This window comes from Talpa occidentalis, unplaced genomic scaffold, assembly GCF_014898055.3.
Source record: "Talpa occidentalis isolate TD23 unplaced genomic scaffold, MPIMG_talOcc4v2.1 talOcc4.13, whole genome shotgun sequence".
Lineage (NCBI taxonomy): Eukaryota > Metazoa > Chordata > Mammalia > Eulipotyphla > Talpidae > Talpa > Talpa occidentalis.
Window position 1 is genome coordinate 94,419,965 of NW_023601322.1, and position 126,508 is coordinate 94,546,472.

The 126,508-nt window shown below is 43.3% G+C and overlaps 1 protein-coding gene across 1 annotated transcript; it reads right to left on the bottom strand.

The window, feature by feature from the left end:
- Nucleotides 1-19,019: 19,019 nt before the first annotated feature.
- ALPK1 (alpha kinase 1) lies at nucleotides 19,020-117,567 on the bottom strand. Its single transcript, XM_054694558.1, has 16 exons — nucleotides 117,421-117,567; nucleotides 111,292-111,343; nucleotides 70,726-70,905; nucleotides 66,919-67,073; nucleotides 44,463-44,661; nucleotides 37,940-37,999; nucleotides 36,635-36,721; nucleotides 35,950-36,026; nucleotides 34,751-34,846; nucleotides 33,431-33,535; nucleotides 30,447-32,559; nucleotides 28,148-28,301; nucleotides 26,340-26,502; nucleotides 24,684-24,870; nucleotides 22,569-22,779; nucleotides 19,020-19,046 (listed from the first exon to the last, which is right to left on the bottom strand). Exons 3-15 carry the CDS (start codon nucleotides 70,844-70,846, stop codon nucleotides 22,580-22,582), a joined length of 3,717 nt encoding a protein of 1,238 aa, XP_054550533.1. The 5' UTR covers nucleotides 70,847-70,905; nucleotides 111,292-111,343; nucleotides 117,421-117,567; the 3' UTR covers nucleotides 19,020-19,046; nucleotides 22,569-22,579.
- Between the last annotated feature and the right edge of the window lie 8,941 nt (nucleotides 117,568-126,508).

Genomic DNA, 126,508 nt, shown 5'->3' on the forward strand with positions numbered 1-126,508 from the left:
GGCTGATAACAAACTCTGGGGGCTGAATGTGACAAATACACCAAGAACATCAACTATGATGATGTGAATGTCCTGATGAAATATTCACTTAAGGCTGTTTTGTTCAACTCACTATAAAACAGCCAGTTAGAAAATATTTTAAAAAACTAGCAACAACAAACGTCGGCGAGGATGTGGAGAAAAAGGAACTCTCCTGCACTGCTGGTGGGAGTGCAAACTGGTCCAACCACTATGGAGAGCTGTGTGGAGATTCCTCAACCTACTAAAGATAGAGCTTGTGTATGATCCAGCAATTCCACTCCTAGGTATTTACCCAAAGGACACAGAAACATCCATTCCAAAGAGCACCTGCACCCCTATGTTTATAGCAGCACTGTTTACAATAGCTAAGCTTTGGAAACAACCCAAATGCCCAAAAACAGATGACTGGATCAAGAAGATGTGGTATATATACATTATGGAATATTACTCAGCAATCAAAAAAGATAAACTCATGCAATTTGCAGCAACATGGATGGAGCTGGAAGGGATCATGCTCAGCGAAATAAGCCAGAAAGAAAAAGAAAAATACCGGATGGTCTCACTCATAGCAGGAATTTAGAAAACCTAAATAAGGGCCCAGGAAAAAGACTAATTATAATAAAGTAAAAATCAAAATCAACAAGCGACTGTAAACCAGAGACACACTGGGGAGGGGAGGTGGAGGGAGTAGGATCAAAACAAGGGGGGCGGGAATTGAATGGGGACTATAACCAAGATGAAAATGCATACATTGTGCAAAAATGAAGTAAAAATATATAAAATTTTAAAAAATAATTTAAAAAATTAAAAAAAATAAAACAGCCAGCTGTAGATGAGGTGTTAGAGTGGTTTCTTCAGGAAGATGTGCCCACCATTCTCAGATCGCTGGCCAGCTGTCTAAATAAACATGTTTCTTATCGGGTCCATTCCGGTCTCTGCTCTTTAGCTTTCAGCAGTGACAGGCAGCACTGCCACCCGCCCAGCACCGAGCACCCACAGTCCTTTAGCCTAGACTACTGGGCCCCCTTCCTGCTTTGCTCCCACCCCTGCTCTGGGTAGTCTTAATTTGGCTGTCATATTTCTAGGGTTTATTTTGGTTTAGTTTTTTTGTTTGTTTTCTCTATATTCCACATATGACTGAAATCGTCCAGCATTTGTCCTTCTGACTTATTTCAGTTAGCATAATCTCTTCCAGTTCCATGCACATTGTTGAAAATGGCAAGATTTCATCTTTTTAAAAAATAACTGAGTAGTATTCCGTTGTGTATATAGAGAATGGCATGGTCATCAGTGCGCTGTTGAAGGGCACATAGGTTGTTTCCATATCCTGCCTATTGTAAATAGTGCTGCAGTGAATACAGGAGTGCAGCTATCCTTTTGAATTAGTGATTCCATATTCTTCTGGTAGATACCTAGGAGTGGAATTGTTGGGTCATACAGCAGATCTATTATTTATTTATTTATTTATTAAAATTTTTTTGCATGATTTGGATTGCGAGTTTTTTGTTTTTAAAGATTTATTTATTTATTTATACAAGCACTGGGTACAGTCAGAAGCGCGGGAGGGTTAGTGAATCCACCAGAGCCAGAGCGGGGAACAGAACAGCCAGACTGACGAAATACACTGCTGAGGGGAGCAGCGGGCGACAGGAGAGATCTGTGCGCCATGTGGGACCCTCGCCCGGCGGCCGGGGATCGAACCGGCGGTGCAGAGGCTGCAGGCAGCTTCGCAACCCAGCATTCAACTGCTGCACCACTGGGGAGGCCCAGATCTATTTTTTAATATACTGGGGACCCTCCACACTTTTTCCACAGGGGCTGGACCATTCTGCATTCCCACCAACACTGTAAGAGGGCCCCTTTTTTTCCCTATCCTCGCCAGCACTTGTTCTTTCTAGGCTTTTTGATATAGAGCATTGTAGCAAGTGTGAGGTGCCTGCTTTCTTTAAAAAGAAACTGTGGTTTTGATTCACATTTCCCCGAAGATAAGAGATGAGCATCATTTTATCATGTGCCTCTTGGCTATCTGCACGTCTTCTTTGGAAAAGTATTGAGCACTCTTGCCCATTTTTTGACTGGGTCCTTTGTTTTATTTTTGTTGAACGAGTCCTTGATTTTCAAAAATAGGCTGAGAAAACAAATTTTCAGTTGTCTTTTACAAATGTTTCTTCAAGAGTGGAAACTAGGGCCTTCCCTGGTGGCACAGGCGGTTTAGCGCTGTGCCGTGAAGGTGTCCACAGCCCCTGTAGTGCCAGTTCGATCCTGGCTGACTGGTGAGGGTCCCACATGGCACAGCAGGCCTCTCCTATTGCGCCCGCTGCTCCCCTCAGCAGTGTGTTTCATCAGTCTGCCTGTTCTGTTCCCTGCTCTGTTTCTGGTGAATCCCCTCACCCTCCCGCGAATCTGGCCTGTACCCCAGTTCTTGTGTAAATAAATAAATAAAAATCTTAAAAAAAAAAAAGAGTGGAAACTGGAAGGCTGAGGAAGATAATGGAAGTGACCCTCCACTAGGTTCAGCTTTCACACTGGCATCTAAGACCTGCCATCCGTCTTGAGTTCAGCCTTGTTTTTCATCCAGCACTTGCCCTGAACAGAGGCCAATCATTTTAGGTAGGGAAGAAAAGCAAACCTGTAACACAGATTTTTCTCCTTTATGCTGCTTTCAGGCAGAGGATGTCTCTTATTCAGAGACTCATATTCCTTCATCTGCCTTCTTTCTTCTTCCTCTTTCAAGGTGTCTCTTGATTTGGGCATCGCGGATATATAAACACATCACACCAGTAATTTAAAATTGCTCTTCTTAGGGGGAAAACAGATTAAGCCTCAGCTTCCCATGAATAGCTCTGCTCTCTCCTTTTTAATAAAGAAGAGTTAGACTGGACCAGTGCCGATGGCATATTTACCTTCATGAGTTTAAAAAAAAGAAAAAAGAGAGAAAAAAAAAGTTAATTACTGCTCGGAGCAAGTTAGTCTGGTTGTCCTGAGCTGTCTTTTATTAGTTGTCCCCTTCATTAATTTCCCTCACTGGATTTGCTGCTAATAGCTGCCTGGTCCCAGTCAGCTCAAAGCCGCATCTGTGCCATTGAGCAGAAAAGTAGGAGTCTGGCCAAAGGGGGGTGGGGGACATGGTGAGGGAGACGCTATTTACAAATCAACTCTTATTAACATGATGGGCTGCTTTGCTGAAGAGGGGAGAGAATGGGCCTCAGAGCAGAATGCCAGAGAGCAGAAGCTTCTTGAAATGGGGAGGAACCTGCACCCACGTATCCAGTTCACTCCTACGAACTAGTGTTCTCTTAACACAACTTAGAATGATACTTTCCTCCCTAAAGGCCAAATGAAGCATACTGCTCTGTCACTGACCTTCAGGAGAAGCAACAGTAGTGTCCATCTTTCAGTAAGGAAGTCTGGTTTTTCCCATAGGAGGCAGGGACTGTGAGAGATGAAAGCAACAGCTGAACTTTTTTCCTTCAGGAGCTTCTAGCTAATTTTTGGAGATTCAGTTAGAGACAATGTACTGAACACACATGCAATTTTTAGATTCCTGTTCCTATTATGAAGTGCAGGATACAGTGGAGTCCAGCCATCTTTATCTTCCTCACATCTGTCACCAAGATGCACACCATCTCCTGGTTTTGTTTACAGGTCTCCTCTTTAGAACAGAAGCTCCAGCAGCACAAGTGTGTGATGCTTTGTTCAGCATGCCTATTTCAGCGTCAGTAATAGTTCCTCCCCTATCTTCAGAGCTCTATAAATATTTGTTGTGTTAATGCTGATGAAGGAAGTTTTGGTTTTTTTAAAGATTTATTTATTTATTTATACATGCACTGGGTACAGTCAGAAGCGCGGGAGGGTGAGAGAATTCACCAGAGCCAGAGTGGGGAGCAGAACAGGCAGAAGGACCAAAGTGCACTGCTGAGGGGAGCAGCGGGCGGCAGGAGAGGTCTGCGCGCCATGTGGGACCCTCGCCCGGCGGCTGGGGATTGAAAGGGCGCTGCAGAGGCTTTGGGCAGCTTCGCAGACCAGCACTCAACCGTTGTGCCAACGGGGAGGCCCATGATGAAGGAAGTTTTTAAAGATAAACAACAACCAGTTCCCAAATGCTACAAATATATGTACCCAATTAAGACACATTTCAATGACCCCCACTGTTTTTACCTTTGATAAGAAGAAAGTGGTGGATCAAAACAGGGGAGGGAAGAGCACAAGGGACTATGGTGATGGTACACGGGTGAACTGATGGTGGGAATTCTATGGGGACTATACCTGAGATGATAAAGCATACATTGTTTAAAAATGAAGAATGATGTAAAACTATATGCAGAATAATAATTAAATAAAATGACTTAGTAATTGAAGAGAAAGAAAAAAACAAAAAAGGCATCGTATCCAATGTCAACTTTCCCCAAGTTCCATCACAGATGGATGTGCTCATAGATGGACTGGTCTAAATCATTTTTCTTCCTTACGCAATAGTTCCTCTTTTCAAGCTGTACCCACACTGTTCTGAAGCTGAGAAAAAGCATACTTGCAATAATTCGCTAAGGCAGTGGATCAGTGGGAGTGAGGGATTCGGAATATATTCTCTTTACACACACTTGCTTGACCATGTTAAACGCAATAGTAAGTAAGGGCCTCCCTGGTGGTGCAGGGGTTAAAGACAGCACTATCCAGCTATTGGCAGCCCCTGCAGCATGAGTTTGATCCCTGGCCAGGGAGCTACCCACATGGCGCAGCAGACCTCTCCTGTGTTGCCCGCTGCTCCCCTCAGCAGTGTATTTCATCAGTCTGCCTGTTCTGTTCCCCTCTCTGTCTCTGGTGAATCCACTCACCCACCCCCACCTCTAGCTTATACCCCAGTTCTTGTATGCATAAATGAATAAATCCTTTTTAAAAAAGTAAAGGCAATAATAAGGCCTTCCAATAAACACAGTAATAAACCTGGGTTTCAGTGATATGGCTCTACCCCAGAAAAACAGGAAAGTCAAATTTGAATAGTCTGACTGTTATGCCTGGGCTTGTCAGTCAATCAGTTTGGGTTAAAACTTACTTCTATTATTTATTAGCTGTGTGGTCATGAACCTAAAGTTTACCTTTAGTTTTCTATTTATAAATAGTGTAGGATGAGTCATACACACAATGTGCATGGACCAAAATCTTTCTCAGTTGCCGTTTTATTACTTTTTGAAAACAGATGAGTAACAAAACTGCATAGTGGTTTAAGTATAAAATTACAGACTTCGCTTTTTAAAGTTATTTTAGATTTTTAATTATTTAAAAAACAACATAAGGTCTACTGAAATGGTAAAGAAAGCAGATCCCTTTATTCTCTGCTTTGCAACCTTCAGATTAGTCCAGTCAATTTTAGGCTCTCCTCTAGGAACTTTCTGCCTTTCCCATCTAGCTAAGCAAATCTAGACCTTCCAGTGAGTTTGCTCTTAACCTGGCATCTGCTTTAAAGTCACAGAACTAGCAATGGCCCTTCCCAACCCCAACATCACACCTCATTTGAGCCAGGCCGTAGGTTGAGGGATGTTTTGAATGAAGCAGGATTCACCTGGGAGGGATTGCAGTATTTATTTCATTTTCTTTGGAAATAAGCGGGAAAGTGATGGAATGTATTTTCAGTATTAAATGTTCAGTCAGAAGAGGAAATGCAAATGGCCAACAGGCATATGAAAAAATGTTCATCACTTGTAATCAGGGAAATGCAAATCAAAACCACCATGAGATACCATCTTACACCAGTGAGAATGGCACATATTAAAAAAACTAACAAATGTTGGGGAGGGTGTGGAGAAAAAGGAACTCTTCTGCACTGCTGGTGGGAGTGCAAACTGGTCCAACCACTATGGAGAGCTGTGTGGAGATTTCTGGACCTACTAAACATAGAGCTTCCATATGATCCAGCAATTCCACTCCTAGGTATTTACCCAAAGGACACAGAAACATCAATTCCAAAGGGCACCTGCACCCCTATGTTTATAGCAGCACTATTTACAATAGCTAAGCTTTGGAAACAGCCCAAATGCCCAAAAATAGATGACTGGATCAAGAAGATGTGGTACATATACACCATGGAATATTACTCATCATTCAAAAAAGATAAACACATGCCATTTGCAGCAACATGGATGGCGCTGGAAGGGATCATGCTCAGCGAAATAAGCCAGAAAGAAAAAGAAAAATACCGGATGGTCTCACTCATAGCAGGAATCTAGAAAACTTAAATGAGGGACCAGGAAAAAGAATAACCATATGAAAGAAAATATCAAAATCAACAAACAACTATGAACCAGAGACACTCTATGGGGGTGGGGGGTGGGAAAGGAGGGCTTGGGGTCAAAATAAGGGGGTTGTAATTGTATGGGGAATATAAAAATAAAATTTAAACAAACAAACAAACAAATAAATATTCAGTCTTTAGTATTTAGACCTACGAAGGGCAATTTCACAGATCTCCTAGGCTAAGGTGACCACTTCATTCAAAACATCAGTGTGCATAAGTCCGCTGAGTGATGAAGGTCTGAAAATGAAGCAGGGGCTGTCTTGGAACCAAGTGCTACCACGGGCATTTTGCTGGGATGACAGGTAAAAAGCAGGGTGAGAATCCCTGCACACTGAAAACAGTTTGGTCTTAAAAATGTCCACGTCAACCTGAAAACCCTTTGTCTCTGCTCTGATGGTTAACAGTGTGAAACTCAGGACTGTATTCAGGGCCTCCCTGGTGGCGCAGGCAGTTGAGTGTAGCGCTGTGAAGCTGTCCGCAGTCTCTGCAGCACCAGTTTGATCCCGGCCGGCCAGCGAGGGTCCCACATGGCGCGGCAGACCTCTCCTGTGGCGCCCGCTGCTCCCCTCAGCAGTGTACTTCACTCAGTCTGCCTGTTCTGTTCCCTGCTCTGTCTCTGGTGAATCCTCTCACCCTTCCACACATTTGGCCTGTACCCCTTTCTTGTATGCATGAATAAAATAATCTTTAAAAAAAAAAAGGAATGTATTCAGAGAAAGAACAAACGATTTGTAATGAAAGGCTTGGGTTTCAGCTTTGGTTTTACCTGTGTAGTTGTAAGTTCTCTGGCCTTTCTGAACTCTCGATTCTCTGCCTGTATGATGTGTCTCTTACTATAGTGTATTTATTTCTGTTTTTGTCTAGTATACAAAATGCAGTGACATCCAGCCTTATAGCTGAACTCTGCACTCCTATTTATCTTCGTGCAATGCCAGAGTGCACAAGAATAAGAAATCAGGTCTTTTTAGTCACATGAAAGTATGTCCTCAGTATATTGTCAGGTTAAAAAGCACAGATTATAACACTATGTGTAAAACGATCACATAAGAGGTATATTCATAGATAACATTCATCACATGCTACCCAAATACTAGAGGTTATTATATAAAAACCTCACAATAATCCTTTGAGGTAGACACTATTATCATTTCTGGTTTATAGATGAAGACTTTCAAACATATTCGTAGTAGGCCCTCCCTGTGGTGCAAGGGGTTAAGATGCAACCGATGAAGCTAGCTGCAGCCGCTGCAGCACAAGTTCAATCCCCAGCCAGGGAGCAACCCACATGGCACAGCCAACCTCTCCTGTCTCGCCTGCTGCTCCCCTCAGCAGTGTACTTCGGTCAGTCTGCCTGTTCTGTTCCCCACTCTGTCTCTGGTGAATCCTCTCACCCCCTACACCTCTGGCCTGCACCCCAGCTCTTGTATGCATAAATAAATCAATCTTTAAAAAAAACATATTTGTAGTAGTAACACATTTCATTGGACTATGGATATTGAAAATTTTATACTTCTTGTTTGATATTTTCTGCTTCCAAAATGGTACACATTCTTTTTTTACTGCAAACACACCACACAAAATTTATCATTTTTACCCCTTTTCAGTACAGTACAGCAGCACTAAATACCTTCAGTATTGTGTAGCTGACACCACCACCTACTTTGCAAACTTATTCTAAACAGAAACTCCATACCCCTAACTCCCTGCTCCTCCCTACTTCCATCCCTTCCAACCTCTTCTCTACTCTGTCTCTATCATTTGCCTATTCTAGGTGCTTCATATAAGTAGAATAGTACAATGTTTTTCTTTTTTCTGTTTTATTCACTTAGCATCCTGTCAAAGCTCATTCATGTTATAGCCTGCATCCGAATCTCATTCCCTCTTACCTTATTTATTTTTTCTTTGCATGGAAGAACTGGAGTACATGCCAGAAGTGTGGGGGAAGGGGTGAGAGGATTCACCAGAGACAGAGTGGGGAGCATAAAAGGTGGATTGGCTGAAATACACCACTGAGGGGAGCAGCAGGTGAAACAGGAGAGGTCTGCTGTGCCATGTGGGTCAGCTCCCTGGCTGGGGATCAAACTCAAGCAGTAGCGGTGGTAGCTTGATAGCGCTGAGCCTTAACCCCTAGGCCATGAGGGAGGCCCCTCTCAAGCTTTCTTAAGGCTGACTAATGTCCCACTGGAAGAATGGATCACATCCATATGTTCATTTGGATGCACACTGTTTTGCAAAGAGGAAAGTAATATTTTGAATTAAATGCTATAAAATTTAGTACTCCAATGGACTGCTGTGAAGTTTAAATGACATGATTTATGTATCCCTAGAAAAGTGTAAATGTATTTGAAAGGCATATTAAATGCAATATTAGTAGTTTTTATCAACAATGGATGGGGAAGTGACCGAAGACTGACATTACATTTCCTGTGCTGTACAGTTTGTCCAGAGACAGCCAGCCAGGTGCGCTCACGGCCTGCATCCTGCACAGGGAGGTGGGCTGCTCAGGTAAGAAGGCAGTATTTCATGGAGTTGGCAAGTGAAAACTTGATCCCCAATCTAGTTACAGATCTAGGCAGCCATTTCTGGCCCAAATCTTATTTTCACACTGCAGAAAGTGAGTTATGCTAATCTCTGCCTCATTTTCTGTCTCATTAAGTCACTTATGTTCCCCCCCTTCAATCAAATAATGTTTATTGGGATCCTGTGTTGTGCCAAGTATGCAAGACAAGGAAACTAAAACAACAGATAAACATGATCTTGCTTTCACATGGGGGAGATGGGCTAAGCAAACCAGTGCTTAAAGAATTGTGCAGTGTTGTTCTAGAAAAACGACACACACAAACACAGGAAAAGCAGCTAGCATATTTTGGGCTGGAAGCAGGATGTTGAGTTGGGGAATATTCTTTGAACCATTTCATAGAGATGTGGATAGGGATTGCATTGAATCTCTGTACTGTTTTGGTTAAGATGGCCATTTTAACAATGTCACACTATACATAAACATATAAGACTTGAAATCATAAAATACATAGAAGAAAACAGGACTAACACTGGATAAACAGGATAAACATTGGTTTCAGTGACGTCTTCGGGGTCTGGATTCCAAAAGCAAGGGAAACAAAAGCAAAAACAAACAAATCAGACTATATCAAACTAAAAAGTCGCTGCATAGTGAAATGAACTATTATTAAAATGAAAAGACATGTTACTCAATGAGAAGAAATATCTGCTCACCATATATCCAACAAGGGGCTAATATCCAATATCTACAAAGAACTTATACAAATCAACAAAAAAGAAAACAACCCAATCAAAAAAATAGGCAGAAAAGCTCAATAGACACTTTTCTAAAGAAGACATAGAGATGGCCAGTAGACATGAAAACGTGCTCATCATAACTTCTCTTCAGGGAAACACAAATCAAATACCTCATTCCGGTGAAGAGGACCCATATTAAAGAGGCCAGAAACAACAAATGCTGTTGAGGATGTGGAAAAAGAGTCCCATTCTTGGTGGGACCGTAGACTTGTCCAGCGCCTATGGAAAACAGCATGGAGATTTCTCAAAATACTAAAAATGGATCCACCTAGGACCCATTTTCATAGCTAGATCCAATTTCACAACTAGGTATTTACCCAAAGAATCAAAAACACTAATTCAAAGGGATATCTGTACGCCTATGTTCTTTGCAGCAGGATTACCAATATCCAAGTTATGGAAACAACCTATGTGCCCAAGGATGGAAGAGTAGACTAAGATGTGCTGTAGCTCCACAATGGCATAGTACTCAGATGCAAAAAAGAGCTGAAAACTTGTCATTTGCTCCCACAAGGGTGGAACTGGAGGGGATTGTGCTAAGTGAGGTAAGTCAGAAGAAGAAAGACAAATACTGGATCATTTCTTATGTGCAATATAGAGAAACAAAACAAAGCAAGTGATGAAATTAAACCAAAAAAAACCCCCAGAAATTGATGCTACTAGAGGGAGAGGGTGGGGTGAGAACAACGAGGGGAGAGGGCTCTTATTTCCCTCAATCATATAAATAATGTAATCCAAGGTTACCTTAATGAGGTAATAATACCAAAAGAAAAAAAAAAAAGATTTTGTCTTAATCTTTAGTTTCAGCAACTTGACTGTGGTGTGTGTAGATGTGATTCTTTTGATACTTATATATTGGGGGATTCTCCAGAGGTTCTTGACTCCGCAGAATTTTTTTTTAAATTTTGTGACTCTGAGGGAACTCCCTGGTGGCACAAGGGGTTAAGACGCAACCTATGAAGCTAACCGCAACCACTGCAAGCACAAGTTCGATCCCCAGCCAGGGAGCTACCCACATGGCGCAGCAGACCTCTCCTGCCTCGCCCGCTGCTCCCCTCAGCAGTGTACTTAGGTCAATCTGCCTGTTCTGTTCCCCGCTCTTGTCTCTGGTGAATCCTCTCACCACCCACTCCGCACTTCTGGCCTGTACCCCAGTTCTTGTATGCATAAAAAAAATTTAAAAAATGTGTGACTCTGAGAAATTTTCTCTGAATATGTCCTCTGCCTCATTCTTTGTCTCGTCTTTTTCTGAATATCCAGTTACTTCTGTCGCTTCTCTTAATACTGTTACATAATTTTTGGTTGCTCTTCTTTTTAAATGTTTTGATCCCTGGCATTTCAGTTTATGTAAGATATACCGATTGATCTTCAAACTCACTAATTATTTTGTCCGCCTATGTTCAGCCTACTAGTGACTCCAACTGGAGAATTTTTCATGTCTGAGGGTTTTTTTTGGGGGGTGTCTTTTTAATTATGTCCATATCTCTGATGAAATGCCCTGTTTATACATGTTATCAACCTATTTTATTAAATCCTTTAAGTCTTGATCTTAATTATGTTAAAGTCTCTGACTGATCCTTCCAAATTGTGTGCCGTCTCGGATTCTGTTGATCATTTTCTCTCTTAATCAATGGATTGATTTTTCATGCTTTTTCATATCCCTTGAATGAAGGTTTAACTTCATTTGTAGAGGAGTAATAGCAGCTGAAATAAATAGTATTTATACCTGCAAATGGCATTTTTTTTTCTGACTGTTAGGTTGGAAGTTGAGTAAGTCTAGTCAGAAGTACAGCTGGGTTGAAGTTTTGTTGTTCTCATTATTTTCTCAGAAGCACACGTTCTAAATTCTTTCATTAGTGGGTACCTATTCTTCAAGTTTAGAGGGTATTTGCCCAAGGTAGTGGAGGGTATTTTTCTTATTGCTTCTGCTCCATCCTCAGCTTTCCATACACCCATGTGTCTAATCCACAGAGGGTTGATTTCAATACTCTCTACCTTCCTTTGCTGTTAAACTACTGTTGCTTATTACTATGGGCCAAATTCAAGCTGGGGAAGAGGAGATGTTTATTTTCCTGATACAGTTTTAGCCTTTGGTAGACCCAGTATGCCTGGGTCTTAGGAATGGGGCTTCTAAGTGTTTCCTACCCCCTGCCCCTTCTCCTCATGAGGATTCAGACCACTGCTGTCAATCTTCAAATGCGGAGGGGACTCTGTGCAAGGATTAGTGAGTGGACCCAGGTCACCGCGAGCCGCAACAAGTAAACAGAGATCTCAGTCCTATAACTGCCAAGGACTGAATTCTGCCACCAATAGGGATGAGATTGGAAGAGCCCACGGGGCAGGCAGGTGAGGACACAGCCAGCTGAGACTTTGATTTTAGTCTTGAGACGCCAGCTGCACTATCCCTGGTCTGACCCAAAGAATCATAATAACTGGGAGTTGTATTAAGATGCTAAGTTAGTGGTAACTGGTGATGCACCAATAGAAAATCAACACATGTGGACTTTAGGGGAATGGAGTCCTGTGGAGTGCTGTGTGATAGCCCTGATCACAATAACGTTTTGTGTCTGTATTATCCAAGAAGCTGTTGCAAAGCCATGTTTCCATACCTAGGATGCAAGGTTTGTGACATTGAAGGAATCTGTAGCAGAAAGTGAATCACAGATCACATGAAGGAAGTACAGTGACTCCACACTGGATGCCTGGGGAGGTAGCAATGCAGAAAACAGATGCTACTAGCAAATAAGAAAAAGAGCAACAGGCGTTCAAGAAGGAATTAGCCTTAGTGAAAATGGAAAAGCAAACTAAGGTTGAAAACTGAGACTCTGCTTTGGTTTAGAGGATGGAAATTTAGTAGATAAATAATTATGGTAACTGTAGAAACAACACAAAGGCCACTCATGAAAGTCTATTCTACACCACCCTCTGTCCTAGCCCCTTACTTGCGTTCTATCTAATTCTTAGCAAATCTTTGAGGGTGACACTATTCACCTTTCCTAGCCCTTAGACAGGGTCGTGATGCTAAGATTCACAGGGAAAAACACAGGAAGTGAAGCCAGCATTTGGATACAGGAAGTGTAGGTGCCTATTTTAGATTTTGTGAGCTGTCCTTCATTTAAATAATGCTTATCTGCTCTGAGCAAAGGAGGAACCGTTCTTTAATTCATGAAACTTGAAAAGCACTTGTTAATGCACTTCAAAACATTTGACTTTTGAGCCAAGTACAATGCTTTAGGTCTTCTTTATCACATATGTTTAAAATAATTCATGCTCTATCTAAAACAGATTATGTGAAAATACCACAATGTGTATCAGCAGTATTTACTGAGCATTAAAAAGAATGGATTATGAGTTGTCCTAGAGGTAGGGCTTTCTAATCACTGGAGTCCAGCAAGAGATGGGAACCAGTTTCTCCAGGGATCTGATTTGCAAATATACACAATAATGACAAAAATCAGCATTCATACCCCAAAACCATCATTTTTACCGATTTTAATTTGTGTGTCACAAACAGTTCAATTTTCTTAATTAAATAAGCACTAAAATCAAAGTCATAGAAAATGAGAATGGGCTGGTTTTCCCTAAGCGACGAATCACTCAAGCATTTTTACTTTTTGGCTGAGACAAAAAAACAAAAACAAATAACAAATAAACAAACAAAAAAAACCTGTCCACCCAGGAGCTAATCCATTTTCCACACTCATTATCATTCAGATGAGTCTTTTGTAAGACAAAGATGTCGGCATAGCTTTTTTCAGTGTCTGAGAACGCCTTTCTTATTTGGACTGTACAAATAAAGAGGACCCTCTGGATTTAATTAAGAGATTTTTCACCTGCCATCTTTCATTCATTCAGTTCACAAACATTTATGGAACACGTGCTCGGTGCAAGACACAATGTTAAATACTGTATTACACCCAGAGTTAGGCCACCGTGGGCCAATCATAAAACCACTCTTAATTAATCTTGTGATTTTTAATGATTTACTTCTTTCATCCAACAAGGCCTTATTAACAACAAGCGCTAGGCTAGGCGCTGGGGCTGACGAAGTGAAGTCACTGTCTCTGCTTCACATGCTCATAATCTAATGGGGAGGCAGATACATAAACAAGTAATTACTGTGCCGTTGAGGTCCTGCAAAAAAGGGTTGTGATGGTGTGATGGGGCTTGTGTGTGTGTGTCTCTTGTGTGCACATGTGTGAGCATGCAGAAGAGAGCAGGTGAGTGTGTGTGATTGAGTGAGCAGATGAATGTGACTGTGAGCTTGTGTGTGTGTTTGTGTGTGTGTGTTACGGGAGGGAGTAGGAGAAGAGTCAGGGAAGACCTCCTGGAGGAGGTGACATCTAAGGGAAGTCTTGAAGGATAGGTAAGAGCCCAGGGGAAGATAAAGAAGGTACATTTGTCGGGGGTGGGGGTGGCAGGAGACTCTGGGAAGATGGAAAATCCCTGGCATGAGGCTGGAGAGAGCTGGAGAAGCTCACATTGGAGCATTATTCAGGTGGAACCATATGAACTTGCCAGCATTAGACTGTTTTGACATAACAACAACACTTTGCTATGGTTTAAATGACATTTCCAGGTGACACAGCAGTGACGAATGAGCAGCCATGAATAACCACGAAATCAGAATCTATTAGCATCGCGCTGCTGCTGTGATGTGCATTTCCCACTCTCCACTGTGATCTCTCTAAGGGCCCAGATTGCTGCTGTGTCTGGGGAGATTCTGGGGATGCACGAAGTGACACAGTCTTGGCCACCAAAGGTAGAGTGGGGGTGAGAAGATGGAGCCGCAGGACCATCACCGGGAAGGAGCTTCGATAAGAATGACAGGAAAGGCCCCGTCCTGTCCTGAGCACCAAGTGCCAGCCTCTGGGCCTTGTCCCGCACATGAATTTTCTCTACACCACCAGGCCCAAAGTGCGTCTTTTCATCCTCACTTTACATACGGAGACTCCAGCGCTCAGGGAGGCTCCATTCCTTCCTTGCAATGAGGCAGAGGGAAGGGGCGATCCTGTGATTTCCTTGGACACCGCCCTCCAAGCGCCTCAAGGGAGTGACCACAGGTGGAACTCGAAGGGACCTGACCACCACCAGCTGGTGCTCAAAAGTTATTGCCGGGAAGACAAAAGACCAGAGAGTAGGTATGGCCCAGAACTGATCCAGAGTCCAACATGGTGGCTTTTTAATAGTTTTTTTTTTTTAATTTTTTTTTAAGATTTATTTATTTATACAAGCACTGGGTACAGTCAGAAGCACGGGAGGGTGAGAGAATTCACCAGAGCCAGAGCAGGGAGCAGAACAGGAAGACTGACGAAGTACACTGCTGAGGGGAGCAGCGGGTGGCAGGAGAGGTCTGCGCACCATGTGGGACCCTCACCTGGTAGCCGGGGATCGAACCGGCGCTGCAGAGGCTGCAGGCAGCTTCGCAGCCCAGTGCTCAACCGCTGTGCCACTGGGGAGGCCCTTTTAAATAGTTTTGATTGCAATAGAAAGGAGAAAGAGGAGACGGTGGAAGATGGGCATGGGGCAGGTGAGTAGTACCCGGTAAGCAGGTTGGCTCTATAGTTTGACTCTGTTCACTGTGGCAAGAATAATGTACGTTCTGCTGAGAAAGTTCCCTCAGGACAACAGAACATGTGAGCATGGGAAAGTCTGCAGACCTCATACAACGAAAACATCTTCCTTGATTTATTCTCTTAAAAATAAAAAACAAGGCACGGGCCTCTCTCGTGGCGTAAGGGGTTGAGATGCAAGCTATGAAGTTATCCGCAGCCACCGCAGCACAAGTTCGATGCCCGGCCAGGGAGCTACCCACATGGCTCAGCAGACCTCTCCTGTCTCGCCTGCTGCTCCCCTCAGCAGTGTATTTGTCAATCCACCTGTTCTTCTCCCCACCCTGTCTCTGGAGACTCCTCTCACACCCCCATACCTCTGGCCTGTGCCCCAGTTCTTATATGCATACATAAATAAATCTTAAAAAAAAAACGTACAAGGGACTAGGGTGATGGTACACGGGTGAATGGGTGGTGGGAATTTCACAGGGACTATGACTGAGATGATAAAGCATACATTGTACAAAAATGAAGGATTATGTAAAAAATACATAAAATAAAAATTAAAAAAAAATGTACCTAGAAAGGAATATGGAACCAAGAAAGTACAATATCAAAATTTGAACACTCACTAAGGGAGTGTTCTCACCAGGAAATGTTAGGTTAGACCACATTTTTGCCCCTGGAGTGGTGGCCAGTTGGGGTGCTGTGAGTTTCCGTGGTCTGGAAATTGGAAGCCACCCAGCACACTTGAGCACACAGTGGAGCAGCACCCCAGGGGCCCATGTGGGCGAGACAGAGAATTGGTATATCAGCCAAACGGTCTGTTCTAGAAGCCATCTTCCCCTGTGTCTTTTTACTTGTTTCTCCTCTCCCACATGCTGAGAGTGAAGACAAGGGTTCTTTCTGTTAAAATTGTGCACAGGGCACTCATTGTGACCTTTCCAACCATGAGCAGCAGCCTTCCCTACTCTTGATTTTTAAAGGGTTTTCTACCCCCTCCCCATAAAACACACACACACAAAAACAGTGGATGTGCTTTCTTTAAAGATCTCACTTTAGCATTTAGAGCCCAGTGACCAGCTACTCAGTCCTTTCACAGGAAACATGATTTTTCATAAGAACGTGATTTTATCTTTGTAAGAAACATGATTTTTTTATAGTTTGAAAGAAAAAACAACTTTTTTGGGCCTCCCTGGTGGCGCAAGGAGTTAAGCACCACACTATGAAGCAATCCGCAGCCTCTGCAGCACGAGTTCGATCCCCAGCCGGCCAGGGAGCAACCCACATGGCTCAACAGACCTCTTCTCTCTCGCCCGCTGCTCCCCTCAGCAGTGTATTCCACTCAGTCTGCCTGTTCTGTTCCCCACTCGTCTCTGGTGGATTCTCTCACCCCCCCCATCTCTGGTCTGTGCCCCAGCTCTTGTATGCATAAATAAATAAATCTTTAAAAAAAAAACAACTTATTTTGTAGGAGCAAAAGAAAGTCCTCTCTGTGGAGCAGAATTCATAACTTTTCATCTTTCCAATGGAAAACACTGCAACAAATACATGAACCACTCAGGGTGTCTTCTTTCTTCTAGCAGCTGCGCCAGTAGCTGTATCCAACTACAAAACACTTCCTGAAAATATTTTCTTGATGACTGGAATGATTTTTAAGAGTCGCAATGCGTGAGCTTTTCTCGAATACCTTTTCAGTTCATTTTTTTGGCTCTGAGTTATACACTGATGGGTAATTGGAATATGATATTTTCAGCACATCTTCAAAAACCATCAAAGAGGTAAAACAGTTGATATACACCACATGACCAAGCATTTCATTCATGTTGATCTGTATTTTAATTTAATTTAAAATTACTGGTGATAAAGTCTGGCATTCTCCCGACACCCAGGGCAATTAAGGTGGGGGTATCCAGTTCCCATTCATCAGCTGCTAGACAGCCACTCAACAACAAGACATTATTGGACAGGCTAACATGGCCTTACACATGGTATTCTTTTTTCACTGTTTGCATTTCCCTCTCCCTGCTGGCAGCTCATTGTTGAATGTAATAAAAGCTGGTATTTGGCAATGTAGTTTCAGAGACTCCAAGTTTAATTCACTTTCCTGAGATCACATGGTCTCAAGATGTAAGAATAATTTTTGGTTGGTGGAGCGTGTGTCTGAGCTCAGCTAGGGCAGATCCTGGGCCCCCAGGATGGAGGGACAAGTGGAGGCAGGAGGGGAGGAGCTCGGGTCTATTTTGTGGAAGGTTGTCCAGGTCCCGCTGCGTTGTGGAGCTAATATCCAGCTCAACCTCAGATCATCTCCCTTGCTGCTGGTCTGAAACACCTAAGACTTTAATCTTTTAAATTGCTTTTATCAGAACCATTTATGGTTTTGAGTCTTTTGTGCACAAGGCATGTTTCCAAGGCCCCTGGGCTCCATTGCTAGTGATCAGTAGCTCAAGCCAGAGAAGAACCTTGCTAAATTGTGCATGGGGGGAGGGAGGGGGTCAAGAGCCTGGCCACTCCAGTGGATGCTTGTGGTTGGCCTGGCCTGGCCTGGCTCCCACACAAACATGCCCTGGAGGCTGGGTAAAGATACAGCTGGCCAGAGGCTCCCGTGCCTCATCTACTGAAGCCAGCGATGCAGGTGGCTCAGGGACTGCTGTCCAGCCCAAGGGAACGCTGCTCAGGTCCAGGTGCTCGGCCCAGAGAGAATGTTCCCTATTGAAATCGCGTCGGGAACACGGCCCTTCAAAGCCAGTCGCTGTGGGTCCTTCTGTTATTTGGAAAAGACCATGTCAAATGTCTAACAAAAGTGTTTAAACAGTCCCTCTCCTTTTTGGTGATTTGTGTAGAAAAAGAAGGGTAAATGTGTCTGTCCTTGGTAGAAAAAACTTACATATTCCAGGACCATCATTTATTCTTACACAATACTTATGGAACATAGCACTGGGTGCAGCTGAGTAACATTTGAAAATTTAGTTAAAAGTTAACAATAGGGCGTTCTTTGGTTTGAAATCCCTTTGATTAGAAAAGTGGTTTGTATTTTAACACAGAATTTAAGACAAGAGTGTGGGCAAAATGGAGATAATGAAACATCTCTAACAACAGTGTTGCTAAAATTCCTCAGAACCTAAAAGAAAACAGAATTCTTCCTGTTAGGTCTACAGAGTAAAACACAAATTGAATTCTTTTAAGTTTAAAAAAATATTTAATTAGAAAGACATGGGTTTTCGTCCATTAATTTTAATGAATGCACTTATTTACATGAAAATAAACACTTTGTAATACTGACTTTAGTCTTCTTTTTAGAATTTACTTTCAAAACAGGTATAACTCAGCTACACATTCAATCATATAAAACACACTGTTTTCTGTAACGTGGTAAATATTCGCCTTGTCTTGCTGAATTGCAGGCTGTGTCCCAGCCTTCCATTGTAAGCTCCTTTCTGTAGGAGATTCATTTAAAATTTTATTACTGTGTAGCTCACACAATGGAATAACAGTGTTAATAACTTGATACTGTAGCTGCAGGATTGGCGACCTACTCTTAGGAAGTTAAGGCCCCAGGGCCAGAGGCTGCTCATTTATTTCCCCATATTTAAATCAATTGTGGGGGCATTCAGACAATAAATTGCGTGTCCATCTCCGGTAATAAAATTGGCACGTCAAACAGTAGAAGCTTGTGTGGTAATTCAGCCGCTCCCCCTCCTGGGGTCGGTTCTTCTTTGTACCGTCTTCTGCAGGGAAGGCCCAGCGAGTGCAAGTAAAGTAATATTTTGTCTTGTTAAACTCTCTCTGTTTCACTGGGATAGTCAAGTCCAACTTGTCCAGCTCCTGCAAAGCTCCCACTTACTGCTGGGGGGAGATTCTTTTGTCTGGGGAGCGGAACAAGATAACCGACTTAATCTTCCTAGTAACACGTGAGTCGCCATGTATCATTTTAATCTGCAAAACACTAGGGCTGAGTAGTGTCACATGCTGATTTTACTTTTCTATGAGAAAGTGACTCCCCGGTTCAATGATGGATTGCTTGTTCTCTTTAAACAACAGTCAAGATGGTGAATGCCCGGGGGTGACAGACAGAGTGTGCAATGGGGTGGGGGCCAATCTGATGGCCCAGTTCAAGTTCACCTGACAAAGCTGGAGCAGTCTGCAAGCAGCATTCGAGAAAGGATTATTCACACTGGCATTATAGTTTTGAATGCATTTTTCTCCTCGTGCAGCTGCAAAGCTCCTTCTCACTGAAGGTTTATGCACCATAATAAAGAGATTTACTCTTTCCCCTCTCTTGCTTCTTACACTTTACACCTACTTTCTACTGAGCTCTTCAGACAGAGGACATCTGTATATCCAGATCACAGAGAACAAACATCATCTTCAAAACAATAGCAGGGCTAACAGGCAGCAACAAAGACCTGACATTTCTGATGGCTGAAGGGACAAAAATGAAGTCTCTTAAGTTGAGACTTTGCTTTTTAAATATTGCCATTTCACACAGCTCTGTGTGCAAAAAGTAAAATAAAAAATTTAGCTCAATTTAGAAAAAGGATAATGAAAATTCTCCCAATATCCATTTTCTGTGTGAAATAGAAGTTAAAGAGAGGGAGAAGGAGATTAGAAATGTTTTTAGAGAAAGAAACAAAATAATTTTCTTTATAAATTGGAGGTGGCAGATGGAAGTTCTTTTTCTTTCCTTCTGACTTTCTCTCTTTCTACCTACCCACTGTCTGCCAACACCCCTTCCTTTTTACAGCAGGGTTTTCTGAAGCCTGAAGACCTCAAATAGTCTTTGCTTCTGATACCGAGGCATGAATCCTCATCCAATTTTGCCAGATGTAGCAAAAATTATCTAGTAAGCATTTACCCAGCATCTAAAATACACATACTTATCATTGATGTCTCACTATTCATTCACTCATTCATTTTCTTATTTAAACCAAAATGAACTAAGCAGATGCTGGGGGTATCAAGAGGTGGAAACCTGGTTCAGGCTATTGTAGTGAAATAGATGCAGTTCCATGACAGCCTCCACGATCCCCACCTCCTGGGGCTCCCGGGAGTCCCCTCCCCAGTATGCAGACCTGGTCTGTGGGACTAAAGTATATAGAAGAGGTGATGGTGTATCATGAAGCTGCCATGTTGTCAAATGGGCAGCCCCCGCATCAGCAACTCAGGCCTCTGACCAACACTTTACACCTAGTTGCTACTAAGCTGTTCACAGAGAACATCTGTATCCAAACCACACAGAACATACATCATCTCAAAACCTTTCCATCACTTTCCAGCCAGGAAAGGGATCCTGCCAGTGATCTCATAAGAGAGCTTGGAAGACAGCCCCAGCCCCAGTCAAGCCTTCAGATGACTGCAGCCCCAGCTGACATCTTTAGTCTGTTCTTTTTTGTATGTATATAAAACATAAACATTTAAAAAACTGGATACTATGAACATTATATAAAATATAAATGTATACCAACTTAAACAAAAATAAATGTATGAGACATCCAGGGCAACAATAACCAACAATTTCTGGGCAGTGATTGCTTTTGGAATAGAGAAGGAAGTAGAAGGCAGGGATGGAGCTAGTAGAGGCTTCAACACTAATAATATTTAATTCCTTAATCTAGAATTTGGATCTATGGGTGTTGGTGTAAATAAGTAACAGTTTAAAGAGTTCTTAAAATGTAACTACCTGCAAACTCCTGTCAGTATTATTCTTGCTGAGTTACAAAACTGAAATATGTGTTGTTTCAAAGCCTTTACTCCTCAAATCCCTGACTTGCTAACTTCACCTCACACAGCAGCTATCCAAGTTTTTGACTTCACAGAGGAAGGTGTTCTGACATATGACTTCCATCAACTTCCTTCTCCAGCACCTTAATTTCTGATTTTTTCACCTATCGTTGATACCTTCCTTTCTGTTTTGGTAGAGATATTCATATGCATAAATGTAAGATCCTGACCTTTATTCTGTAAACATTTTCTTTTCTTCTCAAATCTTACTGATTCACTAACCATTTACACAACTGTATGATTTGCGGAGTACAACTTCACCCTCCCTGTGCGCACACACCTCATTCACCCTTCAACAAAGCTTCAGTGCCAATACCCCATCCTTTTCCCTCCCCACCTTGACCTTCCTCACCCTTCCCTCTGGTAATCAGCACATTTTTCACAGACTTACCTACATTCTTGATTCCACCTTCTACAATAAGGATTGATAGAGCTTTTCTTTAAAGGGCCAGAGAGTGTATATTTTTGGCTTTGGAGACATACAGACTCTGATAAAATGGCTCAGTTCCACCAATATAACCCCAAACAGCCACAGTCAATACGTGACTCAATGACTATGGCTCTGTTCCAATAAAACTTTATTAACAAAAACAGATGGCCATTTGGCCAATAGGTCATTGTTCACTAACAATTAGTCTACAGCATTCAAATGTGTCAAATAATCACTGCTTTTCTGGCTGTCAGCAATCAATCTCTTTTTACTGTTCTCAGACTCTCACTTAATACACATTTTATTTCTTCTGGGCTGTTCTGCAGGATTCCATAATGTTGAACACTATTCCTTACATATTTTTCTGATTAGTTTGACACAAATCATGTTTTTCATCACCTCCAAATACCCATTCATGGGAATTTCCTTTGCATTCTCCCCGTTAAATAATCTTAAACTTAAAACATTTTTTTGTGGAGTTATAAAAATATATACAAAAGGGGAAAGACTAGTACAATGAATCTCCAAGTACTCATCTCCCTGCTCCAACATTATCCAGAAAGAGCCAAACTTCTTTTACTTTTTCCTCCACTAATTTTTGCCTTTTGTATTTCTTTAAGATATTGCTTCACTAAATTTACCTAACACTCAGTATACACTAAAGGTCCCTGATTGTCTCTAAAATGTTGTTTATCCTTGATTTATTATCCCACTTTTGGGGTGAAAGTATTGAGGGCTAAGTAGCATTAACCTGACTCTTCCATTATAAAGTTCCCTGTTTACTATTCTGCTAATAGTATTAGTAACTATCCATCATTTTTGTCCAAGTTAATTATTTCAATAAGGACAACACCAATAGTATCCATCTCGATGAATGGTGACAGAAAAACTCTAAAATCTCAAGCTTTTAAACCAGAAGTTTGCTTTCAGCTGTGCTTTGTGTCTGTCATGGTCTGTCCTGGTCTGCTTTGGGTCTGTCATAAGCCCTCACTGCAGGGCTTATGCTGATAACAGCTAGCAGCACCCTGACACTTTCTGGGTACCTATGGCAGAGACTCACAGAGCCCTGACCAGAACCAGTCTCCTGGTGCCATCTAAGCCCAAAAAGACCAGGCAGTGCCAAGTCCTGGGTCCCTGGAAGGAAAGAGAACCGGACATCAAAAATAGCACAAGTTACCTCCACAGAGTCTAGAACTTAAGTAGCTTCTCAACTGAAGGTCTTGTCAAAGAGAGACGATGGCATATTTCATTACATTCCACATGCTGGTGATTAAAGAAGTAAAAAATCCCCCTCTTTCCAAAATTGGTAGTGACATCTTTCTGCTCCACAGAGTGGATCTGGGGGTCTGTGAGGTAGATGAGCCCTTTTCCGTTTCTTGTCACCCAACCTAAAAGGAAATCGACATGTCTGAGAATTTAGTCCTCTGTGTAAGTTGGTGAGCTGTTTCAGAAAAAAAAAATGTATATATCCTAAAGAGACATGTTAAAAACCTGGTTGTTCTGTGATCTTATTAAGTTTTGCCAAGGGATTTGACATTTCATGTTCTAATTACTGATTTAAGAAGGAGAGTTGAATCACTTGTAATCAGGGAAATGCAAATCAAAACTACCATGAGATACCATCTCACACCAGTGAGAATGGCACATATTAAAAAAATTAGCAACAACAAATGTTGGTGAGGATGTGGAGAAAAAGGAACTCTCCTGCACTGCTGGTGGGAGTGCAAACTGGTCCAACCACTATGGAGAGCTGTGTGGAGATTTCTGGACCTACTAAACATAGAGCTTCCATAGGATCCAGCAATCCCACTCCTAGGTATTTACCCAAAGGACACAGAAACATCAGTTCCAAAGAGCACCTGCACCCCTATGTTGATAGCAGCACTGTTTACTATAGCTAAGCTTTGGAAACAGCCCAGATGCCCAAAAATAGATGACTGGATCAAGAAGATGTGGTACATATACATCATGGAATATTACCCAGCATTCAAAAAAGATAAACACATGCCATTTGCAGCAACATGGATGGCGCTGGAAGGGATCATGCTCAGCGAAATAAGCCAGAAAGAAAAAGAAAAATACCGGATGGTCTCACTCATAGCAGGAATCTAGAGAACTTAAATAAGGGACCAGGAAAATGAATAACTATAAGAAAGTGAAAATCAAAATCAACAAAAAACTATGAACCAGAGACACTCTATGGGGGGTGGGGGGGTAGGGAAAGGAAGGCTTGGGGTAAAAATAAGGGGGTTGTAATTGTATGGGGAATATAAAAATAAAATTTAAATTTAAAAAATCATCAAAAAAAGGAGAGTTGAATATTAGGTAATTAAATTTATCAACTAGAACATACACAGATCATCAATTTTCAAAGAATTAGAGAGCAATAGGATATACTTAGTATTATTACTACAATCACAATATTGAATGTTTCTTTCATAATTCAGAGGTTTCCTTAGTACCTTACTCAATAACATAGATAATCATCTGTTCATTTAACAAATATTTACTGAGCCACATGCAGTATAAAATACTGACTTGGGTCCTAAAATACTGAATATGTTCCTAAAATATCTCTGCACTCATTGAGCTAACATTCTTGTGAAGGGGGACAGATTAATAAACCATGTAAGTAGGAGAACTACATAATATGACAGGGATGGTAAGCGCTGTGGAAGAGGGGATAGAAGAACTTACAGGATGGTTTTGGAATCATTACTAGAGATAATTATAACAAATCTCCTATCGTTTAAATGAAGCATAACATATTGGCTAATGATTCTGACAAATAAAATGCCTGATGAACTGAAATAGAATTAAAACATTAATCCTGATTTTAAAAGAAGTCAGAATGAAGTACACACCACTTTCTGTTCATGATATCAATTATAAAACCCAATCTCACACTTGTAATAAAGGCAGTGGCTTGAGAAAGGAAATTATGCAAAGATCTGACACATGAAAATAAAATGCAACGATAACAAAGTTTCATCCCTCAAACTGACTTGAATGGAATAAAAAAGCTGTCTTGGATTCTTTCTAGAAATAATCACAACAGGCTGTGAGTCACATCTTCTCGCTGATTATGTGACCCCTTAGTTAGTTATAGAAACTTCTGATACTTTTTTCAGGCATCATTTGCTAAATCAATAAAATCACTTAATTTCAAATAGTTGAGTAGTTGACGCACTAAACACTCTACTAGATACAGGACTAGTAGAGCTACTCACAAAACCTCACATTGACATAGAAATTATACTGAAAGTGAAAAACCATGTCCCGTTTCACGTACCTTGTAAATCGACCACAATATCTTTGTGATTGGAAAACTCATAGGAAAAATGTCCGTAAGCCAAGCCATAGTCAGTGGCTTTGTATTCTGTTTTCACCACTTTTGTGTTATTTGATAACTTCACAAATTCTCCGAGTATGTAAGGTTCCACACTGATACATCCCTTTATTGTACTGCCTTCCAAAATCTGAAAATAGACGGGGGAGGTGGTAGAACAGAAGGTCAGTCTGTAGACAGTGCAATGAGGCAGATGTTTGAACTGAGACTATGTCACTTAGGAATTTGTGATTTCTATAGATTTTAGTTCCCTCATTCGTAAAGTGAGTATTATAGCAGTTGCCTCATAGGACTGTTCAAAGAATTCGATGAGAAAATCCTTATAAGGTGTGTAACACTGTATGCGGCATATAATAGAACCTAAAATTATTATTTTGTTAAAATATTGACACGAAGATTAGGCCTTAATGGGTGAGGGGGAGCTGGCTAGGGATATGGACATATCAGGTACCTGGACTCTGGTAATATAGGAGCTGTCTTGTATTGTTTCAAAGGTTAGAGTTAATGTTGGTGAAATGTCTGGCTTCGTGCTAGACATAAAGAAGGTACAAAATGGATGACAGCTATTCTAAGTAATAAAATATGGGTGTAAAAATATCTCCATCCAAAGTTAAAAAAAATCCACTTAGGTGTGCATTAGCCTTGAATTCAACATATTTGGTGAAGTAACTTAGTCTAAGCCACTGAAGAACAAAGTGTGTGTGTGTGTGTGTGGGAGGGGAAAGGATTGCCTTTATATATATACTTTTTAAAAGATTAATTTATTTATGTATACAAGTACTGGGGTACAGGCCAGAGGTGCAGAGGGTGAGAGGATTCACCAGAGACAGAGTGGGGAGGAGAATAGGCAGACTGACTGAAATACACTGCTGAGGGGAGCAGTGGGCGAGTCAGGAGAGGTCTGCCGCACCATGTAGGTAGCTCCCTAGTCAGGGATCGAATTTGTGCTGCAAGTAGCTGCAGATTGCTTTACAATGCTAATGCTTAACCCTCTGTATCACCAGGGAGGCCCCAGGATTGCCTTTATATATTTAACCAAATTTTTTAGTGAAGAGAGATGGGTCACAGTGCTCCCAGAAGACAAAGTTGTAACCCATAGGTAGTAAGAGGAGAAAGACAGATTTGGACCAAATGTAAAAACTTCCTAACAATTAGAATTATTTGAAGGTGAAAAAGGTGACAATTACTTTGTTCTCACTAAAGGTGTTTAAGCAATGGCTTAGTGATTATCTGGCTGCAAGGGTGGGGGCCAACAGGATTGATGCATCATATTAAGGGGATAATTTTCATTAGGCATGAACTTTAGGGTTCTCTCTCTCTGAATGTACATAGAGAATCCAAAAGAGAAGTATACAAAAGATGCTAACTTAATATGTTGGGCCAGATACCAGGATCAATAGATATTCATAGGTGACTTTGAAGATCTAAATCACACCTTCTTCAGCTATCGAAATAGAGAAGCAGATTGAGGAATCTGGTAACTGAGTTTATTGGGGTTTATCAGAATGATGATAGATGGCGGGGATTTGGCCACAGAAATCTAACCAAATACATATTTACAAGCTTGTTCAATCAAACCCTTGCTTTCTTCAATCTTACCAGCAAGATGGTGGATGGGATGTAGAAAATCTGTGTCGGAATCTTTTGTTCATAAAGTCTCTTGTTAAATTCTGTCACATAGTACTGTGCGGTCATCTGGCGCTCCACATCGGCGAAGTGGTGCAAGAGCCCCTTCTGCTCCTTGTATTCTTTCCCAACATATCTACACATGAAGGAAAACCACACAAATACATGCAAAGCTATTCTTACAATGGAGAAAGAGAGAGATCAAAAGATATTCAAAAGTACTCAAAAGGGCCTCCCCGGTGGCGCAGCGGTTGAGCGCTGGGTTGCGAAGCTGCGCGCGGCCTCTGCGGCGCCGGTTCGATCCCCGGCTGCTCCCCGGCCACCAGAGGAGGGTCCCACATGGCGCGCAGACCTCTCCTGCCGCCCGCTGCTCCCCTCAGCAGTGTACTTCGGTCCTTCTGCCTGCTCTGCTCCCCGCTCTGGCTCTGGTGAATTCTCTCGCCCTCCCGCGCTTCTGACTATACCCAGTGCATGTATAAACAAAACAAAACAAAAGAAACCAGCAAACAAATAAATAAAGCATGCCTCTATTAAAAAAAAAAAAAAAAAAAAAAAAAATTAAAAAAAAAAAAAAAAAAAAACAAAAGTACTCAAAAGATATTTTCTTCTTGGCCTTTGATAGTGAATATTAATTACCTGATGAATCAAGTATTTCATGGGGGGCCTCCCTGGTGGTGCAGGGGTTAAAGACACAGTGCTATCATCAAGCTATCAGCATGAGTTTGATCCCTGGCCAGGGAGCTACCCACATGGTGCGGCAGACCTCTCCTGTCTCACCTGCTGCTCCCCTCAGCAGTGTATTGCATTGGATCTGCCTATTCTGCTCCCCACTCTGTCTCTGGTGATTCCTGTCACCCTCCTGCACCTCTGGCCTGTACCCCAATTCTTGTACACATAAATAAATAAATTAAAAACAACAACAACAAATATTTCAGGGGCCACCTGAGCAATGGAACTCAATTTATTGAGCTGACTGTGACAATTAATTTGTGTCTTCCTGATTGGTCATGGGTAGCCCAGATACTGGGTCAAACATTATTCTTGTGGTGTGCGTATGTTTTTGGATAAAATGAACATGTTAATCAACATTGAGTAAAGCAAATGGGCTCTTATAATGTTGGTGGGTTCCATCTAATCAGTTGAAGGGCTGAATAGAGCAAACAGGCTGACCCTCCCCCCCGAAAAGTGAGAGAATTACTCATGCCTGACTTGGAGTTGAACTGAAATATGGGGTTCTTTCTGGAGCTCCGGCTTATTGACTGCGATTAATTTCATTGACAAATGAACCAATTCCAGATAATAAATCTCTGCTTGTATGATTACTATCCTATTTGTTCTGTTTTTCTGGAGAACACTATACATCCTGAACCAGGGTGATATTCATTATAAAGAAAAAGTGTCCACTTAAAGTAGTAGTTCACCAGATGTGTGTGTTAAGGGTTCAGTATTCACTTGTGTCCCTGGATGTGCTGTATCCTTGGCTTGAACCTCAGAGGATTTTCATGCCATTTTTTTCAGTCTCGTCCATATACTTAAAATTAGAGCTTTTATTTTTAGTGAGAATATTCATTAAGGCCCTCTGACTGGTCATATTTTTCTTATCTGTAAAATGGGGAGAGACTAATGCTTCCACAATGAGTTTGAAACCAACATCCAGTTACATGACTGATATAATATGGTCTTTAATCAATGGTAAGTGCTATTAATGAATGAGAAGGGAAAATAGTGGAAATAGTAAAATGTACATTCTGTTTACATTTTTCAGCTCTTTCAAACCATACCTCCCCAGAATTTCTTCCTGATGAAGATGATGAACCCAAAAAGCATTTCTTTGTCTGCCTTTCTTCTTCACATTCAGGTAGTCCCCCAAATATACAATAGTTTCCTGGGCTGTCCACAACTCAGATTTCTTGGAATATTTTAACATAAGAGCATCTGGAAAAAAGGATGAGGTGAAAGTGAATGTTACTGTCAAGAGAGAATATTACAATTCATGAATAAAGTAGACGTAACATAAGTCTTAATCCATCTCATCTAAAATCTTTTCCTTCCTCATATATATTCTTAAATTTGAGCCTCTTCTATGATACTGCTAAAAAGTCAGTGAAACACAACAAAAAGTAAAGCTTTACAAATATAATGAAGAATAATCTCTGGCTCACAAAATCATTTAGGAAAGTAGTGAAAAATAAACAGCCTTTTAAACAGCAAAAACCCACACACCATCTTTGAAAATCTGATATATCGAGCCCATATATTACAGGCCACTACTTATAACAGGTTGCACAGACAGAAATAAATTAATTTATCCTGAGAGGTTCCTGGCAACGCCTATATTACATATTTTAGTGCATCCTAAAAGTCTCTTGTTTTAAATTGAACAAATGCAAGAATTACTTGAGAAAATATAGTGACTTCATAAAGACGCGAATTCAACTGAAAAAGGGAAAGAGAAGAGGGGAAGTTTAAGGGCTGTGTCCAGCTTAAAGAAGGGAAGAAAAATGAAGGCAGAAAGCATTTCTTTGAGGTCATGAAAATATGAAAGAAAGATTAATCCACAGGCCTGTGGTGATGACTGGAGGCTGGCAGGGATGGTGGCCGGAGCTGGGGCTCCACTGAAGAAGCTGGGCATGGAAATGGAAGATGGGCTACTTGCACCCACTGTAGGATGGGCAGTGAGTTGCGGGAAGATGAAAGGAGACCGTCAATTTCTTCAACTTTGGGTCTTGCTTCCTCCACCATCGCTTGTTGTCCATAAATTTCCACAAAGAATTAACAGTAACCCAGAAATGTGATTCTGAAACCACAGAATCTCACAGTCAGTAGAGAAGCTCTCTTAGCAGAGATTGTTGCTTCTTTTGGTAGTAAATTGGTCTGTGTTCTAATCAGGCTTCAAGGCAGCAGGCAAAACAGGCCCTATACAAAATCACTGGGGAACTCTTCACAAGTACGGAAGCCTGCATGCACACCCCAGACCCCTAGACTGGAAACTCTGGGGGCGAGGCATTGGAAATTGTACAAAGCCCCCCCAGGTAGTGGTAGCATCGAGAGCTACTACTTTAGTTCACAGTCAACAACAGCAAGCCATGTTTTTCCCCCCTAAATGCACTTAGCAATAGTTGTTTTTTTTTTTAATTCATTCAAATAATTCTTCAGTGTTTTGGAAGGCATTATGAGGTGATGCTCTAACAGAAGCATCTTTTTTTTTTTTTATAGAGGCATGCTTTATTTATTTGTTTGTTTGTTTGTTTGTTTGTTTTTTGTTTATACATGCACTGGGTACAGTCAGAAGCGCGGGAGGGTGAGAGAATTCACCAGAGCCAGAGCGGGGAGCAGAGCAGGCAGAAGGACCGAAGTACACTGCTGAGGGGAGCAGCGGGCGGCAGGAGAGGTCTGCACGCCATGTGGGACCCTCCTCCGGTGGCCGGGAAGCAGCCGGGGATCGAACCGGCGCCGCAGAGGCCACGGGCAGCTTTGCAACCCAGCGCTCAACCGCTGCGCCACCGGGGAGGCCCTCTCCACCACTTCTAATCCGTGTTTTAAACAGTTTGTAGGGCGGCCCTGCCCAGGGTCCCTGCTCTTAAGCAAGAAGCTGGTTACAACAGAAATGTCACTTGACCAGCAAGAAAGCTCTTAGTGGACAGATGTGAAAGCCTCTGCCAAAGAGAAGGATGATGCCAGTTCAACTAAAGAAATCTGACCCTAAAATCTGATGCAAAAAAAAGGAAATCAACTGGATGATAACGAGAACCAACTAAGAAGACAGACGCTGAGGGGGTATCACATCCAGATTTGCTTTAAGCCCTGATGGATGACTATTTCGGAATCCTCTCAGATACTTGCCTGCCTCATTTGTCCTTACAGCAGCCCCCACCCCCGTGAGGCAGAAGGAGTGAGCCCCGATTTTTTGCAACCAGCCAATGGAGCCCAGCACACGGGGTGAGTGCCCCAAGATCACCCTGCAGACTCACAAAGCAAAGTGAGGGGCCATATCTTAGCTGACCCAGATAGCAGGTTGACCTGAAAGCCCCAAATGTGGGTAGGGGCTTCCTGAGTTGCACCTTCTGGAAAGGTACTTACGGTGTGCCCGGCGGAGCTGAATGGACTTAAAAATACCCGTGTTTTTTAGTCTCTGGAACAGCCACTCATGCGTCACCCCTGCCAGGAGCTTGGCAAAGTCGTCAGGCCGCAGGGTACGCGCCTCGAGGATCTCCTGCCTCACTGTTTTTGGCAGTGAGACAAAACAATAGTTGCTGGAGTTGAGAAGGGACCAGGGGTTGTCCGCCTCAGAAGAACTGCTGGAAAATGCAGATTTCAGGCCCCAGGATGAAGAGGACGAGCTGGAGTTCTGGCCGCAGTTGAACAAGTTTGCAGGCTTGCTGCCCTCCTCTGTGGTAGCGCAATCCTCGTTGACGGCTGGGAAGGAACCAGGGGTTGCAGGCCCCAGGCCCAGTGGTGGCCTAAGAGCCCAGTGAGAGCTGCATGGACCTGAGGAGTGGACATCTGTGGTGTCGAGTGCATGGCCCTCCTCATCCACTGTGGGAGCATCAGGGTCCACACCCGGCTCTTTGGCCGAGATGCTGCTTTCTTTCGAGGCAGGATTTTGAACAGGCCATCGAGGAAGGACAGAGCCACCTGCTCTCCCGGAACTTTTGCCCAGAGAAGTGTCTGTGACTATTTGAGACTCGAAGGGCACTTCCACAATGCTCTCTGCTGTTTCTCCTTCTGGGTCGACCCAGGAGGGGTGGTCTCTGAACGTGGGGCCTGTGCCTCTTTTATCGATCTTTGAGTCTCTCTTCTCTTCTCCACGCCCACCTGTGGCATCATCGTCGGTTTCTGGAAACTCATCAATTAACTCAAAGGTTTCTTCTTGGAGTGGCGGACATGTGGCCACATGCTTGGGCCACATGGAATCAGGAGACCGAGAGGCAGAACCACACCTGGGTCTGGGATGAGCAAGAGTCTTTCTGGATCCCCTAACTCTTGCTTCCTGCTTGCCTTCTGGAGCTGCAGCTACCGGCCCTGCCCCAGAGGCTACAGAAGTGTCTGCTGTGTTATGAGGAGGAGTGTGGACACCCCTGGGCATGTGTGAGTGTAGCGGGCCCTGAGAAGATGTGGTGTCAACATCCTTGCACATCTGGAGAGACAGCCCCTGCAGGTCTGAACACAAGGACGGAGGGGATCTACTCTTCCCGTCACCCTGCAGCTCCTCAGAGGGCGCCGTGGAACACTGGTTGTCCAAGAGATGCTCCCCGGGGCTAGACTCTTCCCGGACTGAATGGCCCTCCAGGTGCCCACTCACTTCCTCCCAGCTGGTCGAAGAACTGAGCCCGGACAACCTGTTCCAGGAACCAGAGCTCTGGCTGTCACTCAGAGGTGTGCCCAGAACGGCACCCCCACCATCACCGTGGTCCGAGGACCCTGCGTCCACCTCTGCGGCTTGATCCGAGGACACTCGGAGAGCCTGGGAATGGGTCCGGCTTCTCCTGCCGGCCCTTCCGAGTTCCTCCTGGGCGCCCTCGACCCTTTGGGAGGAAGATCCTCCCTCATCTCTTGGGAGATGTGCTCTGTCTTCGGCTGTATTCACTGTATCTGCGTTTTTTGTTTCCGTTTTTAGAGCGGTGATACAGACACCCGCTTTTGAAGCTTTCTGTTTATTTCTGTTGTTTCCACAAGTGCTTTCGAATTCTTTGCACACGGCAGTGTGGTGCTGGGAATAGGCTTGGAGGACTTCCTGGAAATCCACTCGCCCATGCAAGATGAGTTCATCCAACCGGCACTGGAAACCCTCTGGCACATAAGACTTGTCATCGAGATTCGAGAAGCTCTGGACTTGCAAGTGCTCCTTCACCCTGCCCACCACAGACATGATCTCCCGCGAGAGGGCTTCCTTCTCCTGACTGTCAGAGAAAGTGCTGAAGGCATACAGCTTCTCCAATGCCTCGCCACAGAGCCGACTGGCCACCCGCACCGGCTCTGGCTCCCCGAAGAGCCGCCGGTGCACCGTGGCGAGACCGAACGCAGCTTTGAGGAAGCTGTGAAGCTCCTGCTTTCCAGTAACCAGCTCATCCCGTCTCTTGGTGAGGAGGCCAATCTCAAAGGCCTCTTTGGCTTCACACAGGTAGGAATTTTTCATTCCTGGAGGACAGTCCTTAGAATTACTGTACGACAGCAAGCATGTGCCACGGATGTTCTGCAGAAGGAACGAAAGGCAAAGTCAGGCACTGAAATGGAACTGGCTGTGAGCCAAGCAGGACTTCTCATTGCAAACGAGTCACTGTCTATATTGGAGGACAAGAAGCAGGTGGCGAGGCTATTCAGAGGAAAACACACCACCAGAGCCGCAGACCCTGGGCTCTTCTTGGCTGATCAGGAGGGACTGGGCCACACACGATGGGGTGATGTGGAGGGAGGAGAAATTAGCTTTGACTCTTTTCTTTCTGTAGCATCAAACTTTTGATTCAAGATGATCAATTTGTTGTTGCTGTTGTTAGTTTTAGCAAACACAGTCTATGTGGGGTTGTGGATATAATAAATCTGTGTGCAAACAAGGCAGCCATACATCAGCACCCTATTCATTTAATAATTGTCAAAAATAATAGAATAATGACTTCCAACCTCTATGGGTATTAGGATGACCTGGGCAGTATTTAAACACTTAAAGGGGCCTCCCTGATGACTCAAGGGGTTAAGTCTCAGTACTACCAAGCTATCGGCAGCCACTTCAGCATGAGTTCGATCCCCCACCAAGGAGGTGACCCACATGGCGCAGCAGACCTCTCCTGTCTCTCCTGCTGCTCCCCTCAGCAGCGTATTTCAGTCAATCCGCCTGTTATGCTCCCAACTCTGTCTCTGGTGAATCTGCCCACCCCCATACTTCTGGCCTACACCGCAGTTCTTATATGCATAAATAAATAAAATAAATCTTAAAATAAACATTTAAAGGTATCTGGGGACCAGGCCCATGAATACAGTCACAATTGTGCACAGATGTCGGCAAACCCAACGATAGCCCCTTCCCTCCTACTGGTTCCATGATGGGGGGGGCGTGGCTGCTCCGTTACCATAGCTGTGAGCACGAAGAGGGGTGTGTAGGGGCTGAAGGCAGCCGCCAGCTTGCAGGCTTCTGCAGCTGACAGCAAATGGTGGTGCATCTCTGTCAGCAAACCCTGTGAACAAAAAGGAGGCCGGTGAGGTGTGGGGAATTGCTGATCCACTAGTGAAGGGCAGACTGTGAAACTCCTTTGCTTTTCTTTCAAGATTCTGAGGGACATCTGCCCTTATTATCGATTCTGAGTGATGCCTGGGAAGAGTGAGCAGGTCAGAAGACGCCAAGGGGCTGACCACCCATGGCCCCAAGACCCAAAAGCCATCCAGCCCACCCCACCCCAGAGAGGGTCTAATGAGCACAAATCAATCCAGACAAACTTCCGTGGAGGACCACATCAATCCTTTGTTTCCGGAAAATGTACGTTTTGCAACCAGATAAACAGATGATTTCCACATTGTTCTTAGCAAAGGGTTCTTTAACTTACAATTTCAATCCAATTAAGATTCATTTTTTCATTCCAGAAGCCTGTACTGAGCATCCCTACCTGCGAGGAGAGCAGTTCATTGTGGGTGCTAATTGCTCAAAGACCTAGTTTATGCTCCCGGTTCTCTCTTATCTGGTTGTATAAGCTGAGGTCACCTAGTTTCTCAGGACCTCAGTTTATTTTTCTTCAAAAGGGAGATGATATATTTTGCTCTACCTACCTCACAGGATTTTACGTGTATCAATATTTACACACACACACACACACACACACACAGTTTTTGAATTGTAAAGCAACACATAAATATTAGTAATAATTATTATTAAGGATAAGAACTTGGAATAAGTGACTGATAGTCCAACTTGAACAGACTGTGATTATAGTTTTAAATTTATCACCCCATCATTTTATCATTGAGATGGCCCAAGTGTGTCAACCAATATTGGGATAATTGGAAAGGAAACAAGTTGGGTTTGAAACCTTTATCCTCAGTTTGATGACATTTGTTCATTCAGTAGCCTTTTTTAGGCCTAACACAGCTATTTATCAAGCATGAGAAAACTACTGAAGCTTAAAATTTGGAAATCTATTTAGGCTATTTACCAGAAATGCATACAAGTAAATACTTCTACATTGCTCATTTTTTTGAGCACCCTCTGTATGTCGGTCCTGTGCTGCGTTCGGGGATAATGAAGCCAAGGAGGACACCATGGGATTGTTCTAAGCTTGCTCACTTCACTCTCAGTGAAGTCCAGGATAGACAAAGCTTGATAGATCTGCCGCCTAGAATAACATTGACAGCTTGGTAGGGGAGCCAATTTGTACCATGGTATTACGAGGGATAATTACCATGTTGATTTGTGGATTGTTTTTAAACTTCTCATAATCTTTCCTGCTCATGGAAACAAAGATGTCTGCCAGTATTCCTAGTGACATGGAGATTCCCTGTAAGGAAAGACAGACAAAACATGGATTGGGAATTCACAATCATTGCTGCGATATCATGGCCTAATGGCAAAATTTAGCCCTCTGTGGACCATTGCTTATTATTATCATTGTTAGTATCGTTGTTGTTATTGTGACACTGAGGATACTTTAAAACTAGATGCCCCAGGGCTCACAGACCATCACATCTGAGACACGGACCTCATGAAACACAGCAACTTAGTTGGCCCTGCTGGACAGCCAACAAACACTGCATTGCCACACTGGTAGGCCTGAAGGGTCAGCCCAGCAAGAGTGGCCACAGTTCATCCTACCCATGTTGTAAAAGGAAGACAGGCAGCCCTGCTGTTGACACAGCTCTGGGAAATGTGATAACTTGATGCTTCAGTCAAGGAGGAGAATATCCCCACACATTTACAGAGAATAAGAAAATGATGCTACATAAACAATTCACTGAAGCCTCTGCCCACTCAACTCAAGGAAAATGATTTTACATATAAGTAAGTTGGTCATTTCAATTTCACTATGGAATCAGGGAACGGCTAAGTATATAATAAAAAGGACAAGAGGTTCAGTAGAAATAAGCATAAAAGCAGATGGTTACAAATAACTATAGGAACACTAAATATCTTCCAGGAGTCTATGAGTGAGGCCAGGGCAATATGCAGAAAGAGTTAACCAAATGCTCCTGGTTTTATGCTCATATTGAATCAATAAAAATCAGGCCAAGCCTTCCCTGGTGGCGAAGCCGGTTGAGCGCAGTGCTGTGAAGCTGTCCGCAGCCTCTGCAGCACGGGTAAGATTCCCGGCTGGCCAGGGAGATACCCATATGGGGCGGCAGACCTCTCCTGTCTTGCCCGCTGCTCCCCTCAGCAGTGTACTTCGGTCCTTCTGCCTGTTCTGCAACCTGCTCTGTCTCTGGTGAATTCTCTCACCATCCTGTGCCTCTTGTATAAATAAAAAAAAAATCTTTAAAAAATAAATAAAAATAAAAATCAGGCCAATAAAATTGATAAATGGTGAACTGAACTTGTGCTATTGTAGAAAAGTATCCAAAGACAAAGATAGGAAAGGAGAAAGACAGCACTAGAGAAGCATACAACCTTTTTATCTGGCAGAGGAAGGGTTAAATATCCGATAATGGAGGCCCAGATTAACTCTGCTGCTTCATACCACATCCCTAGGGGAAAAAAAAAGGTTGGGGGAGAATAGGTGACTTGTATCTGCTTTTGGGTTAGAAAATACCTCAAATACATTGAATGCAGTTAGGGAAGCTTAAGGCTGGGCTAGACAGGCAGCACTTGCTGGCTTAATACAGATAATGTTCCCTGTCCCAGGGAGACGGTCAGAACCCTTCTCTATGACATGTAACACATACTAATATAGAAATAACGAACTCCATTATTGAAACAAGAACAGAAATTAGCAGCCTCTGTTCATTTTCAAATACTTTAGTTTGCACGGTTTTATACTCATTGCTGGAAAAACTTGTGAGCATCCTGGGGGGATGAGGGTGGATTTACAATGAGGTGTCACTGCGTGGCAGCTGACTCAACAGAGTCAGAAACTAAGCAATACTGAGAACCGTAAAGCAACAGCCCCAATGCACAACTACAAATTTCTGCAACAAAACTCAAGAGAACAATATTTGTTTCATTAATATTCCTAAAACTCCTGCATGAGGAAATGAATGGACAACGTTAAGCAGCTATAACATGAAAATTCTCAGTACATCTGGTAGACAGACTGTGGAAACCAGCCTGGTGGAGTAGGTGCCGGCGGCCATACCCAGCTTTTGCAGGATTTGCCCTCGGATCTGTATACACACCGACTGCACCAGGATCTTGTCACTTTCATTTCTGTACAACCAGGTACCTAGAATAAAAGGAGGGGGCAAGGAAAGCATGTTTGGCCTTGTATGACTGCAGAAATAGTCTGGGGCCTCCCTGGTGGCTCAAGGGGTTAAGACACAGCACTATAAAGCTATCCTCAGCCACTGCAGCACGAGTTTGATCCCTGGCCAGGGAGCTACCCCCATGGCATAGCAGACTTCTCTGGACTCGCCCGCTGCTCCCCTTAGCAGTGGATTTCAGTCAGTCTGCCTATTCTGTTCCCCACTCTGTCTCTGGTGAATCCTCTTACCCTCCCGCACCTCTGACCTGTACCCCAGCTCTTGTATAAATAAATAAAAAAATCTTAAAAAAAAAGATTTATTTATTTATGCATATAAGAACTGGGGTACAGGCCCACCCCTCAGGCAAGATAGCTGAAAGCTTAAATTATGTGTTACTCAACTACAGGACTAGCTTCCTTTCAAGTATGATTAAAGACTGAAAGAAAATCAATTTGAACATAGTTTTTATTAGATTTCTTATGCAGCAAAATCAACTTTATTTCCCAACAAGCATCTCTGTCTGAACCTTAGAGGGTTTATTCCCAATCATGATTCTTCTAAGGCAGGTGCTGAGCCCTTCTTGAGGCCCATCAAGTCACCTGCATTAATAGTGTTTGTTCTTTAGGTAACACTCTCCAATGAAGCAGGGAAATAGTAGCAACTTTGTGTTTTTGGTTTTTTAACAAGAGAAAACAGATACCCAGAGAAGTAAGTGCCTTGACCACAGCCACTTTCCTCCATCAGTGTTAGAACCCACCCTGGCTAGCTCTGGGAATAGCTGGACTACAGTAACTAGGAGGCTATGTATTCATTTTTTTGACAGGACATTATTTTAATCAGCTATGAAAGATGAGAATTGCTGTATGTATTTTTTTAAAAGATTGATTTATTTATGCACAGACTGACTGGGGTATAGGCCAGAGGTGCAGGGGGTGCGAGGATTCACCAGGGACTGTGTGGGGAACAGAACAGGCAGACTGACTGAAATACACTGCTGAGGGGAGCAGCAGGAGAGACAGGAGAGGTCTGCTGCGCCATGGGGGGTCAGCTCCCTGGTCAGGGATCAAGCTCAGGCCTTAGCAGTGACAGCACTGAGACTCCTCGGCCACCAGGGCGGACCCCTCACAAGTTGTTTTTAAACTGTAATCCCAGTAGCGTCTGAGGGCAAAGGTGATTGCGAAGACTTGAAAGTGCCTTACCTGTGGCTCCACTGTTGCTTATCAGACTGCTCAGGATATACTCTGCTTTTAAAAGTTTTCCTGTAGAGAAGCAACCAAATGCCACACAATTACTTTGGAGAGTGTTCTTTATATACTGCTAGTAATTCGTGACAAATTACAATAAGGGCTATAACCAAAGAGAATTCTATTTTAAAATTAATAGCTACATCGTATATGAATGAGAAAGATGATGGTTTCAGCAGTCGGTCAGGTGGGCCATGGGTCAGATCTCAGTATCTGAGATGGATTAGATTCATAGAGATAGATGAGAGACGTACAGAATCCACTCATGACAACAGGACTTGGGAAAGGAACATCAATCTTTGTAAAACAAGTTGTCTTCTTTTGAGCCCTCTTACACTGCTGGTGGGAATGTAAACTGGTCTAGCCACTATGGAAAGCTCTCTGGAGGACCCTCAAATTACTAAAAATGGAGCTACCACAGGACCCAGCAATTCCACTCCTAAGAATCTATCTGAAGGAAACAAAAACATTAATTTGAAAGGAAACCTGAACTCCTATGTTTACTGCAGCACTGTTTACAATAGCTAAGCTTTGGAAACAACCCAAATGCCCCAAAATAGATGAATGGATCAAGAAGATGTGGTATATTTGCACAATGGAATACTACTCATGCTCAGCCATCAAAAAACAACAAAAAACAAATTTGGATGGAACTGAAAGGGATATTACTCAGTGATATGTCAGAGGGAGAAAGATAAATATCAGATGTTTTCACTTATATGAGGAATATAGGTAAACCAAAGGTCAAGAAAAAGTCAAAACTAGCTCACTGACCATAGATCTGAGGCCTACAGCAAGGGGTGGGGTGTGAAAACAGGGGAAGGAAGAACACAAGGGACTCTGGTGATGGTTGACAGGTGATATGGTGTCTGGGGAACAATGGGGACTACACCTGAAGAGAGAAACCAATTATGTACAAAAATGAACAATGATGTAAGAAAACAAAACTATTCCCACCAGGTAATGATGCCAAACTGACTTCCTAGAGGTGGGACTAATGTATGTTAAAAAAAAAAAAAAGGCAATCAATAGAAAAAGAAAAAGAGAGGGGAAAAAGTTGTCTCCTTTCTGGAAAAGCTGTTGTATTCAAGAAGTGTAATAGAGTCGCCCTTCAACTGGATTATTTACAGAATTATCAGGAAGATATTGAGGGGAAGTATAGAGAGATTTTCTTTAAACATTTTTTTACCTTTGATTGCTAAGACGTGGGAAACTCATTCATTCATCTTTCCACCCACCCCTTCTTCAAGGAGCCTCTAAGCTCTGCATGGTCTGGGTCTTATTTAACTTCATCTCCCAAACTTCTTTTCCTTACTCTTACTCTCTCTAGTTACTGATCCTTGAACCTGCCAGTCTTGTTCCCACATCATGGTTTTTCATAACTCACAATTATTTTAGTTTGGAATGTTTTTATCCTAAATTTCTCCAAGGCATTCTCTTTTTTTCAGGCCCTTGCTCAAGCATCACTGTCTCAAAGCCTTCCCTAACCACCCTATTTCAAATTGCAAACACAGACATACACTCTGACTGTGTTTCCAAAGAAGGTCATGGCAATCTCTTCCATCTCATATGCTCTTTTGCAACGTGATCTTGCCATTTTTCATCAAGAAGTGGAATGTGGGGCTTTCTTTCCCTTCTCCTTGAATCTGAACTGGCCCACGGCATGTTTTGACCTATGGAATGTGGCTGAAGTGACACACTGAACTGCATCTTGGTCACCTTTATAACTATCCCCAAGGCTCACAAAAATCCACTTTTAGCAGGCTTTCAACATAGATTTGTCAAGAAAAGAAAACTAGTATCTGAAATTATGGGTTAGGGTCTCTAATAAAATTCATCCATACTAATGTACTTACCAGGGCAATAACATAAAATACCTGTTCAATACATGTTATATCAAAGCATCCTCTCTTCTTAAAAGCTCTATTTTCCAATTAGGTTTTGCTGGATATACAAAGGCATTTAAAATATCTCTTCTAAAATCTGTATTTCTCAAAGATTTCTATGTGGGCAGTCATATTGTCTACAAGTCATGACATTTTGTTCATTCATTTTTAATCTTTCTACTTCTATTTTCTTTTTCTTTTCTTATTGCAATGGGAGGGTCCCCAGGTTGGTATTCAATAGAAGTGGTACAAGATGCAATTTTTTTCTTGACTTGAATTTAAAAGAAATACTTCTAATTTTATTTTTAAGATTTATTGTATTTATTTATGCATACAAGAGCTGGGGTACATGCCAGAGCGGGGTGAGAGGATTCACCAGAGAGAGTGGGGAGTAGAACAGGCAGATAGACTGAAGTACACTGCTGGGGGGAGCACCAGGCAAGTCAGGAGAGGGCTGCTATGCCATGTGGGTCAGCTCCCTGGCCAGCTGGGGATCGAACTTGTGCTGCAGAAGCTGCGGATAGCTTCACAGTGCTGTGCTTAACCTCCTGCACCACCAGAGAGGCCCTGAGAGTTATCCTTGAGGGTTCCCTTTACCTGCTACTTCCCAATCCCTCATTAATCCCCTGATGTAGTTCATAATTCTTCATAGTCAGCCTCTATTGTTCATATTACTGTGTGGTTGCTGTCTCCTGATTGAACCTAACCTAACTCTGGGACCTCCAACCAGATCTTGTGCAGAGAGCAAGCTTCCTCACCCCTTCTCTGGGGGCTGGTAGAGTTACTGAGTCCCCTTCCACAGCCTGCAAAAACCTTCAAGATCTGACTAAATGAAATATTTCACTCTTCACACAGGGCCAGGGTTCTGTCTCAACAGTCCCTTCTGTGGGGAATACATCTGAGTGACCCTCCGGTTGCAGTGTGGAGAACACAAGTCCACTGTTCTGACTGTGAACAGATCCTCTGTTTCAGGCTCTGAAAAAACATACTGGATTCAGGGCCTCCCTGGTGGCACAGGGGATAAAGACAGCACTATCAAGCTATGGCCAGCCGCGGCAGCATGAGTTCGATTCCCTGGCTGGCCAGGGAGGTGACATGGTGCAGCAGACCTCTCCTGTCTCGCCCGCTGCTCCCCTCAGCAGTGTATTTCAGTCAGTCTGCCTGTTTTGCTCCCCACTCTGTCTCTGGTGAGTCCTCTCATGCTCTACATCTCTGACCTGTACCCTATTCTTGTATGCATAAATAAATCTTTAAAAAAAAATACTGAATTCGCCATATTTGTGAAATGGAGAAGGTTCTGCACTATCCATTCCTCTGTGGACAGAAGTGGGTTCTGAACTTTGTCTCTATGCCACAAAGGCTGAGTCTCCTAAATATGTTAATCTCTTGGTTTTAGGCAAGAGTGAGTCCTCTTTTGCCTCTGAAGTCCCACTCTGCTGGATGTTTTAGAATGTACTGTGGGTAGATACCAAGAGAGGGGGATCAAGGGTGACAGAGGAAGACTGCAGTGCCCCCTCAAATTACCGTTAGTCCTCCCTCTTTGCCTCTTAAAAGGTCACATAACCCTTTCCTTTCTCCATGTCTGCATGCCTAAACCTGGGAATTGAGACCCCTTGCCACTGTCCCTGCCTCTCTTACCAAGAGATCACTCCTACTCTAAGTCCCTGCAGGATCAGCCTCCCCAGAAATGTTCAGAGCAGGCTTTTTCCAACATGCGTCATCTTGGTATGTGTTGCTAAGGTTAACCGAGGCCCTGAGGTTCAAGAGAAAGTGCTTCCATTACCTTAAAGAATGAAGAGTACGCAGGTTTAGGGTAATCTCCAGAAATAATCTTTTTATCGGAGCAACCTATCTTAAGGCAGGGCGCACAACCAGAAGCAGGATTTGTCATATTCAGTCATTCCTTCCTTGTGATGTGAGATTCCACACCCACCCACCCCTTGATGCCCCAGGCCCCTACGCCATTCCTTCACTCAGGACATACACTTTCAGGTTGTCATATTTACTCTAGAATTTAGAGCCATGTAAATTCTGCACATGTTGTAATTAAATTTGGTATTTTTTCTCCTGATAATTTGCCTGATGTTACTTTGTTTGCTTGAGTAGCCCCACAAGAACACAGAGGGGTAGGGGTACGTTCCCCTGTGCCCTGACACCCCTGTCTCTCCTAGTATGGGTATAGGCTCAAGTGATGTTTGGGAGTAGCTTCATGTGAGGCTGTGTTTATATGTGGCACTTCTGGAAGTGTCTCTGAGATACAAAACCCCCAACTGTCAGGGAATAAAGTATCTTTGTCTTAGACTTGATGTAAATATAATACATGAGCAAAGGCATGGACTGTTCATGGTGATGTCAGGGCTCAGTCATTATCAGGAGAAAAACTCTAGACCACGTTGTTGGGGATGTGAGAGAAAGGACAGCAAATAAAGAAGCAAAAAGCTTAAAAAGTGTAGTCTGGCTGCACTCCTGTGTTCACTGCAGCACCGTGCACTCTAGTCAAGGCATGGAAACCACCTAAATGTCCAAGGACAGATGAGTGGATTCAGAAGATGAGGCATATAGACCCAATGGAATACTACACAGTCACAGAAAATGACAAAACCTTGCCACTGGCGACAACATGGAAGGGAATAATGGTAAGTGAAGTAAGTCAGAAGAAGAATGACAAGTATCAAATGATTTCATATGTAGAATATAAAAAAAGCCACAAGAACAAACTTTTACAAACCAAAATAACCCAACACATATGACTTAGAACTGAGGCTATCAGGGGAGCACAGGGGTGAGGAAGATGGAGGATCATGGGTGCCTCGGTGGTGGGTGGGGTGGTGACATGCACCTGAAGAGCTATGAACCTCCACCTCTGAATACTATACAGTGATGAAAACCAACATTACCTCAATCCAAAAAATAATACAATTAAAAAAATAAAATTAGTCTGGCTGTGTGCAGCAAAGCTATCCACACGCTTCCATTTGACCTCAATTTCCATCTCACACCATAACTGTTCTGCAGATCATAAAAGATGCTGCACCAGCTCTGCTCGAAGTGCTCCCTGATGAGAACCAGAATTAGCCCCCTCACCCCACTGCCACGGAACACCCCACTAACCCCTGCGCACCACGGAACAGTCCACTCACCACCAACGCCCTCTGGTGCCACAGGAAGGAACTGCAGTTCTCAGGATCCCCCTGCGACCCCCAATACAAACCCCAGGGCTTCATAAAATGTCCCAAATTGAGGTCATTTGAAGGCAGAATTTTTCCCTCAGTTCAGCTCTGTCCCGGCGGTTACCCCAGAAAAGTAAAAGATGCGGGCACAATTCACGCATGTCTGCCAGGCCTGCTGTGATTAGACTTGGTGTTTGAAGAGTAGACGAGCGCCAAGACCATGTTTACCAATTTCGCATATCTCTGTCCTCTCTGCACTCAGCCACTGTTCCTCTGAGTGTAGTTAGTCCGGTGCCTTTGCAAACCAAATGAAGTAAAGACGTCTTAACCTCTTCAAGACCAGAGTTATTAGCAGTCACAGAGTGAATGCCAACCAAACACAGCTAGTCTGTTTGGGGAGTGAGGCCTTGCCTCCTATTTTTCTCCTCGATTCTTTCACTTTTTTTGTTAAAGATTTATTTATTTATGCATACAAGAGCTGGGGCACAGGCCAGAGATGCGGGGGTGAGAGGATTCACCAGAGACAGAGCGGGGAACAGAGCAGGCAGACTGAGTGAAATACACAGCTGAGGGGAGCAGCGGGCGAGGCAGGAGAGGTCTGCCGTGCCTTGTGGGTAGCTTCCTGGCTGGCCAGGGAATCGAACTTGTGCTGCAGAGGCTGTGGATTGCTTCATAGTGCAGTACTTAACCCCTTGCGCCACCAGGAAGGCCCTGATTCTTTCACTTTTAGAAATAACTAGAACAGGTGACATGATTCTCAGCCTCGTCATCACCAGTCATTTAAATAATTCAAGCATTCTGTGGACATGGACTTTGCAGTCACCCAGAGCATGGCCGCCTCCCCTCCCCGCACACACATCCCCTCCTGAGTTGGAATGTCAGTCTCATTTTTCATTTCATTCAAAGTGACAGAAGAAGAAGAAAAAGATACTCTGAGGCCTAATCAGGTACTGTACCGGTGTTCTGAGGGATGGAAAAAAACCCTCAAATTACTTCAGGGGGTTTGTCAGCTCTATTGTCAGCATAGTCAAGTGGCCCTACAGAAAGGAGCCAGGAGCGCTAAGAGAAAATAGCAGAATTCTAATCTGCTTTTTAAAGGCCCTTGGGCCCAAGTATAGCAATTCAGATATCCCTGTTTGAAAGCAGCAGGGCAGATTTGTTAGAAGACAAAAGCTCCAATTAGTATTTTCCACACCCTTTCACAATTTTCTCTACTGCTTTTGGCTCTGAAACCCTTTATGCCGGAGCCTTTGTGCTGGCAAGAGGCGGGTGGAAGGGCATGGCGGGCCTGGGCGGGAGCTGGTGCTTGAAAAGAGGGCCCTTGGCCCGGGTGCCCGCGTTCTCCCGCCGAAGTCAAGTAGGCAGAGGGAGTGCGGGCACCAGACCCCCAGACGCGGGCGGCAAGGCTGGCAGGGGTCCTACCTGCGTGCACTGAGACGCGCGCCTGGCGAATGACCACCTGCGGGGCGATGGGCGTCGCGGGCCGGAGCCGGTGCAGGCCTCTGGCCACCTGCAGGAGCGGGCCCGATGCGTCGAGGCCATACAGGAACCGGTCAGTCACGAAGACAATGGCTGCGGCCGTGGCGCAGTCCCCAGCCAGGATGGAGGCCCTCAGGGATGCCTGCGGGAACATCCAGGAAACACGATGAGTGGAGGGGAAAGAAGCAGTTCTGGAAGCAAGTTTAGTCCTGCAGGTGTTTTTACTAAAGCAGGAACAAGACCCAGAGCTAGGAGAAGCCCTATACTCTGTTGGCTAACTGAACCCCAAGATAAAGAAGATGGAGAGGAACCCCAATGTGGGATAAAGCAGTATTTGATGCCTTCTCTTCCCCATTATATTTTGAACAGTATACAGAAGATAAATGCACATGTCCTGTAAGCAGGGCCGCCTGGTGGCCCAGCGGGTTGAGCGCTGTGCTGTGAAGCTGTCCGCAGCCTCTGCAGAGCAGGTTCGATTCCAGTCGGTGGTGAGATACCCACATGGCGCGGCAGACCTCTCCTGTCGCGCCTGCTGCTCCCCTCAGCAGTGGCTTCCGTCCATCTGCCTGTTCTGTTCCCCGCTCTGTCTCTGATGAATCCTCTCACCCTCCTGCACCTCTGGCCTGTACCCCAGTTCTTGCATAAATAAATAAATCTTAAAAAAAAATTTAAAAAAATAAAAAATTCAAGTAACACTGAGAGAAATGAGAAGTGCCCCTAGTTACCGTCTTCCTTCTCCCCCTCCTCCATTTTATTCCTACTGTTCTTGACAATGGCTTCCTAGAGGTCCTTCTAGATTCTTCTACCTTTTTATGGATTGTTAGATTCCTTGTCTTCCCTCTCCTCCTGGCTTTCTCCTTTCCCCTCCCTCTCTCTTCTTCTCTTTCCTCTTCCCTTCCACCCCCCTTCTCCCTTCCACCTCCCCTCACTCTATCTTTTTTTTTTTTAATAGAGGCATGCTTTATTTATTTATCTGTTTGTTTGTTTGTTTGTTTTGTTTATACATGCACTGGGCACAGTCAGAAGCGCGGGAGGGTGAGAGAATTCACCAGAGCCAGAGCGGGGAGCAGAGCAGGCAGAAGGACCGAAGTACACTGCTGAGGGGAGCAGCGGGCGGCAGGAGAGGTCTGCACGCCTGGTGGGACCCTCCTCCGGTGGCCGGGGAGCAGCCGGGGATCGAACCGGCGCCGCAGAGGCCGCGGGCAGCTTCGCAACCCAGCGCTCAACCGCTGCGCCACCGGGGAGGCCCCCCTCACTCTTTCTTAAATGAGATTACACTAGACATTGTTCTGCTGTGTGGTTCTCTCCATCATCATAACATCTAGGGGAGCTCTTCAAACCAATTCATGACACCCCACCTCATTTACTGCCTGCATTGCAAATGAGGAAGAAATACAGAATTTATTATTTTTAAAAAAAATTTTTATTTATTTTTAAAATTTTTTTTAAAGATTTATTTATGCAAGAATCAGGGTACAGGCCACATGCGCTGGAGGGTGAGAGGATTCGCCAGAGACAGAGCAGGGAACAGAACAGGCAGAATGACCTAAGGCACAGCTGAGGGGAGCAGTGGGAGAGACAGGAGAGGTCTGCCGTGCCATGTGGGTAGCTCCCTGGCCGGTCGGGATCAAACCCGCGCTGCAGAGGCTGCGGACAGCTTCACAAAGCTGAGCTCAACCTGCTGCACCACTGGGGAGGCCCAATACAGAATTTAAGCCAACCCTGTGAATTTTATTTATATGATCGTGTTGAGTGATGACTAAGAGAAAGAAAGAAGAAAACAGGTCTGAATCGAAAGTGTAACAAAGAATGAGAAATAGAGCTAAATGGGGCAAGCTGTTATGGGAAGATATTATTTTTTGGTCTCTATATACTCAAGACATTCAGAGTCACGCAGCTAATAGCATGGATGACTTTGCCACTCAATAGCACTCTTTCCAGCTGCTAAACTAAATCCAGCTGTTTTTCCGGTCACACTCACACACATCGGGAGTCTGGAAAGCCTTGTAAGCAATGCCCATTTTTCTACGAGGTTACCATGCAAAGCACTGCCTTCTTCATCCCATAACCTTAAGGACTAACATTTACTGGGCAACGCTAGGTGCCAGGTACAGTGCTAAGTGCTTGCCGGGCATTTATTTATGCAGGTCTCACAACAGTCTTCAGAGGCTGATTCCATTACTGCCATCCCCACTTTATAAATAGAAACCCCGAGATTCAGAGCTTAAATAACCTGCCCCAGATCACATGACCTGTTGATTCAGAACTGAGATGTGAAGACAGAAAGTCTGGGTCAGATCCCGCATGCTCAAGCCCCATGTCGGGAGGCCTTATCTACAGCAGGAAAACTGGAGATGATGGCTATCAATGATCAGATACCCACAGGTATGTCAGGAAGTCCCACATACGCAGCCAGTGTTCTTGGAGCTGCGGTTCTTAGCCTAGAGCGGGGAGAGGATGCACTCATCTGGGGAGAGAGCTAGCTCAGCTTTTCAAAATCTGCCTGGAACAGTTCTTCTAGAATTTTAATTGGATACCTGCATATGCCTAAGTAAAACTGACCTAAATTGTTACATTTGACCCATTCTAGAATTCTAGCTATGATACTTATTCACATGATTCAATTTCTAGCTCTGTGTGTGTGTGTGTGTGTGAGAGAGAGAGAGAGAGAGAGAGAGAGATGATCTTCAGCACTGCATATAGAACATAATTTTATATTTACAGGCGTTCATCACCAAATGATGACTAACTAGGACAATAATCCTTCTCTTCTCAAAGTGATGCTGTCTTAACATGGGAAGGTTTTTAACTATCACAGTGTTAATTAAGTCTAGAAATGATAATTTGCACTTGGATTTATCCCTTTGTTCTCAGTCTGTGACGGTTCAAGTTATGATTGAGAAGTCATTTTTTTTTAAGGGGTGGATTATTTCTTCTCTCCTCTTGATCTTTCCTGCCAGTAAAGGGAGTTCAATCAGCACTTCTAGCCACTCTCCACCGCTTGCCTGCTGTGTCTACTCAAGGAGCTGGAGGGACTTGCCAGTGACCACACTGGTGAATCCGGGAAGCAGAAGGTGGGCATGTATGGTTTAGCTCTTCTCTTTTCTCTTGGAACAAGCTGTCTACAGGGAACAGATTTTTCTCTTCTAGATCCTAAGACTTATCTAGAAAACTAACTATTCCGTTTTGCCCAGAGATTCCTGTACCTGAATGAAGTCAATAAAATTCTGGGTTTCATCTACCAGAAACCCTCCAACCCCTGCCAATTACGCTGATATGAACTTAGAGTTTCCAACTTAGCCTTAACCAAAATTAAAGATAATATTTAATCTCTTGTCTGATTAACAATCGATTATTGCCTGTGCTCACAACAATCTTAAGAGGCCAAAATCCGTTTCTACAGGAAAGTGGGTCCACAGTCCCAGCCTCTGAAGCTGCCATGTATTTTGACCCCTCTCCCTACCCCATCACCACATTCAAGACTAACCCAGGAATACCCATCTGGTACCTGACCTCATGACCCTGTGGCCTGACTTGCACAAGAGGACCTTATTCATCTGAACTAAGAAACATAGAAAGGACTTGCAGGTTGGTGCTGGATGGAAAGAGGCAGGAAGGAGAGCAGAGCCAGGCTAATACCAGAGTGCGGATCCCAGAATGATGACTCAGTACAAAGCCACCAGTTCATGAGCGCCATTTTTAATTATAGATCCCTTTATTGCCCCAGGTATATCTTCCTAACAACATATATTCCCATTTTATGAGGTTATGTGACTGAGTCTTCTCGTCAAAAAAGAACAAAATAAAAATGCTAACACTGAAATGCTCAAAAGCTCTATGGAGATGGGCCAACTAAACCATCAGTCTGAAAACTATGAGTTTTCAAGTGAGAACAATTCAGTCATCTGTCATTCATAGAATGCAGATTGATTGAAAAGATGGAAAAGAAAACGCATGCTTCTACGTGGGCCTCATTCTGCTTAATAAGGCCAATCTCAGATCAAGATTCCCTCTTCTGCTAGGTGCACATACAGCCAGTGTTTTGTTTGCACCCCCTGCAGTTACCTGCAGAAAATGCAACTTTAGGCACTGCCAGGCTCCCCCAAATTTTAGGTTGGAAAGAGCAACCCTATTCTTGCCACCCTCTCCTGGCACAAAGAGAGGTGAGTCCCAGTATTTATGGTTGCACCGAGGTACAGGCTTAATGTTCATTTTTCTCTCCCTTCTCCTAGGGAACCCCCTTCCATTTGGGGGTGACCACAGTACCCTCTTGGCACAGCAACATTCAGGGGCATCCACTGTGGAGGTTCTTCACCTCTCCTTCCTGATAACAATGGTCTCCACCGGAGAGGCACCATCTAGTTTATGAAAAACATCATACACAGGGCTTCCCTGGTGGCGCAAGGGGTTAAGCACAGAACTATGAAGTTATCTGCAGCCTCTGCAGCATGAGTTCGATCCCCGGCTGGCCAGGGAGCTACCCACTTGGCACAGCAGACCTCTCCTGACTCGCCTGCTGCTCCCCTCAGCAGTGTATTTCAGTTAGTCTGCCTGTTCTGTTCCCGGCTCTGTCTCTGGTGAATCCTCTCACTCCCCGCACCTCTGGCCTGTACCCCAGCTCTTGTATGCATAAATGAATAAAACTTAAAAAAAAAAACATTCGCATACACACAATCTCACTTCCATTTGTATTAACTATAAAATCTAAGGGAAGGATACCGAGGGGGAAGAGTTAAGAGTATTTCCAAAGCCACGGAGTCATAAGGGTCAGGGGCAGGCAGATCAGGTACAAACCATACCACATAAAATTGACCATCTTCACCATTTTTAAATGTAGAACTTTTTCATCTTGAAAATCTGAAACCTTGTATCCATTCAACTCTGGGTCCCTACCCCTCAGTCCCTGGTAACTACCATTTCATTTGTTTCTATGAATTTGGCTGTTCTAGGTATGCCATATAAGTGTTGGTCTGTTTGTGACTAGCTTACTTTACTCAGTGTAATGTCCTCAAGGCTCACCCATGTCACAGCAGGTGACAGAATTTCTTTTCTTTTTAAAGTACTACTCTAAGGTCTTCTATATACTATAATTAGTTTATTGTTTTATCTGTTGTTAGACTTTGGGGTGCTGTAATCTCTTAACTGTTGTGAATAATGCTGCTATGGACATGTGGGTGCAAATGTCTCTTTGAGACCCTGCCTTTAATTCTTTCGGATACACACCTAGAAGTGGGATTGCTGGATCATACTACATTCAATTTTTTGTGCAACCGCCATATCACTTTCCACAGAGATTGCACCCCCAATCCCACTAACAGTGCCCACGCTTCTCTACATCCTCAGCCAACACTTGAGAACCCAAGCCTCTTGAGGGTCCCCTTTTCTTCTGCTTCCCAGCTCTGGTGTGATCAAGCAGTGCCTAATCTGGGCACAGGAAGCTCTATCTCTGGAGCTAGGATGAAACTCACCACTCAGTGAGTCTAAATAGCATCTTGAAGGAACCCATATCCTTTCTTATGATAAGAAAATTCTAAAATTCTCCCCCCCCCAAAAAAAACCCAAACCCAACTGAAAAGATTGTTTTTATTATATGTTTTTAAAAGAAGAGAAGAAACACTTTCCAGGAGATGGCCTTTAACTTCAGTATTCTGAGATTCCCTGGTGAATGTTGAGGCCATGAGAGCAACTGCTGATTTGAGGACCAGCTGGGGGTATGGCAGTGCCCCCTCACACAGAGCTGCAAGATACTTTGCATGTCCAGGGGACCCTCTGGGAGACAGTCTTCGCAAGTTAAAAAGGTGCAGTACCTGGAGTCTGGGGGCCACGTGGCTTGAATTCACAAAACAAAGCACCAGGAGGAGGGAGCTGCATGAGGCTGTCAGTCTGGGGGTCAGGAAAGAGCCTCGCGAAGGAACCACTGGCAAAGGTCTCATGCAGCTTGTGTTCTGAGCAGCTGGAATGGGCCAGCCTGACATTTCTAGGGCGAGTGTGAAGCAATCAGGAGTAAGACAGCCACGGCCACTCCGTAAGTTTAGAGGCAAGCTTGCAACGGATCAAAGTGCTGCCTAACTTGGCCAGATCTTAGAACAAAGGTCAACAATTACAGGCACACAGAATATCCACCACATAGAAGGTAACAATGACAGTGTATGACATTCGGTCAAGGTTTCCAGGTATGTACTGCGTGAAGTCTGTATTGCAGAGAAAAATAAGTCAGTAGAAACTGACCCCCAAATGATCATTATATCATTATAGAAACCATATTTTGCAAACGCAAGAAGGTAGAGAAAAATTTAGTGGGGTTTGAAATGGGAGATACACACACAAGTGGAATGTTTACGAATCACACTTCTAGAGTTCTAGAAAGACTATATGAAGCGAAACCCTAATACTTGAGTTTGTCTCCTGTCTCTCCCACTTACTGGTCAGGCCGAGTCACTTAGCTTCTCTGAGTCTGAGTCTCCATAACCTCCCCTGGGAAATGTGGATGCTGTCGACTTACAGTGCTGTTTCAAGATTAGAGGAAATTGGGTCAAACGGTCAGTGCAGGGCCTGGCACACTATGGGAGCCGAATAAGTGACCAGGAACACTGCAGGGGAAACAGGAGACACGTCTGTTAAAGGACAAGCCTCCCCAAGGTGTCCAGAACAGGCCTTCACTTTGGTGTATGGATTATTCCCAGCTGAGGTCAGTCAAGGCCTTGCAGGTTCAGGAAAAACTTACACCGCTCCCTTAGCTAACTACAAGAATGAAGGGGATGGGGCGGGGGGTCTTAGCAAGATTTAGGATTTCTAAATATCCTTCCTATCGGAAAAACTTCTCCATATGGTAGGACTACAGGCCAACTTCTCTCTCTCTCTCTTGAGTCACTGACTCTCATCATGGGAGGCTCCTTCTCTCTCCTCTTTGAGAGCTCAAGATAAATACCCTCATTTTGCCTCATTTACTTTAGAATTTATATCCCTGTAGATTCTCCCAGGTTTGAACTTGTTCTTGTCTACTAAGCTGTCTAATCTTGATTTGATGATTCAACCAGCCGGAGAAGCACCCAGCGGGGCAGGAGAATATTTCCTGTCCCCGCCTCCAGCAGGCCATGCCCTCCCCACTCCTCTGACAAAATAACAACAAGCACAGGCAGACTCCCAAACTAAATGCCAGGGGGATTTCAGCAGAGTGAACAGGACACAATAATTCATGCATATAACATCAGGCTCATCTCAGAAAACGGCTAAACTTCTCATTTCTTCCCACGTCTCCCCTTTTCCAACTTGAAGAGGGACACTAGGGGGGGCTGAGAAAGAACAAGGAAAACGAGCAGACTCTTTGAAGAGGGTGAAGGAAAGCTGGCTCTTGAAGGGGCACCTTCCCAGCTTGCACGGGGGAGCTGCTTTGGGCTGCGGCCAGCAAGGACTCCCCGCCCCAACACCTGTAAGCTGATGCTGCAAAGAGCCGGCTCTGCGTCCCGCACGCACACCCCATATACCGAGCGGAGAACATGCCTGAGCTATTTTCCCCCCTTCTACTCTTAATAGATCGCAGCACAAAAGCCTGAGAGAGAGTGACCTGCCAGACAAAAGGCCTTTGAGTTCCTTGGAAAGTAGACTTGGAGGAGGATGGAAAGAATCCAAGTGGCCCTATTATTTCCACTTGCACTAATTAGACATTTTTCTGTCAGCCATTGAACACTGCTGAGAGGCCAAACTCACTGAATTCATTTCTAAAGTGTTTACAGAAGTTTGCATCTGTTTGTGTCTCTTCAGGAGGAAAATAAGCACTTCAATAGCATTGTGGAAAATCTAAACGAAGCATCCCATCCTGGAGGACCTGGCCTCCCCGCAGCTGCATAATTTAACTCTGTCCAGGGCCTGGGCCGCTGGCATCTCTCCCCGAAACCTAACGACCACTCGAAATGCGGAGAAGTCAAGTTAGGAGCATCTTTTATTTTTCGCTATTGTCGTTCCTCTCCCCCTGTCGAGACGGCGGCCTGCTGCAGGCCCCATACAGACCGAGGTGGGCAGCGTTCTGCGGCCCCTCTCTCGTGCTTCTACCAGCCCGCAGAAATTAATACCCACTTTCATTTGCTGCCAAGTGAGGGCCAGCGAATTCCTCAGCAGTGAAGCAGCATACATGAGCATCCTGGGAATCTCCAAGGGTCCGCGGCCGCCTGACTTCGGAATGAAAGTGGCCGGGTGTGTGGTACGGCCGCCGGCTCCCGGCCCAGGGTGCCCGGGGGAGGCACAATTCCATGAACATGAAAGACAGCCTCCTTCCCTCCCCCACTCCCCCAAAAAAGAAAGAAAAAGAAAACAACACAATAACCCTAACCCGCTGACTCCATGGACAGTGTCTTTGAAATGCATACTGGGGCACAAGATACTTGATTCGGGATTCCTTCTGTTTGGGGTTTTAGGCCCACGACTGACCTACAAGTGCAGAGAACTCCAAGGCAAGATCTTCAGCGGGCGCGTCACAGTAACAACTGCGGAAAATGAACAACGATCCGAGTCCTTGCTCTTGCCTCGCAGGCTGGGTTGAGGGGAAGGTTACCCAAGCTGCTACCTAGTGCATTTTTCTTGTTGAGTGACCATGTTTAGTTCAAACATGTAAATAAAACACCGGGATGTGGATGAGAGTGTGCTGGCTCTCACACGTGTGTGCACCCACACAGCCACACACCCTGCACTTGTTTTTCCACATGTTTCCAGGGTGAGAAATATGGGGCTCTAATTGCCTTTTGGGGGCTTCATGGCTAAGAGGCTGAGTCAGGTGGTAAAGGAATTAAACTCCACAATGAGAATGCAATACACAAATGATTGAAAAAATGCTAAAGAGTCTTTTCTTAGGGCTTTTGCTGAACAGCAGCAAGGACAAGCATGTGCCGTTTTCATGGTTCCCTGTGCTAGTGTGAGCCCCTCCCGATGCTGAGGGCCGAGGCTGGGTCCCCACTTTGGGTTCAATGCCTCGATGTGTTCACAGCAATGACAATGGCAGCTGTTATCAAGGGGGGCTGGGTGAGGGGACTCAGATCTGAAGCCATCTGGCATTGCAATTGGCAGGAGCAGTGTAAAGAGAAATTATTGCTGCATAGCAAATTGGGAGATTGGGGAAAAGGCAGGGGACTTGGGGGAAGGAGCGGGGTCCTGAGGTGAGGAATTACCAGAATAAACAAATGAAAAGTGATTGATGCCTGCATAGTTATGCATCAACAATAAAAGCAGAGTAAGAGCTGAACTGACCAAACTGGATCACTCAAGGCCAACACTAAGCGTGGCTTGCGCTATGTTTATGCACCACTGAAACGTCAGGGAGAGGAGAGGAAACAAACAAACAAATAAACACACAGTACTTTCTTAAGGTCCCCAAGACCTGTCAACATTTCATTGGTCTTTCCTTCATTTTACCAGCAGAGCGTGCAAATGCAATCACTTAGGGGAAATTGTGATCACTGTTCTCACTCTCTCCATCCCTAAAGGCTGCTCTGTGGAGCACCTCTCTCTGCTTCCCCCCTTCCGAGTTCTGGGGGCTGGGAAGTTAAGATCAAACCTACTGCAAAGGGAACTGGATGTCTGGAAAGAAGAAAAGAAAAACAAAGGAAGGGAGAGCATGGGGGAGGGAGGGAAGGGGGGGCAGAGGAAAAGGTATGGAACAGGCCACCACGTAACCAGGATCCTGGTGAATCACATGGCCCCTGGAGTCAGGGCCTGCACCTGAATCCTCTCCTGAACTCCAGGTTGCGATGGTCACTTCAGTCATTCTTGGACTGACGCAAACTGGATTGCGATAACTTTAGTCATTCTTGGCGATTTCAACATCCACACTGATGACTCGCTCTGCACTCTGGTCTCTCTTGCAAGCCTCTTTTTCTCCAATGATCTTGCTCTGCAGCCCACCTGAGGCACCCATGCACCTCACCTCCTTGGACAACCCTAACTCCCTGGTGGCGCAAGGGTTAAGACGCAGCCTGTGAAGCTCTCCGCAGCCTCTGCAGCATGAGTTCGATTCCTGGCCTGTGCTACCCACATGGCACAGCAGACCTCTCCTGTCTCGCCCGCTGCTCCCCTCAGCAGTGAATTTCAGTCAATCTGCCTGTTCTGTTCCCCACTCTGTCTCTGCTGAATCCTCTCACTGTCCCCCCACACCTCTGGCCTGTACCTCAGCTCTTGTATGCATAATAAATAAATCTTAAAAAAAAATAAACATGGGCCTCCCCTGGTGGTGCAGCGGTTGAGCACTGGGATGTGAAGCTGCCTGCAGCCTTTGCAGCACCGGTTCAATCCCCAGCCACCAGCGAGGGTCCCACATGGTGCGCAGACCTCTCTTGCCGTGCCCGCTGCTCCCCTCAGCAGTGTACTTCAGTCCTTCTGCCTGCTCTGCTCCCCGCTCTGGCTTTGGTGAATTCTCTCACCCTCCCGCGCTTCTGACTGTACCCAGTGCTTGTATAAATAAATAAATCTTTTCAAAAAATAAAATAAAATAAAACGCAACTCTTTATTTTTTCTTCTACATTTGCTTCCCCTGTGATCTCCTTCTTGGTAATGACAAGTCATCCTTCATTTGCTTTGGATGAAAACTGAGGATTTTGACTCCAAATTTGTGTCCTTCTCTCATACTCTGCATCAATCCATCAATACAGCCTGTCAACTCTATCTTTAAAATACAGGTATGCATTAGAGCCTCCCTAGTGGCCAAGGGGTTAGTCTCAGCGCTACCACCACATGGGTCAAAGCAGCCTGAGTTCCATCCCAGGCCAGGGAGCTGATCCACATGGTGCAGCGGACCTGTCCTGTCTCGCCCACTGCTCCCCTTAGCAGTGTATTTCAGTAGATACACTACTCCCCACTCTGCTCCCCACTCTGTCTCTGGTGAGTCCTCTCACTCCCTGCACTTCTGGCCTACACCCCAGTTCTTCATGCAAAAATAAATTAAAATCTTACAATAAAGGAGTAATTCTTGGGAAAAAAAACCAACATAGGTATGCATGAGAATCAATGGTGATATTTACTAACATAGGTCTTGGATCTCAGTAGAGATGCACTAAATCAGATTCTTTGCTAGCAGGACTACCCAGAGGAATAGATATTTTCAAGAAGTCATTCTTTTTCCCATTCTCAGCTGGCCCTCCCTGATCACCCCTCACTCCCTGTACACACAGACATGCCCCCACCCCAGATACTCTTGATTCCATCAGGCCATCAGCAGGGTCTGGAATCTCTGGCTTCACTCATTAAAGCCCTAACAGTGTGAGTGCATTTTAAGCCCATTAGGTAAAGCTGTGGCCTGAGACAGAGCAAAGGGACGTTGTCACACTCTGGTGCTCAAAGTAAGAAAATGGGAGAGTCACTGAGAGGAAGGTGACGCCTGACCCCTAAGGCCTTTTAACGTTCCACCTGACAATGACTCCAGAAGGTCCAGCGATTTCAATTTCACAGACGGTGTCAGCGGGAATAACTCACACCCAGCACAATGGGAAGTTGTCAACAAGCATGAAAGCAACATACTTTGCTTCCAGCCTTTACATGGTGAAGAAATATATAAAGGTCCAGAACTGAGTTGGTAATACTTTCACAATGAGCCAGATTATACCTCTTAATGGGAAAGAGGCCAATTTATTGAAATTATTCTCATCCAGAGACTTAAGGGGGAAAAGCTGGAAAGTGGAAAGAGGTGGGGCTTTGATGCTTTTCAGGGTCATGCTTCTTTATGCAAAGTAATATTACTACATATATTACTGAGACAAATGAAAATTGATATGAAAAGTTCCAGGCAATTAGTAGTTGCTCAATTAAGTATACTCATTATTTTGGAAGCGAATTGAGGGGAGATCTGGAATGTGACTGGGATTTCAAAGGAGAAGAAAATTCAAAAGAGTTCCACTGAAGCTTGCCAGTGGTAAAGAAATTAAGTTTTACTAACATTTTGAAAAGTGGGTGGCTAGCAAGTCACTATGGAAATCTGTGTGGAGGTTCCTCAGAGCACTAAAAATGGATCTACCATATGATCCAGCGATTCCACTTCTAGGAGTCTACCCAAAGAACACAAAAACACTAATGTGAAAGGATACCCACACTCCTATATTTATTCCAGCTCTATTTATAATAGCCAAGATATGGAAACAACCAAGAAGTCCCAAAACAGATGATTGATCAAGAAGATGTGGTATACATACACAATGGAACACTACTCAGCAATCAAAAAAGAAAAATGCATGCCATTTGCAGCAACATGGATGAAGTTAGAAGGAATGAAGCTCAGGAAAATAAGTCAGAGAGAGGAAGATAAACATCAGATGGTTTCCACTTTTGTGCAGAATAGAGAGAAACAAAACAAAAGTTCAAGAAAAAGACAAAACTTGCAAGCCGACCATAGATCTGAGGTCTACAGAAGGGATGGGGTCAAAACTGGGGCGGGAAGAACACAACAGACTATGGTGATGGTTCATGGGTGCTGTGGTGGTGGGAGAGCTATGGGGACTACACCTGAGGGGAGAAGCCAATTACTGTACAAAAATGAACAACAATATAAGAAAATAATACAAAAAATAACATAAAACTGAGGTGCTAAAAGCATGCATCAGAATTACATGCGCTTTAACACCTATTTCCTAGCCCTCCCCCCCAAAATAGTTGGTGGACAGCAGCCCCTTACTTTGCCTCTAGGTGAGATGGGTACTGGGTGCAGGTGGCACCTGAGGAGGCATTCTGGAGGGGTGGATGATGATCTCACTCACTGGACTGCCTCCAGCTGACTGTACCGCAGTCCATATATATGAGTTAAATGCACACACACGTCTACTATCACAAACCATAGATTCTGAAATAAATGACGAGGGATAAAAACTAAAAAAATTTCAAGGCAAAGTTTTTTTTTAATAACTGTCAAATGTAAAGAGTTTAGACATTTCCCTTTGATAAACAGACCAAGGTTCCAAAAGCATCAGCCTTTTCTCTTAGGACAATAGCTGAGAATGGGATCCGATCCAATAGAAATTTTGAAAATATTTTTCAGATAATAAGGGCTGGAAGCATTTTCATCATTGTGACTTTCATACCAATAATAACATATCATATGTAAAAAGGAAAGCTCACAAAATAAGGAACTTTTAAGCTGTTTAAAAATCTTCTCAAGGAAAGGTTTGAATGGGTTTGGACGTCCTTTGTTAAAAAATAATATCTTTTGATGAATGTGCTGAAACACACAATTGACGCTAAGGAGAATGGGAATTTACTCGCTGAATTTCCACAAGCGATTTTTCATAACTGGTGGATGGATGGAAATATGAGTAGCATGAATTAATAATCACAGCTGACTTCCCTTATTTGCATCTACATATCATGGAGGCATAATTTTTTCAACCATTACAGTCATTTAAACTAAGTACTGAAATAAACTACCCCAGACACATCTTCAAAGCACAGTGCTAGCGCTAAGCCAAGATTTTGAAAATGAATTAAACATATTCACTCTTTTGCCTGAATAAAAAGGTTCCCATGTTAACAATGCTATTTAAAAAACTATTTTAAATTATTCATTTAATCTTTGTCTTCTTCTTAAATTGCGGTGCTTTAAGACATACATGACATTATAATGCTCAGTGCACGCATATTGTTTGTTAAATAAATGTGCACCAGGGTGCCTGCTGGAAAGTTTTTGCTTTGAGGATGAACAATAAAAAAATTAAGGATAACTGATTCAGAATGAATAGATTATAGGACAATGCAAATCTCTCTGTATAAACTCATCCTTAAAAAAAGAAAGAACGCATTTCAAGGATCCATGAATTTGTTGAGCTTAAAGGGTTTTAGTGTCTGCCTTTGAGGGTGAGAAAGACGGGCAGGTGACTCCTCACCGGGCAGTGCTGATGGCCAGCTCCAGGAGTTGGGGGCACAGCCCAACTCAGCCACCTTCACAGCAAGGCTCTCTGGTCCAACCACCTCCCCACACAAATGGGTATCATATTTTCAGGCCTCCTTGGTGGCTCAAGGGGTTAAGACGCAACCTGTGAAGCTCACAGCAGCCACTGCAGCACCAGTTTGATCCCCAGCCAGAGAGCTACCCACATGGTGCAACAGACCTCTCCTGACTCGCCCGCCGCTCCCCTCAACAGTGTATTTCTGTCAGTCTGCCTGTTCTGTTCCCTGCTCTCTCTCTGGTGGATCCTCTCACCCTCTCACGCATCTGGACTGTGCCCCAGCTCTTATATAGATAAAATAAATCTTTAAAAAAAAAAAGATACTATGTTTGGAAGAACATGTCCTATCAAATTAAATGAGAGTGCCACTATTTGACACTTGTGGACACCAAAGACACCACTTTTCACCTGGCTCAACTAAAATAAACAGCATCAGAGAGATAGAAATATATATCTAGAGATAATATTCTTGCTTAGGGTCCTCACTTACTTAACTAGATGACTTGAGAGGTAATGCTATTTGTGCTTGCTTACACGAGTGAATAAACCTATCTCTAGGATTGATCATTTCTGTGCCCAACACTTGAACCTGCTCATTTTCTACATGGGGAGCTGGGTTGCACCGCCCACTTGTCTTACTTGGATCAAGTCCCCCAAAACTTGGCTCAGGCTTCGGGCCTCATTATGGGGAGATACGAAATTCGTGCCATTGGGTGGGCCCGCATCAAAGGGATAGCTTGCATGCTTGATTCTGTGGCAACCGGAGTTTCGTTGGTAGAATTTTAAGGACAAGTCACCATTTTAATTTATCTTCCATTGAAACTTGAAAGTACCGTATTAAAAAGACAGTTTTTGGCAGAGTTTTCGAGCAGGGTTTAAATCCTTGGTGATTTTAATCATACTCTACCTTACGGTCTGAACAAACACAGGCCTGGGGACTAATATTTGTCCTCCGAGGGCCCCATTCTCTCAGCGTTCACTTCTCACGTATTAAATGAAATTTATTTTTGATGATGCTAAACCTTTTGTTTCCCTTTTGTCCCCCTAAAAGAACTATAGTGTTCAGTAGAGGAAAATAAAGTTTTACACGTTGATAACTGGAAAATGTAAAATGTCTATTCTAATAAATTCTGTCCTGAGTGCAAAAGCCAAATCACATTCACAGGAGGGGCAGAGGACAGGTTATGGGACTGCGGCGGGCAGGGGGAAGGGAAGGGAGACCAACCTGAGTGGGGGTGTGGGCACTGCATGGAAATTAATCAGGCAGAGAAGAGGGGGCGGAGTGTCTCAGGAAGGGATAAGAGCTGTGTGCAGGGGAAGCACCGCAAGAGCGTGGGCTGGAAGGAAGCCATGTGGTCAGAGAGAGGAGACAAGGGGAGCAGAGGGAAGGATCTCCCCTCACAGGGTTGGAAGCCTGCCCTGGAGTTTTGTCTTCCCAGCATCGTGCAGTGTGAGGGCTGGATGTGCAGTTTGCAAAAAACACTGTGTGCATAAAGGGCATAGAGGAGTCGAGCAGGGTGAATGTGAGAGACGCCCCAGAAAGCAATAGCAGGAGCCCAGGGAGGTGTCAGTGAGCTAGGGGAACGGCAGTGATGTTGGCAGAGATGAACTTGGGAGACAATGAGACACTGGAACTGGCTGGACTTGGTGATGGGGTGCATGCAGCAGGCAAGGGAGAGGAAAGTGGTATGAATGACTCTAAAGTTTCTAGCTTGTGCTGGGGGGCCGGGGAGTGGGGAGAAGCCTCATGGTACCACCCAATAGAAGCTAGAAGAGGACCACAGCTGGGGGTGAGCAGAGGACCACCGTGAGGTTGAGGCCCTTGGCAGATCATATGCATGGGGATATCAAGGCTCAGATGTCAGCTGCTGGTCCCCGGTTCCTATCTAAAGTGATGGCCTCACCGTCCTCCAGGTCACTGAGGCTGGAAAGTGGCCATCAGCACCCACCCCGTACATCCAGCTGTTCTCAACCATTTATTCCGTCTCTGACTTCAAGAAGCTCCATCCTTGCTAACTCTTCATTCCCCCAATCTGGCACCCTCCCCAGGGGACCTCATCAAAACATGTATTGCTTATTGCAATGTCAGGAACACCAGCCATTTGACTGGAACAGTCCTTTCTAAGCCAGCCCTGCCATTTTCAGATCACGGAGAGGCCCTGAGGGCCCTAAATGACTCGGGCAAGATTAGGTGCCACTTGGGACCCTCTGGGCAGTGGCTTCCACCAACAAGGACAGAAATGCCCTACGTTCTAAAAGCCACATGACCTCACGTTGTACCCCTGATGGGAACCAGCAGATCTGGACCTTCGGCATATGTTCTTGGAGCATCATTTTCTAATTGAGGAGAGGGAATCATCACACCTCCCTTTAAGGGTGGTTGTGAGAACAGGAAGAACATGAACCTGCTCCATATGAGGTGGCCTTCCTGGGGGCTGTCCTATTCTCCATCCTGGAGGTTTTCCAGAACGTGATCTTCTGTTTCTTCTGCATCTCTCTCAAGGCTCTATGTCAACTGTCTCGCAGGTGGGAACACTCTATAAGATTTTGCTGAATGAGGGCCTCTTTGGTGGGACAGAAGTTAAAGACACAGCACTATCAAGCTATCGCCGGCCACCGGAGCTCGAGTTCAATCCCCTGCCAGCCAGGGAGCTTACCCACATGGCACAGCAGACCTCTCCTGTCTCACCCGCTGCTCCCCTCAGCAGTGTATTTCAGTAGGTCCACCTGTTCTTCTCCCCACTCTGTCTCAGGTGAATTCTCTCACCCCCTGCACCTCTGACCTACAACCCAGCTCATGTATGCATAAATAAATAAATTTTAAAAAATTGCTGAATGAACACAAGAATACAGTTTACCTTTACTTTGCCTCTCACATTCTGATGAAAAAGTTCTCAGCTACTAAGGTCCTACCACACACAGTTACAGGTAAAAACCTCATTCGAGAAAATCAGTTGCTAAAAGAATCCTAACTCAAACAGCATCTCTACTGCTTTTGAATTCTTCTTTCATAGGAAAACTCAGACCTGAGATAAGTGGATTTTCAGTTAGTTTTAAAAATATCTATTAACCCATAGCTTATTCGGGGGTGACTTTGATGGTCCCCCTGGATTGAGCTTCACCCTCTTACTTAGTCCTCGCACTACTTATTTTTCTTTGACTTGACATTTTATTTCCTAGCAAATTCATATTTTACTTATCTTTTACTAAAGACCCTTTTAATGCTCTCTCCTACATCAACCACAATAGACATTTTAAATGCATTATTGTAATGACCATTCTTACATTTATTCATGTTCACGTTTGAATTTTTGATCCTCAAGTGGTTTAAGTAGTTGAAAAGTAAAAATATCAGCAAGTTAAAGGTACCACGATGGTCTGACAGGACATATTAGTGAAAAAAATTTCCTGGAAGTTAGAGTTATCAAACTATACTCATCCACAAAGGTTTTCACCTATCATAACATAGGAAAATAACTAAACACTGGGCCTCTGTGATTGCACAGCAGGTTGAACGCCAGACTGTGAAGCAGTCCACAGACTCTGCAGCACAGGTTCGCTTCCCGACCAGCCAGGGAGATACCCACATGGCGCGGCAGACCTCTCCTGTCTCACCCACTGCTCCTCTCAGCAGTGTATTTCGTCAGTCCACTTGTTTTGCGCCCCGCTCTGTCTCTGGTGAATCCTCTCACCGTCCCACGCCTCTGGCCTGTACCCCAGCTCTTTCATAAATAAATAAAAAAAAATCTTAAAAGAAACGAAAATAACTAAACACTGATTTCTTGTGATCTTTGTTCAAATCGCCAGAAGGTGATGGAGGTCTTTCCAAAAATATTTATGATCAAGGTCTATTCATTTAACAATTTTCATGGTGGTAAAGTTGAAAAGAAAATGGAAAATATACCTTTATTCTGAGGCTGCTTCATCACCATAGACTGTGCTTTCGTCAAAATATTAAAAAGGTCCCTGGGCCTCCTTGTAAGAGAACTCAGCGGGTCCAGGTTCACACAGGGAAGAGGAGGGTCCAGTCACCCCCCCCCAATACCAGGACCTCCAAATCTACAGGGAACAGATGCGTAAAACCTCAGCTCATCAACAGCTCATCCTGCAGCCCCGACTGCCACAGACGTGCAAATACAACCGTGATCTTTATTTCTACTTTAAAAACTTAATTTTCCTGTTTTTAAAATTGCACAGCACTCGTTCTGTTCCGTGGCAAGTGAAAAAATGACCACAGGGGCCTCCACACAAGGCTGCCTGCCCCCTCCATCCCCGCGCATCTCAGCAGCAAGATTTCCACAGGGGAACTCCCTGCGCCCGCAGAAACTCCAGCTAAGCAGGCGCTGACACTAAACGCCTTCAATACTTTTTGAAAAATCCATCAAAGCTTTTGCTGAATGATATTTATAAGTGCCTTACTGTTCTCTTTCAAAACCTGAAATGCCCTTCGCCGACACTTGAAAAAAATTGCTTGTGCGTTTCATCTTTCCCTCCGAGAGTGTAAACATTGTTTTGAGTGAAAAGCACTGAAGGAGTGCTGACTTTCCCTTGAAATTTTATTTTTAAATCAGAGAGGGAGAAAATCCTTTTTCTAACTAATACTAATAATACAGGTCAAAGTGTCAGGCGATAGACAATTAAATGCAAAACAAAAAAGGTTCCCCGCTCTTTTTCACAGCACAATGGCCCTGGAATATAAATTACCAATGAAGATGAAATAATACTTCAAAGCCCGTAGGGCAGGGCAGGGCAGTGTTTACAAAGTATTTTCTGTGGCATGATGAGACATTGAGGATGATGGTAACCCATGGACTGGAGGGTGTGACTGAATAGTCTCAAACTAGCATGAGGTAGGATTTGAGGTCCCTGCCGCCTGTGACCCCACGATCGGCTTTGTTTCACAAGGGCAGCTGCAGTTATCAACAGATGTTTCAGCAATAAATAATTGGTATCATCTCGGAAAAGGCCCATCTACCTGGGGAGAGGGCATAATACCCAAAGCACTGCCCAGCTATTACAGGCACATTAATCTCCCATCTCTCCAGGTTCTTGGGGTGCATCCTGCAGGTGTTTTTTCTGGGAGAGAGCGGACGAACTCTCTCAAGTCGGCAAGCTTTGTGTGGCGTGTAAAGGAGGTTGGCCCCGGCCATAAATTTCTGTCTGTGGCCACACACCAAAGGAGAAAAGATTGGGGGTGGGGTAGGAGGACAGGACAGGAGCAGGAGGGAGGAGCCGGGAAGGCCGTGGTGAACAGAAAGCCGAGCACAAAACACACACAAGTTCTCTTGATTCAGTTCAGCCCGAGAGAGTCCCATTATTAACCATCCCTGATGCCACCAACTCAGGAGCTCCGGGAAAACAGTTGTGGCTCACTTACTTTTTTCCTATAGAGTCTATGCTTAACCTAGATCTGGTGGAATTAACTTAAGGACGCCGTGTTCCCACTCTAAATATAATGCAAATTCTCAAGACAAAGGGGAAAGTTTGCATGGGAAGGATTTGTTTCCAGATTAAAAAAAAAAAAATTATGAAAAAACCGCAAGGAGAGAGCCCATCACCGAAAAGACGAACTCAGCAGCCTTTAGCTGCTATGATGTCAGAACAGATTTTTGAGATTGGTCAGTGCTAAAAGCCGGGGCACCCCTCGTCAGTAAAGCCCAATATTGAGACACAGCAGAAGGGGGCAAAACAAACCACGGCGTTTACTCGGGATACTTTTAACACGCTGAGATGTGCAAAGCAGCCGGGGCTCAGAAGAGCCTGTCTCTCGGGGCTATAGTTCTCGTATTTACAAAACAGAGTGGTTTAGTGATTGTGCACTTGGGGTGCGACACAATAGGAAAGCATCCTAAGAGCCTTAAGGAGGTGTGGTTGCTTAATTTATGGCTTGCTGGGTAAGCTAAAGAGAATGATGCTCAGAGTTCAAAAAGCTCCCAGGTTAAACACATTAGGGGCTCCAGCAAGCCTAATGGGCTGATTCCCGAGCCGCTGAGCACCGCTGTGATCTGGGCACAAATTCCTTGCCTCTCTCTGCCTCCGGAGGCGTGACCTCTGTGCCATAAATAGAGGGGAGCACGAGGAAAAATGAAGGCACCCTTAAAAATATCTAACCTATGAGCAGCTTGTCTCCCAGCTGACGCTGACCCCCAAAGGTACTCAGAAGTTTTTGCAGACGCCACTTCAGATTTTCAGCCAGGAGAGTGACGCGGACGCAGCTTTGAAAGCAGTGAGCTGGAAATGGCGGGATGGAAGGAGAGAAGCAAAGCCCTGGGGACGGGATGGCTGCCACTCCATCTCTGGGAATTCAGAGGGACCTTCAAAGGCCAAAGGTCCAGGGGACGAGTCCGGTTCTTGCCTTCTGTGGAAGCTCTGGCAAGTTCTCCCAGGCCAGCGGGCAGGTCACACCAGGCTCTCCAAGCAAGTGAAACCACCACAGGCTCTTGGGGACTTGGCTCCTGACAAAGGTCCAGTTCCCAGAATTGAGGGGAAGAGGTTTCTCTCTGCTTGGTCTCCTACAACCTTCACGCTGGGGTCTCTTTGCCCCTGGCCTTGCTCCTTCTCTGCCGCCCCGCCCAGCTGTCTGCCCCTCTCCGCCTCGCTTCCTGCTCTCCTCTTTAGCACATGGCTGCCCAAACTCCGCGTGCTCCAGGGTCGTCCGGAGGGCCGCGTGGCCCTCCCATCCTGACAGCTGCCCCCACCCCCCAGGCTGGGGCCGGCAAGACAAAGATGGGCCCCAGGGGTCTGAATTTCCAACAAGTGTCCAGTGACACTAGTGCTACAGAGCCTCCCTGCCCGACCCAGGAGTAGCCATGGCTGTTCCCATGGACAGTGGTTGCAAAAAGTAAATAAAACTAAACACTCAGTTCAATTCTTCCATCTTCCTCGCCACTCGTCAAGTGCTCAAGACCCTACGTGGCCGGGGGTCAGTGCCGGGCAGCAGAGACACAGAGCCCCTCCCTCAGTGCAGGTCTGCTGGGCACCAGCCGACAGCCCGCATCTAGGTCCTCCACCTGGGCTGCCAGGTCCTCGCCTGAGCCTCCCCCGGGGGAACTGCAGCGGGACAGAGGATGGAACTCAGTCACGACGCGCCACTCCCTGGCCTGTTCCCCGAGCCAGTTCAAGGGCTTGTGCCTTCATTTCTTAACTTGTAACTGGCGGGTGACAAAGGCAACAGAGCCTGTGGGCTGGTCTCAGGACTTGACTGTGCCCCTGCAGCACAGCGAGGCTCTGTAGGGACACACACCGCGGCCCTGTTGGGCCCACGACCCCCACTCGTTCCAAACACGCTCTCCTAACCCCGCTCGCTCACCTCTGAATTCTTTCCAAGTACTCGCTGAGCTTGGCCTGCAGCCCCGGTTGCTTAACTCTGGTCTGCTTGTCTGGGAGGTGGGAATGGGGCGGGCCTGCTATTAAGTCTACGAAGTCCCCAAGGAAGCTGTTGTGTGGGTAGAGAAGAGGGTCTTTCCCTTCTTCGTTTTGATCAGGAAAGACAATGCTAGACATTGATTTGGAGAGGCTCAAAACAAATCTTATGTAAAGCGATAAAATACCCGCCCCACTGTCATCACTTGTAATGCTGGATCTCCAGACAAATATGTATTTTTATGTGAGAAAAAAATACAAGTTCACGGACTCCCCTGGTAGTCACGTACGAGAATGCAGGTGGAAAACAGTGCTACCAAATGAGCTCAGCCCCGAGGTCTTGTGCTGTTTCTTGAGACTCTTCTGCCTGGGATGGAGGGACCCACTCGAACAATTTCCAGCAAGTGAGGTGAGGAAAAAGCATGTCAGTGACTTTGATTTGATGCTTCCTGAACAGCCCGATCATGAGGAGACAGTCAACAGCTTAGAGAGCAAGTCACATGGGTGACATGGCGGTGAATTCATTTTTCACAGCCACCTAGCTTTTGCAAGGTGCCATTACAAAAATATCCTTTGGGGCCCTGCCCTTGTGGTGCAAGGGATTAAGCACAGCACTGTGAAGATATCCACGAGTTCGATCCCGGCCGTCCAGGGAGCTACCCACATGGCACAGCAGACCTCTGCCGTGTCACCTGCTGCTCCCCTCAGCAGTGTATTTCATTACATCTGTCTGTTCTGTTCCCCACTCTGTCTCCGGTGAATCCTCTCACCCCCCGCATCTCTGGCCTGCACCCCAGCTCTTGTATGCATAAATAAATAAATCTTAAAAAAAAATATCCTCTGGGGCATGCAATAAGGACTCCTACTCTGCCACTCCAGGCTACAGGTGCAGAGGCTCTCATCGACCCAGCCACCACCCTTCCTCACTTGTCCTGGACTTAGCTTTCCAGCAGAAGGGCCATGGGCAAGCAACACTTTTGTAAAAGCCTTTCCCCACATTAGTCAATCTGGCAGCGCTGCCCATAAGGCAAGGGCTGTCTTCTGCCTGCAAGAAATTTAATCTGTGAGATCACTTAGGGGCCCACATGCCTCACTGGGGGTGACAGAGGAACAGGTGGCCTCCCTACCAGCAACTGTTGCAGCCCGGCGCCGATCACGTCCTGCAGGTTTGTTTTGTCCTCTGGGCCCACGGCCTCTTTGTACTGCCACTTCTCAGGCACGAAGGGCCACTTCATTTCCTTTGCCTCCTGGATCAGGGTCCTTAACTCGCTGGGGAGTGACGCTGAAAAGGTCAAAGTGCAGGTAAGGAAATGGCAGTCAAAGAAAAGGCTGCTGAGGTGCCGATGTTATGATGAAGCACCCCAGGGGCCAAAGAAAGGCTCCTACCTGTTGCTGGCGGGTCTAAGCTGTGGCTCTGACTCAGAGAATAATAGTGAGAAGCTATCTGTCAGGGGTGGCCCGGGCCTACTTTGCCCTACAGGTAAACTGGGGTAGTCAGGCATTAAGAAAGGGTTTTAGCAGGAAGTAAACACCAGGGACTATCTCTGCATGAAGAAGCAGAGAAAGGAATGAAGGAAATATTATTTCCCCTGTAAAATGAGAAAGGAACAGAGGTGGGGTGGATGAGGGGCTGGGTGGCTGGTTATGCAAAAGCCCATTTGTACAACTTCTTCCTTCTGAGACCTCACCTCGCCTGCAACTTTCACTGTGGGCTACACCTGACAGTAGACGACGGATACAAAAAACCCAAATGCAATTTGGGTTGGTACCAGTTTTCCGTGAGATGGTCCTGTTTCACATTAGTAAGAGAGATACGGTCGCTCTCTCTGTGGTCACCAACCTAACTCCAGAGTCCATGTTCTTTCTTCCAAACTTTGGAAACACAAAATGCTCTGAACTAGGACTTTTCTTAACTTTGGCACCCAAATCAGACTTGAAGTGACTACAGAATATAGTCTTGTTTATTCTCCGAGATCAGTCAAAAGTTTTGCTGCAAACATTTCAGTGTTTGACAATGGACACCGCCTGCTTCTGCCCAAGTTGAATGTGGCTGACAGAACCTTCCCAACATGTGAAAAATATGGAACTTGGAGCATATGGGACTCTAAGGTCTGGATAAGGGAAGATGGACCCATTTATCTGAGTGCCAGCTGTCAATCTAGGCGCGTGTCTTGCAGACACTTCGGGACCAAGTTATCCCAAAACTGAACTCATCACCCTTTCCCTAAATCTGTTTCCCCCTCAATTACCTAGTTTGATGAAGGTCACTACCATTTGCTGACAACTAGCCTTTTCGCTCTAATCTAGACTTCTCGCTGTCTCATCCCCCGGAACCCATTTGGCAGTTAAATTCTGTGAATGCAAAATCTACTGCCCGCTCTTCCTTACCCAAATCGCTATTTCCAATCTCTCCGAGCACTCCGCCTGCCATATCACTGACCTCCATTTTATAAAAGCATGGTGGGCCAGACCATTGCCCTGCAGATGTTTCTCTAATGGTTTTACACATCCTGTCCTCCTGTCTGAATTGCCCTCCCTTCCCTTCATGGTCAAGCTCAGGCCTACTGACCTCGGCATTCAATGCAAACTTTGCCACGTCTCGTCGGTCACCAGGACCTACAGGTGCCCGCCCCTTCCAGCCTGCAACCTGCTGCTTTGTAACCCCATCTATCCTGCCCACTGGAGTGGGCGCCCCAAGGCAGAAGCATTTTTGTCAAACACAACATGATGGGTAAAAGAAGGATGGGTCGCAAGTGTACAGGAGACAAGCTAACTGGGGCGAAAGAGTTATGATAGAGAGAATGAAAAACAAAAATAAGAAAAAGAAGAAGATGAAACTCTGCCTTGGCCCACGATGCCTTTTTGTGTCCTCGACACCACCTGGGCAAATGAGAGGCAGCCTCCTGAGGGGACGGCAGACGTGCCTCACCAATGAATGATCCAGAATGAGCCCTGAGGAACATTACAAATGGCACTTACAAATCACTGCCCTGACTCAGCAACCCAGAACTTGGGGGGGCCCTGGGCCATAGCATCCCCCAGGAACAGCAGAGCATTGGGATTCGGGTCAGAGTCTGCTAGAAAGCCTGCCCTGTTACTCCGATGACATTTCATGCTCTGAAAATGGATCCACTGTACACACAGAGGAATTATCTTAAACACTAAAAAACAGTTAGGAATGGGGTGACTTTTCTGTCCTGTTTGCTTGTCCGCGTGTACTTATCATAGTTCCTTTCACTCTCAAAAGTGCCTCAGGCAACTACTATATTATCTGCCACAAGTGACAAGCCCAGAAGTCCAGGTGTAATGAAATGACAACAGAAGTGTGATTTCTGGATGCACAGAACTCCGCCATACTTTGGCACAGAATCACTTAAATATTTTCAAACTTCTCCATGCTAGGGAAGAGCATCCACTCTCTGGGGCTCCTTTCGCCCCCTCTACCCCACCCTGCCTCTACACACTTGCCGGAGCGTGGAGAGTCATGGGGCACACCAAAGGAAAAGACATCTCCAAAATACAGCTAAAAAATATCCTTCTGATTGGGTTTCAGTTCCTTCTCTCTGGAGATTGCTCGGGCGAGTCACCTGCGCTGTCAAGGACAATTTCGGAGGGAAAAAAAGGGACCGGAGCAGAGGAGAATAAAAAGCCAGTGTAGCGCGAGAGTCAGCCAGCTCACTCCGTCCCAGAAGTCGCCTTTCCCTTGGAGCACACGCAGGTGACAACACTGGTGGCCACACCTGCCAGACACCACCAGGTATGGGAAGGACTGTGGCATCCGATGGCGCCGGGGCAGGGCGTTCGGGCCGAGCTGCCATGACGAAAGGCTCCTCCTGGAGCTTCCTCGCCTCTGGTTTATTGGACAGAGACCAGAGCCGCAGCGAGCACCCCCTGCCTCTCTGACCACTTCCTTCCCCAAGTAGCTTACCTGAAGGGCCATAGCTAATTGAGTGATTTTGCAGCAGTGATTTGCCTTATCTGGAACTAAAATGATTATTTCTCCCATTCTGCTGCAATTGGAAAGAAAAAGAAGAAAATGCTCCCTGACTGAGGGCTCAGAGGCTTCACCAGGGAGAACACAGGGCTTAAAGGAATTTGGGCTGAAGATACAAAGGAAAAGGACAGACTTTAGCAGAAATAGCAGAGCGCAACAGCATGCCCTGGGGAGAGCTGGGACCCTCACTTGAGCTGGGTACCTGCTGTTCTGTTAGAGACCAGGTAGCCTCTGAGAGCCCCTGAGAATAAAGTTTATTCTAATGCTAAAAAAAAAAATCTAAAGAAGGAAGGCTGCCTCTCCAAAGGTAGCTACAGCTTTCAGTTTCTAGACCTCGTGATTGAAACCACCACAAATGAGTCTAGAAAATGAGCAGAAACCACGTTCTCCTAATGATGTTGCCTCCTAATGATGCAAGAAGCATTTATCAGTAGGAGTGGATTTATTTTACAAACGACATGTGAATTTGGCAGAAGAATTGTATTGATGATCAAAAAAAGGGAGTGGGGGCTGACGAGATGACGTGTTTGCAGAAAGCGTGGATGTCTATGTGCCTGGTGGGCACAAAAGCCTAGGATGAAAAAAAGTATGTGCGACCATTCAGAAGTTGCTTCAATTTTTTATTAATTGAAATTTACGTGCACCAGCCCACTTGGACCCTTTGTTCTTCTTGAACTAAACTTGTTTCTTGTAGCCTCATGTTTACTGAAGCCTAAAATTAGAACTGACAGCAATTCACTACAACAAAGTGGGCTTCCTCCCCGGCCCATCCACCCGCAGCCCGTGTCCCATTCATGCCCTAGAAATCCACTCATCTCTCGGTGGTCATCTGCCAAGAGAAGAAAAATAGGGCAGAGATGGGAACGTGTCGTCCGGGCAGGGGAGAGGAGGGCGAGCCTGCTGGGTCCCCTACACCCCGGCGCCTCCGCCAGGACCTCACCTCTGCACCGCTGGTCCTGGCTTTCGTCCTCTTCTGACACAGCTGACGCCTCCAACAAGAGCTGGTCCAGCACCCGCTTGCACTCCTGCAGCCGTGCGGCCACAGCCTTTTGATTATTCATGATGATTACCCTCTCTGCACGATGAGCTGGGTGTCCCTGGGTGTACGGTGATCAATTACCTAGAAGAAGACATCGATTCTCAATAAAAGGACCCCTTCAAAGCTTGAGGTACCTGGTGAACAAAGAAGGGAAAAGATGATTAACTGAAGCATCATCAATTATCCGTGAGTCTCAAACAGGGAGGGATAATAGGGCGAAAGCATGAAAATACATGGCAGCCCCCGAGGACTTGATTAGGGGATTATGTGAAGTGACTGCAGGCCGGGTTGGGATGAGCAGCTTCTCAAAGGCAGCAGAGTGCACGGGAGACCTTGCTTCTCCATGGTGGGGCCTATGGGCTCACAGGGAGTCAAGGGAAATGAATATACCCTGTGATTTATGTCTCCCACACACGTCCCACTGGTGCCTCTGGGTCCCACACTTGCTGCTGAGTTCTCTGGCTCTCCAGGAAGCATCTGGCCAACAGTTCTGATATTTAGACACAAGCACTGGCACTCTGCACTGCTCTCATCGCCCACGCTGATTGTCCCCATGTCGAATTCTCCACGGCATTTAGCATCATATAATTTGGGCCAAGCTAGGCAATGACAGATGCCAAATTTAAAGCACTTCACAGCCAGGCACACTGTTAAACAAAATAGAGAAATGATATCCCAGAAATCCAGTTTCTAGATCTATCATATGGGTGTATGGTTTACTTATTTTACCATGAACATACATGCCCCTGAGATATTTCCTATGTGAATATCAGTAAACCGTCACCTGCTATTCAGGGGATTTCAACAACAAAATGACTTATTGAGAACACAAAAATACCTGGCAAAAAAATATCCAAAAGTTACTTGTATAATACATCTTTTTTTGCTTCTTAGTGAATAGACAAGCACAGAAATTCTTTCTGAGTTTGCCAGGAGAGAGAAGCTGCTGTCTGCTTTAGACACCCTTGAAGGGCTCTCAAAGCAAGAGAAATCTGAAAGGGAATAAAATAAAATAAATATGGATGGTGCTAATCCGCCTCCTCCCTATCCATGCAAAGAAGTGATGATTGCAAATAATAAAAAATGCCCTCCACCACCCAAAGGCCTCACTGCAAGAAATTGGTTTTGAATTTGAAATAGCAGCAAACCATTTCTCCCCTATTTTATGATTTCACAAGCATGGGAAAATGAAGGATGAGCAGACTTTGTACCCAAACTTTGTATTTTTCATTCTAACCTGGCTGTAATATTCCACATGCTTCGGGTTTTAAAACACGCTTACAAACACATACACACACACACATTTTACACAGAACTGCCAACCAAAGTTTTAGGATGCTACAGATTTGTTTCATAAAAATCATCATGTATTTGTGAAGAACACAAGCAGAGTTGTTGAATACAAACTCTTGGTTATTTGCAGGGGCCTTCACATAGATGAGGCCTTGAGGAATAAGTCAGTAGGAGCGTTTAAGCTTACATGTACATTTAATCTCTCTGTTTAAGATGTTTTAAAAAGCATTCCTGGATGGATTGGGTTGTGGATAAAGTGCTTGTCAATGTCCCTTTTGGCTCAAGTGTTCATAAACCAGTGTTTTGAGGTACAAGCTCACCAAATCCTCGCCATAGGTAACTCACTGTTCTAGATCTATCATATGGATGATTTGGCAATTGTATGAAAAGAACCAAGCAGAAGGGTTGGTCAGAGAGCTGCATGGGAGATCCTGTTGCAATGATAGCTCACCCGCACTATTCCCTGAAAAAGGGAGGTGGGGGTCTACCACCGGAGCTTAACTTGAAGATTGAAAAGATTAAGAACAATTTGCTGGTATGAACTCTATGTGAGTAGGACGCTCCCTTTTGGGTTCTCCTTCCTAGGATCCTTTTTTAATGACTTCATATAGAAAGAAAAGTCCAGGAAGAGAACATGAAGAATTCATTCATAAAGCAATAAGCCTGCACCATAACGTAATTTCAACAGCACACCAAACCTTTGACTAAAGACTTACAGGAGTGTTCATTGGTGTGGTATCATCCACCTAAGGTAGAAATTAGCCTGCCTTTATACTGGCAAATATGAACAAATTTAATTTTACTCTGTCTCTGTAAATGTTTCAAGCAGAGAACACAGGTAGTAATGAAAAGAGAACCAAGAAACAGAAAAACTACTTCATATAATAATGCTCCAGCGATATTTCTTGAGTGGGTCCTCCTCATTCTGTCTCATAAACTGTTAATCTTCTGAGATACACTTTTCTCATCCATACTTTGAAGGGATTTGTGGGAAAAACTGTTAAGAACCTTCCAGGCTTTAAATTATATCCAGCATCTAGATCGACCAGATAGTCGCTTGCCCAAGAATATCTGATACTTATTACTAAAAGGATGCTGCTTTTTTGGAGAACACTGGAGTATAATGTTGTACGTGTATTTCTCCCTGTGCTTTAGAAATGCTGGCTTGAATCTTCAAGGTTGATTACAAAATAAATACACCTCTTTGCTTTTGTTTCCTCCCTTGAAATCCCAATTCCTTAAACACAGGATCATAAATCTCTTCCTTTTGTCCAAGTGTCGAGAAAGGGAGATAAACTATGTTGGTCCATGAGGGCCTAATTGTTTGGGTAACATTAGAGCAGGTCAGGGGGGTTTCCCTGACCATGTGATGCCTGAATCCAGCTCAGAGAGAGGATCAGGGCTTAAGAAGTTAAAATGGTGGGGAATGGCACTAATGTAGAAGGAATTGTTGAAGGATGGAAGAAGGCCAGGTTCACCGAAGAAGAGATAACAAGAGCAAGGTGAGGCCTCCCAGGTGGCGCAGGCAGTTGAGCACAGCACTGTGGAGCTGCCCACAGCCTCTACCGTGCAGGTTCATTCCTGGCTGGCTGGAGAGATACCCACATGGCGTGGCAGACCTCTCCTGTCTCGCCCGCTACTCCCCTCAGCAGTATATTTCGTCAGTCTGCCTGTTCTGTTTCCCGCTCTGTCTCTGGTGAATCCTCTCACCCTCCTGCACATCTGGCCTGTACCCCAGTTCTTCTATGCGTGAGTAAGTGAATTTTTTTTTTTAAAGAGCGAGGTGACCTAAGGTGAGCTTACAGCAAGAAGCAGAGCTGGTGCCCAAGTGTGCCAGGTAAGGGATTTTGTTTTTATCCTGAGTCACAGGAATGGACTGGTAGCAGTAGCTACAGGACCAGATTTCCATTATGGAAGGATCTTTCTGTTCTGGCTGTTGTGTCTCTTGGGGTCAATGAGGAGGACGGTGAATATGGATAGACAGATCAGTTGAGTCCTTATTGTAGAAATCCAGGTGAGAGGCATCAGGACTTTGGACCTGAGACACAACATTAGAGAAATAAGGAATTGGACAGATTAGAGGGATGTTTAGGGAATAAAAGTAGTCTTTACTCACTAGTTTTGGATGGATATGAATGGCTTTGAGAATTAGTCCCATGTTCCTCTCTTGCCATAGGCCAAAGCTACATAGACTATTACTATATGCTGAGAAAAGGAAGCAAAAGAGATTTTCTAAGAAAAGATATAAATACATCTTCTGTTTTGTATTTCTAGCAATAAAGACAGTAAAGATGGCAAACCATACCACCCCAAATAAGAAATCCAATTTTAAGCAAGAAAATATTTTTTAAAAAGGAGGACGAGGTTTTCAAAGTAATTAATGTTCAGTGCTTGTGACTCCCTAAAACATATTGAGGAGATTCTTTATATTTTTTGAAAGTTATAGTCTTTGCTTTTGTCCCCTATAGATTTCAGGAGAGACAATAGGAAGAAAATACTGTAACATGAGAAACACTTTGGAATCCAACCATCTGTCCAGACTTGTATGGTTCATTGTTGGGTATCACAGAAGCTGAAGCCGGGAAATCTTCCTTCAGGCAACAGGCCCGCTGGAAATTCTAGTCAACGTCATTTATAAAGAAATCATTTTCAATTTCAAAGCATATTAATTCTTGTTCCCAGAACTACGGCATTCTGTAAACTGTACATTATTTCTAAAATTGAATAATGGGAACATTCCCTTATCTTTGTAATCTACAGATCAATTTTCTCCTTTAATGTCTGCCATACATTTTTTCCTTAAAAACCAAATATAAAGAGTCCAGAAAAAGCAATCAAACATACAGATAACTCTAGAATAATCTCGTTATTCTAGACAAAGTTAGAACCAGGCAATATATATATACACTCTTAAGTGGTCATGTGTGCATACATTTTGTGTTTGTGTTTGATTTCATCATATACATGCTTTACATCTATGGGTGACTTAGAATATAGTTGAGTGGCTAGATGAGTTAGCATCCCTTAGTGATTATAATTATTAAAAATAAGCAAGTCAGTGGATTATTCACAGTCCCATTTCTTTCGGCATTTATGTTTTTTTTAAAAAAGATTTTATTTATTTATACAAGAACTGGGGTATGGGCCAGATGCGCGGGAGGGTGAGAGGATCCACCAGAGACAGAACGGGGAGCAGATCAGGCAGACTGATGAAATACACTGCTGAGGGGAGCAGTGGGCCAGACAGGAGAGGTCTGCCGCGCCATGTGGGATCTCGCTGGCTGGCCAGGATCGAACCCGTGCCACAGAGGCTGCGGACAGCTTCACAATGTGGAGCTCAACTGCCTGGGCCACCAGGGAGGCCCTTGGCATTTATGTTTGAGTCTTTTTCACTGAGCAATTAATACCTCCATTAGGGGTGAGCTCCAAAGGTATTCCATGGTCTACTGACTTCCACTGTTATAATTTCTCTACCAACTAGTTAGGATTCCTAGACAATGAAGGAAAATATAAAGAAGTATAAGAGATGGCCTCCGGTGCCAATGAATTTACAAAATGATTAGAAAATTAAGAAAAAAATACACAAAAAACTAACTCTGTAAGCATAGTACACTTGATATTCCAAAAGCTCAATTTAAGTTATCTTTGTTGGAAATCACTCAATGGTTGGTTTGCTTCATAGCAAACCACAGAGCTTATTTATTTCATATGTACATGAATAATTATACTAAAAATATTTTTTCATGTAATTGAGAATGTTTTGTCATCTCTATTACAGAATATACCATTTAGGCAGCAGCCATAACAGTGCAGCTTTTCCACCCTCCCTGAGCAAACACACACACAAACTGTGACCAAATTGCCTCTTCTACTGACTAGAACAAGAAGTGGGGAAATAAAAGGAGAAAGGGAAATCTGACTGGAGGGTAAAACACGTGCTGTAACTGGGTTGATATTTTTTGGTGACAGCTGTTAGCATTTTAAAACATCTTAAAAGTCAATTTCTAAGTCATTTTCCAACAGTATGGAAGGCCATATAAGTTGACTGACACTCCTGCTGAAAACTACTGAACATGCTGGAAAAGCACGTGTAAACCTCCAAACTGTGTCAATGAAATGGCAGCAAAGTAAGAACTATTTAGAAGACAGAAACCAAAACTGGAACCCAGAAAATTAATTGCAACACAGAAGTTAGCCTTGGTCATGAGTGCATTTGCCAAATACTGTGAATTTGAATTTTGATTTTTAGTATCTGTAAGTGTAGGAGGAGAGGAAACAAGACCAAACAGCTGCCCAAGTGAAATGTATAAAGGAAGACTAACTCTATGCAAAAAATAGAGGTCCTAAAAAATTGCACTTTCAGTGAACTGAAAATACATCTTCATTGTCTCCCCTCACCTCCCAGGAAAACTGTTCATGGTAAAACATAGTTAGCTGCTTCATGGGAGACAAAGATAATCCTTCCCTTGATAATTTTGGAGTCAGAAGGTCCCACAAAATCTCTAGCTGATGCTTTACAGTAAGTTATTTTAAAAATAATCCTAGGTTAGGGCCTCCCTGGTGGCGCAGGTGGTTGAGTGCAGCACTGTGAAGTGTCCGCAGCCTCTGCAGTGCTGGTTTGATCCCCACTGGCCACAGAGCAACCCACATGGCATGGCAGACCTCTCCTGTCTCGCCCGCTGCTCCCCTCAGCAGTGTACTTTGGTCCTTCTGCCTGTTCTGTTTCCTGCTCTGTCTCTGGTGAATTCTCTCACCTTCCCGTGCCTCTGCCTATACTCCAGTGCTTGTATAAATAAATATTTTTTTTATACAAAAAATAAAGAGATTAAAAAAATAATCAAATTGAACTTCTAGGGATGAAAAATAAAATGATTGAAAAATTGTAATTCAAGGAATCGGATTTGTTAAAACATTAGCTCTGCCTAAAGAATTTTTCAACCCAATGATAAAACAAAACATATCACTTAGAATGCAACAAAAAAGGAGAAAGGAATGGAAAACACAAAAGAAAGGTTAAGAAACAGGGAGAACTGATTGAAAAAAAATCATCTCATCAGAAACCTAAATGTGAAAAGGAGGATAAAGCAGAAGAAAAGTTTGGAGGGTTAATGAATTTTTGAACAGGAGAAAGACAATTATCAAAAGACCCAAAATCATCTAGTAGAATGAACAAATAGATAAACAAATGCATAAATAAATATCCATACCTTGAAATATCATACTGAAGCCAGGGAATACCAAAGACATAGAGAAGATCTTTACAGTAATCAGAGAGAAGATCTTCAGAGAAACAACAAAGGATTGATACTAAACATCACAATAGAAATTAGAAGACAGTGAAAGGATATTGTTAATATGATGGGGCAGACTGCAAAACGAAAACATTTAAAAATAAACACCAACAGTTACTGACTAAACACATCTCTAATGCATGATCTTTAGAAAAATAGAAAGAGGGCCTCCCTGGTGGCGCAGGTGGTTGAGTGCAGCGCTGTGAAGCTATCCATAGCCTCTGCAGCCCAGGTTCGATCCCGGCCGGCTGGCAAGATACCCACATGGCACGGCAGACCTCTCCTGTCTCGCCCGCTGCTCCCCCCAGCAGTGTATTTCATCAGTCTGCCTGTTCTGTTCCCCGCTCTGTCTTGGTGAATCCTCTCATCCTCCCACACATCTGGTCTGTGCCCCAGTTCTTGTATGCATAAATATATAAAAATCTTTAAAAAAAAAAAAAGAAAGAGATCATGAATGGTCTGAGAGGAAAAATGATAAGCAACCAAAGTGATAAGTTAGTGTCTAAATATAAACACTGTACAAATCTACATGGAAATTAAGAAATACACTTTCAAATAGTTGACAGGTCAAAGAAACAATCATTATGAAAAAAGAAGCAATCATTATAAGAAAATAGAGTAATGGAGTGATAAACACTATATATCAAAATGTGTGGAATTAAAAATGGAATGTAGAAGGAAATGTATAGCCTAAATACTTATAATAGAAATAAAGAACGATGGAAAACCAATGAGTTAAGGCCATATACCCAACATAAGAAAAGGAACAGAACAATAAGCTAAAAGAAAGTAGAAAAAAGTAAAGAAACGTAAGTGCGGAAATTAATGAAATAATAAAAGAAACATTCAATACAAAGATCAATAAAAACAGACAACAGTCAGTCTTGTTCACGTCCATCCTCCACTGTTGGAACCACTCTTTTTTTTTTTTAAAGATGTATTTATTTATGCATACAAGAGCTGTGGTGTAGGCCAGAGGTATGGGGGGTGAGAGGATTCACCAGAAACAGAGTGGGGAGCAGAACAGGCAGATTTGACTGAAATACACTGCTGAAGGGAGCAGCGGGCAAGACAAGAGAGGTCTTCTGCACCATGTGGGCAGCTCCCTGGGCAGGGATTGAACTCCTGCTACAGAGGCTGCAGATTGCTAACTTCATAGTGCTGACACTTAACCCCTTGCGCCACCAGGGAGGCCCACGGTGCCTACTCTTAAGTACACACCGTGGTTTAGGGCAGCTCTTAGACCTATCTCTAGGGACTATGTATAAGAATGTTTACAGAGACACAGTTTGTAACAGGAAACAGAAGGAAACAATCTACCTGTCCATCATTGGGAAAGTGGGTTAGAAAAGCAAACTATATCCATAGGAGTAGCAGGAGCAAACAAATGAATTACAGCTACATATAATAAGATGGATGCCTCTTAGAAAAACAAAAAACAAGTCACAGATGAATACATGCATCAAACTCACCTTTTATAGTCAAACAATATTTCATTACAGAATGTAATAACAGAATATAAATGTATAGGGTAAAATGACAGAACAACGTAAGGGAATGATAAATCAAAAATTCAGAAAAGTGGATTTGAGGGAAGAGTGAAGGTAGGGGCAGGAGGTATACGGAAATAAGAAAGTAGTACATTCTTTTACTCATTTTTTTTAAACCTAGGAATGTTAATTACGCTGCATGTATATTATTCTCCTTTTTATAATTTTACAACATCTATTCAACATTCACTGAAAACGTGAAAAAGAATAAAATGGAAACCCCAGCTGAAATCATTGCATAGACAATAAACACTAGTTTCAGTCCTTAGGGTTGGAGGCAGTGATTCCATTGTCAGACAGTAAAAGCTACAGCCTTTTGAGCAGGAAAGGGACCTTGCACAGGGATTTCTTGAAAGGGTAGGATTTGGAATAGCTTGAGAGAAAGGTAGAAAAAGTGGACCTCCTTGGTGGCACAGGCAGTTGAGCACAGAGCTGTGAAGCTGTCCGCAGCCTCTGAAGCGCAAGTTCGATCCTGGCCGGTGGGCGAGATACCCACATGGCGCGGCAGACCTCTCCTGTCTCACCTGCTGCTCCCCTCAGCAGTGTATTTCGTCAGTCTGCCTGTTCTGTTCCCCGCTCTGTCTCTGGTGAATCCTCTTACCCTCCCACATCTCTGGCCTGTACCCCAGTGCTTGTATGCATGAATAAATAAATCTTAAAAAAAAATCTCTATATATAAAAAAAGAAAGGTAGAAAAAGTAAGCGAGCTGGGGAATGAGCAGAAACTTCAAGGAGGAGATTCTCAACGTGTGCTGGGAATCCATGAATTAGTGTGGGCTATTCAATCACTGATGAGAAGCAAAGTCTGAGCCATTAATTCAGGAGACACTAGATTGCCAGGAAATTTATCTTGACATTCCATTTACAGAGTCAGTGAAGGAATATGTTGTGATTTTTATAAAATGCAAAGTGGATTTTAGGCAATTCTATAGTAAAAATGAAGGGGTTTTTGTTGTTGGTGTTGCTGTTGTTCACGTCTCTTTATGTTGAAATGCCCAGCCTTGTTAAAATGGGAGACTGTCCCTTCCTCTGCCTCTTGCCTTCATGCCCTGTTCCTCTCCGTTCTTGGCAGCTGAATCCGTTTATCAAACCTGACTGCTCAGGAAAGTGCAACGAGAGTGTTCCGGGTCATGAATAGCTACTTGCTGCTCAGGAAGAGAGACAAGGAAAAGGAGGCCAAGGAGCCAGGGCAGCTCTCAGAGGCTCGGGCTACAGTTACCCACTCCATCAGCCACTGTGACACCAACCATCAGCTCCGCCCGCATGGCGCAAAGAGCAACATTTCAGGTCAAGGTGAGTCCATCCTGCCATCTGGTTCCACTCAAGGATCCTGTACTTCGGAGACTCCCAGACAAGTTTTCTTTGTGTTTGTGCACCTCACATGAGAAAAGAGTACTATATATTCTTACGCCATGTGCCCCCAAATGCAGAGCTTCCATGATACTGGAAAGGATTCAAAGAGCAGGACAAAATACATATATTTTGACCTTGTGCATTTTTGCTCTTCTGTGTGCACATATTCTATTCACCCTCCAGCAAGCCATCGGTGCCAATACCCACGCCAACTACCTCCGTCCCTACTCCATTCCCTCTGAGATCCACTGACTTCTTTCACAAAGTTGAAGATTTTATTCCCGCTGTACTTTGCCTGTGTAATTTTTATGTTGTTATTTATGGTCCACAGAGGAGTAAAACCTTTTGATTCCTATCTCTCATTTTCATCCTCTTTGGAAAACGTCATGGCGATTTCTTAAGAAAATAAAAATTGAAATTCTGTATGATCTAGCCATACCTCTATTGGGCATTTATTCTAAAACAAAAAATATTTGACAAATTTTGAAGGGTCGTCATTCAAGGTGTATCTCCTGGAAGGCAGACTTGGCCACCCAAACGCTGGGTAAAGAACTGAGTCATGCAGACTTGGAGGGGTTGGGATGTGGGTGTCAGAAGGAGATTAAGTAATTTGCCCAAACCCCAAACAGAAATCAGACTAAGAATTCAAGAGTCCTTTGCTTCCCATCAAATCGGCACCAAAATTCTGGAGGAAAACACAGCGAGTATAATATGCCCAGAAGAAAAATAGCTCTCTTTTTAAAGAGAAATTTCTTTAAGAGGTAAAATGGAGTCACCTTGACTAACCTGTGCTGTGGTGGATGAGGCAACTGGAATCTGTCCACACTATGGAATGGCGCGGCTGCTGGGTGTCAGCAGGGGCGGGGCAGGAGGAGAAGCGCAGGGGATGGGGTGGCGTGTGTGGAAAAGGTATGAAGCAGTCATCACCCTAAAACTGCCAGGGCTGTGAGGCGTTATTTACGTTTGATGAGGCGAGCAAATTGGGAATGAGGGTTAGTCTGCAATCAAATACTTTCAAATCTGCATTTATGATCCTCACACCCAGGAGAGATTTTGAAGTTAGGAGCAGTCCATTTTGGAGAAGGGGGTCAGAGGGGGTCTGAAATTATAGGAGCAGAAGAAGAAAGGAAGATATTAAAATAAAAGCTTGCTGTTTCTCTAAGTCATTCACAGCTAAGCACAGAACTCTGCAGGCAGTGATCTTGGATTTGATTTCAGTTCTGCAACTTGCCAGCTGAGCACCTAAACTTTGTCTCAGCTCCCTCCTCCGTAAGAAAGGAGCTAACAGTAGGACCAGCCTCACAGTTTTATAAGGATCAGTTGAGTCAAAATACGTAAAACGCAGAGCATTGCTTAGCCTGTAATAACTGCCCTACAGATATCAGTTATCACCAGCAAAAATGTCAGGAAATAATATTTCATGCTTCAAAGGGCCACCCAAATCCTTAGTTTTCCTTATTTGGATTTGGTTTTCTTCTTGGTTGTTGATATTCTTCCCAGTCTAACACCAAGTAACGATGGGATTATCCCCTAAATCATTTTCCAGATCTACCTTCAATTAATGGTAGAAACTTAAAAAACGGAAAGATTACAACCTGTTTGTCATTTTTAGGCAGAAAGATGAGAGTTGTATTTGCTTAAAAAGCAAAAACAAAACAAAAACCTTAAATCCCAGGCAATTCAGTTGAATCAGCTGTTTGCCTCCAGCATTTGCTGCTTCTGTGTCTGAAGGAACAGAAAAGGCAGCCCAGAAGTGGGTAAGGGGAAGACAGTCCCTGAGTCAGACAGAAACCCTGCAGCCCCGCATCTTCTTTGCCCCAACACACGCACAAAGTTCTTTATTTATTTTATACTTAAAATGTCAAAGGTGCCCCAGGGCTGGGCCTGTGGACTGGGATTGGCAGGCCTGGCTCTGGGCAGACATAATAAACATCCAGCGTGTGCTTGGGTGATTCACAGCGTGTGGGTGTCACCATCCACCGATGGTCTTGGCAGGGAGCCTCCTGCTGGCCTGGGGATGAGTATGGACCTGGATTTCCTTGAGGGGTGAGAACTGTGATGCAGACCATGCAGACAGACTCATGCTTTGAGGGCCCAAAGGCAAAATCCTCCTTCCATAGACAAATATGCACACACTGAACTCCTTCAGAGGACCGTGTAGGGCACAGAGTCGACAACAGGCTCACACACCCTGCCTGATCTGAAGGAGAGGCAAAGTGTCTATGAAGCAAAGGGAATCCATTTAGTTTTTTGTTGATTTACCTCTTGACGTGGCTGGGAAACACCCCACAGTGTGTAAATGCACAAATTCTTAACAAGGCCCCTGAGCCGAGAAGGCTCCATGAGAGAGCCAGGCTACTTCTGCTCTCTCTCTGACTTCAGTCTCAAGGCCCCCAGTGCAGCAGGATGACGTGGAAAATGAGCACAGTTTAGAATTTCAGGATTCTATACTTTCTTAAGAGGTCTGTTACTGGTGAAATACTGCTCAGTCTTGGAGCAAATGTGCTCACAGCATCCATCACCTGATTTGGGGATAACTTGATTGTTTTTTAAGCCACTCTGCTCACTTTCTTTGGTATCTCCTCAAGCGGAAAAACTGCCATTTTCTCTTTTCTCTAATAAGGAGTGTGGAGAGCTGGGACTTAGTTTATGTCTATTCTTTGCTTTTAGCTAATGAAGGAATATTTGCCAGTATAGAGCGAACAGTGATACAGAAAAAAAGTTTAAATGAGTAAATCCAAACAGGCAAGTGAAACACGTTAGCTTCATATTATTACTAGCGGGGGTGGGGAAAGGATTGTTTGGGTCCTTAATGCTTGGTTTTCATAGCTAAGTTGGATGTTTAAAAAGGAAAATAATATGGACTGTATGAATGGTAGTTAGACATGTATTGAGTACTCATTGCACTTGATACTGTTCAAGGTTATCAAGTCAGAGAATAAATATTTCCAACCCTCAGGGACAATCTCCTTGGGGAAGTAAAAGAAGCACATAATTCATCTTGTGAAAAGTTCCAAAGCCACATTCTGACCTGCATGGTGAGTTTACTTCAGCTCAGACACACAGGAGAAGTCATCTCTCCTTCCTGCTATTACAGTAGTGAGGCATTTGTGCTAGATACTGAAACAGAAAGAATGTGCTGCTCATCCTACTTTTATAAGATACAATGAGAAAGGTAATATGGTCCCCTTTTAAGAGAAAAGTCAGCAGCTCAATGTTTTGTCTCAAGCCAGACAGCAGCTCATTGGGGCCGTCTGCAGAAGCTGGACACAAACTTTTAAAATATCCAACCCACTGTGGTTTTAATGAGACCACTTGTGTTATAGCTTTAGTGGGAAAGAAACCAAAAACACGTAGAAAAACAGGTAGTGTAATATTGGTATATGGTTAAGTCCATGACAGACATGCATGCTCCAACTATGTAGAGAGATGATTCTTGCACTTGATTCTTAAATTTCAAAGTCCTGACATAACAATTGCTGTATTTTTCCTGGGGAAAAAAGTATCCTAATTTTGACTTTATTAGAGCTGCACCATAATCCCAGAGGGATCAATGAAGGGGAAGAGAAAAACTGATAAGTGCTAAGTGGTGATTGCATTTATAGATTAATCCTGACAGGGAGCAAACACATCTCCCTGCAGGAGGCCCCAATACTGTCAACTGAAAAGTGGAGTCATAATTTATGACCATAGCAGATTTCCCCATTATGATATAAACATTTTAATTACTTTGAAGTGAAATGTTCTTTTTTGTGATAGTAACTCTACAAACTGAGCTCTGAACTGTGGTGGTGTTTTTTTTTCTTTCCACTTTGGCTATGATTGCAATCCTCTCTTTTTCTTTACATGAGTATTTGGCCCCAAAACGAAAATGGGAAAATGGTATACATTTACCAAAAACAAAACAAAACAAAACAAAAAACATTTCATCTCCCCAAAGACCCAAAAGAGTGGTCAGTAGCATGATTCCAGAGTAATGTCATTTCCAGTCATCTTATATTGTGATCTTGTACATATAATTTCATCTGAAGCTAATATGTCAGAAAATACTAATTCAAACAAATCAATGAAGGTAGAGGAGGAGTAGAATTAGCATGTGATTTTTTTTCAATAAGATGATGAGTTCTCATTCCAGATAATGAAGTAATTACCACATATAGAAAAACACACATAGTAAAACACAGCAGCCAACTAAATCCACAGTGATTTATGTCACCATGAAAGAATCTTCACGAAACAACTATGTCCTAGAAGCAAAATATCTAGTTCATAACATGAAAGTGAAATAATCAACTTCCTTTACAAGGGAGGGGTGACCATATTCTGAATATTATCAAGTCACAAAAATAATATCAAGAAATTCATATTGATTTTTAAGGGTGGTGGAGTGAAAAGTAGGTTTTATTTGTGAGCGAAATACTGAAACATTTAGAGATGATATTGTATAAAGTTTGAGCTCTACTTTAAAATAACCAGGGGTGGGGAGGGGGGGGTTCCCTGGTGGCGCAGGCGGTTGAGCGCAGTGCTGTAAAGCTGTCCGCAGCCTCTGCAGTGGCGGTTCGATCCCTGCCAGCCATCGAGATTCCCACATGGCGCGGCAGACCTCTCCTGTCTCACTCGCTGCTCCCCTCAGCAGTGTATTCCGTCAGTCTGCCTGTTCTGTTCCCCACTCTGTCTCTGGTGAATCCTCTCACTCTCCTGCACATCTGGCCTGTACCCCAGTTCTTGTATAAATAATCTTTAAAAAAATAATAAAATAAAATAACTGGGGGCAGGTTTATGGGGGAGAAAGTGAAGGTATACATCAAGATTGACTCTATAAAGATCATTCCATATTAAGGATAAAGAAAATGCAGCTGACTTCTTATACTGCTCTTTCTACTTTTATAAATATTTCCAAGTTTTCACCAAAAAGTTTTGGACATTTTTAAATATACTTGCTTTTCAGACTATAAGCAAAAAGGATAAACTCCGAGAAACCACAATCTACCTAGAAGGATATAAATCTACCTAGTTCCTAGTAGAAACTGCTAACAAAATTGGGCCTTAGCCTTCCTCATGTGAACACTACTCTGTAAAGCAAAGCCATGGCTTCATCCAATTCTGTAATTAAGTCCAGACTATGCACATTTGGAGTATCTGATTAATGAGCTACCGACAACACACTGTCTTTTATATTATGGCTCCATGCCACCTACATCTCCATCACATAAAACTTCTGGGCTACTCTGCTGCCTCTGCCTATTCATATATGCTTAGAAATCACAACCCAGTGTTACCATTATCTTAAGCCAAATAAAAGCAAAAATTGAATGAGGTATCCAAAAATATCATACCAAACACTTCAAAGCCGTTAGCGTGGGTAAGTGAGCACTGTCCATAAAGACCCGACAAACACGCCCCCTATTAACTCTGTCTTGCAAAATCAGAGGCTGGTCTGAATGAGCAGAAGCCGGGCCTGCTTTCACCAGAACGCTGTAACACCCTCTGTTCCACTTTCTACAGAATTAAAAAGTTAAACAACTGAAAACAAAAACTGTAGTCAGAAAATCTCTGGCTTCGTCTAAGAAATTTTTAAACATGAAAAAAGAGGTCGATAATGTGAGTGCTAGGAGTCTTTGAACTAAATGAGTATCTTTCTCCCCCAGTTTGCTGTCACAGACACCCCCAGAGGGAAAGAAAGGATCCCTGGTTGAATACTTTCAGTAACTTCAGTCGCTGGACCATGTAATTCTGACCAAAGCTTTGTGATTTGACTTTGTCATTCTGACTTTATAGATGAGAAAGTTGAGGGTCACAGAAATCAAGCGATTGGCCTTATTATGTGTCCATAATAAGGGACACTTTCAGATTTTCCGGAAGATTTTGATCCTAGGGATGTCTTTAAAACTATTTGCCTCTAGCCCCGTGACACCCTCCTGAATATTCAGAATGTATCAGTACTTAGGTAGGATGAAATGAAGTCCTTCCCAGGAAAATAACTGCTTCAGTATACGCGATGAATCACATATACTCTCTTTGGATTTACTAATGAATCCATTTCCACCTAGCCTGGTTCAAAGAAAGCTGATCAAATTCTACAATTCCTCTAACTACACAGACAGAGACAGCTGAAAAGTCAGGGACTAATTCAGCTGGTCATTCCCACTATTTTTACACTGAAAGGACAATAGTCAACAACTGAATTCTGTGTAAATGTCAACCAGCAACCCTTCAGTCCAGAGCACTCTCTCCTGACATGCTCTTGTCCAAGAGTGGAGAGTTTTGTCTTGTAACAGGTAATTAAAGACGTGGCAGTGCCACTTGCTAGGTTTTCTCTCTTTCGCCTCTTATAAAAGAAACTTGAGTTTAAAGATTAGATTTTTCTCCCCCTTTTTCTAAAGCTGGGTACACCAACTGGCATCGGCTGTATTAAAATCAGGAGAAACCTCAATCAAAAAGCCCCTCTCGGAAGGCAGGCTTTCTTGTTAATATGCACCAACATGAAAGGCTTTCTTTTCATCCTATACAACTACAGTGTGTGTAAATTGCAGGGGGCTCATTGGCATAAATCTCGGCTGCGACCTCTGAGGTAAACTGGATTTACATTACTTTCTGACAAGAATTAAATGAAGGCCTTGTGGATATAAGAACAGCCTTCTAGGCTGCAACAGATGGGCATGAATGTGCTCCCTAGGAAAACTATCAGTGACATCTGTGTCCTCCAAATTCTGGTGGTCTCAGCCAATTAACAGGGGGGAAGAAAAGGTGGGGGTTGGGAGGCCACAGCACAGCCCCCAGCCAAAACCAAGCAGAAGTGTTTGTGTTTGGAGATGGGATCAGGCCTGCCTCGCCCGTGAGGTTAGCACTTTATTGTTATCATTCAAATAGAGAATGTGGCTTACAAGCTATTTGTATACCACAGTGAGGATAATATGATTTTTCTCATTTGACCGGAGGAGATGGCCCTCTCTTGCAGCTGATATCATATTTCAGTGCAACCTCTTTGAGATGGGTGTCTACTTTTGTCTCCTCCGGGCAGGCTGATGGTGTTGCTGTCTGCCAATTTGTGTGGTGCATTTGTGTGTCACAAAGAAGGTGAACTTGAAGACAAAGTGGAGATCGTTGCCCCCTCTACACACACACACACACACACACACACACACACTCTCTCTCTCTCTCTCTCTCCTCCTCAATACTCCTTCTTTGCTCCTCCAAAGTGGCATGGACTGATTTCACAAGGAAGCCTCGACCAAGGATTCCTGGTTAAAACGCAGGCAAGAGAAATGACACCAGAGCTCTTTAGTGAAGTGATAGAGGATCCCTCAACCCTGCAGCCTGAATCTATCATGTCAGCCCCTGCGTGGAACATGCAGACGGAAGGAAGCTGGATACACTTAGGCAAGAAGAAGCCTGGCCTTGCCGTCTGTCCCAGGATGGGGATTTGCAGGAAGGGAGGGAGCAAAGAACTAACACCTGCTCCTTCAGAATGAGAAGGGATAAGAAGACGATTATTTAGATGGTCCAGGAACTCTGCCTTCTAAGCTGGCGCAGTAAGAACTCAGGCTTTGGATCCAAAGTTCCCTGTGTCTGGTCCTACCACTTACTGGCTATGAGATAATGGATAAGCTACTTAATTTCTTTGTGCCTCAGTTTCCCAATCTGTATAATGGAGCTAATGATAGTATCCACCTCTTAATAAGGATAAAAAATAACCCAACACATGAAAAATGCCGTGACATTGCTCGGCGGGCCATTTTCATTCTGACTTTATGGAGAGGGGTATTTGAGGGCCCCAGGGTAGAATCCTGAACCCCTGCAATTGTTTCTTAAAATGAAAGGCATTATGTTCTACTACTTGGAAAATCCGAACAACGACTTTTCAAAAGAAGCATTTTTTATGGCTTCCAGGAACCTCGGGCCACACTTTAAAATGACATATTTCCTTTTAAGATTCTGAATTGTCATTTGCCAAAATGAACTTTCTGACTATCAAAAGCTTGTGGATGTTTCTAAATTATAAAACAGTCTGCCTGGAGGCGCAATAAAGTAATACATATGGACAAAAAGGGAAATTAAACTATTTGTTCTAATCCCCTTTTACAGCCGCAGAAGTGGGCTTGTTCTGAATCGAGGTTTTTGTGCCTGACGTTTCAGAAGACAGTGGCTAACTGTGACAGTGTGTCTGTCAACTGTTTACCCCTTTGTTCTGGATGTCGTTTAAAACACACTAATTCCACAAAAACTGTTCAGAACAACAACAAAAGTTGGGCAACAAGGGCGGGTGGGCCTTCTCAATAAGAAGTAGCAGTGGACACTGTTAAAAGCACCCACTGCTGCGTCTGGAAAGTAAAATTTCACACGTGGGTTCTTACCCTCTTATGATTTACTCTATGTGATTTTCTAATGATCTCGCAGTAAGAACTTTAGCAAGTTGAGCCTCAGCACCATGGAAGATTGCCTCTAGGGGAAGCCTAACGATGCGTCTACAGCGAGTTGGCTCACTCTTTTTCCATTTCTCATAGAGGTTTTCAAAACTCAGTGGACTCAACAGCAAGGATAAAAACACGCACAGGCACAATGTTTATGCAAATGGAGATTTTTTTTTTTGTCCTTACTACACTGCAATGCCAAATAAAATCCTTCTTATGCTGTTGGTGCTAATATCGTATGTTGAGTGATAAAGAGCAGAGGGTCCTTTGTCCACACAGGAATCAGAAGAGGATCGACAGTGAACAAAAGCACCTGTTGTTTCGATCTTGTAACGGCCTCAGAAGTGACCAGTTGGCTGCGTTTCCCCCACACTTCTCCTTAGGCCTTTCCTGACACTACCATCTCACACATCATTACTGGACGTAAAAGGAGAATAATTGAGGGGAAGATCAATAAATTTAAAAGCTCTTTAAGGAAAGACATAATGAATTTGGTACAGCACATATTTTTAGATCAAAGATGCCTTTGAAGTGACAAAACCCTAATCCATAAACTACTGAAGCACTTCCTTTCTCTCCCAAACTGCTTGTTGTCAAATAAAATGGAAGTTAAGGAAATTATCTTTATCTGAAAATGGCCAAAAGAAGCCATCACCTAATGACAGCCTTGTCACAAGCGACAATCGGGGAAATTGTCAGGAAGGCCAGGCCTAACAAGCAGAGGAGTGGGCTTGCTGTTTGCACTAATCTGGCCATGCAGCCCCCACACACAATCCCAGTCAGCTTGCTGTGTGAAACAGCTAAGGCTTTGTCAGTGGTAGCAGGCCTGGAAAGCACTCGTTCATGAATATGCATTACCATCCCTCTGCATCTACAGAGACAAACCTTTCAAAACTGAGACACAAAACACACACGCACACACACACACACACAAACACACCCGACCAACAAAAACTAAGAGCATCTAAGCGACTTGGTGGAGTGCAGTGAAATGCTAGTAACTAATGAGAGCTCACGCGTTTTCCGTGTGTTTGTGGGGGTCTTTATTTCCCAGCAATTGAGATGAAATCTTCAGGGGGCCTTCAATCTTTGGAAACCAGGAGTATGGATTCCAAGATGCTACACAGTAATAGGGACTGAGGATCAGATGCCTTATAGTGTATGCACTTTCCCCAGGTCACACATATTCTGAGATGACAAATATGTGAAATGTTTTAAATGTTTTAACACAGTTTAAAGCAGCTGTTCTCAGGTTAGCTTCCTTTGAGGTAATAAAATCACTATGTGGGAAATGATGGAGTGTTTTCCTCTATTAAACAGAAGGACATTGCACAGGCAAAAAGTAACAATTGCAAGTAAAAGATTTTGGGTGTACTGGGGGGACAGAGGAACTTTGCAAGCCCTTTATAATCCTAAAATAGTTTTTAAAACATAGTGCTGAAAACAGCGCTAAAAATGTGCATTCCATGTGCCTCCTTTTCTGCAAAGATAAATTATTTCACATCCATCCCCTGTGTATAGACCTAGCAAGACATCTTTGAATGACTGAACCTCAGTTTCTCTACTGACTTTGAAATTTAATTTAGATTGAAATATAAATACATGTATTTATTTAAAGTCACTTCTTATAGAAGCAAACACATAAAGCAGAATAGTACGGGGTGGTTTCTTTTTTAAGTTTTTCTTCTGATATGATAAAACTGGGTTTCCCACTGGGACGAGACAAAGCTGAGTTTTGAGGGGTTTCCATATTACGCAATGTTTGCCGTAGACATTTACATCTCATTAACATATTCTACTCTACATGAAATCCCGCCTTGAATGCTCCCAGCGCAGAAGCTAATCCTCTTTAAAGAGCTACAGGCTATATTACATGTGGCCACAGCATCAGCCATCCCATTGCTGCATCACTTTGAAGATGGTGAACAGAGTTCTCTTGTGTGTCTGTCTGTACCAGCCTCATAAACCCCTGCTTTCTGTGCTGGGAAATCCTTCTGTTTTCATCAAGGAGAATTACCAGGAGGCCGAAATCCACGTTAGCACTCTGAAAGCTAGGCGGCACTTGAAGAGCAGATATTATGCTGATTTCACTTTTTCCTAAGTGTCTATCCACAATCTTTTCAACTAAGATTAAAATAAACTATATCCAAGTATTTTTGTTCCTTTGATTACGATCAAGTGCTAACCACATCTTCTGTCTAGAAAATCTGATCCTGGATAATCAGGGGGAAAGACACTCAGTGATGTCACCAGTCTTTTTCCCCTTTTGCTTCATTTTTAAGGGATACCATCAACATTTAGATGTAGCAATTCATTGGTAGCTCACTTTTCTGCAAGGTTGACTCAGCTGATGATATCCAAGAAAGCGGTAGATCCAGGATCTAACTTTAAGAATATTTAACAAACAGTAAAAAATGTATAACATGACAGAAAGTGGATTCTGTTCAGTTGGAAAACAAGCAAACCTCACCGTTCTACTGATGATATTCTCTTACTAGTGCCCAGATTTTTTTTAAATTTTTTTAAAGACTTATTTTTTTATACAAAGGCTGGGGTACAGGCCAGAGGTGCGGGAGGGTGAGAGGATTTACCAGAGACGAACAGAACAGGCGGATCTACTGAGATATACTGCTGAGCAGCAGGAGAGGTCTGCCGCGCCATGTGGGAATCTCCCTGACCAGCACGGAATCGAACCCGCACTGCAGAGGCTGCGAACAACTTCACAGCGCTGTGCTCAACCTGCTGCGTCACCAGGGAGGCCCTAGATTATTATTATTTTTTTTAAGATTTATTTATTTATTTATACAAGCACTGGGTACAGTCAGAAGCACTGATGATACACTGCTGAGGGGAGCAGCGGGCGGCAGGAGAGGTCTGTCGCGCCATGTGGGACCCTCACCAGCGGCCGGGGATCAAACCGGCGCTGCAAAAGGCTACGGGCAGCTTCGCAACCCATCGCTCAACCGCTGCGCCACCGGGGAGGCCCCCTAGATTATTTATTTATTTTTTTTTTTTAAAGTTTTTTTTTTTTTTTTTTTTATAGAGGCATGTTATTTATTTATTTATTTGTTTGTTTGTTTGTTTTGTTTATACATGCACTGGGTACAGTCAGAAGCGCGGGAGGGTGAGAGAATTCACCAGAGCCAGAGCGGGGAGCAGAGCAGGCAGAAGGACCGAAGTACACTGCTGAGGGGAGCAGCGGGCGGCAGGAGAGGTCTGCGCGCCATGCGGGACCCTCCTCCGGTGGCCGGGGAGCAGCCGGGGATTGAACCGGTGTCTCAGAGGCCGCGGGCAGCTTCGCAACCCAGCGCTCAACCGCTGCGCCACCGGGGAGGCCCCCCTAGATTATTTTTTAAAGAAAAAGCTATCAATAAAACAAAATTGATTTTATTTCTCTCACTTTACGATAATTTGTAGAAAAAGTGATGTATAAATTTGGGGATAACTCTGAAAATAAGTATTTTGTAAAAGTTGCCCTTGAAGCTATATCCATTATACTGCCTAATATATTTCATTTAAAGTCCCACAGAGTAAATTCTTCTTTGATTAAAAGGAGGCAGTACTTCGATTTTCATGCCAAACGAGTGTATTTCTTTCTATTAGATTATAAGAATCTAAAGCTCATTTCATTGTCCCTTTTTGCCTTTATTCCCAGCAAACTCTGAGGCAGATTTTGCAGTAAATTCCATGCGTGTCCTTCATTTAGATAATCTTGTACCCACCATCTAATCCAGACCCTTCATTAATGGGTCCACATTCTCTACCCTTAGCTTAAGTAGTTCTAGAAACATGTATCTGTTTCATTAGAGGTGTTTTAAAATAGTTTTGAAGGTGTGTACAAGGGAAAACACATTTCACAACAGTGCTTCCTATTTTTTTTTCTTAACATTTTTTTCACAAGCCTATGCTAGAAAGTTTTTATTGCACTGTGGCAAGAACTCAGGATTGGTGTTAAATAGTCCTAGATTTGCTGCACATGTATTACGTGACGTGCCATCTGCCTTTTCTTCTGCGGTAACAGAGGCACAAGATGGGAGACCAATTATTTGCCTGTCATGGGCTACTTTTGGTATCTTCAGAAACTAAAATGAAGCTTTGCTCTAAGATTCCATATTGCACCCCTTTGAATGCTGCAAAACCTATATTCAGACCAAACCCTCATTGATGATTAGTATAATTCTCTATTTTCTTTTACATCCTTGTTGTTTCCAAGGTAACATTCTCCCTGAAGGATTTTATTGCCGTCATCCAGACAAGAGCAAACACATTTTCTTGATGGTTTCTCCTTCTATGTCTGTGAAACTTAAAAGTTATTAGAACATCACTTCTGTGTGGTTTTACTACCTCATACCTCTTCCTGACTCTGATTTTTATCACCTTCTTCCTATACTTTTGCTTTAAACAAGGAAGCAAAGAAGAGCGTTAGGCATATTAACAATATGCCCAATGCTTATGACATTTTACTCAGAAACTTTTCCTAGAAAAGAATAAACTTAGGAATAAAAAATAACAAAGCTTATCCATCAAAATGATTTTTAAAATGCAAACTTTTCAGCTCTATCCAAAATAAACATATACTGATACTACTCAACACTGATAAAAATAATCTAGCAGATCCAAAAGAAACTTCATAAATCCTCAAGAGGAAAAAAATTTTTCAACCACAATGCATAAAAACTCCAAATTATTTTTTAAAATTTAAATTTATACTTGGCCAACTTGGAAATTTCAGTACTCGAAAGTCATTTTATTGTCACTTTCCAGTACATCTCCAAACTTACAGGATGCAACCAGCTCTACACAGAAGAAAATTCACTGTGTGATAATCTTTCATAGTAAAAATAAATAAAAGTGTGCTTTCATCTAAAAGAAAGGGAGCAACAAACTGAAACTTAAGAAGGCAAGATGAGGAAATAAAACTTTTTAAAATGGTGATTTATGTCATACAACTCATCAAAAAAATGTTCCAGATGATGGAACAGAGACTTCTTCAAAGAAGACATCTAGATGACCAACAGGGACATGAAAAAATGCTCATCATCACTTATTATTAGGGGAATGCAAATCAAAATTACACTGAGATACCTACACACCTGTCAGAAATAACAAGTGTTGACAAGGGTGTAGAGAAAAGGAAGTTTAGTATACTGTTGGGACTGTAAAATGGTGTAGCCTCCACGGAAGAAAATATGGAGATTCCCTCAAAGCTAAAAAGAGAAATATCATGCGACCCAGCAATTTCATTCCTAGTTATTTATCTAAAGAATATAAAAATACCAATTCAAACAGATGTAAATATTTCTATGTTCAATGCAACAATTCACAATAGTTAAGACATGGAAACAGCCCAAATGCTCATTCTATAGATGACTGGATAATGAAGTTGTGAGGTATATACTCAATGGAATACTATCAAACAATTAAAATTCCACTCCTAGGGATTAATCCAAGAGAAATGAAAACAGGTCACCCAAAGACTTGCCCACAAATGTTCACAGTAGCATTCCATATATTAATGAATGACATTTAACTGAATGTCATTTTTAACATTTTTTATTGACATATACTCTACATTTGAGAAAATTTACGCATTTTTAGTGTACAACTAAATTTTAAAAGTACATTTACTGAGTTGTACAAAATCACCAAAAATCTGATTTTAGAACATTTAAATCACCCAAATATGATCCCTCAAGCTTGCTTACATTTAATTTTGTTTCCATTCTCAAGCTCCATGCCCATTTCACTAACACTACTTTCTAACTCTATTGATTTGCCTTTTCCTAAGATTTCTTATAGATGAAATCACACAATAGGTGGTCTTTGTGTCTGACTTCTTTCACTTAGCATATTTTAAAGTTGTAAAATGCAGCAAGTTCTTTTTATTGCTGTCCCATTATGTGAAAATACATTTCAAAATCTGTTCATCACATGATGGACATTGAGATTTTTCTCTTTTTTGGCTATTATGAATATATCCCTACACAACCAAGAGGCAAATGAAACTCAAGGAAATTATGTTACTTACTTGTAGTTAAAATTTATTTTAGAATTCACACCTCCAACAGCCTGTCCTCCTTAGCTCAATATGAAAACATGTCTATCTGAAATCTCATATGCCCGCTTTGTTAGTGAACATATACGTTCCATTATCCAGGGTATTTCCTTTTCTCTGCCTGCTGTGTGTGGCTAGTCATCTGATTGCTTTTTTGCTTGAGAAGTGAGGTCTAAGAGGAACAAGAAAAAGCTTGGACTTTTGATTCATTCATCTATTCACTCCTTCACTCAGTTAGATATTCTACAAATATTTATTGAACACCTATTATGTGCCAGACACTAGCCTAGACACCAGGGATACAACAGAAAACAAAAGCAGACTTAATGGTTTTCAGGGGCAGATTTAAGTCAAGGGCCTGGATTTGTTGTTTGTTTGGATTCATTTTACTTGTTTTCATAAAAGGCAAAACCCCAAGAAAGACTTAAGCCATAAACAATAATGACTTCCCCCACCCATTCAGGCTGAATAAAGATCCCAAGAACTCATGGGATGAATCAGAGATACTGGGTGACCCTTTGTAAAAGTCTAATACCTTTCCCCTCAGGAGAAGTTCAAGAAAAACCCAGAACTGGTGGAGAAAACCCTTTGTTACTGGAAATGGAAGGCAACTACTAGTTGAACCTTTCCTTTACTGAGGTGAAATAGCATATTGAAATAGAGATTAAATTAAGTCATTGAAAAACATAAAGAGCTATATTTCTGCCTTGAATTTCTGGCTTGAATATATTACACTCACTTTGCAGGTCTCCCAAAGCTGAGAGTCAGAGACTCACCGAACATTATTTAGTCCTTGTCCTGCCTCATTTCTTTATCTAGGATCCCAGGGTGCACATATTTCTACCCAAGATATCTTTCAACTGCGAAAGTACCCAATATCCCAGGATGCCAGCACATTAAAATTTTTTTTAATATCCATCTTCTTTAGAGTGAAAGGAACATTAACCATCTGGATTATCTTTTCCTGTTACACACAACTACATGTTATTGATTAGAACCACAATTATAAGCCCCTCAAAGCAAATGGCTGCATTTGTCAATGTAGTAGATATAGTTACATTATGAAACTCCAGCTGGGATGTGCTAGAATTGCCAAAGCAAACGCAGACCCTCATCATCTGTTCTTCCTTCATCCAAGCAGCAAGTGCATACAAGTAACAAGCATGTTATAAAACAAACAATCCCAACATTTTTCTGTCATCCAATAGCACACGGAATTGGGTAAATGGCAGTAGATCCTCTGAGAGGTCTGGTTTAAAATAAGACATAGTCCTTCTTACCCAGGCTCTCCACTCTGGGGCATATCTACTCCTATTAATATGCCAAGATTCCTATACATCCAGATCCAAGCAGAGCACCTTCTAAAACCTGATACCGCTTTCCTCCGCTATCCAAAAATACAGTGCTCCTAAGAAATCTTTCATAAGTCAAAAAGGCACAAAGCAAAGAAGCAATTGCCATGCATCTATATGGAAAAAATTACCACAAAATCATAGCAAATAATATATAAAAACCTAAAATAATATTCACATGTAGTATAAACAAGAATGCTATGAAAAATGCAAATTGTGTATAAAGTAGTTCCCAGAAAAGGAGCTTCGAGGGGCCACCTTACGCTCAGGGTTCTGCTACCTCCAGAATTGCAGCTTCAAAATCAACACTGAACTCTGCTTTGCTTTCTGCTTTTGTCGTAAAAACAAAAGTCCTTTTTGGACTTTCCTTGGTTTGCAAAAACAGGTACTAATGTAGGTCCTTTGGAAAAACAAAGTGACATAATGTGAACTTCAAAAGGTGAAAGATGCCTGTATCCCCACAGTACATACTGTCTGGGTCAGTATTGTTCACTCACCAGTATTAGCAGAGGTCCTGACAAAGCTTTGCCAGTTGTGGTGGGCAGCTAAAACAGCACTTAGAGGGCAATTCATTCCATATCCTGAATGGGGTATACGTTACACAGAGTAACGTGTTAAAGACCAAATGAAAAGTCAATTTTACTGTATATATGTAAAAAAAACAAAACAAGCAATTTTTCATTGACCAAAACAATTTTTTTCTAGTTTAATAATAATAGAACCCATGGGAATGCATGTGAAAATGAATTACACAATGGTAGACTAAGAAGGAAGAAAGGATGACAGCTCTTGTGGGTCTGAATTATTAATGTGGGCACATTTACCAAAGATTCTGGATTCACTGTGATGGGTTCCAGTAGGTGTGCTTAGTTATCACGATTTGGTCAAGAAGTAGCAAATACATAATAAGCCTCAGCAAGAAGCACATGTGTCTAAGAAAAGATATATCCCATGGAGGCTCAGAGGTCTACCAATTCACTAATGTTCGAGGGAGTCTACAGAAGAAATTTATTTATCCCCTGCAAAGTGTAAGATATTTGCTACACCCTGTGCCCAGTTCCATGAAGCTCTCTTCGTGAAGACTCCTTAAGCATAGACATTTAGCATGACAGAGGTAAAATACTGATAATACTACGCTGCTGTTGCACCTTCCTACTTACTGAATAAACCATAAAGCTTCTATGTGGAAGGAAGAACCAAAGCAAAACAATGTTCTTCATTTGGCATAAAGCATAAGCAGGTCCTGAGAATTGGATCTCGAGACCCAGGAAACCTCAAGTGTCTGAGGCTGACACTGAATCTCTGCAACTTATGAATGAAAGAATCATAGCCAAAGCCTCTAGAAAGGAGAGCAAAGCCTCACCCTCTTGGGCAAATAATGTTTTCCTGGAGAAACATCTCCTGCTTTCTGCTCTAGGGTGCTGGTGAAGACTGACTGCTGGTCATTGGAAATGAACTGCTTACGAGAGCTGGGCTGACTATCCAACTGAGATGCCAGAGGATGGACCTACTTTAAAATCTGTATATGGAGTTCAGTTCTCCATCAGCAAGTCAAAGTGGCATAAGCGAGACCATACTCATGCAGGTTCTAAAGGCACAAAACAAGTTTCATAGGCAAACAACTCCAGTTCTTATAGTAGTTAATCTCAAGCAATGCCATCTCCCCCTGGGCCCAGACACAAAGCCTCAGCTACTCCTCTAGTGGTAGAGAAGGGTCAAGACTGATTTACTGATGGCAGTAACCTAAACTGACACAGCATTAGAGCTCTCTTCATTGTTAGCCATGAAGGACAATAAGCAGAACTTTAAGATGTGCATTTGATTGTGCACTTTGCCTAAAAGGAAAGACCCCCATACAAAAGCTTTCACAGAGAGCTTCAGGGTTTGGTTTGATGATGAGGACATGGGAATGATAGCAAGACTGGACGACAAGAAGGTTTAAGGTAGAGGTATGTGTGCACACCTGTCAAGATGGGTTCCTGAGGAGAGAAAACGCATGTCCCATGTGCTGTCAGATGTCCTCTTCCCCTATATCTCTAGTGTTCCTCGATGAGTCCAGGAAAAATGAGCACAGCGACAGAGATGGTGTTTCTTCCAGGGCTAAGCTGCAAGAACTTCCCTTTACCAGATATATTTGGCTTCTAGCACCACCGAATGCTTAATATAACAATAGCAGAGACCCATGCTGAGTCCTCCATGCATTTCCAAACATGGGATGGGGTGAGGATGGCATGGTCAGCCTCCTGTTGATTGATTACAGTCATCGCCCTTTTCATTGGACACTTGGAAGCAGTTTTTCTCACTACAATGGATATTTCTTCCAGATAAAGACTCCACTTTCCTCCTGTACTAATATTAGCAATACCTTCTGTGAATTTATTGAAAGCCTAATTCACCCAAAGTCATCCACACAACACTGCTCCTGGCTAATGACGCCACGGGATTCCCACAGGACCCATTGGTCTTATCATAGGCCTGGAACAGCTGGCCTTGTAGATCAGGGCAATGGTCTATGAAGACTCAGTTTCAGGAGCAGCTGCAGCCCATGAGACATTGTAAGGGTAGAGGACTAAAGAAGATGGTACACACTCCAAATCCATGACCAAGATACAGTGTTGTTTCACCTGACAGCAGATCACATGGGTCCAGGAATTACAGAGAAGACATGGTTATAAGAACCTCTCCTTCCCTTCTCTCCTTCCTTATTCAAAGTGCAGTATACAAGCTAGAAATCCAGCTTCATATTCAGTTGCAAAAATGAGTGGACTGTGATCCATATTTATGTTTTCTTGCTTGGGCAGTACGATATATGCTCATACATTAGCCCATTTATTTTCTCCCTCCATGTCATCTATTATTTTGTATAGGATGTGTTATGATGGTTACCTTTATGGTTCAGTCATGGATAATATGATATAGCTTTTACAAAACTATTATAAAATGTCTTTCTCGTATTTAAGTGTCCATACAATATATACTTTCTAGAGTTAGGTTCCATGGGTTTCTAGATGAATGCAAACACTTCCTTTTTTAAGATTTATTTATTTATGCATAGAAGAACTAGGGTGTAAGTTAGAGGTGCAGGGTGGTGGCGGTGAGAGGATTCACCAGAGACAGAGTGGGGAGCAGAACAGGCAGACTGACTGAAATACACTGCTGAGGGGAGCAGCGGGTGACACAGGAGAGGTCTGCTGTGCCATGTGAGTCAGCTCCCTGGCCGGGGATTGAACGCAGCCTGTAGCGGTGCTAGAACTACAAAGGAAGTCTCTACACATTTCCTTTTATTGGCTGACGACATATTCTATAACCTAGCATGTTTCTCTTGAAGGGATGTCAGGAAACTTGGATCTTCCTACAAGCTTCAGTGTAAGAATCTTCTCCCTCATTTTCCCAGGACATTGCTTTCTTCTAAACAGATTTCACTTTGACTTTCTCTGCACTGGAATATGCAGATTTTAATAGTGCATGGTCTTCCATTCCTTTGCACACCGACTTAAGTAAATTCATAAGTAAATATGTAAACGCTGGCTTTAGTGAGGCAGTGCATGACTCCCCTCAGCAGCAGCTCAGTCACACAATGGCATTTCCATTCACTCAGCATCCACTGGGAGCTCACACACGCAGACACCACCATCCGGGCCTCTCATCACCTGCATGCAGTTCATGAATTGGGCCATCCATAGTGTTCCGTGTCAGATGCCGCACTGCCAACTCCATGGGCAACACCTCCGACCTGGATTGTCTTTCAGAGTCTATTTGGGGTTGTTCTGCAATCATACCCTGTGGGGTCTGCCTTCCACCAGCGGGTGCCACTAAATCCACACTCCGATAAGATCTTACAATTTCAGAATTTTCTGAGAACTTCTCTATCATATCTTAGATGAACTGCAACCTTTTAGAAGTTTTTCGAAGTTACCTAAAAGCCAGGATTGCTTCATCCCGAAAGCTACGTAGGGACTTTCTTGATTTCGAAATGAAGATGTGAAATACTCGGAATAGGGTAAAGGCAACTCTGTAAGATGGACACACAAACACTGTCATCTCTAGAGACATGTGCGGGGAACACGTAACCAGCACGCTAGCTTAGGTCAGCCTCTTGAGAGTGTAGTAAGTAAATAAATGGATCAGGATGGACACCACCTTATCCCTTTCCATCTTTGTTAGGAATAGTATTTACCTAACCGGGGTACAATTTTTTTAAAAGATTTATTTGTTATGGGACCTCCCCGGTGACACAGCGGTTGAGCACTGGGTTGAGAAGCTGCCCACAGCCTCTGCAGCGCTGGTTCGATCCCCGGCTGATCCCCGGCCACCAGAGGAGGGTCCCACATGGCGCGCAGACCTCTCCTGCCGCCCGCTGCTCCCCTCAGCAGTGTCCTTCGGTCCTTCTGCCTGTTCTGCTCCCAGCTCTGGCTCTGGAGGATTCTCTCACCCTTCAGCGCTTCTGACTGTACCCAGTGCTTGCATAAATCAATCAATCAATCAAAAAAAAAAACTTTAAAAAAAATTTATTAATTATGCATACAAGAGCTGGGGTGTAGGTCAGAGGTGCAGGGAGTGAAAGGATTCACCAGAGACAGAGTAGGAAGCAGAAGAGGCAGATCTACTAAAATTCACTGCTGAAGGGAGCAACAGGGGAGACAGGAGAGGTATGCTGCACCATGTGGGTCACCTCCTTGGCAGGGGAATGAAGTCCTGCCGCAGTGGCTGTGGATAGCTTCATCGTGCTGATCCTTAACCCCTTGTACTGCCAGGGTGGCCCCTCATGGTACAATTCTTATAGGCTGTTGACTTAGCTTCCTCTGTTCCCCCTAAATCGATTTTTCCTCCTTCCTCCCTACTTTTTCTTGCCAAGCACAGACAGCTATTCATTAATTCATTCAGTAGTTTTTATAAATACCTACTAAGTGCCAGATAGAATTTAAGGTTAAGCAGATGAATATGGCCCAGACATACAGACTCCAGAAGGACAAACTGGTGGGGACAGCAGCGTGTAGACAAAGATTGCAGCCTTGTGATGCATGACCAGCACGGGCACCGGAGAGGCCTGGAGATGTCCCTTTTTCACCTGACCCACAAGCTGACAGCCGCTTTGGGGACAATGACCCTGCTTTATAATGCAGCAAAAGGTCATCCATTTATCATGTTGGGGGGAGTGGCTGGGCTTTTTCACAATTGAAAGAAGCAACAAACGCCTCAGACCACTGCATGCGCAGGCAGTTTCAGAGTCACACGAAATTTCCTACAGACAAACACAGTAGATGTCTTTGGGGGGTGTGGGGAATGTGTATCCCAAAGCGGAATTTTTAGGAGAAAAGCCACATTTCTTTAGGAGGGCACACAGATTATACAGAACACAACAGAGCTCCCTGAGGAGGCATAAACGCCCAGCGTGGTTACTCTAGAAGTCTGTCAGTGAAGTGATGTCAATAAAGGAGGTAATTGGTCCCCAGACGATGGCCATGGGTGTGTACAGAACAAATACTCAACAGGGGCGACAGGGAGCATGGAAGGGTAAATTATGGATGTAGATCCAAAGATATGGTGGCTTCAGACTTGTACAGTGGGTTCAGATAACCAGTGTCACATCTGGATATTGGGACAGAGAAGCATTTCTGTGTACCCCGCAGGAGACTTGCAAGAAATCTGTCCCCTGCTTAACACTCTGGTATCACTACTGGCAGCCAGTGTGAACGCTTGACCAAAACGTTTTTGGCAGAAACGCGGGCTTGACTCTCAACAGCACACCCCACTGAGGGTGGACTCTGCTGACAAGTGACCGACTGGCCGCTTGGAAGGAAGGACCCCCCGTGTTAGTATGGAATTCAGTTGGCGTGGCGTCCTGTACAGTCTCCATTAACGTATCAATTTTGCTTGGTTCTCCCTCCAACAAAGCCAACCCTGCTTCTCCAGGCATTGCTTAGAACTCACCCTATCCAAGTTCGCCATCTACAGGTCAGAGGGTGACAACTGCTTTTAATGGCTCTAGAAGGAGCCTGGGAGAAGTCTCAGGTGCCTCCTTCTTGGGGACTTGGCAGCACTGTTGTTGAGAGCAGAACAGATGCCTGGCTTGGCAGATATTTTATAGGGATTTAAATTAAAAGGGGATAGCGAAAAAGAGCTGTTCACTATGTGTTTTAATGTCTTGTTTCTCAACTTAAAAAAATCAAGCTCCCTTTGGTTAACAGAAGAAGGACACATTTTTCATTGTGTTTGTATTACACGGCACTCATATTTCTAGCAATCCCTACCATTTACTGAGCACTTACCTTAGTGCCATCTTCCTATGAACTTTCAGATACTATTTAATCTAATACGGCCAATTTATGAAGTGTCACTCTCATTTTGCAGAGGAGGAATTTGGGGCTATAAGAGGTTTGGAAGCTTAACCAAAGTTGCTTTTAGATGGCTCACTTCAAACCTATGCTCTTGACAGATCCACCAAACTGGCTCCAGTGTTACTTTTCAAACCCAATGAGATTGCCTCCGGCTTTTCATCCACCCCCTTCTCCAAGATGAACATGTGCCCTTCTAGACAGGGGGTGTCTGTGGCTTTAGTGAGCAGGAAAGAATAACCTTTCTCCTCCAAGCACTGCACATTAACCAAGGGTTGCTGTGGTCGGTCCTCATTTAATGGAGGCCATAGATGCTTGGAATCTGGGGTTCAATGCCAAAGGACATAGAAGAAAACCAATTTGACCACAGGATAATTGATACAAACAAGAGTTATGTTCCAAAGGGAGATTTTTTTTTCATCAGAAAAAACATCACCGAAGTCCTAAATAAAGAGCCAAACCCCTTCTCATATTCAACAATCATTTGTCTGCATTCATTCATTCATTTTCCAACCTGCTTACTGCAGGTCAGGACTGTGGGTGGCTGGAGCCTGTCCCAGTAGCTCAGACGCAAAGTGGAACCCCCACCCTGGACAGGACCCCATCCAAGGGGACATGCATGTGGGAGGAAAAGGGTCTCCAGAGAAAACCCATGCCTACAAGGGGAGAAAGCCAGCTCCACACAGGGGGACCCTCCCCCCAAACCACACATGAATGGGTTGTTTTTTCTCACCATGTTACAATGAAGTAATGTGAATGAAACAATATTACTGGAGGGTGTGCTGCACAACAAGAATCTACAAAGTCTCCTGCACCTGAGTTAGTCAAAGAACATTCCCCAAATGCTCATGGAGCAGAGACCTGCGCCTCTTCTCCTGGAGCATAGCTTGACAAAGTGTCTGCTGCTCATGCTTGACTCTTCCCATGGCCTGAGTTCGATCCCTGGCCAGGGAGCTAGCCCACACATGGCACAGCAGACCTCTCCTGTCTCACTGCTGCTCCCCTCAGCAGCATATTTCAGTAAATCCGCCTGTTCTGTTCCCCACTCTGTTACTGGTGAATCCTCTTACCTCCCAAGCTCCACAGCACCTCTGACCTACACCCCAGGTTCTTCTATGCAAAAATAAATAAATGAAATCTAAAAAAAAAAATCCTCAAATTGGAGTGTCCATCATACTTTTCTTTAAATGTTGCCTTTTAAGAAGACAATCAAGCTTTATCTTTGGAGGTAACTGCTTTATTTCCCATTGAATTTAATTTTCCACTCTTTTCCCTGTCCCTAAAAGACGTGGTTCATGTAGGCAACATGAAGGCATACCTACTTGTGGAATTCAGAAATTTCTGTACCAGTCACCAAGAACAATAGTTGGCATGATAATCCCTCACTTCAAAGGTTGATGCTTGGGAACCCTGGACTAGGAGATTCTTTAATTTAGTTGTAAGACAAAGAACACATGCGAACAAACTTTAGCAAAGGCAGAATTTATAGGATGGACACAGGGACATTTCACAGACACAGAATGTGTGAAGAAGGCAGAAGGGTGGATCTAGTTAAGTCAGGGTTGACTCAGAAGGAGGCAAACATTTAAGGGCAGACTCCAACAAGCAGGAAATGTGGGGGAGGTGGGGTCTAGGGACAAAGGAAGCAGTGCAAAGAGACACACCTTACACAGGTGGGGTAGGATGAGGACAACACAAGAGCAGAGACACAGAAGGACCTGCTAGAGGATGACTGGAGTTGGTGGGGAGATCAAGTGCCTGGAAACCCAATGGGAGACACTGAGTTCAGGCTAGTTCTGTATGACCTGCCCATGGAAGCTTGCAGTGAGCTGGAACTATACAAAAGGTGGGAAATGTGAATTAAATTCAGGAGAGAGATTAGAGGTGGAGGTGAATTAGGGCGTCATCCACACAGTGGTGATAACTGAAGCCACACGGTGAGATTCAAGGGGGGAAAGGCAGAATGTGAAGATGCAGAACTGGAGGCAGTGCTTCCACCCGGGGGCCAGATGGTGGAATAGTGGTTTGCAAGGAGCAGCTAGAAAAGCGAGATCCGGAACAGTGCAGAGGCAGGACTCCTTACAGCAAACTACAGAAAGCCCAGGGTCAAGACCAGGATGAGGGAACTAGATGGGGTGATGAGGAAGTTCTCGCTGATCTTATAAATAGACATTTCAGAAGAGAACAGACCAGAAGGGGTGGATGAATATTAGATAAGGAAGTGAGAAGCGTTGCTGTTAAGGGAAGAGGCCAGAGTACAGGCTCAAGGGAAATGATGTTTCATAACCATCATTAGATTTGAACATGCACGGGTGCCCTGGGGAAGGAAATTCTATGGGGACTCAACCTGAGGGGGTGGAGGGAAGAAAACATTGTTTAAAAAAAAAGATTTGAACATATATGTAGACTAACAAAAAGACATTAGGAGGCAAAAAAAAAAAAAACAGGACAGAAAAGATGAAGAGAAAGATTATGAAATCATGAGAAAAATAACAAAAAAGTCACAAAGAGGTTGGCTTAAGGAAACAGAAGCAGTGGGCTTGGATGTGGGAGGAAGGTTGTTTCTCTGAGCCAGGAGGAACCATCAGAGTACAGTGGCAAATGGCTTAGAGGAAATCTGAGCATTCACCACAGATACCCCAATATTCTACATGAAATACCGGGACTCTGAGTTAGGGTGATAGGGGTGTTAGGCTTCAAAAGAAGGATCCTGGATTGAAAGAGGTGCTGTGGAGAATTAGGAAGACAATCAATTAAGGACGAGTAAAAGAATTCATGAGCATCATGGAAACCCCAGCTATGGGTCTTGGGTCAAGGAGCCCATCATGGTCATTGGGGACCATCTTGACTCAGGCCTAGTGAGCTGAGTCAACTCAGATCTGGAAAGTTCGATAATGCAAGGGGGAAGAAAATGAAATTTGCAGTGGCTGTAAAGACATGAGTAGTCTTTTTTAGTCCACGGGTCTAGACTCAGAGGGAACTTGAGGACTTGGATGTAGGTGCATCACCTATGCAAACTGGGAATTGGGGATAAGATGAGTGAAAAAGAGAACGTAAGGGGATTAACACTTACACAAGTGTATTTTGGCTGGGGAGCTGGCTTAGGGTGGATTGAGTGGAGACAGAGTCTCTGTTGTGGCTGTGCCTGGCTTGGTGACTTGATGACTGGCATGGAGGGTGATCAATATGAGGCCATTGAGGAGAGCTGGGGCGTTTACAACACTTTAAGTCAGCAAGCTGTTTCACTGCTGCATATCAAGCACTCAAATACTCTTTAGCGACATCATTGCAAGAATCTGTAAATTTTAGCTTATCTTTTTTATTCATTGTTAAAGAAAATAAATAAGTGGAGTATTAAGACACATTAATACAAGTGGGGTATTAAGACACACTTAAGTCACATTGTTCTTGAGTCCTATTTTCAATCTCACTTAATTTCCAGTTTGGAGGATGAGCCTAACTGATCTATCCAGGGCTTGATGACAGACAGCTTTCTATTTGTTCTAAACTGGGGCTAATGAATTAATGGTGCCATTGTGTTTCACGTCTATCTTCCCCACTATAAACTCCAACAGGGCACAGAAGGTGTCTGCTTTGTTCCCTTGGATGGCCTGGAATATTCTATTCCTAGAATAACTGCTACCACACAAGAGTTCTCAAAAAAAAAATTGTTGTTCTCAAACATCGATGAAAAGAAATAGCGGCTAAATGTAGGTAACCCCTCTTAGTTGATTAATCCTATGCACTGCTTACTGTAGACTTGACAAGTTGGAAAAATTTCTTTTTATTTCTTTGTATCTGTCATGTTCAGGAAAGAATACCTTTTATTGCCTCTGTAACTAGTGAGTTCTCTGCCTTCCCACTTGAAGTGACAAGAAGCAACATGTTCACTTTGAGTTCATCCTCTAATGTTTTCCCTTCAAACAAACGTAAACATTTCAGAATATCCCCTAGTGCCCATTTTCATCAATCTTAGGAATTTCTACACACTTATTATCTAGTTGCATTATAAGCACATCAGCAGACTTCCTGAGAATTCTGTGACAATATTTCACACATAGTCTGTGGCTCATAAAATGAGTGAGTTAATCATGTGTCAGCCCCAACAAATGTTTAGCTCATTAACATCGCTGTGTGAATAGCCTTTGTGCAATTTAAGGGCTAGAGTTTGTTCTTCTTTCTAGCGCCTCACTGCCGCCCTCTTGTGGTGCATGTACAGCACAAGCAGAAGAGCTACCATTTGGAACTATTTCACTTTTAATAAAAACAAAAGTGGCACTCTGCAGAACAAAAAAAGATCAAACAAATTACAAGACAGTCATGACCCATGACTTTTGTGAAACATGAGAATAATGTTGCACGCCACTCTTCTCAATCCATTTCAGGCAAAACTCACTGGTCTCTTCTTTTTTTTTTTTTTTTTTTTTAAAGTTTTTCTTTTCTTTTTTTTTTTAAGATTTATTTATTTATTTATACAAGCACTGGGTACAGGCAGAAGCACGGGAGGGCGAGAGGATTCACCAGAGCCAGAGCGGGGAACAGAACAGGCAGGATGAAGAAATACACTGCTGAGGGGAGCAGCGGGCGCAACAGGAGAGGTCTGTGTGCCATGTGGGACCCTCACCGGTGGCTGGGGATCGAACTGGCACTGCAGAGGCTGTGGGCAGCTTCACAGCCCAGTGCTCAACCGCTGCGCCACCAGGGGAGGCCCTCACTGGTCTCTTCTAATTTCATTACAGGGAAAAAAAAAAAACCTTCCACTAAAAAAAAAAACAAACCAAATCCACTATCTCAAAATCTGATGCTTCAATACAGCACTGATATAAATGACACACCGGTATCCTCTCTGGAGTACTATGAAACCAAGTTAGTGTGAACAGCAAAGCAGAGCATGCTTCAACTGCTTGAAATTGCTGAGAGTGTTTCAGAATAACTATGCATATGAAAGGGATATTGGTCATCCAGAAGGGCATTATATGCCCAGGATATGGTCCTTCAGTTGCAGACAATGGTTCTGAATACACACATGGTATGAGACCACTGTTGTTAGGACGCCTGCCTTATTCTCACTTCTCGACAGTGGGCGGAATCCTGCCAACTCTCCTTAACATGGTCTCAGCTCTCCTGTGTCCCTTGCTGCTACCTGATCCTGGTCCTCTCCATCCCCAGTGCAGACCACCAGCCTCCAGAATGGCTTCCCCATCTCCTGTCTCTTGCCCTGAGGTCACGGCTAGACAGCTTCTTAAAAAGCAGGAACGAGGGAGGTGACCCATATGGCAAGCAGAACTCTTCTGTCTCGGCCCCTGCTCCCCACAGCAGTGTATTTCAGTCAATCTGCCTGTTCTGTTCCCCACTCTGTCTCTGGTGAATCCTCTCACCCCCCCATACCTCTGGCCTTACCCCAGTTCTTGAATGCATATATAAATCTTCAAAAAAAGACCAACAAAGTGTTTTTAACCAATACAACTGGGAGTCACTCTTTACTATTTACTCTGTATAAATCACATTTATACTTAGTATAAATTACAGTATAAATACTCTGACATGGCTCAACATAAATTTTTTTTCATCATTATTATTATAGTATCTAAAGTATACACAGGTCACCTAGTTTGAGGCACAAATATTTTCTCATCTTTTAATTGTAATTCTAATGAGCATTTTCCACTACATGTCATTGTACAGTATGTTTACAAAGTATCTGAATAAAAAACAAATAATGATTATTTTTAATGGGATAAATGCAATGTTATGTAAGAAAAAGCAGAATATAAAACTGCTCCTACAGTGTGAGGCAACTGTGTGAAAAAAAAAAAAAAATCATTGAAAAGTCATGATTTTTTTTCCAAAAGTAGAAAAAAATCCACCCTAAAATTCATATAAAATCTCCAGGGAGCCTAAATAACCAAAGCAATGCTGAAAAAGAACAAGGTTAGAGGTCTCACACTTCCTGATTTTGAAACTTGCTATAAAGCTACAGTAATCAAAACAGTGTTATACCAACATAGACAGATATGTAGACCAGTGGAATAGAATGGAGAACCCAGAAACAGTCTATCTGTGGCCAAACGATTTTCAAGCAGAATGCCAAGATCATGCGACTGAGAAGGCAATCTTTTCAATCAACAGTGCTGGGAAGGCCTCCCTGGTGGCGCAAGGGGTTAAGACAGAGCACTATGAAGTTATCGACAGCCACTGCAGCACGAGTTCTATCCCCAGGCAGGAAGGTGACCCACATGGTGCAGCAGACCTCTCCTGCTGCACTGCTCCCCTCAGCTGTGTATTTCAGTAGATCTGACTGTTCTGCTCCCCCCTCTGTCTCTGGGGAATCCGCTCACCCTCCCGTGCCTCTGGCCTATACCCCAGCTCTTGTATAAATAAATAAAATCTTTTAAAAAAAATTTATTGGGCCTCCCCAGTGGTGCAGCGGGTTGAGCGCAGCACTGTGAAGCTGTCTGCAACCTCTGCAGCACCAGTTGCTGCTCCCCTCAGCAGTGTATTTCGGTCATCTGCTGTTCTGCTCCCCACTCTGTCTCTGGTGAATCCTCTCACCTTCCCGTGTCTCTGGCCTGTATAAAAATACAGCTCTTGTATAAAAATAAATAAATCTTAAAAATAAAAAGATTTATTTATTTTGCATACAAGAGCTGGGGTACAGGCCAGAGGTGTGGGGGGTAGGTAGTGAGATGAGGAGCAGGGGACAAGACAGGAGAAATCTGCCTTGCCATGTGGGTATCTCCCTGGCCAGCAAGGAATCGAATCAGTGCTGCAGAGGCTGCAGACAGCTTCATAGCACTGTTCTCAACCCGCTGCACCACCAGGGAAGCCCAATAAATAAATCTTTAAAAAAAAAAAAAAAGTGCTGGGGAAACTGGACATGCAGGTACAAAAGAATGAGGTTGGACCCTTACCTTACACCATAAATAGAAATTAGCTAAAAAATGTAAGAGCTAAAACTATAAACCTCTTAGAAAAAATAACAAACAGAAATAAAGCTTCACAACACTGGATTTCATACTGACTTCTCAGCTATGACACCAAAAGCTCAAGGAAGAAAAGAGGAAATCGATCAACCAGATGACATAAAAAATTATAACTTCTAAGTATCAAACAACACAATAAACAGAGAACAGAGGGAACTCATGGACTGGCAACAAATATCCACACATCATAATCTGACAAGGAGTTAATATCCAGCATATATAAAGAATTCCTATAATTTAATAATAAAAATCCAAATAATGTGATTAAGAAAAGTCAAAAGGCTTAAACAGACATATCTCCAAATGCCTAGTAAGTACATAAATAGATGGTCAAGAGCCTCCCCTGGTGGTGCAGCGGTTGAGTGCTGGGTTGCGAGGCTGCCCGCAGCCTCTGCAGCGCCAGTTCGATCCCTGGCCACCGGCAAGGGTCCCACCCACCCACACACACACACACACACACAAATAGATGGTCAATAACACCAATAACTAAGGGAGTAGAAATAAAACTACAATGAGATACTACTTCATACCCTTTAGGATGGCTATTATGAAAAAATGAAACAAAGAGTAAAATGACAAGAGTAAGCAAGGATGTGAAGAAACTGAACTCCTTGTATGCTGTGGATGAGTATATAAAATAGTGCAGCAGGTGTGGAAAATGGTGTGTCTGCTGTTCAAAAAATGAAAAATAAAACTACCATATGATTTGGCAATGGTGTTTATGAGTACATACCCAGAAGAACTGAAAGCAGGGACTTGAAGAACTATTTATACAGCCATGTTCATAACAGTACTATTTCCAACGGCTAGAAGGCAGATGCAACCTAGGTGCCCGTACACTGATGACTAGACACACAAAATGTGGCACAGACATACAATGGAATACTACTCACTCTTAAAAAAGGAAATGTTGCAAATGCTACAACAAGGATGAATTTTGAGAACATTATATTAAGAGAAATAAGGCAATCCCACAAGGACAAATATTGCCAGATTCCATTTACATGAGATAGCTGGTGGAGTCAGTTTCATAGAGAAGAAGGTAGAAAAGTGAGTTCCAGAAGCTAGGAGAAGGGAGGTACAGGGAGTTGTTGTTTAATGGGACAGACGTTCAGTTTTACAAAATAAAAATAATTCTGTGGATGGAAGGGAGTGATGGTAGCACAAGAAAGTGAGTGTAAACTGTGCACTTAAAAATGGCTAAGATGGTACATTTCACATATATTTTACCAAAATCTAAGTCATCGAGGAACAGTCCGAAGTAAATACACCAAAAATATTAAGAGTAGTGGGCCTCCCCGGTGGCGCAGCGGTTGAGCACTGGGTTGCAAAGCTGCCAGAATCCTCCATGGCACCAGTTCGATCCCTGGCTGCTCCCCAGCGACCAGAGGAGGGTCCCGCATGGCGCGCAGACCTCTCCTGCCGCCCGCTGCTCCCCTCAGCAGTGTACTTCGGTCCTTCTGCCTGCTCTGCTCCCCGCTCTGGCTCTGGTGAATTCTCTCACCCTCCCGCGCTTCTGCCTGTACCCAGTGCTTGTATAAATAAATAAATAAATCTTAAAAATATATATTAAGTGTAGTAGTTTTTTAAAATTCCCCCCTTTTCACATTTTCTGTGACTATGCATAACTATATGATTAAGAAAAAAGTAACTTTTTGACCACTACAAATTACAAGTTTTATTTATAAGGCATTCAATACTTGGCTTCTTTTCCCTAGTCCCTTTTATATTTACATAATATTATGCTTTAAGGAAAAATCATATTCTGGGTAATACATACTGATGCAAAATAATCATTTTTAAGAAAAGATAACTTGATTGAAAATTTTTATATGAAATCTTACCCAACATCTGTGTTCATTAGATTTCAATCCATTCCTGATTCAGAAGAACTTTCTGGTGAGGAAAAAAAAAAATACACTGAAGACTTTATTAAACAAGAGGCTAGACATAATGGAATGATTTCCACTTTTTATTTCCTGCAGCACGTAACAAGCATTGCTGCATCCTTATTAGTAGAAACAGGGAGAAGAGGGCCTCCCTGGTGGCACAAGGGGTTAAGCACCGCACTGTGGCGCAGTCTGCAGCCTCTGTAGCACGAGTTTGATCCCCGGCCAGCCAGAGAGCAACACACATGGCGAAGCAGACTTTTCCTGTCTCACCCGCTGTTCCCCTCAGCAGCGTATTTCATCAGTCTGCCTGTTCTGCTCCCCGCTCTGTCTCTGGTGAGATCCTCTCATCCTCCCACGCCTCTGGCCTGTACCCCAGCTCTTGTATGCATAAATAAACAAATCTTTAAAAAAAAAAAAAAAAAGAAACAGGGAGAAGAAATCAGAGGAAAATCCCATTTCTGAGTTCCAAGTTCCAAAAGAGAGCAGAGAGGTGACAACTGGCATCAGCTTGCTCCATCACTTGAGATACACAAGGAGGAAGAGTGTCACACAGAGGAGATCAGACTCTGTCCCAAGTGCCAGGGGGCAAATCTCTTTCCTCTGCCCTCCCCACTTAAAAGGAGGAGGAGGTTTTAAATCTCTCCTTAGACTTTTGAAACAACTTAGCCAGAATAGACAGAAACCTGATTGTCAGAGGTCTAAACTCCCCCAGGTGATAATATCTGATTGTTCTGTTAGGAAGAAAAGAGACTGTGAAAACCTTCAGGTTGACACATTGTCACTTAAGTTCGAAAATTTTCATTCACTTCAATTTAAAAATGAATTGATTACTTTGGGGTATTCCCAGACAGAGGGGATCCACTTAGTTATTTACACAAGAACTTCACTTGTAAAGTGGGTAGTAATAATAGTCAGGGTTTATCCCATGTTAAAAATGACAACACACAAATTAATAAGGTCTGGGTGTGTAATGTGCTGAGTGGTGACTACAATTAACAGTCCTGTATTATTTACTTAAAAGTTGCTAAGAGAGCAGATCCTAAAAGTTTTCATCACAAGAAAAAAATGTGTAAATTAGAGGAGATGGATGGTTTAGGTTTACTTACAAGAATTATTTTGCAATGTGGACATACATGAAATCGTGTCTATTTTAAAGTAATACAATGTTGTATGTCAATTATATCTCAATAAAACTGGGGGGGATAAATATTTAAAATATATTTAAAAAATAACAATATGTTACATTTCACAGTATTTTACATTTTCCAACTATCCTGAAAACTCTCTTGTGGGCAGCTTGAGAGATTCTCTCACTCCTGGCACCTCTTCCCCTGGTTATGCATAATCAGCTCCTGTCTTTCATGGCTGTGGGACCTGCTTCCAGCTTCTTTGTTTAATCTGCACACTCCTTGCTCAGTCATTGAATCTCATGCTTTCATTCACAACCCTCTTTGTTGCTGTCCTCGGCCAACTCCCACGGCACTTGGCTTGCTCCAAACCACTCCTATTCTAGATTTCAATAATTACATAGTGACAGGACTCTGTGCCTTGAAATCCTTTCTTGCAAAGATCTTTTCCTTCACCCCACCTCAGTGATTCATTCCCATGACCGCAGAGCCAACAATTTACTACCCAAAACATGCATTGTTGCAAATTCTCAAATTTATGTATCCCAGTCTGTCCCCCCACTATCTTATCCCCCAAATCCAACAATCCTACCAGCCCGCCCAACTGATAATCCACTAAACCCATCACCTTTGCATGTCCCCTCACCCCCTTGAGGTCCTCTCTTCCCTCGCTCTCTTTACATTCCACCATCAATTATGACCTTCCTTGACTACACACATTGTTGATTCCCTTGCTTTTAATATGTGCATGTCAAAATTATAACTCTAGCTAAATTCAACTTTCACACAATCGAACCATATTGAGGGGGTAACAAATTTCTAATTGCTCTTACTTAAATTTCTAACTTGGAAGCAGGCAATGCCATTGGGCGTTTGGCATCCACTCCCCTCCCCTCTCACGGATGCCTCCTCCACAGGTGCTCTCTCCTCCTCCATGCTCAGCAGGTGGAAGAGGATTTCCATTGGTCCCAGCTACCTCTACCACCAGCTGCACCCTAACTCTGCTGTCCCACCTGGGAGCAGGGATGCACCACCCAGCATCTCCTGGAAAACCAGCCACTACATTCCTACTTAATCAGCCACCCCTCTTCCTACTTAACCCCATGGATACAGTTTTTCCCTCTCTTCTTTGTTGCTTACATCACCAAGTTTTTGTTCTCCACTGGCACATTCACGTCACTTGGCACCTATGCCATGATTTCTTCTATCTGAGAAGAAAAATCTCTTGATTTCCCATTTATCAGTAGCTATTGCCCTTGGCACCAAAACTCCTTGCAAGAATTGTTTCTGCTTGAGCTTCCAAACTGTTCCCATCTTCTCTCGAATGCATCACAGTCAGACTTTTGCTCCATACTGCACTGAAACTGCCCTTGTCTGCAAAATGCAACAGATATTTCTCACTCCTCATCTGAGTTGACCTACTAATAGCACATGGTGCTGAGCTGTCCTCCTCTGTTGTCCTCCTGGACACCACACTCTTGGTTTTTCTCCTATCTCACTGGTCACTCCTCTGCCTCTCGGCTGGCCCCCTCCTCTCGTAGGACCCCTTAATGTTGTGAGGGGCAAAGACTCTGCCTCTAGCCCTCTTCTCCATCCAAATGCATTTCTTGGTGATTTTATGCCAAGAATTCACCATTTCTTGGTGATTCATGGTTTCCAATACATATATTGATTGACAACCAACACATTTCTCTCTCAAGTCCACACCTCTCTTGAACTTTTCAGATACATAGTTTAATTATTTGATACCTGCACTTGCATATCTGATTATCACATTCTGATGTGCCCACACTGAATTCCTAATCCACCTGAATTTCTCCAGCTTCCCAGGAGAGTAAGTGCAAGACCAGTTGTGAGACGAGCTGTACATCTGGAGACTGAGTACAAATGGGGCAATGTGGAGTCTACCTGGTGTCCACCCACCACTCATGTCTACTGAGGATGGACAAAGGGCTTCAAATGCTTCCAATTAAATGACCTGCAACACTGGGAAGTGTGCATCACACATGATTCATTAATTTCTCAGGAAAGGCGCTGTCCACTTAGAGTTTATTATTCTTCACAATAAATTGGGGTGTGACTCAGGGAATAAACTTTCTGGGTAAGGACACAGTATTCTGGAAAATGATGGCTTGTCCCACCAACCTTTAATCAAGGCTATTTAAAAGGGAAGGAATAACAGGAAACATGATGAGGCTCTAAACATTTTCTTTAGGGAAAAGAAAGCCAGTTCTGAATGGAAAGGTTTTTGTTCACAATTTTGCGGGGGCTTTGGTGCTTATACCCTAAAGGAGAAAGTACCCCAGCGACTAGATGTTCTGGGGTTGAGAGCCTTCCAGGAAGAGTAAACAACATGATACATCTGGAGCTGTAGTAGGAGGATACAACAAAACTAATACAAGTACAGTAAGTATAGACACTAATGACTCTTGGTTATGGGGATCCATTAGAATGAGAAAACAGTTAGGAAGCTCACATCTCAGGCAACGTTTCCTTTGCCGTTTTACCATATTACACACTGACTGTGATATTTTTATTTCCTTAAAATCAATAGTAAGTGGGCTCACTCTCTTTCAACTGCATCTTCCTGAGCAGTATTATCCATGCAATCATAGGTGTTATAAGCTAGTTTTAATTCATATGAAATTAATAAAACATAACTCAAAATGTCAAAGTTGGACATGGCCTATCTAAAATCAATAGTTTATATATTATCCTTGGGGAAAAATGTCTTAATATGTAACTGATGTTTAAACTATTTCATTTCTTTTTATTCTACAAACATAGAAGAATGATAGCACCAGGTAGTATTCCTACATTAAAATCTATCTATCCCACAGAAGCCCATAAACAAAGTAAATGACAACATCCTACAAAAACTAGATGTTATTGTGAATAACAAGAAACAAGGTTTCTTGGGCCTCCCCTGGGGGCACTGGGGTTGAGCGCAGCACTGTGAAGCTGTCTGCAGCCTCTGCAGCGCCGGTTCAATCCCGCCTGGCAGGTGAGGGTCCCACATGGCGCAGCAGACCTCTCCTGTCTCCCCTGCTGCTCTCCTCAGCAGTGTATTTCGTCAGTCTGCCTGTTCTGTTCCCTGCTCTGTCTCTGGTGAATTCTCTCACCCTGCCCGCGCATCTGGTCTGTACCCTGGTGCTTGTATAAATAAATAAATCTTTAAAAAAGAAAAGAAACAAGGTCTTCCCTGAGACACAGGCAACAAACACGCTAACAAAAATATGGAATGAGTTTTACCCCCAAAGTTTGAATGCACATTCTTGTAAAAAGTTCACCAACCCCCAAACACTTAAAATTTCAGGAGAGAAAAGTATTTACAATGAAAATGTTATGCTGAAAAATCATCAGTCTCTGAAATAGATTGAGGGACAGTAAATATAGTTCATCTGCTATGTTCAGAGGGAAGGAGTCAGTGAAATTCTTTCCAAGTGGAAGAAGAAGAGGCATTTCTGAAACATTTCAAAATGGACACATTATTAGGAAGGGAACCTCCAGCTTCTAAACCAAATAGAGATGCTAACAGTGTAATCCCAATAGAAAAGGGAGGTTTCCTGCCCTACCCAAGGAAGGGTGGAGCTGAGCAGGGAAGAGAAAGAAGAAAAGACCGGGAGGACTTGGGAGAAGAGGAAAGAGAGACTGGAGGAGGCATGTGGAGGAGAGACATGTGAAGCAGCAGCCCCACCTGCTTCTTGGCCTTGGGACTTACACCAGGGATTTGGGGGACATGGAACAAGACATTTGGAAGAGACATGGGTAAGAGACCTGCGGGGAGGCTGACAATGGCAGCCTTGATCTTGATTTGTATTTTGATTTTGTTCTTTTTCCTCCAGACTTATCTGTCCCCCTCTGGCCCTTTCCTATCTTTCCCCACCAGAAGGTGCCTTAGACTTGTGACAGGCTTTTGGGCCTCAGTGGCCATGTTTTGGGCCAAGCCTGTTTGGTTGGGCATTTACCCAGGAGGGGATGGGTAACTTTGGGTGTTTCATGGGGAAACTTTTAACTATATTCTTTCTCATCTCTTCTCTCTACTGCACACTGATTCTACTAAAGCTCTTTTCCATTGAAGGTCTTACACACTAAGAATATGTTTGTCTTTAAGTGGCAGAGGGCAGAACCCATTCAGAGCAGGCAGGTTTGGGGGTTAAGGGGTACCCTTCATTCTGCCCAATTAACAAGATCACACAGCACTTACATAGCTCAACATGTAAGACCTGCTCATTTCATAGTATTATTTTATGTTAGACATTATACTATCCATCATGATGTACCTGCGGCTTTTCTTAAAATTTTAAATATGTATTTTTTAATTTTAAAGTAATCTGACTCCCTACTTAAGTAAGCAGAAGATGCTATTAAATTCTACTGTCTTCTTGGGGGAAGAATTGGGAAGACTCATCTTAGACACAAAAAAGACATTTGAAGAAGGAAAGTAAATTAGTGCTAGAATAATTTTAAGGATTTTGTTTCTCTTTAGGCTACAGGTGACAGGGTTTGGAAGGAAGTGGTAGGCAGAGATAAGTACATGATTTGGGGAAGTTTATTCAAAGATTTGACTTGGCATTTGAATTAGGAGTGTCTCTCCCAAGAGTAAATTAGCTTATACTGACCTCTATCCAAAATCATGCATGCCACACAGATGTGTAATTTGCTGCCACACCACCTAGACTTAGAGACACACAGCTTCTGTGGCATCATTATTACTGCTCTATAAAGCTCAGTAGAACTTGAGATCAAGGAGAGAAGAGGAAATCACAAGAGCATGAAGACTATGCAGAAGACTCACAGTCACACTTGCTTAGCAAGCGAGGAGTAAGGAATAAGAGTGTTCTTGCATGAGGTACCAACCAAGCCAAAGCAGATATTGTTTCTTAGAAGGTTCTAGCTGCATTAAGTGAAAAACAAAAGGCAGAGAGGGAGGAAGATAGAAAATTTTACATACAGAGATGCCACTAGGTTGTAGTTTCAAGTCCTCCTTCCTCTTCCTGTTTCTGCTCCCTCTTGTAAATCCCAAAGTACTCCAAAGGCTTTAATTTGGAATTTTCCAAAGTACTCTGAAGTTCTGCTTTCAAATGCTGGAATTTCTGAATGGCAGGACTCTGTTTTGCAGAGAAACACAAAGGAATTTAATTTTTCCAGACACTTTCTACATAATGCTTCTCCACTTTGAGAACTTGTCTCAATACATCCCATTCAGGGAGGGTAAATGTACTCTTAGTTTTCTGTATCCTAGCAAAACCATGGAGGACACCATAAAAGTGACAGCTTCTGTCATCACTTCCTAGCACTCCAGGTAAAACTTCCAGAGTTAGTATTTTAAATAAGTAATCCCAGCTCCTTTAATGCTTTAATCAAACCTCATTCCAATGACAAATAAAGCCAGGTGTTCACCAACTGGTCTAGCAAGCTCTATGACCTAAGAACTGAGTTATTAAAACTTTCTGAAGAACTGGTTCCTTCCCCTCTCTTTGCAATAATGTCAGTTTACTGTCGTACAAAAGGTTTTAAAAGGGCAAATATTCTTAGCATTAAAGTCATTTAAATGTAAACAAGACCAGGAGGTGGAAACAGGGTCACAATTTAGAAAAAGCATTCCTTCTACTTTATGCCAGCTTTTGTACCCACACCTACTGCATTTTGTCATTAAAAGGCTGACACTTACCTTTCACTCAAAGAAGAAGAAAACACTTTAAGATCAGCAAGTCTATCTTGGAAAAAAGTAAACTAACATAACCCCCCTGAAACATACTATTTCTCATAAACAGCTTGGGTTTCAGGAAGCAGAAGCTCGAAAGCAAACAAAGCTTGTCACTGTCTCAGATGATCGTTGTGTAATTCAACTCCCGGACTTGCTGCAATTTTGCACATAAGACACGCCCTTTTAGGAATTGCTTTGGTGAAAGGTATTCTGGGAGTTGTATTACTACAGAAAAGTTCCTCCACTTCATGAAGCTACAAGAAAACTCCTTAATTTGCCTTAGTCACAATGAAGAGTCACTTCTCTGAGAGCCAAGAATATAATGGAAGTGAATATGACGTTTTAACTTATTGCCAGCAACTCAGGTCAGAACACCACTCAGCTTTCATCTACTTTATAATACACAGCAGAAGTGAGCTGGTGGTCACAAGGGCACAGATATTACCAGGCTTATTTCAAGTGAAAAATGAAGTCAGAATTTTTCTTATAGGAAGTCCAATTAGGCTGGTTGGCTGGGCAGTGAGGGCTGTCTTATTGCGAGACATGGTAGACACTGTCCTTCAGTTCAACAATCTAAATCTGCAGTTCCAAATTTTGACAATTTAAAGTGCATGAAATGATTTTTAATGGTTAATATTTTATTGGAAAAGTTATTGAAGTCAAATCATATTTTAACCTTCTTAGTTCTTTCTGAGCCTGCTACCGTAAAGAAGGGTCTTTGCAGGTAGAGTAAAAGATGTCATTAGTAATAATTTGATTAAGTCTTAGTAAAGACTTTTTGGCATATTTTCCAGAACTGAGAAAGTGAATGACTGTAATAACTGGGTGACAAATCCTTTGGCAAACTGGATGGCTTCCAACTCTGCTTACCAACAAAATAGAAAAAGGAAATACTCAAAATATTCAGCCACTAGACAACTGAAAACTTTTTCATGACCACTATGTATTTCTTAATATATTATCTTAGAAGAAGTTCAAGTAATCAAACATTTGATTCAAACAAAACTCTATATGAAGAGTTTTTCTTCTCCATTTTTTAAAAAGATTTATTTATTTATACATACAAGAGCTGGGGTACAGGCCAGAGATGGGAGGAGTGAGAGGATTCACCAGAGACAGAGTGGGGAACAGAACAGGCAGACTGACTAAAACACACTGCTGAGGGGAGCAGCGGGCGAGCCAGGAGAGGTCTGCTGTGCCATGTGGGTTGCTCCCTGGCTGGCTGGGGATCGGACTGCTGCAGAGGCTGTGGATTGCTTCATAGCTTAATCCCTTGCGCCACCAGGGAGGCTCTTCTCCGTTTTTCTAGAATGTGTTAATTCTAGCTATCAATTACATTCATCTGTGACTAATTGATTTTTGTAACGAATGCATTTCCACAAAATTTTGTTTTATAGCTATTCATCATTTTAAAAATCAATTATGAATTAATAGTATTTGCAATACATAATACAATATTTAAAAATTTTAATAAAATTTATGACTAGAGGAAATAAAGATGCTTATTTTCAGTATTCACATGTTTTCATTGTAATAATAAAGGATTAAAAAACTTGCAAGGCTAAAAACTACCTAATATAAGGGCAACATTCTATGGAATTGGAAATGGAAACTTAAGGAATAAAAAAAGGAATATAAAATTTCTAATTGTTAAACCTGTACATGTAGAAATATTAGTAATGGAGGCATCAAACCACTAGCATGTATCATTTTCACAAGACACATTTGGAAGAGTTATTCAACATTAGATTTAGACCCTTTGCAACAACTTAGTTATGATAAAAGATGAATATCCATTTAATAACTTGAGTTATTGTTTTTATAAAATTCGGTGAGGGTAGGTGAGTAAAAATGTTAGAAATTGAGTGTTTTGGGGGAGAACTGGGAGCCTGACTTATGACATTATTAAGGTTTCTGTCATTAAGAAGTTTGGACATGTCACGGGCACACCCAGGAGATTATTTTGGGTTCAGTTCTAGACCTTGGAAATATAGCAATAAAGTGAGTCACATGACTATTTTGGTTTCCCAGTGCATACAGAAGTGGTGTTTACATTATAAGTAGCCTATTAAATATACAATAGTACTATATATCTTGAAAAAAAAAAAAAAACATGAATAGGGGTCTCCCTGGTGGCACAGGCAGCTGAGTGCCGCACTGTGAAGCTGTCCGCAGCTTCTGCAGTGCAGGTTTGATCCCGGCTGGCCGGCGAGAATCCCACATGGTGCGGCAGACCTCTCCTGCCTCACCCGCTGCTCCCCTCAGCAGTGTATTTCTTCAGTCTGCTTGTTCTGTTGCCTGCTCTGTCTCTGGTGAATCCTCTCACCCTCCCGCACATCTGGCCTGTACCCCGGTTCTTGTATAAATAATAAATCTTAAAACAAAACAAAACAAAACATGAATATTCCTTAATTAAAAATACTTTATTTCTGAAAAATGCTAACCATTGTCTGAGCCTCTGTGAGTCCTAACCTTTTTGCTGGGTAGGCTCTTGCCTTGAGGATGATAGGTGCTGATTCATAAGGGTGGTGCTTGCTGTAGGGGGGGCAGTGGCATTTGAATTTTGTTGCATCAATTGACTCTACCTTTCATGAAAGATTCCTCAGTATTATGTGATGCTAACTGATAGCATCTTACCCACAGAACTTTCTTTCATAATTGGTGTCAATTCTCTCAATCACAGCTATGGCTTTTTCAGCATAAATTTATGTCATATACTCCATTCTTTGTTCTCATTTCAACAGTGTTTTCAGCATCTTCATCAAAAGTAGTTTGCATTTCAAGAAAACATTTTCTTTGTTCATCCACAAGAGGCAACTCCTTGTGTTGGCATGAGACAGCAGCATTCAGTCATATCATTAGGTGCTACTTCCAATTCTAGTTCTCTTGCTCTTTCCACCACATCTGCACTTATTTCAACCACTGAAGTTTTGAACCTCTCAAAGTCATCCAGGAAGGTTAGAATCCAAATTCCTCTTAATGTTTGTAATGGGGAAAAATATCAGAGTGGAGAACAGAACAGGTGGATTTACTAAAAAAAACACTGCTAAGAGAAGTAGTGGGCAAGACGGGAGAAGTCTGTCCCCAATGTTGGATTTGAGGATCTCTTTTATACTGTGTTTTCCTGGGTTTTCTAATTGGGGGCGCCCGTTTGCATCAGTTATATGCTGGGATATCTAGTCTCGGCACTAGCCTTTGGCACAAAAACATGTCTTAGCTCAGCTTCTGCAATCCTGATGCTGAGATGGTTTTTCTGGTCATGGAGTCTTTTGGCCTTGTCCCTGAGGCAACCTTATAAATTATCAATTTATAATTCCAGCCTTCCAAACCTGCCTGCTGGGCCAGGAGTCGGGGCTTAGTTTTTAACCTTATTGAACTGCACCCCGACAATGTTGATAATCTGACCTCTTCCATGAATCATGAATGTTCTTAATGGACTCCAGAATGGTGAATCCTTTCCAGGTCTCCAACTGATTTTGCCCAAATCCATCAGAGGATTCACTATCTATGGGAGCAAATGCAAAATGTATTCCTTAAATAATAAGACTGGAAATTGGAAATGACTTCTGGATCCACGGGCTGCAGAACAATGTGTCAGCAGGCACAAAATCATCTCCCTGTAGATCTTTATCAGGTGCATCGTCAATGAGAAATTCCATTTTGAAAAGAATCCTATTTTCTGAGCAATAAGTCTCACCAGTGGGCTTAAAATATACAGCAACCCATGCTGTAAGAAGATGTGCTCCATGTGCTGAATCCAGGCTTTGTTTGACTTATAAAGCACAGGCAGAGTTAACTCTTCTGTGCTAGCTCTTAGACTTAGCATAAATCTTAAGGGTGCTAGGAGCTTCAGAATGGCAAATGAACACTGGCTTTATAAAGTTGCCAGGTGCACTGATCCCCAACAACTCAGCTGGTCCTTTGACGTTCTGAAGCCAGGCATTGACTTCTTTCTACATATGAAATCCTACATGGTGTCTTCGAGAGGACTTTTTGTCTACAATGAAAATCTAGTGTTTAGTGTAGCCACCTTCATCAATGATCTTAGCCAGATCTTCTGGATAACTTGCTGCAGCTTCTACATCACCACCTCCTACTTCATTCTTAACTTTCCTGTCATGGAAATGGGTTCTTTTCTTAAATCTCATGAACGAAGCACTGCTAGCTGCAAACCTTTCTTCTGCAGTGTGCTCACCTCTCCCAGCCTTCACGGAACTGAAGGGCATTAGGCTTTGACTTCAGGAAATGCTGGGCTACTGTGATCTCTCCAGATCACTCAAGCTTTCTTCATATCAGCAATAAAACTGTTTTGCTTTCTTATCATTAATGTGTTCATCATAGCAGCACTGTTCATTTCCTTCAGGAATTTTTCCTTTGCTTGGCTGTTGAATGTAAGAGACCAGCTTCACTCTGTCTTGGCATTTTACACGCCATCCTCACTATGTCTCATCATTTCTAGGTTTGGGTTTTATTTATTTATTTATGCACACAAGAGCAGGGTTGCAGACCAGAGATGGGGGAGGGGGTGGTGGTGAGAGGATTCACCAGAGACAGAGCGGGGAACAGAACAGGCAGATTGACTGAAATACACTGCTGAGGGGAGTAGCAGGCAACTCAGGAGAGGTCTGCCGCGCCATGTGGGTCAGCTCCCAGGCCGGGGATCGAACTCATGCTGTAGTGGCTATAGATTGTTTTATAGCGCTGCATCTTTTTTTTTTTTTTAAGATTTATTTATCTATCTATCTATTTATTTATTTATACAAGCACTGGGTACAGTCAGAAGCGCGGGAGGGTGAGAGAATTCACCAGAGCCAGAGCGGGGAGCAGAGCAGGCAGAAGGACCGAAGTACACTGCTGAGGGGAGCAGCGGGCGGCAGGAGAGGTCTGCGCGCCACGTGGGACCCTCCTCCGGTGGCCGGGGAGCAGCCGGGGATCGAACCGGTGCCGCAGAGGCTGCGGGCAGCTTCACAACGCAGTAGCGCTGCATTTTAACCCCTTGTGCCATCAAGGAGGCCCCTAGGTTTGGGTTTACAGAGACGTGCGACTCTTCATTTCACTTGAACACTTAGACACCAGCCTATGGTTTCAATTGGACTAATTTGAATATTTTTGTGTCTCAGGGAATAGGGAGGCCTGCAGGTGGGGATGGGAATGGCCAGCCGGTCAGTGGATCAATGAGAACACACAACATGTATTAAGTTGTCATTTTATGCAGGTGCATAAACGGAGGGTGCAGTTTGTGATGCCCTCAAACCACGACAAGAGCAACATCCCAGATGATGCTGATAGACGTAACCAATGATCACGTGCTACTGGGAAAGGGGAGCTGACAGTGTGCTCAGTACAGGGTTCCACAAAACACTCTTGAGAACCTGAGTTCTGTCCACCAGGTGAAAGATACTGCAGCATTAAAGCATTCGGTGTGACCTCTTTCTTAGCAGACTTCTCACTTTGCTCTTCTCAACAAAGCTACGTGTGTGACTATAATGTATGTATAATCATAATGCAATATGAGACAAAATCCAAGCAGTTTGAAAAAGTATGAAAAATATCTGCCCACTGCCAGCTTCTGCCCTCTCTGCCTCAAGTTCTCTTCCTAAATTAGCCAATATCATCAGTTCCAGTGCCTGAATCTCCTTGCAAGTAGTTCGTGCTTATACAGACACATCTCTACAAACAGTAGCATTTTCTGTATTTTGTTGTGCACTTAGAATTATCTCTTCAGTGGTGCATCCAGCAGGCCTCACATAGATCTAAATTCTCTTTTATAGGGAGGAAGAGATGTCCACAGTGATTTTTTTCCTTCCCACCCTAACACTTTGGACTTCCACACATGTCCTATTTAGGATAAAGAGCTGAGTGAGAGATCTCAAGGTATCTGAATATTTCCACAGGTTGGCAGAGAGCATCACCTATAACATAGGTTGCCCAAAATCTGCATTACCCCAAATCTGAGCATCTGAACTGGACTTCGGAGAGTTATCCCAATGTGCATCTAAGTGTGTGGAGCAAAAGGTGGGTACTCCACAGACCAGTTACCAGCAAGCGAGGCAAACAAGTGACACTGATTTTTTTTTTTATAAAGTGGTTGTATAATCACAAATTAGCTTCTTCTATTTTTTAAGTGACATATAGGAGGCTTTCAGGTTTATCAGCTTCATTATGGGCTAGGGAAAGCATCTAAAAAGTATTTTCAAATTTTCCCGTGGAAATATACTTTTATATAGAAAAGTCATGTTTTCCATGCAAAAAATGCATCATGACTTTTCCAGCAACCTAATATTTCTAAACCACCAGGTCACTGAAACAGAAATTACATTTCAACTCACAGCATGGAGGTGGAAGATGGTGACAGTGGGGGACAGTTACAGGAGAGGATACCCCCAATTGAATATGAGAGGCGAGATGAAATTTTACTGTATTTTTTAACACTAATACAATTTGAAGTTTTCACATTGTTTCAAAGCTAGCCAGAAGCATATTGGAATGTGAGATTTATGTTCTTTTCAAATGAAATGATTTATCACTGGTCATTCAAACAGTAAGTCTCTCTCTCTCTCTCTCTCTCTCTTTTTTTTTTGTATTAACAACATATGGCAACAACTGTCTTCTGTTTTACTTTATAACAATTCTAGCCTGGCTCTTCCAGTATCATTTCTCTGAAAGGTTCCTTTTAATCTCTCTCTAAACTGGTAGCCTAGGAATACTAAAACCTACCAGAAAGCATGTAGCTTACTTCATAGAACGCCAGCAATACTCCTAGCACTGGACTATGCAAATAGGTCCCCCCAAGATGTTCAGAATAGGTCTCCCCAAGATGTGCCCTATTACATGTGGATTATTACCAGCTGAGGTCAAGTAAGGTTCTACAGGTGCGTGATACTCTTACCCCTTTCTTTACTATCTAGAAAAATAAAATTTGGGGGTCTTATCCACATTAGGGTTATATCAGAAATAATATTTGTATCTACAAAAACCTACCTATCTGGTAGGCAAACATTCAATTACAGAATATTTAGCCTTGGTCACACATGTCGCTATGCCTTTTTCTCCTCCTGATGTGTTTTACATTAATTTGATTATTGGAGCATTTCAAGAAGAACCCACAAGGCTGGGAGGAAATTTCTCCTCCTGTCTGAAAGCTATTTCAGGTGAAACTATTCAAGTTTAAAAGCCACCTGAAAGCTTCTTTAAATTCACAGGGAGGAGTCTAGCCAAACTCTCTTTACAGGAAAAGATGTAGGTTGTCCATGGGCAGTTCTGAGTGCAAGAGAGTTTTTGCCACTTCAGTAAAACCATAAAATATTCTCTTCATTTAGTAACGGCTGTTTTAAGTGGCTTTACACAAACAGAAATAGGAACAAAGCACACAGCTCAAATTTCTTTGCCTGATTTAGGTATTAATGATTTAAAATTGCTTCTTTTTAAAAGGTCTTGTGGGGACGGATCCCCAGAAAGCTTAATAAATTTAAATTCCAGGAAGTAATGGGCACGTTTCTTTCCGGTGCTGGCCCTACCCAAGCTCTTAAAAGTTTTCTGGGTCTTCTGTGAGTTTTCTCAACCTCAGGAAGCCATGGTTGTGAATGTCCCTGTCTCAGTTATTTGAAAGAACGATGAGTAAATGTGGTCACTGTCCATGTCCCCTCAAACCTTAAGAAACAGAAACTTTCCAAGGGTGCACTTTTGGCTGTTTTGAGTCTGAAGGCCCATTATTTCTAAACAGTTATCAGAGGAAGAAAACCATCACTGAGACTGGATTCAGGGGCAAATGGAAGGCTTATCAAAGTCTCATTTTGCCTCATCTAGTAAACCAAGTAGGTCATTTTATGGAAAAGAGAAAAATGGAATCATCTTCAGCATCATGAGTTTTAGCAACTGCTCTCTTCCCTCAGCATCATCAGTAAAGCCTCTTTCAATGGTCCTTTGCTGTTTATAAAGTGTTTTCACACCTGCATGTTAAAGGTTAAAGGCCAGAAACTCCTGTACTGATACAATTTTATAGTATGAGTTTACTGCCATGGTCAAAGTGTATTTATCTTATTCTTCCATCTGCTTTCCTCTCTACCACAAGACACTCTGGCGGTTTTTATTTCAGAGCTGAAATAATAAATGTTGATGGTTAACCAACAAAATTGCACCTTTACAGGAACCTGCCTCACTTGCCTGCACCTCCTTTATTTGTGTTTATGGTTCCTGGTTATAAGTAACGGGGTGTGGGGGGAGCCACAACTTAACCTCTCACTCAACCACTTTATCAGGTGGGGGAGGAGACAGCTTCATTTGGTTGCCAGTGGAACAAGCAACTCGCCTGAGGCCCAGGGCAGATGCCAGA

Coding starts and splice junctions, on each gene's coding strand:
- ALPK1 (XM_054694558.1), bottom strand. CDS start 70,846: ATGAATAATCAAAAGGCTGTGGCCGCACGGCTGCAGGAGTGCAAGCGG. Junction 33,536..34,750: donor ACAATCCACAAATCAACATG/GTAATTATCCCT, acceptor TTTTGTTCACAG/GGTTTGCTGACAGAGATGCA. Junction 24,871..26,339: donor TCCCATCCACCATCTTGCTG/GTAAGATTGAAG, acceptor GTCTATTTTCAG/ATTTTGGAAGGCAGTACAAT.